This window comes from Urocitellus parryii, chromosome 7 (genome assembly GCF_045843805.1).
Source record: "Urocitellus parryii isolate mUroPar1 chromosome 7, mUroPar1.hap1, whole genome shotgun sequence".
Taxonomy (NCBI): Eukaryota; Metazoa; Chordata; class Mammalia; order Rodentia; family Sciuridae; genus Urocitellus; species Urocitellus parryii.
Genome location: NC_135537.1, coordinates 8,629,523 through 8,769,849, shown reverse-complemented (window position 1 = coordinate 8,769,849; position 140,327 = coordinate 8,629,523). Strand labels below are relative to the sequence as shown.

Below are 140,327 nucleotides of genomic sequence, written 5' to 3'. Positions count from 1 at the left end.
AACTGTGATGCAAACCAGGCGGGAGTCTACGTCTCATGCAACCATCGGCTGGGCTGTCCTGGGCTGGAACAGTTGCTCCACTGGGGACTTGGCTCCTTCCTTGAGCAGCTCCACCATCCCTGCTGCTGCTTCCTCCAGGGGATCCCTGGTACCCCACCAGGCCCCAAGTGACACCACTCCTAGCCCCTGGCAGAGAACGCAAGGCACGCAGTACCCCCAGCGCCCTGCGGAGAGGGCAGCCCTGGGCTGCAGGGTGCACACTGGACACCCACTCTCACTTCTGGTCTCAAAGCCCAGGTCACAGACTTTGCCGCATGGCCTCGCCTGCTTGTGACATGGGACCTTTGTGCTTGGTGGTCCTGCAAGGCTGTGGCCATCAGCTTCCTTTGCTCTGATAGAATGCGCTTCCTACAGTGACTCTTTCCAACTGCCTCCTCTGGCATCTCAGCCTCCTCTGTCCTGGGAGGAAGCTGCAGAGATCCAGTTAGTTCCTCATGGACAGCTGATTTGTTCATCAAGCTTCTCTCCAAGTTGCCTGGAATCCAGAGCCATTGTTCTTGATTCTAACTTTGCATTAAAGTCACCTGGGAAGGTAACTTTTGAAAATAAATATTAATGTCAGGGTCCCTTTGACAGAAAATCTAGTTTGGCTCTTTCTGATGGGGCTGGGACTTCTGGATTTTTTGTAAAGGCCCAGGAAAGGCTAATGATTTGCAGGGGTGGACACTGCTGGCCCAAGCTGAGCTCCAGTCTCCCCTTGAATGGTTAGTCTTGGCCCACTGGCCAGCGGGTGCAAGACTAGCCACTTTGTGAAAAAGGTGTTCAGAGAAGTGCTTTGAAAGTTTGTATCCAGGAAGCACATTCAACATTCAGCTTCCCCTAGCACCTGGCACCCCTAGCAGTGCCTGCCTGCTGTTCCCAAGATAAGGGCCTCCCAGGGCCCTAGTGGGTCAACAGGATTTTTTTTTTTTTAAATACTGAGGATTGAACCCAAGGACATTTAAACACTGAGCACATCCCCGGCCCTTTTTAATATTTTATTTAGAGACAGGGTCTTCCTGAGCTGCTTATGGCCTCGTAAAGTTACTGAGGCTGGCTTTGAATTTGCAATCTTCCTGCCTCAGCCCCTGAGACACTGGGGTCACAGGTGTGTGTCACCACACCCCATTCAACAGTTTGATAACTGATCGTCAAGAGCCCCATGATGTTGATTCAATTCACAGCGATTTCACATTTTTTATGGGAGCATTTATTATTTTATTGGAGTTGGGAAGGAAGAAGAGATTTGGCAAGCAGTGGTTAAGGGGGAGAAGTCACTCTGCGATGGCGCCTCCACCCATAGGCTAACTCTTCCCTACAGAGGCTGCGTGAGCTCAGCACCTCTTTACCTAAGCCTGCACCCACATTTTATAGTTGGTGCAATGACTTCCCTGGCTGATTGCCACAGTGACCCTTTGTTGGGACACGCAGCATCATTCTTGGATTCCCTGCGACCTCGCTTCCAGTCCCCGCAGACTCCTTCTTGTCCTCCTACCTTGCCATGTCGCTTCCCCACCCCTTGGCTGGGATGAGCAGGACAGATGGCTTCTCGTGCTGCCTGGCACCCCGTGTCTCCCAGCGTCTTCCTCTGAGAGAATCCACTGGAGGGCAAGGCTGCTTTGGCAAACGGAGGGCAGAACAGCTTCCCCGTCAGGATTCCTGGGCCTCCGAGGGTGTAGGTGGGTGACGGTGACGTTGCCATCTGTGACCCAGAGCTGGCTCGGGGTCGGGGTGCAGGAGGAGCTCGGAAGGCCCCCCGGGAGCAGAGGTACGTGAAGTGGTCCTCACTCTGTGTTCCTTTCTGTCCCCTGGAGACAGGGGAAGGGAGACTCCGGTTAGCTGAGGGTCGGCGTCACATGGCTGTGGCTTCCTGGGAAGCAGATGGAGCTCGGTGGGCAAGATGGACTTGGGGGGTGCCCTTGGTGGCTTGACCGTCTTTCCCCAGGGAGAAGGACACCTGGGGGATCAAGGCAGGGGAAGGACGCAGGATGCGCTGGGGGAGAAGCTGAGAGAAGCTGCTGTCCCCCCGCAGGGCTCTGTGGGGGTGGACAGCCAGGACGGGGGTGGCCGCAGCCTGGAACTGGGCCGGCTGCTGAACAAGCGGGCACACACTGGGTGACAACAGAAGTGCACCGTCCAGACGTCCGAGTCAAAGTGTGGCGGGGCCTGCGCCCTCTGAAAACGTTAGGGAGGGATACTGCTTGCCGCTTCCAGACGCAATTTCTTTGTGCTTTCTGGCTTGTGGATGCTTCTGTCCGGTCCCTAGCCTGGTGGCTCGTGGCTGTCTCCCTGGTGTCTCTGTCGTTATGTTGACTTAAGGACGGAGCCACCCGACTTCACTGTGGCCTCATCTGAACCAATTGTTTCTGCAACAACCTTCTTTCCCAATACAGCCCCCTTCTGATGCACGGGTGGTTAGAACTTCAGGGTATCTTTGGGGGACATAATTGGGCTCCTGTCGGCTGGTTGGGTGTTTATGCCTTGTGTCCATCGGCTCTGCTTGTGGGCATTCAGTGACCTCGCCAAGGAGACCCTTGCCATCACCCAAGGGGTTGACAGATAAGGGCTTTCTCTCCACGGATTCCCAGCAGATGAGACGCAGGCCCTAGGTGAAGGGCGATGGGCAGATAGCCTCTACGGAACTGCCACACAAGTTAATTGAGACTTTGCTTTATCTATTTGCATGGTTTTAATTTAAACAACTGGGCACTGAGTGTTGAAATAAGATCAAGTATATTCTGAATTGCACTCTTCTAAGTACTGCTCTTATCTATCTATTGCCAAACCTCGGAGCCCAGCAAGGTGTCTTGCTAATCTTTGTCTTTCCATTGGATGTGAAAGATGAAGGATGTGGGCACAGTTGCTACTGGCAGCCATTCTGTGATCAGAGGGGTCCGAGCCTTCGGACGAAGCCAACACAGTGAAAGGTAGGATGGGGACAGAGAGCAAAGTGGGTCTTGTTGGCCATGGAGTGCTGAATCAAACCTGTCCAGAAGCCCTTCCTGCCATAATTTTTATCCCATCTACCAACAAGTTCCCTTTGTTCTTTAGTCCACCTGTATGTAGGTGATGCTTCTTGCAGCTAAAACCATTGTAACTGGTGTGAGAAGTCATAAGAGGGTCTGGGACACAGGAGTTAGCTACCTTGTGTCCTGGAGACTTCCAGGTTCAGATAACCATGCCACCCCGTCAGTATGTACCACTACAATGCACCAAGAAAAACATGTGGGAAAAATGAGGGGTAACATCCCACTATTATCCCTCACTATTGTATCTAAATTAAATCAAGTTGAAATGAAAACCATGAATAGTCTTTAAATAGGCACAGAAACCCAGGAGTATTCCTAAGTATCATGGATGAGGGAAAGTCTCAACCTTCAACCTTCAATGAAGGTTGTGTTAGTTTTCTATGACTGTGACAAAATGCTAGAGATAATAAACTTAAAAGGAAGAAAGGTTTATTTGGGTTCATGGTTTCAGAGGCTTCAGTCCATGAGGGTTTGGCCCCAGTGTTTGGGTCTGCAGCCGTACAGTGCATCATGGTGAGAGACCATGGCAGAGGAGGTCCACTCTCCTCATGGTGGCCAGAAGCAAAGCGAGAAAGAGGAAGGGGCCAGGATCTCAAAGTCCCCTTCAAGGTCATGCCTCCAGTAGCCCAACTTCCTGCACAAGGCTTCTCCCTCTGAGAGGTTCGGCCACTTTCAACAGCCTCCAGGCGGGACTAGCCTGGGACACATGGCCTTGGGGAGCATCCAGTTCAGGCTACAGCAGAGACTCGGGCCTGGCACTGGTGGCCTAGTTGTGTAGGAACTCTCCGTCTGTTTCTCATCTTGCTGAGGCCACCAGCTGACGCCCTGGGTCACTGCCAAGACCCCAGAACCTTGCTTCTTGGAATGGGCTCTGACTTCACATGAAGACCGGGGTGACACGCAGCCGGCCTGGGCCCCCAGGACTGTCGGGTGCCCTTCTGTTGTGTTAAGCCACCGCTTTGGCGTAGTGTGTCCCATCAGCCTGGGAAACAAACACAGCGGTCCTCTCCAGACACAGCTGGGGACAGTTCACGAGAGACTGTCCGGCTCCCCCAAAGTCTTTGCTCTTAAGAGAGTTCTAGAGCGTTGGTTAAAAACTCAGATTCCTAGGCCCCACCCAGACCACAGTCGCCCGCAGAGGCCCTGGGCCGCTGTGACTTTGACAAGTCACTGGATGAGGCCTGTGAACAGAGACCTCTGGCTCCATGTCTGGCATCAAGTGAGCTTCTTGGTAGGCTGGGGGACAGTGACTGGGCAGGAGCCCGGGAGTCTGGAGGGCAAAGGGGGCCCTGGGAAGCCACTGGGTGGGTGAGATGAGTGCGTTTGTACAGATCTTGTCTGTATCTCCCTCCTGCACAGCGAGTGCAGCCCCAGCACACCCAGAAGTAACCTAAACAAGCCCTGCTCCCCCTCTCTCCCACTCCCTGTCCCTCTCCCCCCTCCCCCTCCCTCTCCCACTGCCCCCTCCCTCTTCCACTCACTCCTTCCTCTCCCACTCCCCCTCCCTGTTCCCCTACCCCTCCCTCTCCCACTCCAGCCAGGGTTTACCCAGGGGAGTGGGCAGTCCAGACAGGCCGGGAACCCTCTGCTCCCAGGTGCTCCTGTGGCCTGGGACCTTTCACAGCACCGTGCTGACCCAGGGCTGGCGGAGTGCGTGTCGACAAACTAGCATGGACGGTTTTGCTGCATCTCGTGTGCAGTGTGCGATATCCCCGAACGATCCTCCAGTAATTATGTTTGGAGCATCAACTACGAGCCAGGCTGCAGTCTAGACGCTTAGAGCAGGATGAGCCCCACAGGGTCACCTTCTAAGGGGCAGCAGGGCCATCGGATGAATATCAAGGAACAAAGCAGCCTGTTAGCTGGAGACCAGCGCTACTGAAGCAGGGGACCTCGTGTGTCAGTCAGTGATCAGTCACTACACAAAAGCAATAAAAATGAATTTAGAAAGGTGCTGATTTGTTGTCTTCCAGGCTGTCATCTGGGCTTAGCTCAGCTGGGCTGCTCTTCCTGCTTTATGTGGAGTCCACTGCGGTTGGATTGACCTAGACAGTGTGAGCGTGTTCACCAGGGAGGGCCCGGAGGGCAGGCAGCCATCCTTGGAGATCATCTTCCACAGGCAGGAGGTGCCTCTTCACATGGGGGAGGCTTCACTGATGACGGTGGATATAAGCAAAGACCAGGAAGAACGGGAGAGAGCCATGTGGTAGATGGTCAAGAGAAGAGCACGTGCAAAGGCCCTGAGAGAGAAACCTGCTTGGTATGTTCCAGGATGAGCAGGGCGGCCATGGGATGGCACCGCGGGTGGAGGTCCCGCGTGCTGAGACAGTCGGAGAAGGTCTAGGAGTCGGTATCAGTGCACACGGGGCCTGGGGGACCTCTGAAAGACTTGGTTTTAACTCTGAGCAGACGCGGTGTAGGTGACCAGCCGTCCCAGTTCATCTGGGGTCCGCAGGATTCCTGGCATGTGGGACTGAGACCAGGGGATCAGTATAGGGAAAGGGGAGAGGCCACGGCAGGACCCCAGATCTGACAGCAGCTTGTCCCACAGAGGGGACACAAGGGGGCAAGACGCAGACCCAGGAGAGGTCAGCAGCAGGGTCCATCCCCACCGCCTCACCCCGGAAGCTTGGAGCTCAGCCGGGCAGCGGGGACCTCTAGACCCACCAGTCAGCTAGAGTCAGCCGTCAGCTCTGAGGGGCGCCTGGCCTCTGATGCCACATGCTCTGTGTGTCTGTCCCCAACCTGCCATGCTGTACCGGTGGTCCCAGGAGGAGGAGAAGGGCTGAGACTTGAACATAAGATCCGACTGGGAATCGCTCTGGCCGGGCACCGGCGTCCACCTCTGCCCAGCGCAGCTGCTGGCCCTCGAGAAGCACAGCAACTCGGCCCGGCAAGCGCAGGAGCCAGCGCAGCCTCCACGGCTCTGGGTGGTTCCCCGCTGCTCTTCCCATGGCCACTGGGGACCCAGACCAAGAGCCCAGGAGGACACGGAAGCTCTCAGGTGTGTGTCCTGCTCGAGGTGAGGAGGGCCGGGCTCCGTGCCCTCCATGCCCTGGTTCAGTGGGGCAGGGGCTACTGAGGGTCAGCACAGGGGGCTGGACATTCAGAAAGGACCAGGTGCCCAGCCCTGGGTGGGGGATGGAGAGGACACACACCTCCAGCCATTCATGTGTCTGGACATTTACCCCCGCGGCCCCCAGAGGGTCCCCCAGGGCTGCCCCCCGCCCCCACTGGTACCGGCAGCCTCCCTCGGCACCACGCCGTGCTCATCCCAGACCACAGGCCCCACCACGACTGCCCTGCGACAGGACGCCCAGGGCCCAGGCCCCACCGGAGCAGGCGATGTCACCCCAGACCTGTCACTCTCTGCCCTGATTACAGCCATCGCGGCTCCCGCCCTCTCTTCAGACCTTCAGAACCAACCATCTGTGAGGCAGCACTTTCCCCAGAAATGACCAGGTGGAGGCCCAGGATGGTCTTCAAATCACAGGTTGGGCCCAGGCGGAGGCGGCTGCCGAGGGAGGGGCAGGAGCCACAGTGGCCAGAGAGGGAAACGTTGAGGCGGAGAGGACCCAGGAGGGTCCAGTCGGGAGAGAAGAAAGGTTAAAATGCCTGAAACACACAGTGACCCGTCTCCAAAGCCCCACTGTAGGCTCGGAGAAGAGGCCCCACTGAGGGGCCCTGGTGCGGCCTGGCTAGCACGGGAGACCCATGGAAACTGACCACCGGCAGGGCCCCTGTGGGACAGGGCCTGCCAGCTCTCTGACTCTTTTCTGGAGGGAACTGCACCCTTGTGCAGTGCCCAGCCCCAGCCACAGGGCCAGAGCTGATTCCAAGACTGGCTTTGGTACCAACTGGCTGGGTGACCTTGGGCAAGACACTGGGACCATCAGAGCCTTGATCTCCTCCACGGTGAGACAGAACCCGAGCCAGAGGCTAGGGCACAGCGGAGAGCTGGGAAGATGGCAGCTGTCTTCCAGAAAGCAGCAGGGCCAGAGGAGAGTGGGTGGTGGGACCCAGCCCGGGCCTCTCCCTGCAGGAAGATGCCCGGCAGCGGGGGTGAGGGGCCTCGGCATGCAGCCAGGGAAGTCCTGTGTGTCGGGGGAAGGGGCTGGTGGTGTCCTGGTGGATGGGTCACCATGGGGCCCTTCCTAAGGTCTCTTAAAGCAGCTCCATCGTCTTCTGCACAAGGAGAGGCGGCGGCTCCCCTCAGCAGGACTTGGGAGGCCCGGGAGCTGGGGTGGCTGGATTCCAGCACTCCACAGTGTCCTCAGAGCAGCGAGTGTGTGGACACAGGGACGGAGGTCCCTGGCCAGACAGCACGAGGGGGTCCAGGAGCAGGGGCCAGCGCCCCTCCCAGAGACGGGGGCACGCAGCTCTGTGTGTCTTCTGCCTTCTTGGCTGAGGGGGCTCGTCCCTGCCCCCTGTCCCCTGGGGAAGAGCTGAGGGGTCAGCGTAGCTCAGGGGAAGGGCTGGCGGGTGACCAGGCCTGGCCAGGTCAGGGAGCAGGGATCTGTCATGGTTTTGTGTTTCCCCAGCTGAAAAAACCCTCAGAACTCAGCCGCCCGCCGGCCGCCGGCTTTCCTCTGGACACTTTCTTCAACAAGCAGAGGGTGGGAGAGGCCAGGGCAGAAGAGCCGCCCAGTGGGCCCCTCTGGCTGGCTGCTGGGTTGTCTGGCTGCAGGTTTGGCCTCCGCTGTCACCTGGCTGGCTGCAGGGGAGTCCTGTTTCCAGGCTCCCGGGTCCCCGTGGCCTTCACCCACCCGATGGCCTTGGGCTGCTGGTCCTGCCTGGAGGCAGCCATGGGCCCCCGTGGGATCTGAGGCCTCCTGGGGCACAGAAGGGGCCAGGTGCCCACTCAGCATGTCCCCGGCCATCACTCCCTTTTATTCACTCAACAAACTCTTCAGAGGGACCCGAAAACAGAGACCCAGTTTGGGGTGGTGGGGAGGGGGGCTGTGGCCTGCGGCCACTCCTGACAGCAGCTGGAGTCTGTCGTGTCAGCAGGGGTCCCCACCCTCCCTTGGCCACCCTCTCACTTCATCTTGAGAACACGCTTGTCCTGGGGGGAAGAAGCCACCCGAGGGGGCAGGGGGCAGGTAAGCCTGAGACCCACCTGCCGTCCTCCCTGGCAAAGCCACGTCCCTCCCAGCAGAGGCTTGCCCCCCCCCCCAGGCTGGGCCTGTCCCCTGCTCCTTCAGGGGGCCTTCCTCCATTGGCCTTTCTCCATTAGCCCTGAGGCCCACAAGGGACAGGGACAGGCAGAGCAGGATCCTTGTGTCCAACAGCCTCACGCCTCGGGGCAGAATTACAGCCGGCTCCTCTGTGGGCCTGGGCTGCAGGAGGGCTGGGCTTCAGCTCCTGAACCCCCAGTGCTGGGGCTGGAGACCAGGGACCGCGGGGCTGGGGCGCTGGCCACTGACCAGCACAATCCCAAGGCCTGGGCCCGGGGCTGGAGGAGGGGACGGCAGCAGGAGCCGGGGAACCAGGGGTGCTGGTTGGCAGCCTGCCCCTCAGGACGTGCAGCGCCTCACGCCCTTCCCAGGAATCCCTCTGGGCTGGGAGGTGACTCAGCACAGCCTGAACCACACTGGGGCCCGCAGAGGGCGTGGACGTGGGGGAGGGCATGCAGGGGGGAGGGCAGGGCAGCGTCCCTGAACCTGTCTGCAGCCTGGACTTTGTCCCAGCCCCAGCCAGGCCCTCCCTGTTCCCTCCTCGGCAGGGTCCTCCCCGCTCCCTGGGTCTCTCCTGCTTGCACCCCATGGGCACCCAGCAGGACACGCTGCAGGAGGCCATGACACAGGCTCCTGCCCCCTCGCTGCCATCCTGGGTGTCCAGGGTGGGGAAACCGAGTCTCAGACTGGTGCAGGGAGCTGACATCCATTCCAGCTCAGCCTGGCCCCTGGGACCCCCAGAGACACCCAGTGTGCGTTCTGGGTGGGCTTCTGGGAGTCCCCAAGGCCTATCTTACAGAAAGGGAGACAGAGGCCCAGCAAACGGAATGACAGAGGAAGTGTGGGAGAGGAGGCTCACCTCCCCATGGGCCCGCGTCCCCAGGGTGGGCCGTGGCTGCCACAGAGGTCGAGGAGCGGGGGTGAAGGAATGAGGTGTTGGAGGGCCTTCTGCTGTGACAGCCCTTCAGCCATGTGATTTCAAAGCACTGGACATGTGACAAAGGGATAGAACTTTTAATTTGATTTCATTTCAACTAATTTCAACTTTAAAACCAATATTGTATTCACAGTTGATGGACTCAATTCCAAGACATGCAGAACCGTCTGCACCGTGCCTTGGCACTCACGGGGCCTCTGCAGCCTCCGCACTCTCCTTTTAGTCTCAAAACTCACTGAGACCCACATCTCAACTTGCCAGAAGAATCTGAAGTTCTGAGAGGTCAAGAGACTTGCCTAAGCTCACACAGCCAGGAAGTGGCCGGGCCCTAGAACTGGGACATTCTGAATGTCTGCCAGATTCCTTTCCACCCTGTCTTACTCACACAGCAAGCTCTGGTTGGGGTCCACCTCCAAGCCTGTCCCTGCATTACCTCTCTGAGTCCAGCCTCCTTGGAGGACAGGAGGACCTGCATCACCACTGTTCTAAGAGACGCAGAGGACACCCATGTCCCAGGGTCAGAGCCCTGCAGAGCTGGGATCTGCACCCCAGGCATTTTGGAGCGGGACCTGAGACCTTTCACATGGTGGGTGGGGGGTGGAGTGCCCTGTCACCATCGCTGAGGGCCTTGGTGGTAGATGCCTTTGTTTCTGGCTCTGGGAAGCCCCTGGGCGTCACCCAGATGGGAAATTAGAGAAGGCTCTGTCTGAGGCTGGGGAGGGACGGCAGGGGAGGTGCTTCACGCAGCCAGGTGAGAGTCCCCAGACCTCAGAATGGGGCACAAGGAGCTAAGGATTCGAGGCACAGTCACGGTCTGGCTGCCGAGCCAGGCTGGCCACGCTGCCTGGAACAGGTGGGGAAGGCCAGGCGAGAACCCCAGGTGAGCCACGCTGCCAGGTATGGGCACCAGAAGGCCTGAGCAGAGTGCCACTGGGCAAAGGTGCAGAGCAGGAGGGCCCGGGACCGCTGCTGCCCAGGGCCGAGCAGGGAGGATGGGCAGAGAGGATGGGCAGGAGGCCCCAGGGAGACAAACCAGGTCTCAATTTGGCTGGCCCTTGGTGGCCAGAGGACCCTGTGCCCATGGTCTCATCCCTTGAAGCTGCAGCTGAGTCTCACAGCCAACCCAGGGCACCAAACCCACCTGGTCACAGGGTTGCAACCAGACACAGTGACAGTGTCAGGAAGGTGCCCGGCCAGCACCTTCACCCCGTCTGGTCTCCACACACACTAGCGTCCAGAGAAGGGCGACCGCCTGACGGGAAAACAAGGAGAGAACGCACCGGGCTCTGTTTGTTCAAGCCGAGGTGTGATCCACTTGAAGAAAAAGTCAAAATAGTGGCCTTGGAGAAGATGACAGATCAAGATCGCTCTTCAAGGGAAATACCCACTCAAAATTGCCAAGGCCCCCCTCCCCTCCACCTGCTCTCCTAATGATTTTTCTTGCGGCGCTCGTTACTGCTTCATAACGGGTTCTGGGCAACGCATGGATTCGTTTTGCTGAAAGTCCCTCTCCCTGGTTGCAGAGTGAGTTCTTTGAGAGGAGGACTGTTTTGGAGTCTTGCTGGTCATTGAATCATCAGGGCCTCCATCACACCTGGCACATAGTAGGAGCTCAGTGAATTCCTGCTCATTGAGTGAATGAAGGAGTGGGTCACAATAAAACTATGACACTGTAGTGACAGCGTGGTGTCTGAGGAAGGAGGTGAAGGAGAACCTAGGAGGTGGCCTGTCACCTGGGTCAGGCCCTGAGTAGGGGCTTCACAGAGGAGTCTCAAGGGAAGTGTCGGTGGGAACGGGAACCCTGGCCGCTATGCTACCTGGCTGATGCAGCTTAGGTCTCAGGAGCTCAGCCACCTCCATGCCACCCTCAGGGTGACGGGCAGGTCTGCATGCTGGAGGCCAGGCTGGCCTGGCTGTTGGCAGAGGGGCCACCTGCAGCAGGGCTTGGGCACCTGTCATCAGTCTGCCCCCCTCCCCCCACCGCCTGCTCAGCTCCCTGTTGGCCCTGGACAGAGTCATTGGAGCTTTGAAACTGGGCTGGTCACTGCCAAGAATCTGGAAGCTGTTCCAAGAGTTACGGCCCAGAGTGCTGCACCGAAGGGGAGGGAGGAGAGGTGACAGGCTGCTTTCTGTGAATGCAGAGTCCCCACAGAAGTTCAAGGCCACCGAGGGAGCAGTGGAGTTAGATTCCCACCATGAGCACACACTGGGTGAACCAGTGCCCATTCTAGAGTGAGATAGGGCGGAGCTCAGACCCCAGCACCCCTTCCTGGCTGCGTGACTTTGAGCCAGGCATAGTCCCTCTCCAGACTTTGCATTTTCTGCACTTGGGTATGTGCACGTGTATGTGGGTGCACAGATACACACACACACATACACACAAAGGGGTGGGTGTCTCATGGTGCCTCAGGATTAATGTGAATACTAAATAGTGTACATGTGAGTTCCCTTTCCTGCTGCTCTAAGCTCAACTTTTAAATCCTTTTAAAAATGATCAATATTCAAGCAATACATAGGTGCTATGTGCTCATTGCTAAAAGATTTGAAAATAGAGCTAATGAAAAAGAAGGAATTCAAAGTCACCCATCACCATGAGAATGAGAAGGCAAGCCACAGACCGGGAGAAAACACTGGCCGAAGACGAGTCTGCTAGAGGGCTGCTCCCCACGTCCTCCAGGATCGCCTAGGACGCAGTAAAGACAGGCAGCCCCACTGAAAATGGGCACAGGCTCCAAGCAGATGCCTCACCAAATGCAGACCTGAGAATGGCAAAGGAGCATCTGAAAAGATGCTTGCATCCTAAGTTGTTAGAAGCTTGCAAATTAGACAGGGCACCCCTAGAGACCCGTTAGAATGGCCAAAACAGAGGACAGGGACCCACCGGGTGCCAGAAGGATGTGGAGCTGTAGGAATTCTCACTCCTCGGTGCTAATGCAAAAATCCCACGGCCACTTTGAAAGACAGTCTGGCAGCCCCTTACAAAATTAAGCAGATGCGCTTTCACCATTGTGTCCAGGAATCTCCCAAATGAGCTGAAAGTAACATTTACAGAAAAACCTGCACACGAATGTTCATAGGAACTTCGTTCATATTTCCTGGAACCTGGAAGCACCGGAGATGTCCTCCAGGGGGTGATGATCCTCAGGCTGTGGCGCATTGGGACTACGGAGTGTGGCTCAGCATGTAAGAGAAGGGCACCAGCCACCAACATGGGTGGGAAAGCTGGAACGTCACTCCCCGGTGGAAGAGGCCAGTCGGGGAGGCTAGACACCGCAGGACCCCAACCACAAGGCATTCTGGGAAAGGCAAAACCAGTGATAGTAAGAAAATAAGGGGTTGCCAGGGGCTGGAGGGGGGGGGACGGGGGAAAGGAGGGACTAGGGGGAGGCTGTGAAGCCAGATTTACAGATAGGTAGTCAGTGTAGCTAGGTAAATCAGGTCTAATATGGAGTAAAACAAAGAAAATGGAGGCCATTATTGAGAATGGAGTCCAGGAAACCAGAGCAGCTCTTGGGGAAGTTGAGATGTTCACGTCCCCAAGGCCGGGACCCATTCTAAGGAACTGTTAATGCAGCAGCTCGCAGGGAAGACCTGGCCCTTCCACGGATTCCGCCTCTCGGGTCCCTTCTTCCTCGGGGAGAAGTCTTTTCTGCTGTCCTTTAATAAAGCTTCACTCTCCACTCTCCACTTGCCTCCGCCTGCTTCTCTGGTGTTACACTTCAGCACTGGGGAAGCGAGGACTTGTCACGGGTAACACCTGGAGGATTTGTAGGGTGCTGAGACGACTGTCGGGGGCACTATCATGGTGGACACACATTGACACCAAAACCTTGGGCCTTGTGTCCATTGCAGACTTAGTCACAGGGACAAAGGGAAAAGTTTTTAGTGAATTGCTAGCAAAGGAGGAAAACCTTCCAGAGTCTCGCTATGCACCACAGCCAGTCCCACACCAGCCTGCGCTGGCCCATCGCCCCGTAGCCCTGGGGGCCAGTTGCTCCAGGACTTCTCAGGCAGAAGCTGAACTCGTGGCTCCAGAGTTGACTTTGGAAAGAGACACCCTCCGCCCCTGCTGGAGCCTGTGCTCCCAGGATTGGGGAGGCGCTTGGGCGGGAGGCCAGAAATGGAGCCGCGGCCCCCACTGACTCTTGGCTCTGTGGTCTCCATCTGTAAAGGAAGGTAGGACAGGCCTGGTCACTAGCTCCTCCCAGCTCTGACCCTACCTACAGTCACTTCCCAGAAAAGCTACAACCCACCCAGATCCCAACCAGCGCCTGTTTTCATAGGCCCAAAGCAAAGTTTTTATTTTTATTTTTATTTTATTTTTATTTTTAAATGATTAGGAAAAAATCCAAAGAAGAATAGTTCATGGCATTTGAAAATCATGTAAGATTGAAATGTCAGCCTCTATAAAGGAAGTTTGATTGGCACCCTGCCATGTGCACTCATTTTCCTGCTGTCCTGGCCACTCTCGGGCTCCCTGGCCCTCAAGTCCTGGCTGCAGGGGCTGACTGGCCTTCTCCTGCCCAGCTCGCTCCTCGCAGGCATGCCCTTGGCTTCCTGCTCTCAAGCTGACTTTGAAGATTAATTGCCGGCTTAAAGGTTTCCCAGTGCTGTCACGTGCTGAGCTCTGGGGTCAGGATTTCAACACCTGAATCTTGGAGGGGCACAGTCCAGCCCGGGAGGGTGCTGGGAGGACTGAGGGCAGTCAGGAACCTGGAATGTTCCACTGAGTTTCTGGAACACTCCAATGAAGTGTGAGTCTTTGGTCAACGTGAGAGCTCACATCCACTGATAATCATCGTGCTGCCCCTGATGGAGCTGGGCCAGCACGTGCCAGAGACTGGACAGGCCTGTCCTCACCGTTGGAGGGTCCCTGCGGGGGCTCTGGAGCAGGGCAGCTTACTCCCTGCCCCGCCTCCAGGGGTTCCGTCCACACTGTGACCCCATCATGAGGATATTGATGAGGAAGACTTTTCTGGCAGGTCTCTGAGGAAAAGTGGCCTTCCTCACGTCCCCCAGACGCACAGTGTGGCCAGGACCATGCTGCCTGGAATTCCATGGTCAAAGAGCACAGTGGATGAACGGGGAAGAGAGAGAGCACGGTCCTGAGCAGCACGGGGCCGGCGCCTTCCCTCGCGGGCTCTGCCGTGCCCCAGCCCTGATGCCGTCTGGCAGAAGCGAGTGCTCCGTGATTGCTGAATGACCTCTGTGTGCCCACTACAGCTGTCCTCCTGCCTTCCCGTTGAGCGAGTCTTCAGCCCGTGCAGGGACTCAGAGACAGTGCATGGGTGCTTACTGAGCCCTCCTGCCAGTCAGGGGTATCCTCCTGCGTTCTAGACTCTCTCCTTCCCTCTTCTACTTCTGACTGCCACAGCCCCGTGAAGTGGATTGTTCTGGAAAGAGCAAATTATTAGACCCAGCTGCTTCAGTTCTCTGAGCCCCATTCCATTCCCTTCCACTGGGAGAACCAGATGGCGGGATGCTTCTCTCCATCCAGGACTTCCCCATCCATTGCCCCAAGGCTTCGGAGGTGAAGGAGGAGAGAGGAGGAGGTGGAGGAGGTGAAGGAGGAGAGAGGAGGAGGTGGAGGAGGTGAAGGAGGAGGGAGGAGGAGGTGGAGGAGGTGAAGGAGGAGGGAGGAGGAGGTGGAGGAGGTGAAGGAGGAGGGAGGAGGAGGTGAAGGAGGAGGGAGGAGGAGGTGGAGGAGGTGAAGGAGGTGAAGGAGGAGGGAGGAGGAGGTGGAGGAGGTGAAGGAGGAGGGAGGAGGAGGTGGAGGAGGTGAAGGAGGAGGGAGGAGGAGGTGGAGGAGGTGAAGGAGGAGGGAGGAGGAGGTGGAGGAGGTGAAGGAGGAGGGAGGAGGAGGTGGAGGAGGTGAAGGAGGAGGTGGAGGAGGTGGAGAAGGTGAAGGAGGAGGGAGGAGGAGGTGGAGGAGGTGAAGGAGGAGGGAGGAGGAGGTGGAGGAGGTGAAGGAGGAGGGAGGAGGAGGTGGAGGAGGTGAAGGAGGAGGGAGGAGGAGGTGGAGGAGGTGAAGGAGGAGGGAGGAGGAGGTGGAGGAGGTGAAGGAGGAGGGAGGAGGAGGTGGAGGAGGTGAAGGAGGAGGGAGGAGGAGGTGGAGGAGGTGAAGGAGGAGGGAGGAGGAGGTGGAGGAGGTGAAGGAGGAGGGAGGAGGAGGTGGAGGAGGTGAAGGAGGAGGGAGGAGGAGGTGGAGGAGGTGAAGGAGGAGGGAGGAGGAGGTGAAGGAGGAGGGAGGAGGAGGTGGAGGAGGTGAAGGAGGTGAAGGAGGAGGGAGGAGGAGGTGGAGGAGGTGAAGGAGGAGGGAGGAGGAGGTGGAGGAGGTGAAGGAGGAGGGAGGAGGAGGTGGAGGAGGTGAAGGAGGAGAGAGGAGGAGACCCCAGCAGAAGGGAGCAGGGCAAGGAGGGGACGAAGCCTGGTCCAGGGCAGGTGCAGGACCAGATGAGCCAGCCCCTAAGCTGGGAGCGTTTGGGGACAGGGCTGCTGCTTCACCCTCCCTGTGCAGGGATGTGTCAGGCCTGCCCCTCCCACGCAGCAGCCAGGGTGACAGGTGGGTCTGGGAAGGGTAGAGGCAGAGCTGCCCGGGGCGCAGCCTGGGGGAAGCACTGCGGCCTGGGGCCTGGGCTGAATGGGCCCTTTCTCTCCCACAACAAACGCGGGCCTTGTGTGCAGGTCTGTTTGTGCTGCTGCTTGCCCAGGCGGTCTCTGCCCTCCTCCCACGGCCCAGCCTCGGGCAGGCGCCTCTGAGAGCCCAGCTTCAGGAATTTCCAGAGCCTGGGTCATTGCCTCCCCCGAGTGCGGAGACAGCACCTGGGAACGCAGAGGTCCTCACCTTCCCGTCCACAGGCCGCCGGACTCTGCCCTCCTTGTAGCTTTCTGCTTTGTGTTGGTGGGAGGTGGCCCCCCCAACCGTTCCGCTCTCCCCCTCAGGGCAACATTTAGTAATTGCTTAAGATATTCCACACTTCATTGTTCTCCGTGTCAGACCACTGAGCCCCCGTGGGCTCTCGTGTGTGTGTTCAGAGCATGGTGAAGGTCAGGTGGGCTAAGCCAGACACTCGGTAGGGCCGGTGTGTTAAGTGCGTGTCGACTTAGGTGGTCTTCAGCCTGCAATGGGTTTTTCAGGATTGAACCCATCACCCGTCAAGGAGCATTGGTACCTGGCAAGACAAACCTGTCTGTGGAGCAAGGACCGACCTTGGAACCCTTAGGAAGGTCAAGTGCACCTGGGATTTGGAGGTCATCCTCTCTCCAGGGCCGGCAATTAGCCACATTGAACCGACCATGTCGCCACCCTGCTTCAGACCCTGGCAGGCCAGCTTTGCTGGCCAGTATGCGGACCCGGGGCAGAGAGAGCTCCGTGCCTGTCCTGCTGCAGCAGCTGAATTGGACCTGGCCCTGAGAGACCTTCCTGCCCTCCTGACCCCAGCTAAGGAGAGGATCCAGGCTCAGCATCTCACCCCCCAGCTCTGTCTTCATTGTACCGAGTCTTGCTTCCTCTCTGTTAAACGGAGACAGGAAAATTCCTGCTCCTGGCAGTGTCTATCCTCAGGATGAAGGGATTTGATTCTTAGGAAGAATTTAGTCACTCTAGCAGGCAAAGGAGGCCAGCCTTTCAAGTTTTTCACCCTCAGAAGAGTCTCCAAGGGAGATGCAGTTGGTTTCCATTTCACAGAGGGGTCCCTGAACTGGAGAGCCATGAGTCCAGCTGCCCAAGGGTGCCACAGTGCCAGGACCATCCATCTTCCTGCACACGGCCCCTGCTGCAGTCCACGCTGGTCAGAGGCAGGTCCTGGGTCGCGGAGCCCATTCGACACGTGCAGATTTGCCGATGAGCCGGAGGCTGAGGAAGGCCGGTGCTGGTGTTTAGGAGGGACAGGGCGCTGGGTTGGCTTGTTGACTCAGGAGTTCAGGGAGGACCCAAGGTCAGCCCGGAGCCTCTGCTCGGAGTTTCTCTGCCTGAGTGAGGCATGGCCGTCCCTGAGGAAGCCACTTCTGGAGTTGACATGGCCATAGCTGTGGACACTAGACACTGCCCCCGCACCTCCCTCCAGCCCCCTTCACCTGCTCCTTGCAAGGGCCAAGTGTTTCCGGCGGTCACCTGCTCTGCAGAGCCACCCCCTCAGGCTCCAGAGCACCTCCTGAGGCCCAGACTCGCCAGGGCTGCCCACCTCTTTTAGTCAGGGGTGACTCCAGGATCTGACCAGAACAACCGTCAGGAGGAAAGTTCATCTGAGAGCTCGCGGTTCCAGAGTCTTAGTCCAGAGAAGGCCGGCTCCACGCCTCAGGGCTCGAGCTGGAGCTGGACACCATGGCGGGAGACGTGACAGAGGGAAGCGGCTCACATGGCGGTGATCGGGAAGCAGAGAGGCTCCACTGGCCACATACAAATATCTACCCAAAGCCACGCCCCAATTCGCACCCCTCCAGCCCCACCCCAGCACTTCAGTTACCACCCAGTCATCCCACCAGGGGATTAAGTCACTGACTGGGGTAAGAGTCTCTCAACCCAATCATTTCTCCTCGGAACCTTCTTGCATTGTCTCGCACATGAGCTCTGGGGACACCTCACATCCAAACCTTAACACCCCCCGGGGGGCTGGTCTGCTTCAGCCAGTAGGAACTCCCAGAGCGGATTCTGTGAACCTGACGCTCCCTCGAATGAGAGGGAGAGGTGGGAGAAGGTGGAGGGTGCCATCAGGGACTGCACTTGTCCACTTGTCCTGTGAGTGAAGCTGGACCAGCATAAAGCTCGCCCCAGCCACCAGACAAGCTATGGTCGGGGGAAGCTGCTGAATCTGCCAATCCTCGAGGGTGAGAGGCAGGTTCTTAGTTCACTGTTGCTCTAACAAAGTGCCTGGGACCTGGTCATTTATAAAGAAGAGAGGTTTTATGGTTCCTGGTTCTGGAGGCTGGAAAGTCCAAGGGAGGGGCAGCAGCATCCAGTGGGCCTTCCTGCGCAGTCCGGCGGGCAGAGCTACGTGCAAGCCCTCTTGACTTTTTCTTCCTTTCCTGATAAAGCCACTGATGCCACCCACCATGGGGTCCCACCCTCATGACCTCATCTAGACCCAGTGACCTCCCCAGTGCCACCTCCAAATCCCATCCTCAGGTTAATATAGTGACCAAGTTTCCAACACATGAAGGTTGGGGACACAGTCAAACTGCAGCCAAGGTCACTGGGGTTCCAGGTCACTTTGTCATCTTCCTCCTAAACTGTGAGTGCCTTGTCCTGTGGACTATGACTCTGTCCCCTCTCTGTCCCCAGGCCTGAGCCATCCAGGTCTCACCATCTCTGTGCTGGCGTTTGGTGGCACTGTTGAGTGCACACAGCTGAGCATGCTGTGGGGACATCTCTGTGTCACCCTCCTGTGCCACAGAGGGAAAGGCATGGATTAGAGGGGGAAGTGCCATCTCTGAGGTGGACAGGCCAACCAGCTCCCGACCCTGCCAGCTTCACCTGCTGCTGCACCAGGGCCACCATGTTCTGGTAAAATGATGGACAGGAATGCTCGCACAGGCTGAGACTCCATGGGGCCGGCCTACCTGAAGAGCCTGGCATTCAGTAGGTGCTCAATACAGAACGTTAGGCTCCTCAGAGGAGCTGCCCGTTGGGACCACTGGCAGATCCACTTGAGCTACGCCACACACACCCCGACACCCCAGGCACTCGGTGAACACACCACTCTCAGGGGTCCTGAGCCCTCCCCGCCGGGGCAGGGCCTGGAGACGGGAGATGGTGTCCAGAGCCTCTTCCTGCCCAGGAGCTGGCTGGAAGTTGCTCTCCCCACTCACTGACATTTCCACACTGGGTCTGAGCCTGGCGCACCGCCCAAGGCAGAGGCAGGAGGCGCAGGCTGAGTCCGGACAGTGCTTCTCACTGGTCCAAGTGAGTCCCTGTCCCTTTAAACATCGGAGCTTCAGAATTGTGTCTTACTGAATTCACTAGGGTCAAGGGCCAAGCAGGGTCCCTGCCCACCGGAAACAGCCGTGGTGGTCAGCCTGCCCCTCCAAGCTCTGGCCAGTGAAGCAGTAATGTTTTCTGGGAGTAGCTATTGCCTGGGGGAGTGGGCGAGGGAGAGACCCCAGCCTGATCTGAGAACTTCAGGACTAACATCCTAGACAACAGGCGACGTCTGCTGCATTATTACAACTGTTCTGAGCACTTTATGTGAATCAACTGAGGATGAGATAATCACTGTTATTGTTCCCACTGTTAGATGAGAAGACTGTGGTTCAGAGTGGTCAGATGATTTGCTGAAAGTCACACAGCTGGTATTGTGTGGGCTGGGATTTGAACTCAGGCTTTACGTTCCCCGGGGCTCCCAGTGACACTCTTACCCTGCTTTCCCGCCAGAGCCAGTCTCCAGCCAACTTCCCTGTGATGGACGGAGCGGTTTTCATGGTGATAGCAGAGAATGATCCTTATTCCATCTTGTTATTGTTTCCTGAATTTTCAGAGCGACTTTATATGGGCCCAGAGATGGGGAAGAGGCCGTTGCCCGTTCTTGAAGGACGGGCAGTTTAGAGGGGGAAGCCAAGCCACAGCTTCCTACTCCGTGTCACGGATGATGGCAGAACCCGGAGCAGAGCCATCGCAGTCCTGCACGGAGGAGGAGCCTGGACCCGTGTGGATCTGGGGGCTCTCCTGCTCCCATGTCGGTGCCAGCAGCGGGGGTTCCCGGGGCAGAGGCGCGGCTGCAAGCCAGGTGCAAGGGCCCTCTGCTCTCTCCAGCTGCCGCCCACAGGAGAGACCAGCACCTGTACGATGACCTCGCCCAGGGAGTGCGTCTCTGAGGAGTGCCCGAGGGGAGCAGGGACATCTCTGGCAGGACAGGGGGCCGAGGACTGAGCCCCGAGTTGGCTGGGGATGGCAGAGCACAGTGCTGGCTTTGGGGGTCTGCTTCTGTCCTGTCTGGAGCTGGAGGTGCCTGAGGACCCCCACCCCCCACCCCCCGCCCCCCGCCGTGCTCCTGTTTCCCACGCAGCAGCGGCAGCTGGGTCCCGGCTGGAATAAGGCTGCCCTGCGGCTTCCCTCCAGGATCCCCTCATAGATGGACACTGGAGAAAAGCCAGGGGCCTCACTGCTCCTGGAAGGCTCCGGCAGTGTCCTTCTTACCTTTATAGAGTCCCACTCAAGAAATTGGTCACCTCCTTTCCTTTGATTGACTCTGAAGATGCATGTTTGCAAGAAGACTTACAAAATGAACCCCTCAAGGAAAAAAAAAGAAAGTGGGGGAGGGGAAGAGGGGAAGGAGAGAGACTTCTGCTCCTGGGAAAGCGTCCTGGGCTATAGGCATCGGCCATCAGGAACCAGGGAGGGGTCAGAGCTGCCCTAATGGTCAGCAAAGCCAAGGATTCTAGATCATGGAGTTGTTTTGACTTCTCCTGACCGTGGCCTGGAGATCGCAGCCCAGGAGTTAGAATAACCCACACCCCTGGTCCAGCACTAGCCGTGGTCCTTGGTGACAGGGGGACCTGGGAAGCCAGCACCTCCCACATTAGGCACAGGGGAAGGAGCCGTTATCCCTCCTGTGGGATCCCTGTGAGGACCAAAGGGGACAGCATGTGGGGTGCCGCAGGCAGGCTCATGTCTGAGAGCTTAGCTCCTTCCCTGGCTTTTAGAAATCGTTCCTCGTTTTATTTATTTATGTTTTTAACTGTAAAGCAATTCCTCCTATATTTAGCCAGAAGTCTATTATAAAAGGCTTTTTTAAAAATAAGTGAATAGTCTCCTTGTGGCAGGAGCCATTACCTGACCACCAACATCTGCTCCATTTCTTTCTTATAAGACCTTACATTAGTGGGACAACCACTGCCGTCCCGGGCAGCAAGACACCACACAGCTCACAGGGCCATCGTGACCAGCCCTGTCCTCCTTGGCAGGGGGGTGTGGTTGGTGGGACTCCTTTCCCTAAAAGAGGAAAGCATCCTGGGTTACAGGCTTCTTCTGTCCCTGCCTAGGCACGCTGGCTGGACTCCAGGGACATCTCTGGCAGGACAGGGGAGCTGAGGACTGAGCCCCGAGGTGGCTTGGAATGGCAGAGGGCAGACAGCGTCTCCAACCACAGGACCATAGGCTGCTGTGGAGAACAGAGGGGCCAAAAGACAGACGGGGACTGAGTAGACGGTCATGGAGCCACAGCTGCGCTCACCCTGGGTCATTCTGTGAGAAAAGTAAATCTCAGGCTGCGCAAATGTCAAACCCCAGATTTCTGGGGTTTCCCTCAATGGACCTTGATCTAGTAACTGCGGGTACTTCCCTCCCCTCCCAGCCCCTCTGAGCACCTCCTGCTCTGTGCTCCCAGGAGAGGTCTATTCACACACACACACGCACACACACACACACACACACACACACGTACAATGGGACCTGCCACTAGCCACACTCTGATTTCTTAACAGTCCTTATAGGGAGGGGAAATTCCCAGGTCAGGGTGCTCCGGTCTCTGACGCCATCCGTTTGCAGGTGTTTCAACTAATGTGAGTGACATGCATCGAGGACAGCAGCCCCACTTCCACAGTGGGATGGCTGGTCCCTGAGCCTGCCAAGTCTCCCTGCATCTCTTCCTTTGAGGGACGAGTGGGAGGGCAGGCTGGGCCCCCGGTTACATCTAGAGCAGCAGCTTCGGGCTGTGCCTAACCCTGTGCTGCTCCTGTTGGGAAAGCAGCAGTTTGTCATAAGCTACTCCATTTTGAGTTTAAGTGGAATGGGTCCACACCCAGTTGTACAAATAAACCACCACCACCTGCCTGGCACAACCCTAAGCATGCACTGATAAATCAATCAATAATGTGAATAAGAATGGCCGCCTGTGAATTTATGGACTTTATCGGAAGCCCATGGACACAGGGGCAGGTCAGACCCACACCAGGAGAAACAGGTCCATGAGCTTCTCACACACACCAGCCAACACACCCAACCAGTGATGCAACCCCCTCTCCTGAGACCTTAATAGTAGGAGCACCCTGGGCTGGACACTGTGGCACCCTGACCCCGTCACCTGGTCACTTGCCATGAGCTTTGCCTAGGAAATTCCCCACAGTGGGCCCTTGGAATCTCTGGCCTTGGGCCTAAGCAGAGTGCGGTTTCTCCTGCCCAGGATGACCACGGGTGTCCTGCTGCAAGCTGACACCTCAGGCTGACACTCTGAAGCTGCTGTCCATCTGGACCTTAGCCTAGAATAAGCTCTGCGCTCTGACGGCTCTGTGTCCTGAAGGAGTTCTTGGCTGGCTCCTAATCTTACCTGACCACTGTGCATCTGCTCTCTGCCTTGGCTCTCGCCTCAGCCCCTGGACCCCTGTGGCTGCCCTATCCCCTTCTTGGCCTTTCTGTAACCTACCTACAGGACTGTGTGAAGTGTGGTACGTGGTGTGAGTGTAGACCTCTACAGATGCCAGAGAGTGACATGGAGTAGAGGACCTGGGACTGCCCGGCTGATGGCTACCAGGTGTCCCACTGCTGATGAAAGTGGTGTCTCCCATGAGTTTTGGGTCCCTCCCGTAGCCTGACGCTATGGAGAGCTGCGGACGTGTTTCATCTGTGTCAATGACAAAGGTCCTGACAGATGCTGTGCCAAAGACCACAGGGAAAGTTGGCCTCCAGCCTTCTCCTGGGTGGAGTCTGAGCCTCATGCCCTATTTTCCTGGATGGAGACGCAGTGAGATATTACCTGTGGAAGGAACCTCCAGAGTGTTTGTAGAAAAGATGCTGCATCCGCCTCTCCTGACATGTTGCTGAGAGCTGGGCTGACCTCATTTCTCCTCATCCTGGAGTGTGCAGGCTTCTAGAATGTTCTTCCTTACGATGTGCTGCAATCTGGGTGCAGGAAACTTGAGCTTGCTGGTCTCCGTTCTGACCCCTGGGATCCAGGGGTACTGGTCTACACCCTCAGAAGACAGAAGGGGTTCCACAGGGCAAGCTTGTGGTGACACGGTACTGGGTAGGGTCTGTTGGGGGCTCTTCGCAGTCGGGCCTTTGGAAAGGGCGCAGTGTGTGGCCCTCAGACTGTGGCTCTTAGGTCCTTAGGGTACCAGGAGGAATAAGACGAGGCCTCACGAGGTCACCATTCAGGGCTGGCGGGCATCTGGGGGCACAGTGATAATGAGCTCAGCTTTGGGCACCGTGAGAACCCAGCAGTGCCACTGGGCGTGGTGGAGGAACGCTGGGAGGGCGGAGAGGCGAGGAGAGCGTGGGTGGGATTGAGGGCTCATTTGGGAGAAGTAGCTGGAAATAAAGCTGGCTAAGTGAAAGGGCAGCCTGCCCTCCACCAATGGAAGAATCACTTCTGCTGTAAACACTGATTTGTTTTCCAAGGAAAGATTCCTAAATCACAAGCAGTCACATTCCCATGCAATCCTCCCTCCCCGTCTCTCTCCCTCTCTCTCCCTCTCTCCATCAGAGACAGTGTTTAGAAAGTCAGGCCAACAGAACACAGACCCCCGCTGCTTTTCCCACCCAACCTGCCAGGGAAGCTGGGGTTTTTCGGCTACTGTGAGGGGAGGTCACAGCAAGTAGCTGCACTCTTTTAAAATGCCAGGTAACTCAGGGGCAAAACCAAAGTTAGGTCGATAGAAATTAAACCTCAAACAGTACAGGGGGCCAGGAAGCACCTTGCAGTCGGCTGGACATGGAGCACAAAGCCAGAGGGCCTTGAATTGGAGTCCAGCCCTCGCTCTGTCACTGGAGGCGGGGAGACCTGGCCACATCACTTCTTGTATTTTCATATCCTTCTTGTAGAAAGAGGAAAGAAAGAACAGCGCCTACATAAAAGGTGTCTGCAAGAGAAAAATTTTTTAAAAAATGAAATAGTAGAATTAAAGATGTCTGCCCAGTGCTTGGCAGGCCTGGGGTCGGGCCAGCAGACCTGTCCTTGCTGTCTCCACTCGTCAGGGAGAGGGTGCGCGTGCCCAGCTTCTCCTGCTCCGCTGAGTGCTTGAGGATGGTGCTCTGATAAAGAGGTTCCAGCAGGTCCTCTTGTCCTTCCTACCCTGTGAGGACACAGCGACCCTTGTCTCTGAGCCGCAGACCCTCGTGGTCCCAACTCGGCTGCACCTTGCGTTTGTGCTGTGAGCCCTGGGGGCGGTGAGCAGGACACTCCAGTGGTTTGTAATGTGTCATTTGTGACACCTGAGTAGATGAAGACCGTTTCCCTCGGCCTTCGTCCATGATGCCCACGTGGTCCCTGAGCCACCTGGGCCACTGGCTTGTTCTCCTGTCCAACGTCTTGCTGATGGCATGTGATAAGCAAGAGGTGGCTGGGCAGTGCAGTGGGTGTAGGGATAGAGGCCTGAGCCATGTCCTGCAACTGTTCTAGTCACTGTGGGACCATAGTGAGTCCCTTCCCCTCTGCCAGCACCAGGCCCCTGCTGTGTAGACAGCGTCACTGATACCCGCCTTGCCCGGCTCTGGACTTCTTATGGAGTTCAACAGTAAAACGCATCCTAAAGCTATTCAGGGGTGAGAATCTGCAAATGGTGGAGGAAGCCCAGGGAACCCCAGCCTGTGGAGCTCCCCGCTGTGGCGTGGGAGGGGAGAGCGCTGGATTGGCTCCTTCAGCTCTGTCTCACGTCTGGCTGGACCTTCACGTCCACGGTCTTGGTCTCATTGTCGAGGGCCTGGACTAGCAGCTCTGATGGTCCCCACTCTGCAGATCTCTACCTGCAGAGGTAAGTGTGGGGGCCTGAGGACCTCCTCGGAGAGCCAGCTGATGTATATCTTGGGCCACTGGCCCTCAATAATTTTTGCCTCCTCTCTTTGTCTCAATTTCTCTATCTGAAAATTGTGAGCTATCAAGACTTTCAAGATTCATGAAGATAATATGTGTCAATGGCTGGGGTGCCCACAGAAGAGGACCCAGCCTCAGGCAAGAAGCCTCTGCTACTAGGAGGATATCTCATGGACCCCCACATGGAACCACATACATGACTTATATTAATAATGATTTCTCTTGATCAAAGCCATCATCTACACCAAGAGCTTTACTGCTATTATTTGTCTCATTTGAGCCTCATTAGACTCTTGAATTCAGTGGCACTTCTAAATAAATTGGTGCTGATCAGCAGCACCCAGGTGTCCTTGAAAACTGACAGCACATTTTGTGGGGGACAAGACTTAGGGTACATGCTATGCTGGGTACCTAGTGTCTTTGGGTTCCTTCCCTACCATGCTCACTAACTCTTTGCTTATCAGCCACAGGTCAGCAGAACTTAGCTATGGCATTAGTTAGTGTACCTGTTTGGTTGCAGTAATAGACAGTCCCCAGGTAATGGCGTAAAATGCATAAATTTTAACCTACTTATTGTTCCCATAAATGTTTGGGTACAGGACACAGGGCATGAATCATGACTCCACAACAATCAGCGCTCAGGGTTCCTTGTTGTGTGGTTCTGTCACTCTCAAGAAGTACCTTACCTCTCATGTTCCAAGGTGGCTGCGTCACCTCCAGCTCTCATAGCTCCATTTCTTATAATAACCAGGGAAAAGGGGAGTCGTACATTGTACTTTCTTTTATATTCTGTTAACCAGAAATTAATTGGCTTAATTGCAAAGGACTTTGCAAAATGCGTATTTTGCCTGGGAGTCCTTCTGCGCAGGTAAGAGTCCCACAGTTCTAAAGAAGGGAAGAATGGCTGTAGAGGATTGGCCCGTGTCTGGAACCATCCTATCAAATCAGGGAGGGGACGGCATTTCAAGCCGCAGGAAGATGCTGCAGGGCTTCAGTGGGAGGGGCCAATCTGCTTGGAGGGTCAGAGGACTTAGTGAATGGCCAGGAGCAGAGCAAGCAACCACTGCCTGTGGCAGGGCTTGTAGGCCACAGGGGAGACTGGCTGAGGTGTGTACCCTAAAGCCACTCCGTGGTGGTAAATCAAGTTTTCCTTCAACGCTGCATGGGCTGCTCAGGCATCTGCCACCTGTCTCAGTGGCCTGTCCTGCCTGTCCCATGTGCTTCTTGGTGTGGTGAGGCTAAGCCCCAAGTGCTCACCTGGCTCCAGGTGTATCACCCCAGGCCTCAGGAAGTGCAGAAGTAGCCCAGCCCCCGGCCTCTCTCCTGCTATGGCTCAGGAGGGAGGCCCAGGGCCCTTCCTCCCACCCCAGGGGCCTCCTTCCTAGGCTGCAAAGTCCTTCTAGGTTTGTATAGCCCAGAGCTTTCCCATGAAGAACACCTCTGGGCCTTCCCTGCTCCTGTCTGACCTTAAAATTCTGTCCCCTCCACAGTACTGGTGTTAAGGAGGCCTCCACCTATGCCTTTCTCTGCTCTGACCCAAATCTCCCCCTTCTCTGGTGAGAGCCCTTCCTCTGTCTAACTGTGAGCTCTTTTTCCTCTAGTCTACTAGGACTTCATATTAGCAGGTAAAGGACATTGATGGCCTGGGGTACCCCAGCCACTGACACATATTATCTTCATGAAACTTGAAAGTCTTGAGAGCTCACAACTTTCAGACAGGGAAACTGAGGCAAAGGGAGGAGGAACAAATTGTTGAGGGCCAGTGGCCCAAGCATACATTCACATCTAGGCCTGGCCTGCCGATGGGTAGTCTGCATCTCCAGTGAGCTGCAGTTCCTGCCATCCCATGGCTGAGCACCTGTGGTAGGCCAGGCCCTGTCCCAGCCTCGTGTGATTTGGAGATGAATGAGGTGTGGTCATGAGCCACTTGGAGAAGCTGTTGATAAAAGTGGTTCAGAGTTCACACTCTGAGTCCCATTGACATGGTTCCAACCCTTGTCATGTGACAGCATGGCAAGCAATGTACCCTCTCTGATCCTCAGTGTCGAGTCCAAAACTCGGATAACTGCCCCTTCCCCCCCTCACTCACAGTGTCGTGAGGACCAAGTGAGATTCAGTCAAAAGGGAACCATACAGTATCTCTGTCTTGGAGGCCAAAGACAGAGACTGAAACTGTGACCTCCATCTGGCAGTAAAAAGAGACCCCACTCCTCAGTGGAGCAGTAACAGAAAATTTTTACCAAAACAGAAGGCCTAAATGTGACCAGAGTCTCAATAATACTGGAAATCACTCATTATCCCAATAACCAGGATGCTCTCAACCTGACTCAAGAGAGACAATCGATAGTTGCCAGTTCTACAGTGCTGGGGTGTTAGGAAGATCCAACAAAGATTTCAGAACAGGAGTGGTGCAAATACTTCAATATAATCACAAACACACTGGGACAAAATGAAATGATAAAAAGACTTTAAAAGAAACATAAGATCTCATCAAGAAATTGAAGAAACGAAGAGGAACCAAATGGGAAATTTAGAACCGAAAAATACTGTAACTGAAATAAAAAGCCAACTGGATGGGCTCAAGGCCAGAAATGAGATATAATCCTAATTTCAGGGTTCATCTTCCCTGTTTCCTGTGGTATTCTGAGAAGTCTTGAACCCTGATAACTGAGAGAGACCATCTCTGTACCCTGAGGATCTATCTCTGACCCCTCGGGAGGGTTGCACTTAGCGTTAGCAGAGTTTGGTTTGGGCTTAGTCCAACGTGATGCTCACATTCTACCCCCCAGTCTCTTGCTCACCCACATTGTACATTGACTGTGAGAAAGAACAAAATATCTTTATTTATTTAAGTCTCTGAGATCTGGGCATGTTTGTTACTTCAGCATGATTTGTTTTATTCACATTAATACAAGCCCTGACTCTGAGCCAGAGAGACAACCCCCAGGTATGAATGGTGGAGAGCTGAAAGTTGTGACCCTTGCCCTTGTGAGCTCACAGCTTTGTAAATAAAAAATGCAATAAGAAAACCAAGGAAAAAAGTAAATGCACAAGTAAATTATGATGCATACTATGAAGGAAAAGAATAACATGGAGAAAGAAATGACTAAGGACAGGGGAAGAGGGGACCAACTTAGACCATGAAGCCAAGCCTGTCTGCAGCGAATGCTTAAGCCAAGACCAGAACAAAAGCAGCGTCCAGGGAGGGGGCAGCATGTGTGAAGGCCTGAGGTGGAGAGGGACCTGCTTGCTGGAGGGCGTGGGAAGAGGTCAGTGCAGCAGGGACAAGTGGGAGATGAGGGTTCCCAGGATGAGGTGAGGAGGAGGAGGGTCGGGCTGCAGGTCCTCAGAGCCCATGGGGCAGCTGCAGCAGGAAATGCAGGTCCAGCTGGCTGCAGGGACACAGGTTTGTCCTCTGAAGAGGAAGCCAGCTCAGCTAGACCTCTGGGGGCCACAGTGGTCCTGGTCCCTCCTTCCCATGAGCCTTTGAGAGGGCATGGTATGTGCTGCCACAGCTCAGGGCTGGAGGGGGCTGTGGAGGCTCACCCCAGACTGCACTCTGTCCCCTGTACCAGTACCCATGGGTGACAATGTCCACACTCTTGGGAGAGTGCCATATCTGCTGGATGGTGGGTGGATGGAATCATGAAGCAGGGGCAGCCCAGAGAGGTTCTCATATTGCACTCTTCCCAACTTACTCCCACCCAACCACACACACACACACACACACACACACACACACACATGCGTATACACACCCACATAAACCACACACACCAGCCCTACCACACACTCCATACCATACATAAAATCATACTATACACCTCCTTGCCATACTACACACATACCACACCACACCAAGTACACATGCTACTACACACACACACACACACACACTGCATCACATACCCCACACCATACACCCCACCCACTCAACCATACACACACACCACACCATACACACACGACACCGCATACACATACTATAACACATCACATACACACCACACTACACATATGCATGACACTTCACACACAGAGAGACACATGCCACTCACATCACACCCAAACCACACACACACCCACGCACGCACACACATCACCAGCCATACATATCACACCCACATCGTGAGTACACAGCACACACTCCTTCTCCACTTTGTATCTCAGGGCCCTGCAGATGAGCTGGGAGTATCCCGAGCCTCTCCAGGGTAGGGGGTTTCTGAAGTCCAGCCTCCCTCATTGCCAGGGCGTGCTGTTGTGTGTGTTTGGAGACGGTGGTGTGCTGCGGGTCTGTGCCTTGCACAGGTCTGCCACAACAGAGCGCCACACCCTGTGGTGTGAGGTGACAGGACCGTGCTCTCTCTCAGGCCAGAGGTCCAGAGCCAGGTGTTGGTGAGGCTGGTTCCTGTCCAGCTTCTGGAGCTGCCCCTCTGTGGCTTAGATTGCCACCTCTGCCTCCCCACGGCCTCCCCTTTTCTGTGTCTCCAATGTCCCGCCCCTTTCTCCCATAAGGGCCCATCCTAGGTCCAGAGCAGCCTCATCTTGAGGTGCTCATTAAGTCTGCAAAGAGGCTGTTTCCAAATAAAGGGTTTCCAGACAGGTTCTGGGTGGGTGCCGGGGGTGGGGGGCACGGCTCCACCCACTGCAGTCCTCGGCCAGCCCTAGACTCCTAGGGGGGTCTGTGAAGACGAGCGGTGTGGCCGGCTCCCCGGCTGACCGTGTGCACACCTGCGCCAGCCCACACCCCCACCTGAGCGGCCCCTCCCTCTGAGCCCTGTGAGACTCCCCAGGAGGAATGCTGCCCAGGGAGGGAGCTCGGAGGTTCCTGGGCCGTCTGAGTTCTTTTGCCAACTCCCTTGTGCTAATGGTGACCTTCAGCAGGGACAGTTGGCCCATGCTCTCTGTGGACAGATGAGGAAACTGAAGCCCACAGTCACATGGGGAGCCACTCACAGAGGGGCCAAGGGCCAAGGGCCTGGCCAGGGGCCCGGACTCTGGATCTTCACATTACCTGAGAGAGGACGCAGAGTGAGGAGGGGTCGGCTGGGTTGCTGCAGCTGGGCGACATGGACACTGTGCAGGGGACAGCCCAGCAGGGAGACACCATGTGTCCGGGGGACAGGAAAGCCCTGCACCAGGACTGGCTCTTGCCTGGTCACCGTCCCTTGGAGGTAGAGCCCACTTTTGAAGAGGAAATGACTCTTCACGTGAAGGCACAGAGGGTTGGCTTCCACAGGGCACAGCCAGGCCTCCTGAGGGAGGCCACCTTCAGCACCCCTGAGCTGACTCAGAGATGGGGGTTGTGACTCGCCAAGGCACACAGAGCCCAAGTGGCAGCCTGGGCCCCAGCCCTGAGACTCCTGAGGGGCCCCTCCCGGCTCCCCTGAGTCCTGGGTCCGAAGCTCTCATCTCAGAGAAGCGGGCTGGGGCTGCTGCGGAACCTTGGCTCTGGGGGTTTGGGAACAAAACAATAAAAACAATGAGTTATGGAGACTCTTGTTTGGCTCATAAGCCAAGGTCTCCTGGGGCCGAGTTCTTGCTGGGCCCTTCTGAGCTGACGATCCTGTGGGGGAGGGAAGCTCTTGTTTGGATCTTGAGGCCAAGGCCGGTCAGAGAAGCACCTTCCTCCGGCCCCTCAGCTCCATCCCTACGCTCAGAACCCTTGACCCCCAAGGTCACTGTGTTCTGAGAGTCATTCTGGGGAACGGGTGTAGGGGCTCTGTGGTCTCCAGAAGCGACTCTGTATCCTGGGATCCCCTTTTCCTGGCTGCAAAACCTTAGACAGGTGGCAACACCCCCTCCTCTGCCGCGTCTGCCCTCCCAGCTCAGGTACACAGGAGGGAAGGCCACCCTGCCCCGACTCAGAGCCCCTGGGGCTGCACCCTGCTCCAGCTCTGGACGGTCCTGCCCAGGGTGCAGACAGGAGCCCAGCCGGTGGAGAGGCTGTGCGGAGGTCTCTGGCCCAGGGAGCGGGTGTGTCCACATCTTGGTTCTCTCCCTCCAGGGCCCTGGGAACAGCTCCAGGCTGGAGCAAGTTTATCACATTCCTTTCTCTACCCACCCAGCCTTGAAGTTCTGGAAAACAAAGCCGAGAAGTGGAACAAAGCAGCTGGACTCCTGCTTCCTGGGTTTCTGAGCCTGGTAACCAACCAGCTGGGTGCACTTGGAGAGGTCTTTCCAGGTCTCTGCGCCTCAGTTTCCCTGTGTGCAGGGGGCAGCAAGGCTCCCCCAGTGTTTGGATGGGTGGTCGGTCTTGGAGGGCGGGCAACTGGCCCTTGGCATGGAGCCAGGGCTGCTGGGACAGGTTCCTCTTATGCTGTCTTCTGATAGTCTTGGACTCGGGTCCTCTCTCTGGGATCATCTAGAAAATTCTGTCTTTGCTGTATAATTGCTCAGGTGCACACTTGCCAGGGATCTTAGCCAAATTCCACTCTCTCTGGCCCTCTGTTTTCTCCCTTGAACAGGGAGAGGTCTGGTGATGCCCGGGGGTAGTCCAGCTAGCTGTGACATCCTCGGGTTCCCTGCGGTCTTGCCTGTTTTGGAGAGTTGTGATTTCCTTCTCCTCACAGTCTGACCCCTCTCTATCCCACGTGGAGTACATGTCCTGCTCCCTGGCTGAGTGGTGGGTCTCTGGTCGAGGCCAGGCCTTTACACTGTCTGTCTGGACTTTTAGTTTCTAGCCAAGTGGCCTAAGGTGGAAGAAGGGGCAGAGGCCACTTGTGCCAGTGATTGGCCCTGTGGTCAGCTGCATATAGGAACCCCACACCAAATACCCATGTGCCTAACCCCAAGAACTGTGGATACGTTTGTTGTTTTATATGGTAAAAGGCACTTCAAAGCTGTGACTTAAGTCCAGGATCTTTGGGCTAATAAGCAGAATACCCGCCTCTGGTCATTTAAACACAGCATCAACTCAGTGCACGTCGTGAAGGCCGGAGTGCAGGGTGCAGGCAGCAGAGGCAGGCTCCGTATCTGGAGAGGCGGCCCCTGGTTCACAGACAGTGCCCTCCCACTGTGGAGCGGGGCGGACATGCCTCCTGAGCCTCCTTCCCGAGGCACATCCAGGAGGCCATCCCTCCTGACCTGGTCACCTCCCAGAGGTTCCGCCTCTGTGGAGTCATGTTGGAGACCAGGTTCCAATACCTGATTGGTGGAGGTGGGGTGCATTCCCACCATAGCAGGTGGGAGATGATCCTGGATGGTCCTGGCGACCAACATCACCTCAAGGGTCCTTATGAGGGGAGGCAGGAGGCTCCCTCAGGCCAGAGGAAGGTCAAGTGGTGGAAGCAGAGGGAGGGGTCGTGAGATGCAGCGCAGCCATGGCATGTAGGCAGGTGCTCAGAGCTGGAAGGCAAGGAGTCGGGTACTTCCCCAGGGCTTCCAGAAGGAAGGGCCTCCTGCAGCCCAGGACTCGGAGCCTTCTCCCCTGCATGGCTGTGGTTGCTTTAAGCCACCAAATGTGTGGTGGCTGTGACAGCAGGCCGTGAATGCCTCCCGCGCTGAGCTCTGCAGCACCTGCCCCAGCCATCTCTTCCCCGGGGCTTCCTGACCCTGGCACTGGGCTGGCTCCCCTCTGTCCGCTCCCTTCCCTGTTGCCCCAGCCACGTGGTGGCTCTAGCCTGGATACTCCTCTGCCCCCTGCTCCCCACCTGGGTTGGCAGTTCTGACTCGGCATGGCTGACAAAGCACCTGCAGAGGATCATTTATTTAGACCCAACTGCAGACACTTGAGATTTGGACTCTGTGTGGACGTAGTGAATTTACGTTTTGGGGTTCCATGCCCCGCCTTCCAGGAAATGTGGGAGGCAGGGGCAGAGCAGGCTATGGAGCCTCTGCTGTGTGGGAGGACTGACTCACGAGGCTAAGGCTTGGGAGCTGGGGGACCAGAGGCCAGTCCTGTTTGTGACTTGGGTTGGGAGGAGAGTGCAGCCCGTTGTTGGCATAGTGTGACCCAGAGGGGCTGTGGAAGACCAGCGGCTTTCCCTTTGATTTCATGCCTGTCTGCTTCCATGAATCCACTCCTGGTGCTAAAGGACTGAACCTCTAGTTATCTGCTCAACCGGGGACCTCCCAGTGACTGTAAGCCCCTGGAGGTCAGGGTCAAGTTCACCCTTCTCACGTCTCCAGCGCCTGGCATGAGCCACCGCCTTGGCACAGGGTGGGTATCCGAAGGGCATTTGCAGAATGCAGCCTTCAGTTCCCTGGCTTCCTCTTCTGAACGGGACAGTGGCGTCCTCTCTGTCTGCTGCACGTGACATTTACTAAAAACTACCAGGAAGGTTCAGAGGAGAGAAACCTGAGTTCAGGTGGCTTGACTTTGGGAAGCCACCCCGACTCTGGCTGGCCCTCGGCCGTGGAGCAGATAGGACAGCATCTTCCTGGGGACCATGTCCATCCCCCCATGGCAGCCCTAAGAGGCAAGGACTCCCAGTGCTGACTTTGCACCCCGAGGTGCCCTGTGTGGCCTGGCAGAGTGGCGTGTGACCTTGCGTATTAACTCAGGTGTTTGTGGATGGCACGGCCCTCTCTGTTTCCTGACCACCAGCTTCATTTCTCATGCACCCTTTCCCTTGGCCTCTGGAGTCTCTTCCCTTCTGAAGCTGGAGGGCTCTGTCTCTGCAGCTAGCTGGGAAGTGCTGACTGTCCCCTGCTTCACAACCCTGGAAGCTCCTGGAGCTCAGGCTGGAGGCTCAGCTCTGCAGCAGGGCTGACCTGGCCTTCCTGCTCCAGCCCTGCCCTCTCCACAAGGGCCCTAGCACCCTATGCCAGTGAGGCAGACTTCTCCAGTCTCCCACCCACTTCAAGGTGGCTCCATGGTGAGCTCGGAGGGGTCACAGTTCCTGCTATTCCACCTCCTGGTGGCTTGGCCTTGGAGTGTGACTTAAGCCCTCTGACCGCTGTTTTCTCATTGGTTGATGGGTAAAGCATCCCTGCTAAAGGGCAGCGGGGGGTTCTAGTGATTTCTACAGGCAGAGCCTAGAGCAGTGCCAGGCACACACGTCAGGAGACGCCTTGAGGCCCCTCTCAGCTCAGAACATCTTTTCTGATTCTGTCAGCCCAAACCTGGATCCTTCCCTGGGGCCTTCTGCGAGGGCTCTACCCGTCCCATGTGCTGACCTTTGCTCCCCTCTGTTCTGTCAGTGTTTGCTTGTACACCCAGGGGCTCCGACGCTTGGTGCACAAACATTTTTAATTATTATATTCTCCTTCGCCATTACTCACTGTCCTTCTTTGTGTCTGGCGACAGTTTCTGACTTGCAGTCTGCTTTGTCCCATGTCAGCGTAGACACCTCTGCTCTCTCTGGCTGCATTTGTGTGGATTTCCCACCCTGCCCCTCCAGCCTGCTTGTGGATTCTGGTGCCTTTTCTCTTTTATCCCCTCACCCTCTCCAGGCTCTGGATGGGGGTTTAACACAATGTGGAGCCTCCTTTGACTCCCTTCCTCCTGCTGAGGGCCAGTGTCCCGTCCTTGGTGTCTGGGAGCCTCGCATCTCTAGCTGGCTCTGGGCTACCTGCCTGACGCACCTGCTTGAATCTGCATGTTTCATTTAAGTGCTCGGCCCTTGGAGAGCTGGGATTTTGTCATTTCCTGACACTTGGCCCCAAGGCTGGGGTCAGCCATCATTCCATGCCTTTGGTTAATGAAGGTGCTGGTGACAGTCCACCGCTGACTGCCACCCAGCAGCCACAGTGGGTCCGGTTCAGTGTGGAGGCTCTTCAGTTGCAGTATTTCTTTTGATTCCCACTGCAAACCTAAGAAGTAGGGACTGTGATTAATGCCATCTTATAGCTAAAAGAACCCAGGGTCAGAGGAGTAAAGGAAACTTTCTGATTCACCCAGCTGAGAGAGCAGAGCTGGATTCTAGCCTGGGTGGGCCAGGTCTCAGCCGGGGCTTCATCCTCCTCACTCCCACTTCAGTTAGCACGGGTACTTACTGCTGCATGTGACAGAAAACTCCCAGTAGCTGTGGCCTACACAGAAGGGAAGTGATTTCTGTCTTATCCGAAGAATCTCAAGGACAGGCAGCCTGGGCTGGCGTGGCTGTGTAGCAGTCTCACCAAGACCCCAGGGGTCCTCTTTCTGTACTTCTTCCTTTGCACAAGTTTACTCCAGGTCTTCTAGCCCAGGATGGCTGCCACAGCTCCAGCCAAAACAACACCCACATTCCAGGCTACCATCAGAGGGCAGCAGATCAGAGTGGCCTTAAAGCCGCTTTCTGCATGTTTTCTATTGTTCTATAACACGTTTCCATGACTCTAGCAGCTTAGCACCATCTGCAGCCAGTAGGTCGGTTTCTGTGGCTGGGGTCAGGCTGACTCAGCTGGGTCCTGTGGTTTAGGGTCTCCTGAAGCTGCAATCTAGGAGACCATGGGCTGCGGTCTCCTTGGAGGCTCCACTGGGGAAGGATGGCCTTCCAAGCTCAGTAGGCAGGTTGTGAGAACCATTCCTGGGGCCCTGGGAACGAGGCCTCTGTTTCCCGCAGGTTGGTGGCTGCCAGGTGCCTCGGCTCCGGAGGTGGCCTGTTGCTCCTCCCCACCGGCCTCCTCCCCACCAGCCTCCTCCCCACCGGCCTCCTCCCCACCGGCCTCCTTGTTGGGTCCCTTATTTCATCCAGGGAGCAAGGAAGACTGAGCCTCATTTTCGTCTTCCTCTCAAAGTTGGAACCACCAGAGGCGAGGAGCACAGTGGCCCCATGACAGCTGTGGCTGCATCGTAAGGAGCTTCTGGTCTTCCCATCAGCCAAACCCGGCCCCCAGTGGCCGTGGATGGAGAAGTCGTGTGTCCAGGTAAGGATTGGGGCCCAGCACAGCCCAAAGCCACCTCACTACCACTGGGACTTGTGACAGAGTATGTGACATTAAAGAAGATCACAGGCATTTTCTCTTTCCCCGAAGATTGTTCCTAATGCTCATACTCTTTGAAGAAAGAGAAAATACAAAAAATAAAAGAGAAACTAAACAGGATCCGCGAGACACCCCCATTCGGGAGGAGGTGTCCGGTGGGCATCGTCCTGCGTTGCTGGCTTCTCTCGCGTGGGACCCATTCTGGCTCACCAAGCGCTTTATCATAATGCTCTTATTTCTTGACAGTCAGTAGGAGAGGCAGAAATAGACTGAGATGCCCAAATAGCTTTGGGCGTGGCCACAGCTTGATGTCCAGCTTTTACCCACTTAGTGATGAGCTGAAGCTAAACCACAGGTGGTAATGTCCAGCTGTCCTAAAACTTATGTTCTCAGTGGTTTTTTTTTTTCCCACAATATTCATATAATTAAAAAGTGCTCACGGTGTATTGGGTAAATAAAAAGTAGGATGGATAACTGTATACTTAATACTAAGATTTTGTTCATGTGTAAATATGGTCACGCAAATCATCTGAAAGACACGTTACACAATGTGGACCATGTTAATCTCTGGCTGATGGCATTTCATGTGCAATTTCTTTCTTTATTTCCTTCTACATGTTTGCATTTTCCAGACTGTATAATAAGAGAACATCACTTCTTTGGTTTATTTATTTTTATGTTTTTGAGGTGTTTTTCATGGGTGCGTACACACTGGTGGAATTCGTGGCTGTATTTTTGTACGTGCACAGGACATAGCCATATAATTTGGTCAACATCATTCCCAGGCACCTCCCCTAGCAAACATCACTTCTGGTGTCATACAGAGGGGGAGATGTGAACACTCCAGGCGCTGAGGCAGGGCATGGCTGCGCCCAGGTTGAATGGCATGGGTGGGTCACGGTTGAGATGGCAGCTGGCTGGAGGTGTCCCCTCATCAAGCTGAAAATTCCTCCCAAGAAACTGTCACCTGGTGCTGAGTGAGGGACTCTCCACCCAGTAGACTTGAGTCTCTTCCCACGGCCCCCGTGGTGACCATGTGTGGAGGAGTTGAGCTGGCCCCGGCCAGGGTAAGGCCGCCCTATCTGGCAAGAGCATGCTGGGAAAACCTTTGCATCTCACCTGCTGCCAATGTCCTGTCCTACTCCCCAGAAAACAGCTGCTTTCTATCCAGAGCACCTGGGTATCATGGAGGCCAGAGGCGCCAGGGTGCTGGTGCACACAGAGCCAGCTCCTTCAGCTGTCAGTAGCACTAGCTAGGCCCCTGCACTCCCTAGGACAGCCCAGGCCACCCGCCTATTAATGTGTCCAGCATCATCACACCTATTCCCTCTGCCTTTCTTGCCTGATTCCTGGGCTTCCTGGGCCATTTCCTGAATCCACGGCCTCCTCAGATCCCTGTTAGTCTGACTATTGGGAAAGAACTTCAGCTCTGTCACATTCCCCTGGTCCTCTTACTCTAGGGACACAGCAAAGCCCTGTCTACATTTGGAGCATGGAGCTGCAGGAGCTGCCAGAAACAGGCTAATGAGGAACAGGGAGATGTGGAAGGAGCTCAAAACTAAGGAGAATTACAGCTCTGAAGCAGAGTGCACGTTGCATTCACCTTGGTTTTGAGAAAAATCAGTCATGAAAAGCACAGCGACCAGGCAGTGGGAAAGGAACACAGCCCAAACCCCGGTGAGGGCACGGAGCTCCTCGTCTCACACACTGGGGCGTCAGTACATGCTGCTCCCCATCAGAATGTGTAACAACAACCCCCTGAACCCCGTAACGTTTTCCCTTTGTCATTGTGCGTGCTTCGAGACAGGGGAACGTGCTGAGTGTGTCGGTAGGAGATTTCCTCCGGCGGACACCATAGTGAGTACTTCCATGGACCTACAGGGTGTAGGTCACAGGGCCTGCCGATGCAATCAGGAGATCGGCCGCTGCCTGCGTAGCATGGCGAATGTTCACAAGATGCCACAAAAATGTGGGGAGTATGGTCTGAAGTCAATAAAGTATAGCAGAGCAAGCCCACAAACCACCGCACAGTCGGTGATTACATAGTGGCATACACTGCTTTGGAAGACTGGCAGCAACCCCGGGAACACAGGAGATGGGTGGATGGAAGGACGGATGAGTGCATGGATGGACAGGTGGAGGAATAAGGGCAGAAGAATGATGAGCTCAAGGATGGACAAGAGCTGAACAGATGGGTGGACGGATGTCGACGTGAATGGGGGGAAGTTGAACTCAAGAACAGGTGGATGGATTGAGTGCCTGTGTGTGTGTGTTGGATGAATGAACGGGTGGATGTGGAGGCAGATGGATGGATGATGAGTTAAAGAATGGATGCCTAGTTTGTCGAAGGCATGGATGGACAGGTGGAGGGTGGTGGATGAGCTAGCCTTGTCCTGTGCACTCTACAATCATGCTCTATCCTGCTGCTGTCACTTAGAATCCACTAGTCCCACAGTTCTCAGAACCTTCCTCTTCTCTCCGTTGCCTGCTAAATGAGTCCAGGCTCTTCAGTGTGGCATGTGATGTTCTCTGATTCTTCGTCTCTCCATTTTCTCAGGGCAGTTCCAGCCCTGATGCAGCATCTTACACACAAGGACCTGCTGCTCAGAGCTGTAAGCCTACGGACTCCTTGACCTGGCTCCGCTGGGTGCTCCCCACCCTTACACGTTTGCTCCCTCTGCCCAGGTTATTCCCAAGATCTCTTTCTCTCCTCATTTTGTCCCTCTTTTATTCCACATAGAAGTGCGTCTTTGCATCTCAGACTGTTTTAGTTTTTGATTTGTTTGCCTATTTCTTATTGGCATAACCCAATGAGAAATTCGGAATAAGGTATTACGCCTGGCTCAATAAATACGTGTTAAGATATAATAGTGTTGCTGGGCACTGTGGCACATGCCTGCAATCCCAGCCACTGCGGAGGCTGAGGCAGGAGGATCGCATGTTCAAAGACAACCCCAGCAACTTAACGAGACGCTGTCTCAACATAAAAAATAAAAAGGGCTGGGGAGGTAACTCAGTGGTAGAAAGACCTCTCCATTCAGTCCTCAGAACCTATGGGCATGTTACTTCACATGGAAAAGGGACTTTGCAGATGTGATTAAGGATTTGGAGACAGGGAGATGGTACCCAACCATCCAGGTGGGACTGTGGTTGACACAAAGGTCCTAACAACACCTTTGTGGGAGGTAGAAGGAGGAGGGGAGGAAATGTGAGCTTGAGGGCAGGTGTCAGTGACGTGGCTGTCGACCTGAAGACGGAGGAAGGGCCACTGGCCAGAGAATTCAGGAAGCTTCTAGAAACAGGAAAGGGCCAGGAGACATGAATTTCCCCAGGGCCTCAGGAAGGAAGGTGACCCTGTGGACAGCTCCTCTCACCCACGAAGTTCATTTAGAAGCTGGGTCCCTAGAGCTGTGAGGTGATGAGCTGGTGTTGTCACTTCGTCCAGCAGCCACAGTTAGCCAGGGCAAGCGGTCACTGCTCGCTTGTCCTGAAGGCTCCCGTGGCTCAGCACGTGGCCTCTGTGGCTTCACCTGTTTCCTGAAAGCTGAAAGACGTGGCGTAACAGCCACATGGGTGGTAGGTGGCTGGCGGGGCCTGGGACCTGGGCAGTCTGGCTCTAGAGGCCCTGATGTCAACCAGCCTCTGAATGAAAGACGCTGGAGACGGGCCTCTCTGTGGTCCACATACTCAGTGGTCAACGCTGAGGAAGAATCTAGAAAGAATGGCTGAGCTCCTTCCTGAATCCAGACCCGGGTAGCTGCAGGAACTCTTGTTCCTCTCCACCGTCCCATCAGCAGGCAGGAAGGGCCTGGGCTGCTTGAGGCCCAGACAGTGCCAGGAGAGCCCAGGGAGCGGGAGGTGGCTGCTGCCTCCGCCTGGGGCGTCCCAGTCGACGCCTCCCACCGAGCAGCAGGCATCATGGATGCCCTTGGGTGCCAAGTCAGTCCCGGGCACTGGCCAGGTGGGCTGTGGCTTTTCCCAGAAATCTCCAGGCTGTGCCAGATTCTCCTGGAACCCGCTGGTTCCCCTGCAAGGCAAACTCGGGCTGTGCCGCGTGAGCCACCTCCATGAGGGCAGCAGTGCCAGGTGGCCGCCAGGGCCGACTGTCCAGGCGTGACCCCCAGCCCTGCTCCAACGCAGCACTTGGGGTCTGCACCCTCGGCTCCCATAGGCAGCAGGGCAGGGAAAGGAAATGTGAACGGCTCATGAAGAAAGGAACAGCAGTTTCCCACGAGCAAGCAGAGGACTCCCTGGTGCCACCAGCACATTCTAGAAGCTCAACAGAAGAGAACACGGATACCAGTTCTCCTAGAGGGCCTGGGACACCTTCCACAGGCTGATTCAACTTATGGCTTCCTCTAAAAACCTCCTGACCCTCTGCCCCACTGACCCTACTTCTAGGGATGCAGAGAAAAAAGTAAAAAACAAAAATCATCATTGCAGAATTAATTATGAGAATAAAATTAATAACACATTTGCCAAATATTAAGAGACCTGGTAAAATATTCCATGATTCCACATGATGGTATGCTAAATAGATTGAATATTAAGTGAAAGTTTTATAAAACTTTTGAGCTTTTTTCTGATACAGGGTTATGTGGAATAAAATGCAAAAGTGTCTATGATGCATGATTCCCAAAAGACACACATGCGTGTACCTATGTATGTGCCGTACACACTCAGTCACACACTCCAGAATGCAAGCAGGATCATCTCTGCGGCTGGGTTGCAGGGTTTTTTTTTTTGTTGTTGTTGTTGTTGTTGTTGTTGTTGTTTGGGTTGCAGGTTTTGATTTCCCTTTTTATAATTATCTGTGTTGTCCAATTGAACACATTAAGTTTGTGGGCTTTTTAAAAGTGCTTCTTGTTTATGCCACAAATTCAAAAGACGTACAGTCAGACCTGAGTGGATTGGTTCACCCGGACAGGGAGGACCACAGACAGCCCGAGGAGGCTCAGGTCACCTAGGACTGACCAGGACCCGCCTCACTGCTGCCAGGGGTCCTCCTGGACAGCACCAGGGCTGGGCGGCCAGCCAGGGCACAGGAGCCACAGGCATGGGCTGGCTCTGCTCTACCCCAGGCTGCCAGGCAGGTCTGCACGGTTTCCATGACTGTCACTGTCCCATCTAACAAGTCTCCCACTTGCTGCAGAAAAGGTCCTTCTCTGGGGTCCAGGTGACTCCAAATCTCTGCTATCTCCAGATGTGGCACCTGCCAACCTTGCTCAAGAAGGGCTGACCTGCTTCAGGGCCAGAGAGATGACGACGGTCATCTTGCTGTTCCTCACAGGTGGCTCTGTGGGTCCATCAAATCTGGACCTCCACCCAGAGGCCACCAAACCCTGGTGCTGTTGCGCATGGTCACGGTCCTGAGGAGCGAGGTAGAGGGTGGGACCCAGGGGAGCTCCGTCTCCACAGTCACCGCCGCGCAGGGACCTCCACCTTGAGAGTCAGCATACACACAGCCTCCTTCAGCCATCACCAAGTGCCTCCGTGGGGCAGGGCTAAGGAAGCCAGGAGCTGCGGAGCTGGCGGGTCCTCAGACCTGGGCGGGTGAGGGCTGGACGGAGCCTCAGTTTCCAATCGGTGAAACCAAAATCTGAAGCCGAGGGAGTCAGAGCCTCCTCCGGGTCTCACGTGTGTTGATGGCATCAGGGGACACTCTGAAATGTCTTTGGCCTTTGGAACTCTCTGGTTCTCAAGAACAATCTGTACTTCTGGATGGTCACAAGGAGGCCTCCAGCAAGGACACACAGCCAGGCCCCTGTGTCCTAGAGGGAGGCAGGTCTGTGTGACCAGAGTCCTGGTGACCTCGCTGCCTCACTACTCTCCCCCACGCCGCCCCAGGGCTCCCGGTCTCCCCAGCGGTGGGCTGCCCTGGGGCGTGTTGCTTATGGCTTGAGGGCATGAGAGAACACCCACATATGCCATCCGGAGTGCCCATGCACCCTGGTCCCCTCTGCTGGGATGCTTCTCTCCACGGGGAGCTCCCTAACAGACGTGTCTGGCCACCCAGGACAGGCTTTCTGTGAATCATCGCCCAGTCTTCCTGGCAATCTTGGGGATTCAACTCATTCTGCTCACCTTAGAGATGAGGAAGTTGGGGTTCTGATTCAGAGGGGCACTTTCTGGAGGAGGCACATGGTGCTGTGTGCGGTTGGACCCACAGCCCTCATGAAGCTCAGTGAGGTCCAGGATAGTAACCCGGACCCTGTCCACCTCCCCGCTCTCCCCTTCCCGACACCTCTCTCAGTGGCCCTGTGTCTCTGGGAGGCCCTGGTAGAAAACCCACAGTACCTACGCTGGTGTCCAGGGCTGGCAGAAGGGGGTTTCATCTCTGGGTATTTAATTACTAGGCGCCACACTTTCCCTCACCTGCTTTCCTTCCATTGCATCCTAAACCCCCTGACACAGACCACAGAGCTCACGGTCAAGGTGTTCATTAAGTGGACACAGGCACAGCCTTCCAGACAGAAATGGAGGCTCCAGAAGACTGGACGCTCTGGCACTGTAAGGAGAGCAGGGCTGAGGCCCAGACCAGCTGGCTCAGGGCTAGGTCCCTGTCTCCCGAGTGGCCACTTCTCAACCATGTCAGGTGTGCCTCCCTGTTCCGAGTCCCCAGGAAGGTTAGGGCCAACCAGCTGTGTTTGTAGAAGCAGGTGTGGAAGCCTCAGGACCCTGGTTACTCATTACATTTTATTAAATGCTGATATCGCAAACCCTCATAAATAGGTCAAGGGGTGGCAAGTCACCAGAAGGCCAAGTCAGACAAACAGGAGTCTACTTATTAACTAACCCTGGCCTGACAGCTGCTCAGCAGCCCGGGGAGACCAGCACTGCCACCTCTGCCAAGGTGGCTGGGGAGGGGCTGGCCTTGCACTCTGGGCCCAGCTCCCTGGGAATCCAGAAACGAGCGGCAAGAAGAACCTGCACTTTGGCACCCAGTCCTGGAGCTTCTCCGTAGCCCTGTACCTGGTGTGTTCAGCTGCCCCTCGAGTCCTGCCCCTCTGACCTTGAGGCTCATGGTGGGGACATGTTCTGGCCTGGCCGTCTCTTGGCCACCTTTTTCTCAATGCACCCAGGGCCTTGGTGCCACCTCTACTTTGACCCTCAAACTGGAGCAGAGTCGGGGACACTGTCAAACACTCTCAGGCACCCCCAAGACAAGCCCCAAAGTCCTCTTGTCTTCTAAGTGCTCATGAGTATTCTTTGTGACAGAAAAAGGGGAAGAAAAATGATCACAAAAGGAGAAAAACAACAACACTAAAGAAAAATTCTGGGATCTTTCAAAGTCTCCAGAGTTGCTGTCTTGGTTGATGGCTGTATGAGATTCATCTGGCTGCTATAACAAATTATCATAACAAATCATCACTAACCTAATGTTTCAAATAACATCCATGTGCTATCATGAAGTTCTGGGACGTCAGAGGTCTGAAGTGGCCTGTGTGGGCTGGAGTCCAGCCAGGCAGCATTCATTCTGGAACTCTAGGGGGCCATGTCCTGGTTCTCTGGAGGAAACCACTGTTCCTTGGCTCAGGGCGCTCACCCTCTAGGTTTGTGTGCATCATCACACTTCCAGCTCTGACCTGCCCCAGCTTCCCTCCTCGAAGGGCCCTTTCAATGGCGTTGGGCCCACCTAGGTAACCCAGGATCCTCTCTTCATCTCAAGAGCCTCGATTGTTTTTATCTGTTGTAATTAGTTATACGTGACAGCAGAATGCATTTCATTTTATTGTACACAAAGGGAGTTCAACTTTTCATTTCTCTGACTGTACACAATGTAGAGTCGCACCACACATGCAATCAAACATGCACCTAGGGTAATGGTGTCCTTCTCCTTCCACCATCTTTCCTGCCCCCATGGCCCCTCCCCTTTTCTCCCTCCCCTTTGTCAATCCAAAGTTCCTCCATTCTTCCCATGTCCCCTCACCCCATTATGATGATCCTCAAGTTAATTATATCTGCAAATCCCTCTTGCTATGCCAGGTGACACATCCTCCAGTCCTGGACATCAGGCTGTGCACCGCATCTCCTTGGATGGGCTTGACTTGGCCACTCATCTCCTGCTCCATACCTTCTTCATCTCCTTCCCACATTTGTCCCATCCTTCCCTGGATACTCAGCTGGACCCCTCTCCTAGCCGAGTGTGCAGTGGGGTGTCCCGGGACTAGGCTTTGACCATGTGGGGACACGAGCTGCCCTATTTCTAGCTAGACCTGACTCACTAAAACCCCCCTGTAATCTGCCAAGTGCAGGGGGTCCAGTGAAGCCAGGAGTCCCTCAGTGTAGGTGGGGTCACCAGAAGAACCCCAGATCAGGGGGCCTCCTGGTACACATCCCCGTTGGAACTGTCTCCACCTGACATTTTTATTCCTCTTTGCTCACTTGTTTATGGCCTGTGTTTCCCACTGAAATGTGAGCTCCGTGAGGGCAGGCCCGGCTACCTTGGTCCTTCTTGTTGCCTGGGCATCGAGCACCGTCGCTGTAAATTGGAGGTGTACACCAAAAGCTTGTTCAATCCATGAACAGGTAGAATTGGCCTCACTCCCTTTCTGAGCTCTGGGGGTACCCAAAACCCACCCCAAGTTTCTGCAAATTCCTAAGGATTTGGGCTCAAGGACTCAGACTGGGCATTTGGCTTTCCATCTGCTGAGCTCACTCTGTCGATCTTTACTCATGTGACGATAAGTCGGGCATGCAGGTCCACCCCGCTCCCTGCCCCACACGCCCAGGGCCTTCGAGTGTGCAGGACACTGTCTGAGGTGTGTGGAAGGCAGGGGAGGGCGTCCCCCCGACCCACACAGCATGCCTGCAGCGCCAAGTGAAGGCAACAACTCGTTTTTTTAATTCCAGGGCTGCTCCACTCCCTGCTGGAGTACGTCCACTCCCTCCATGTGTGTTCCAGCCCAGGCCAGCTTCCTGGATGTCCTCCCCTCGTTGGCTTCCCTCCATCTCCTGGACACAGATTATGCTTTCTTCCCAAAGGTAGTTACGGCTGCCTAATCTCCCACCTTGAAGGCTCTCCTCCATGTGATCTTGCCACCTTCCTTCCAAGAGGTGAGGTCTCTGTCCCCTTCCCATGGTTTTGGACAGGCCTGTGACATCCCATGACCTCTGGGACACTGAAATTCTGCCTCATCTGCTGGAATGCTGGCGGCTATGTTTGAGTGAGTGTACCCCCAGGATTTATGCGTGGGAAACTTGGTCCCCAGTATGACAATGTTGAGAGGTGGGACTTTAAGAGGAGAGTAGCTCTGCCCTTATGAACTGATTAATGCCAATATATTAGGAATGGGGATATGATGGAAGAAGTCTGACTCCCTCTCTTTTCTCCTTTGCCTCTCATCCCCTCCTCTCTCCTTCCCACTCAGACTTTCACATTCTCTTGCCCCTCTGCCTTCTGTCATGGGATTAAACAGCACAAAGGCCCTCACCAAATTCATGACCTTGGACTTCCCAGTCCACAAAATTTCTCTTTTTTATATGTTTTCCAGTCTCAGGTGTTCTGTTACAGCAGTACAAATGGACTAAGCTATTCGCTTTTGGAAACCTGCCCTGACATCCGAACACAACTCTGCTGAGGCCATGATTCGGTGAAGACGTTCTGACCAGGTGGAGAGGCCATGCTTGGTGGCCTGGTCTCAGCACTGTTGAGGCCTTGTGTGAAGACACCTAGTGACAGCTCCAGCCACCTACTATTGAGTCCCCAACCACCAGAGTCTGCCCAGCCAAGCCCCCAGACATCTTGGAGCATAAAGAAGACCCTTACCACACCCTGCTCCAGCTCCTGACCTTCAGAATAATAAAACAGTCGTCTCACGTCACTAGTCCCCGTGCTTTGCTTTACAGTGACAGAAACCCCCTGCCCTGTTCTCACAGGCGAGACACCCAGCCGCCCTGTTCCTGAGCAGAGCTGTGCAGTCCTTTCTCTGTTGCCCCAGGCCCTGCCCTCTGGGCTGGCATTCTGCCCACGTGGCTTGTGGAGATATTTTCCTAAACAAAGCCCTGGGGAGAGGTGCTCCGATGCCAGCAATTAAAATAGCCACCTCTTCTCTCTGCCAGGTTTCCCAGTCCCTGGAGCCTACTGATGCTCAATTAATGTTGGCTCTGAATTCCTGTCTTTCTCTAACTCCTGGGGTGTGGGAAGGTGAGGAGGAGAGGCCCGGGCCCGGGAGTTAGGCTGGATTCCAGAAAATACGCTGCTGGATGCTGTTGGGCCTCGAGGAGGACCCAGCCACAGAAGGGCTCCTACCGGGAAGCTTAGCTGAGGAAGTTGAATACGGAGAATTAGGTGGAAGGTGCTGGAAGAGATGGGAAGCCTTACGGGCAGAGCTGCCAGATAAAACACAAGATACCAGTCCAACGGGCATTCAAGGGAACAATGGTTTTGATTCTTTCTTTTCTTTTTAAAAAATTCATGTGAGTATATATCCCATAAAATACTGGGGGAATAATTATATGAAAATCGATTTGCTGTTTACCTAAAATGCAATTTGAACTGGGCTTCCTCTGTTTTCATTCGCTGGTCTGGCCACCCTGCTCACGGGCTCCAGGCAGCTCAAGTCAGAACAGCAGGGGCTTCCTGTTCTTGGCTGGAGGACCCTGTGACCAGGGTCCAGGGGCTGATGCTGCTTGTGAGAAGGGGCCTGGCAGGGGCTTCCTGGCAGAGCTGACACCGGGGAGGGGAGCCTGGACCGCGTGGGGTGAGAGTCCTCCCTCCTGCCCTTGTCTCCCCAGGCCTCCTCTCAGCTGCTGGGGGAAGCCTGGAAATGGAGTGGAAGTCAGACCTCGGAGACCAGCAGGACAGGGGCACAGGCCCACAGTATACATTTTACCCTGCTTGTCTGAAATACAGCGTTAGCCATCTGCCACTGCAACCACTTCCTGCGCTCTCCGGGTTTGTGTCTCCATTTTTAACAGCCTGTATCACCCCCTGCAGCGTCTTTGTCACATTGCACACATGAGGACAAAGGATCAGAGAGGTTAAGAGTGTGTGGCAGGTCAGGCCCTGGCTTCAGCCGTGGGGTTGGGGACAGGAGGAGGACAGCAGTCAGGGAACCTGTGGCAGCGTGGAGTCACCGGGCCAGGCTGGTCTAGACCGGCCACGTGGCCCGACTGACACAGTTCCTGAATGCCACCACCTTCTCTCTGCCTGAGCTCTGAACTCCTGAGCTTGCATTTTTCAATGTTCAAAGCACCACACTTGGATGGAGGGGTACAGCAGAGGGTACAGTGACGAGCCTGGTCTTCCAGACAGACGACCAGTTCCAATCCTGGCTCTGTGACTCGGGCAAGTCACCTGGACCCTCTGAGCCTCATTTACACAATGGGCTGATGAGGATGAGGATGATAACGGTGACAACAATGACCTCCACACCGTCGGCAAGCCCACCCATGCAGTCGCTGTTGAAGGTGGCTTGTGGGTGCACTGGGCCGGCTGGCCACAGTCCTGCCCTTGATGAGAAGGATCACTAAATCCAGCAGAAGAGAGCTCTGGCCTGTGCGGCACGTACTGGCTCCTCTGTGTGTTACAGAGCCAACCACTGCAGGGTGGTGTGTTAAGGACTGTGGCTCTGAAGGCCAAGTCCCGCGGGCTGAGTCACGGGGAAGTGAGAGGTGGCAGGGTCACTGCATGTTGTACTGATCCACCAGCCCCAGGGTGGACGGAGGCAGAAGGGACCAGCTCAGGTTGGGGGTGGGTGGGCTGGCATTCCTTCTAGGCCAAGGAGGAGGAGTCAGGCTGGCAGACAGCACAGGGCAGGGCATTATGGTGGAAGGGGCAGGGCCAGGAGGAGGAGGGCAGGCGCCTGGAGGGGAGAAGGGGAGATGTGGGCCAGAGGGAGGCACCGTGAGGAAAGGGGGTGATGGGAGGCACAGACTCCTGGGTCACTAACCACTGTGGCTTCCTCCAGGACAGGGAGTGGCTCATGAAGAGCTGACCTCAGTCCACACTGTGGCTGGGGGGACAGGGGTGCCACCTGGAGGGAGCACTCTCCCGAGGCCTGTCTTCCCCTTGGGTTCCCATTGTTCCCAGTCCCCCCTGCACCCCCTCCTCAGCCTTCCCTTTGCTGCTCTTCCACCCCTACCTCCAGATAGTACCCACGCTGCATCCCAGAGCCCCCAGCCCAGCCCGAGCTCTTCAGCACGGGCCTGCCCAGCCTCGGTGCCTGCTAGGGCCCTGCAGAGCGCGCTGGGTGAGTTCCCAGGAGGCTGGGCGTCCTGACTCAGCTGCTCCAGGTTGGTTTTGCACGTGAGCAGAGACCTTCAGAGTCTGAGAAGGACAGCTGTGCTGTCGGCCTGCTCCAGGGCTCCAGTCCCTGCACTGCTCTGATGCAGAGCTGGTGGCTTCTGCCAGGTGGCCTCTGTTTGGTGGCCTCTGTTCCTGGATCTGCAAGAGTGGCAGGAAGCAAATACAACTGGGAGCACAAAAGTTTTTGGGAAAAGTCAGAGCTTGGAATACTGCACGATGTTCTGGGGGGCACCTGGATCCCCTGTTCAAGGTGTCTCCCTGCCCCCTAAGTGGCCACTTCTCGGGGAGTCACTGTCCAAAACTCCACTTTGAGACTTGGCTCTTGGGAGCATGTAAGGACGTGGGCTCTGAGCCTCCGAGAACCTCAGAGGGGAACGGCCCTGGGGTATCATGCCACCACCACCTTACCTGGAGATGAGAGCCTGAGCCAGGGAGGGAGCTGGGAGGGGTGCAAGGTCCCTTCTCATGTCCTTCTTTCCATTCTGCCTCCACATGGCCAGGCGTCCATCTGCCTGTTCACCCATCTTTTAAAAAGCGATGTTCCTTTCCAGTCCACTCAACGTCCCCGAGAACATGCCCACCCTGAGAACACACAGGGAACTCGGAGCCAGCGGTCCCCACCAAAGGAGGTAGACACAAAGAGAAGGGCACTTCCGATGCCACGTGGCGGTTCTCTGGGTGCTTGGAAGCCGGGGAAGGGGTAGGAAGAGGAACTGACCCTTTGTTCAAGGCTGGAGGGGACAGGGAAGATTTCACAGGAGACCAGGAGGCCTCACTGTGGGTCCCACAGCAGCCTACAGAACGGGGCTGGAGGACAGCGCGGGGGATGGGGTGGCTTTTCACCACAGCTGGCCTTGATTCTGCAGGTGCTCTGGGAGGAATCTGAGCCAAGGGACAGCCCGACCAGCCCTGCGTTCCCTACACGCCCACTCAGCCATGCCTACGTGCGTCCGGACAGCCAGACTCCTGCTGTCCTTGCCACAACAGCCCAGAGTGGCCGCCCGAGTCTCATGAGCTGCATTTTTCCACCTTAATGTGGAAAGTTTGCTGTTAAAGGAAGCACGTTTGTGTGAGAGGAAGTCCGGTTCCAGCGTGGAGTGCCATCACGGCTCTACTCCTGGAAGAAAGCCCTGGGCTCTGGTTTCCTCCGAACCTCAAGAGAAACCTCCACAGGCCCATGGACAATGGGAGGGCTCAGCTTTCCACCCCATTTTTCCTGATTCTGAACCTCCCACCTCTTCCACCTGAAAGGCTGGCCACTGGGAAAGGGGAAAACTGTACCCCTTAATCAGGGCTTCTGGAAGAATCTGCACTCATGGAACACAGGCCACCAGGAGGCTGCCAGGCCCTGGCCCACACCAAAGGGCCTGGCCCAGATACCCGGTGGCCCCTCTCCTCCTCTGCTGGGAGATTGAATGTATGCTGACCCCCATGGCCACCCTCCACGGTCACCCTGCATCCCTGGGTTGCAAATTCAGTCACACATAGGCTCTGGGGGTAGGAAAGATAGTCACACCTCCATTTTTTCTTATGATGAGGTCTACTGACCCCCACAGACACCTGGGCTTTGAGCTCTGGGGACGAGGTCCTAATCACAGTCCTGAACAACCTAGCTTGGGGACCTCGGGGCAGTGGCTCGGGCTACTATGTCTTGTCCTCCCCATTGTTACCCCGTGAGTATCACTACTGCTGTGGCTGCAGAGAGCTGGGACATCAGGAGCAGGCAGTGGCCCATTTGGAGGAGGAACTCCTAGAACCTATAGGTGGCCGCTTGTAAATATCCTTGGATGCATTTCCTCATTTTTAAAATTTAAAAACTTTTAATGGACCCATAACACATAACAATTGTACATTTTTAGGGGGTACCATGTGATTTTTATTTTTCAGTTTTGTGAGATGAGGTCTCACTGTGTTGCACAGACTGGCCTTGAACTCAGGGTTCCCCGGCTCAGACTCCTGAGCAACTGGAGTTACGTGCTTATGCCACCATGCCCAGCCATTGTAATGTTCTGATACGTGTGGACGTTGTGTAATGTTCAAATCCGTGTAAACAGATCTGTCCCCTTGAACATTTGTTTCTTTGTGGTGAAGACATTCAAAATCCTTTTTGAGCCTTCGTGGTATAGACAACATGTTGTCATTATCCGCAGTTCCCCTACTGTGCATTACAACACCGGCTTCTCGTTTTATAGCCAAGAATACCAGGGCCAGGCAGATCTGCTGCAGAACCCCGTGTGTGCCACCAGGTCACCATCCCTTAGGAGATGATTGACAGATCAGTTCCACTGAATGTGAGCCACATTAAATTTGTGTTGGATAAGAAAAAAAAATGCCTTAAAAAGAAGTTTGTTTTGATATTAAAAACATTATATTTGCATTTGACAAATAAGTGTTTATCATGCTCATCGTACTGTTTTGAAACGTGATCATACCAGGGAACGGCTGAATTGGAGTTCGCTCCCATAGTCACTACCCCACATCCTTAACATTGCTTTGTGGTGAGAACATTTAAATCCTACTCTTTTAGCAATTCTCAAAACCACAAAGCGTTGTTATGAGCACACTCACCGTGTTGTACAATAGATCTCTTGAGCTTACTCTAAGAGATTCTTATTCCCCTGAAACCCTGTATCCCATGACCAATTCCCCTGCCTCTGATCACGTCTTACTCTGTGCTCCCATAATTCCAGCTCTTAGATTCCATGTGAGCTCCCTCAGGATCGGCCTTTTTTGTGCTCAGCTCATTTCACTTAACGCGGTCTCCTCCAGGCTCCTCCGTGACAGGACTTCCCTCCTGTTGAAACTGGAATTGCCCTGTGCACAGCCCACCCCCCACCCCGCCCACTCCTTTGCTGATGGTCTTGGAGGCGGACCCCACGTCTGGGCTCTTGTGAGCCACGCTGCAGAGAACACGGGAGAGCACCGGAGTGCAGCAGGCGTCTCCTTGCACCTTCCCTTTCTTTTGGCTTTGTACCCAGAAGCGGAACAGCGGGATCATGTGGCAGTTCTATTTTCAGCTTTCTGACAACTCTGCATACTGTTTTCCATAATGGCCGGGCTCATTTACATTCCCACCGCCTTGGTCCTTATCTTGATGTGGGAGCCGGTCAGGGCCTGACCAGGTGGACAGCAGGAGCACATGACAGGTCAGGTGAGGTCGCAGAGTCCACCTCCACCCTTCCAGGGCTCTGGGGACAGTGCTCTTCCCCACGTCTGACTTTCAGATTGGCCATCGGCTCTGATTAGCAAATGCATGTAACACCCCAAGACTTAGGGGCTCAAAACAATGACACCTATTTACTCAGCTCAAAAATCCCCATCAAGATGGGCCTCGGTGGAGAGGACAGCTCGAGCCACAGGTGTGGAGCAGCTCTACTGGGCTGGGAAGTACTCTCCTAACGTGGCCCACTCACGCCGGGGCAAGTCGGTGTGGCCTGGGTTCCCTCCTCACCTGGGAGGGGGCTCCAGGAGACAGGAGCTGCGAGCTTGCAGGTTGCTAGGTCCTGGCGTGGCTGGCGCAGTCTCTTCTGCCATTTGGTATCCATCAAAGGGGCCACAGAGCTCCTCTGGATTCTGAGGCGATGTGCACTGTTAACAGGGGACCCTCAAAGCCTTTGCTGCTACTTTCCACCTGCCTCGGTGGGTGACTTTCTTCAGCAAACCTGGAGTTAAAGGATGCGACAGAAATCATAGCTGAAACATGCTCTCGTGGTGATTTTTGGCCCATGTGCCCCTGCCTTCCTCAGATGCACGCGGCAGGAAATGCAGGCTGTGAGAGAGAAGGTCTGGATTCCCCTGTAGGCTGCAGCCACACTGGAGCAGAGCCTGCTGGGTTCCCTAGACTGTGGGTTGTTACGCAGCATCTTTATGGCACAGCTGACTGATACAGTGGGGCTTGGGTTCTAGATTCATGTGCATGGCAAGAGCAGAGAGCGGCAAGACAAGTAGCAGAACAAAGGGATCCATAGGGGTTGGTCTTTGGTGTCATCAGACCTGAAGATAAGACTCGGCTGAGGGAGCGGGCTGGGAGAAGGCAGATTTGAGCCACAGGTGTTATGGAAGCAGCGACAGGGCTGGGCGTGGAGTAGCCGGGGGAGATGAGGGCCTAGCGTCCAGCAGGGTGGAGTGGCCTCTCCTTGAAGGACACAGTGTCTCTCCTGTAGTGAGGCCCAAAGAGTGGCAGCAGGGAGGGAGGGACTATGGGACTTGAAGGGGTTCCAGGGAACCAGGGGGGCTTTTCAGAAGAGGGTGAATTTGGTGAACCGAGTGAGGAGGAAAAGAAAACGTGGGGGGACGTGAGGATGGGAGCAGAGGCGGAGGGCAGTAGAGGAGAGCCACGGGGCCCAGGAGGGCTGCGGGTCCTGCAGCCGGGACGACCCTTCCCTGGTTTCCTGTTTGGGGCACCCAGCTCCGCGCACCCACCCTCCCTTCTCTGGGCGGCTCTAGATTGGCACTGCGGACACCCGGGTCTGGCCATGCTTTTGGCTGAGGCGACACTGGACTGGCCTTTCCTCCGTGATGAATCAGCCCACGGGGCTCCCCTCAGATGCCTCTGCCTGGAACAAAGCTGAGAGGCCCCCATCTTGGGCCTTGGAGGCGGCAGGGAGCCGTGGACCCTTGGCCAGGCCTCCCGCGGCTTCCAGCACATGGGCTCTCCCAGCTCGGCCTGCACTTTGCTTACACCGTGTCAGGTGGCTTCGGGGTGTGTCTGGAGGCTATCTGGGGGTGTGCAGTGCAGGCGCAGAGCGCTACCACCCAGTTTGCATCTGGGATCCAGGGCTGCTGAGCTGTGCACCCGTGGGCAAGGGACACCCGAGTCCTCCTCAGTGGAACTCCCTGCCGGGGGTTGTGTGAGAGCAGATGAGGACCTCCTGCAGACCTGGGGCGGGCTGGAGCCCCCAGAGCATGCTGGCCTTCAGTCCACTGCGTGGAAAATGGAAGCAGCAGTCCTGGCTGTCTGCAGGAAGCGGGTGGACGCGTCACCTGGCAGGAGCCACACCGTCCTTCCAGTATCTCTTCCCTGATGCCCAAATGGCTGTGCAACATCTCCGGCAGGTGGGCTCCCGCCTCTGCGGGTACGAGTCCCAGACAGAGTGCACTTTGCCCAGAAGACATCAGGCTGTGGCTGGAGGGAGTGCCTGGGGGTGTGACAGGGAAGAGCTGTCACACAGAAGCAGCCAGGGAAAGGTGGCAGCTACAGTCATTAGGAGCTGAGCAGCCTCCACCCCACCTCCTGGCCTCTGACCTCTCCCTGGGTTTTCCCTGCTCTATTGACACCCCCTGAACCTGCTGATCCAAGAGCTCTGTCCCTGCCACTCAGGATTGGGCAGAGCTATCAGGCCTACTGCCAGCCAGCTCCAAGGATGCAGGGTCTGTGACATGAAGACGGAGCATGGACAGAGATGGTTAGCGGTCCTCATGATTCCAGGTGCTCCATTTGACTCTGCAGCTTTCCTTGCAGTTTGATTTGGAGAATGTCAAGGTGAAAACCGATGGCAGCCTGGGTCACCCTAGGGCAGGCCCATGTGGGAGAACTGCCAAACCCCTTAGACGGGCTCAGCAAGAAGTAAGCTTTGGTGTTTTGTTCCACATCCCTGGGATTTGAGGAGCTTATTTGTTATTGCAGCATTCACCTGACCCATCCTGACCAATATAGACAGGTTTTTAATCCTGGCACATCAGTCATGAGCTGTGTGGCCATCTGCAGGTGACGGGCAGTCTCTGTACCTCCAGTTCTCCATAAGGACAATGATCCTATCTAATTCACAGGGCTCCTGTGAGATTTCAGTGAGAAAACACATGTGAAGTGCTTGGCACACAGGAAGGACTCAGAAAGAAGTGCCTGTCCTTTAATATCCATTTCACAGAGTAGGAAACAGGTCTCTGGTCAGGTTTCCCCCAGGGGTCTTTCTCACACCGCTCAGTCACAGGAGAGTCACACCTGGCCGCACTTAGCTTTCTGGACTTGGCCGTCCACCCCACTCAGCTGCCCCGCCTTCCCTTCCTGGTCGGAGGTCCGGGTGGACTGGGGCTGTTGTGCATCGAGGCCCTAGGACCCTAGCAACGAGGTCAACCCATCCGCACTGCTGTGGGACTCTGGCCTTCGCCAGTGAGACCAGACTTTCCTCCTGACCTGTCGACCTCGCTGGGGGCGGGGATATGTGTCTTATCTGGACTGTGCTGGCTGGTGACTATCCAAGGCGAAGTCCTCCCCAGGTTCTGACCTTACACGTGGGGGTGCCTTCTTTCCTGTCCTTTCAAGCTGCTCCTGGGTCCCGGCCAAACGTCTTCCAAGCAATCTGGCTGAGGGCGGGTCCACTGTGCCCCCTGGTGGCCACCTTCACCAGGCACGCTGACGGGCACCGGCCAACACTACAGCCTGCAGCCCTGGGCGGAGCCAGCTCTGGCACAGAGCACCAACCCGTGGAGGCACGTCTCCAGAGAGCTTCAGTGAGAGCACAGCTAAGTGTCCCTTGTCCCCATGCTTTTGAGAGGAACAAAGTACATGTCACCATGGTCAGGACTCAGGAACCCCCTGGGCTCCTGTGCCCCCCACCTCTGATCTTCTCACACAGAGACCTCTTCTGGTGCAGCTCTGCATCTGCAACCCGCTGTGGCCTGGTCCCATCAAGTGACACATGCACATGGAGTACAGTGGCTCGTGACCCCCAGGCAGGCGAGCCAGGGGCCCTGACTCCCTCTCTGAGGAGGGGTTAGAGCTGAGGGTGCCCGTGGTCCAGCCACCCTCCTACCCTGGAGAAAGAATCTCCCGGCCTTCTACAGGCCCAGGGCGGCTCTGGCTCTCTGGTTTGAGGAAGCTTGAGGAAGCCGGGGCACCAGGGAGGCGTCCTCAGAGAGGACTGGGCCTGGGTCCTGTGGGGCCAGGGGCCCTCAGCCTGCTGAGCTTCCCACGCCATCGGCCACATGGAAGGCCTCTCCCCAGCACTGGAGAAGGAGCTCCCGGGCTTCCATGGGCCCGGGGCTGAGTCATCCAGGGAGCTACCAGCCCTGCTGGGGGTGGTCTGTTCCCTAACTTTGGAGCCTGCCGAGAGTGTCCTGAGGACCTGTAGCTCTGTCCCCTGCCACTGCCCCAGCCTGCTGCTGCCCTTGTCCAGCTCCCACAGCAGTGCTCAGGAGAGGACCGCGTGACCACCTGGCCGCAATCAGCTTTCTGGCCTTGGCCGCCCACCCCACCCAGCTGCCCCGCCTTTCCTTCTCCCCTGCCACCTGGCTGCTCTCAGTCGGTCCCTGGGTCACCGCAGACTGCAGACCAGTCGGCGTGTTTCCTCGCAACTTGGAATCTTGTCCTGGGAGGCGGTCATGGCCTGGGTGCTCACACACAGCTCTGGGGACAGGCGACCTTTCCGGTTGCTCCCTCTCATCTCACCTCCTTGCCTGGTCTCCCTCCTTACCACCTGCCTCCTCTCTAGGCAGCTGCCGCCCACACCCGGGGCTTCCAGATCTACAGCCCAGCAAGGCCCAGACCTCAGTCTCTAAGCAGTGGGGGTTTGTCCCCACAGGCTCTGAGCTGGTGGGAAGCTGATCCTTCCGCATGGGCGCTGAGCATTCTCTGGCTCCAACTGAACTGGAGCATGTGGCTTAGAGTGGCACCGAACCGTGTACGCCCCTCCTCTTTATCACATCCAATGGAACTGGCTCCTCTATTCACACACGCAGCCTCAAGCCTGTGGTCACCAGGTCAATTGGCTGGAAGAACAGGGGGTGCTCTGCTCCCCAGAACTGACCTGAGCTGGGCTTCCCTGAGAACCCTGGGTCCCTGTGTGCCATAACCAACTAGCACAGGTGGGTGCCTACACAGCAGGACGTAATTTTCCCAGACTTCTGGCGGACGGAAGTCTCAGGTCAGGAAGCCAGGATGGTTGGGTTCTGGTGAGGACCCTCTTCCTGGATTGCAGAAAGCTGTGGCTTTCTTCTTACAAGGGCACTAATCCCATCACGAAGGCCCACCCCCTAATTAACTCCCAGAGGCCTCATCTCCAGTCCCACCCAGAATGGAGCTGGGCTACCATTCAGTCCATAGGATTGGAACTGAGTGCCAATAAAATACTAGGAAGCCATGTAGCACCAGTGTCTGAGCAGTAGATGGCCAGGAATTTGTGGATTCGATGAGAAACCAAAGTCCAGCTGGAGAGGATCAGGAGGGCTTCGACTTCTGACCGTGGAAGAAGAGGCCTCACGGAGCTCTCTGGGGCTGAGGGCTTGGACCTGCCTGGTGATGGGCACTGGAGGGAGAGGGTGTGGCTGGGCCAATACACATCACTGGGATCCTCCCAGGTGGATATGTTGAGGTTCTGGTAGTTGAACTTGACCTCCGAGGTGCTGAGTGAAGTGGGCAAAGGACCAGACCCTCCCCAGACAGCAGAGGGGGTCCCAGGAACCAGTTGGGCATTTCCTGCCCAGGTCCCCTAAAGCATAGGCCTGCTGGGCCTCGGATGAGCACAGACCTGTAGTAAGGGATAGGCTCTGAGTGTACAGATGTCCCTCTGAATCAGCAGGAGGTTGTCCATCCCTTGTCATACAACACACAATGGAAATGCTCCATCGAGAATTGTTGAACTGTGTCGCCTAGGGGGTAAGGACAAGAAAAATCTGCACCTGTTCAGTAAAGGCAAACTCTTGCAAACATATTTTCTTCTACAGTTAGCTAAGTACAAGAACACACGTGGATACGAAGGCTGACTGAGTATGTAGTTTCTTCTGGTGACAAGAGGATCATTAGTGGATGGCAGAATGGATAATCCAAGTGCCAGAGGCATTCCAAGGACAACTGGAGAGGCCCCAGGCTGGGTGCAGAGGACAGGGACACAGCAGTCAGGCAGGCTGTGTGCATCCTGGGGAGCCCGCTCACTCTCGGGCAGGGCAGTGGCATAGGAGGCTTGTCTTAAACACTGGAAAATCAGCAGCCCCGAGAAAAAAGGAAAGGGGGAGGGAGAGCCTGTATGGAAAACAGTAGGGCAGAGCCTTGGAGGAGAGCAGGTGGCTCCCACATTCTCCCTGCAGTCCCTGCGCACACTGTCAAATCCTTACACAAAAAGACAATTAGGAAACACCGACTCAGAAACTTCTTCTTAGTCCATTAGTTCTTTGCTGAATGATTGAGCATATGTGGAAGACAGGCCACGGGTATTCCCAGGTTTCCCAGGACCAGTTCCCTGGAGGGTCTGTTTGTGACAGTTGGGGTGTGCAGAAGCAGGTAAGTGGCGGCTTTGGCTAATGTGTGCAAGAGGTGCCTGGAGAGTCCCGAAGGAGTGTCTTTAGATGGTCAAGGCTTGCCAGGCTAATCCCTTCCCATCCTGGGACTCCCTGGGATGTGCAGGGGCCAGGCAGCTGGGCACCTGCAGAGCTACCCAGTGGGAACAACTGCAGTGTGTTGCCACCTTGTGGACACTTGTCTGTATTGCAGCTGTAATGTGAGGCCAAAAAAGGAGCTGATGGGGAAGCTTGTTTTTTTTTCTTTTTCCCTTTTTAAATTTTTAAAATTTATTTTAATTAGTTACACATGACAGTAGAATGTGTTCATTCATTTTTATATGTCATAAATAGATGGATACAATTTCTTATTTTTCTGAGTGTACATGTTGTAGAATCATATTGGTCATGCAGTCACATATATACATACAGTAATAATTAGTCTGTTTCGTTCTATTATCATTCCTACCCCCACATCCCCTCCCCTCCCCTCCCATAACTTCCTTCTACCTAATCTAAGGTAACGCTATTCTTCCCTAGTGCCCCCCTGCCTTATTGTTAACTAGCATCTGCATATTAGAGAAAACATTGGCCTTTGGTTTTGTGGGATTGGCTTATTTTGCTTAGCATGATGTTCTCCAGCTCTAACCATTTACTGGCAACTGCCATAATTTCACTCTTCTTTAAAGCTGAGTAATATTCCATTGAGTATATGTACCACATATTCTTTATCCATTCATCTATTGAGGGACACCTAGGTTGGTTCCATAGTGTAGCTATTGTGAATTGAGGTGCTATAGACATTGATGTGGCTGTATCACTACAGTATGCTGATTTTAAATCCTTTGGCTATAAACCAAGGAGTGGGATAGCTGGGTCAAATGGTGGTTCCATTCCCAATTTTCTGAGGAATCTCCATACTGCTTTCCACGGTGGTTGCACCAATTTGCAGTCCCACTAGCAATGTATGAGTGTGCCTTTTCCCCCACATCCTCACCAACATTTATTGTTGACTGTATTCTTGATGATGCCATTCTGATTGGAGTGAGATGAAATCTTAGAGTAGTTTTGATTTTCATTTCTCTAATTGCTAGAGATGTTGAACACTTTTTCATATATTTGTTGATCAATTGTATTTCTTATTTTGTGAAGTGTCTGTTCAGTTCCTTAGCCCATTTATTGATTGGGTTATTTGTGTATTGAGTGTTAAGTTTTTTGAGTTCTTTATATATCTAGAGATTAATGTTTTATTGGAGTGCCTGTGGTAAAGATTTTCTCCCAATCTATAGGCTCTCTCCTCACTTTATTAATTGTTTCCTTTGCTGAGAAAAAGCTTTTAAATTTGAATTCATACCATTTATTAATTCTTGATTTACTTCTTGCATTTTAGGGGTCTTGTTTAGGAAGTCAGATCCTAGGTTGACATGGTGAAGATTTGGGCCTATTTTTTCTTCTATTAGGCGCAGGGTCTCTGATCTAAGTGCCTAAATCTTTTATCCTCTTCAAGTTGATTTTTGTGCAGGGTGAGAGATAGAGGTTTAATTTCATTTTGCTACATATGGATTTCCAGTTTTGCCAGCACCATTTGTTGAATAGTCTATCTTTTCTCCAGTGAATGTTTTTGGCACCTTTGTCTAGTGTGATATAGCTATATTTATGTGGGTTTGTCTCTGTGTCCTCTATTCTGTATCATTGTTCTACAAGTCTATTTTGGTGCCAATATCATGCTGTTTCACACTTGGTTAACAGTGTGAACCAAGCTCTGTCTACTCCCTCCACGTGTGCTAGCTCATTTAATCTTCAATGTATGTTTTCATGTGTGCTATAGCTCTGTAGTATAGTTTAAGGTCTGATATTTTTTTGCCTCTTGCTTCACTTTTCTTACTAAGGATTGCTTTAGCTATTTTGGGGTCTCTTATTTTTCCAAATAAATTTTATGATTGATTTTTCTAATTCTATGAAGAATGTCATTGGGATTTTGATAGGATTTGCATTAAATCTGTATAACACTTTTGGCTATATGGCCATTTTGACAATATTCATTCTGCCTATCCAGGAGCATGAGAAATCTTTCATTTCCTGAGGTTTTCTTCAATTTCTTTCTTTAGTGTTCTGTAGTTTTCATTGTAGAGGTCTCTCACCTCTTTTGTTAGATTGATTCCCAGGATTTTTTTTTTTTGAGGCCATTGTGAATGGAGTTTTTCTAATTTCTCTTTTAGTGGATTCATCGTGATATATAGGAATGCATTTGATTTGTGAGAGTTGATTCTATATCCTGCTACTTTGCTGAATTCATTTATTAGTTCTAGAAGTTTTCTGGTGGGATTTTTTGATCTTCTAGATATAGAATCATGTCATCAGCAAATTGTGATAGTTTGAGTTCTTCTTTACCTAATTGTATCCCTTTAATTTCTTTCTTCTGTCTAATTGTTCTGGCTAGAGTTTCAAGGATGATGTTGCATAGAAGTGGTGAAAGATGACATCCTTGTCTTGTTCCATTTTTTAGCAGGAATGCTTTCGATTTTTCTCCACTTAAAGTGATGTTGGCCTTGGGTTTAGCACATATAGCTTTTACAATGTTGAGGTGTGTTCCTACTAGCCTTAGTTTTTCTAGTGTTTTGAACATGAAGGTGTGCTGGATGTTGTCAAGTGCTTTTTCTGCACCTATGGAGGGGATCATGTGATTCTTGTTTTTAAGTCTCTTAATAGGATGCATGGTCTTTGAAGTGAGGGGAGAGGCGGCCTGTGCACAACTGGTGAGAGCAGCGCCCTGGGGTGGGGGGCGGGGTTGGTGGACAGGAGTGATGGGAGAAAGGCAGAAAGGGATCTCAGAGCTGAGCAAGTCACTGGCAGAAGGTGCAGAGGTAACATGGTGGCCCCAGCCCTGCAGGGGCAGCACAGGGATATGCAGGAAGGGAGGGGTGGGGGTCAACTCAGGCAGGCAGGACCCTTGCTCCTTCTTGGCCCCTCTTCTGTCCAGTAACAGTGTGGACCCAGATCTGTCTACACCCTCCATGTGTGCTAGCTCATTTAATCTTCAATGTGTGTTTTCATGTAGACGCCATATCACCCCCAATTTAAGGTCAGGCACAGACAGGTTAAGCGACTTGCAGCAACTCACACGCTGGGAAGTGGCCCTGGGCTGCTTGGCCGCCTGGCATCTGGGGCTGCCTTGGGAGGAGCACCATCTGCCCACGTCTAGAAAACTTGGGAAAAGGCCTGTGGCCGAACACAGGGGAGCGTGGGGCAGCTGGCCGCCGAGGACGCTGGGTCTGCGCCCGGTCTCTGCCTCCACCGTGGCCAGCCCTGGCAGGCTGTGGGGAGAATTCAAGGGCATGCCCAGGGAGGGGGTGTGCAAACTTGAGGCCCCCATTGGAGGTGTCATTAACATTCACAGTAATTTCACATGCAGGGGCTACTACTGGGTTTCTGGATCAATTAAAAAAAAATTGAAATGGGAGGTTTGTGCCAACTTTAGACCCAACTCATGTCCACGTGCCTGTCTCTGTGGGCGTCAGATAGACACTACCTCAGCCATCTTAGGCCCCTAGACCCAGCGAATACGCAGAGCTGGGGTGGCCCCTTTGCTTTTGGCCCCTTGCCCCACGGGTGACACTGACAGATGGGACAACCACAGGCTCTGGAGGCTAGGAGACTCATTGTCACAGAGCAGGGAGTGTCACAGCCGAGTCCAGCCCTGACGCTGGCTCTGTCTCCCTAGTCTCTCTCCACATGTGACAGAAATGACCCAGGAGGCTCCCGGAGATGAAACCTCCAACCACTCAGGACTGGAAAGTTCTAGGGAATGGAAACGTCGGGCGAGGACCAAGCCAGGAAGCGGAAGAAAAGAACCCACCACAGCCAAACAATAAAATAGCTCTTTTTTATTCACTTCAATTCGGATCATTGGAAATATTCCACAATAAATAAAACCGAGCAGGGGCTGAGAGACAGACTCGCCAATGTCAGGTCACGCAGGTGCATCCAGGTCACTCACTGCTCTGGCAAAATCAACACGGAGGGCGCGCGGGGAGGGGAGCGAGATTTAAATCACCAACAACCAAGGGAGGAGATGGCAAAGGAGAAAGTGCTCGATCAGCTTTGGCTTTAAGGGGAGTGGGCCAGGGCTGAAGGAATCCCCAGAGGTGGGACCCCATGCCCACCCCTGTGGGCAGCTCCTGATGCGGGAGATTAAAGCTACCGTCCTGGCCCTGGGCCCCTGGCAGGGGGGCAGCTGAGGGCAACTTGGTACCAGGTAGAGCTGAGCTGGGGTTGGGGTCCTGGGGCGACCAGGAGCTGGAGGCTGGTGGGCTGTTAGGAAGGGAAGAGGCTGGGCACTCTGCTGGGCGGAGGCCTCCCAGGAGCGGCCCTGACATCTCCTCCCGGGTATCAGGTTCGGGGACACAGATCAGGGACCCTCATGACAAATAGGGAGGGAGATCTGACAACTTCAAAACTAGCTGGCCCAGGCCACGGGGGGATGAGCAGCTCAGGGCACGTGGCCACAGACTAGAAGTCCACCCTGGACACCATGGTATTACATAGGGGACTGCTGCTGGTTCCTGGTAGGCATCCGGCCCTCTAATGGCTGGACAGTGGCCATGCAGAGCTGGTGCCCCTGGAGAAGCGGGTTCCATCATAGCAGGTGAGGGGGGTGCTCCTTGTTCTCACGCTGCCTCGAGGGGAACAGAGAAGCACGGGAGCCAGTCTGAACGCTCTCTCTGGTTCTGTTCCACCTTTGACCCAGAGGCCCGGTTCACATGGAGGTAGGATTGGCTTCTAGGGCCCTTCTGATGCCACAGCACAGAATTCCTCAACGTGCCCTTTACAGGAGAATGTCCCTGGCCCGACCCTGCTCCCTGCCTGGCTTCCTGGCTCCGCCCCCTAAGCCCAGTCCCCGCATGGTCTGCTGGACAAACCCTGGTTCAAAATGTGGCTTCTCAGAATGGCTTCTCTGTCCCGTGCTCCTCCAGGGAGCCAAAGGCTGCAGACCTCTCCTTTTCCTAGCAGTGGACATGGGCAGGGATGTAACGCAAATCACTAGCAGGTCAGGGGCCGGCTCGCTGGGGCCCCTGAAGGACTGGAGGCTGCTGAGATCTCGTGGCCCCACCTCGGTGGCTTTGGATTCACTGTGTGTGCTGCAAGCCCAGAGCTGCTTTCCACCCCCTGAGGAGCACTTGCAGTAAACTCTGCCTCTGGTGGACACAGAAGAGCCTGTTCACCTGCAGGTGGAAAGACCTGCTTCTCGGCCATCCTCACCCCAGGGCCAATCAGAGCATTGCATTCTGGCCATGTGACTGGCTGCCATGTGGCTAGGTACCCACTGCTCAGCCAGAGAGACAAAGAAGGGTCTGCATTTTAAACACGGAGCCAACAAGGTCCTGATCTTGCTCCGACTCTTGGACTTGTGCTCTTACAACAGGGGCACTTTTCCTAGTCACATGCCCTCTCTGGGCCTGCTTTCTCATCTGTAAAATGAAGAGCTGAACCCGTGGGCTGGAAGGTCACTTGCAGCTGAATACTCTCATGGGAGGGAGGGAAGGAGAGAGCAGATGGCCACCAGACTAGCGACCCAGGCGGCATCCAGCCCAGATGCGGGTGGGCTGCAGCTCTGGGACCTGCTCTTCCGCAGTAGAACCCAGGAGGTCGCCTGTCAGCCTGAACCTGTCACCTGAACACCCAGGCTTTTGGGAGATGGTCAGGAGGGGCCCGGGGGTCAGCGCTCCTCTCTGCACCAGGGCCTACCTGTCTCCAGTTTGTCCCTGGGGTGGATCAGCGACCAATAAGCATCTGTGAGTTCTTTACACCATGGGTGACTGTGACCTCTAGCCTCAGAAGAGGCACCCAGGCCTCATGGTGACTGACCACCCTTTACCCAAGGATAGAGTCTCAAATATGGGAAGATTTTAAAGCTTAAACAGATTTTTTAAAACAAAACAAAACAAAACAAAACCACCTTCTGGATCCCGAATCTTGAGTGTCTATAAAGGGTACGGAAACTCTCCCATCCCAAAATGCTCCTATGCAGACTTGGGAAAATCACAGTCAGTGTGCAATTTCTGAGGTCCCTGGTGAATGGCCTGAAGCCACATGTGGCTCCTGACAGAGGCCCCCAGTGTCCTGTGATTCTTCCCTCCCCATTAGCTGTGGGGACCCTGAGCTGGGAGAGCGGGCCCTGTGGCTGCCATGGCTACAGCCTTCCTGCTCCACAGGGGCACGGACCTCCCCGAGCAGCACTGGCCTTTAGGAAATGTCTCCCAGGGGAAAAGTGGTTTTCTGATGGGGCATCGGTAACAGCAGCCAACAGTCCCTGTCCCCTGTGGTCCCCCCCTCCAGCCCCAGGGAGGTTTCATTGAGCCGGGAGTCGCCTGGCCTGAGACTGAGTTGGGTGGGAAGGAGGCACGTGAGGACGGGGTGCGAGCGGGGAAGCAGGAGGGGACTTCCACACTCCACCAACACGACCCTGGGCCGCCCACCGCGGGACCCCAGCCACTCACGTCCGAGGACTCCCAGGCCCTTCCTGTAAGCTCTCCGCCCCAGCTGCCGGGAAGCAGCGGAAGCTCTGTGGAAACCCAGGGGGGTCGCAGCTGAATTAAAAAACCCATCAATAAATAATCAGGAAGGCGACGAGGCGGGAGAGTGACGAGGAATGAGGAGGTGAGGTATGTGCAGGTGGCCGATCCGTGGGGACCCCATTCTACCCCAGGACACCAAGAAGGCGGCCGGCGTAACTGGCCCGCAGCCCAGGCCCTGGGGAAACAGGCACCAAACCCAGTGGTCCATGGAAACTAGAGTGGACGCTCCTTGGTGGATGACCGGTGGCCGAGTGTCATCCCTCATAAACCAGAACCCGAGTCCCCGCCGTGGAGCCAGGGGGTGGCTGGGAGTGCCCACCTGGCGTGGGGCCCTGGGTCTCTTCGGCCGTGCTTGCATTTTCCCCAGTACAAAGGCACATGGACGTGGTCAGGTCTGCTCTCGGCCACGATCAGAACCACGAGATTGATCACTCCAGGGAAGAGTTTGGGAAGAGGCCTCTGTGCCCGTGGGAAACCAGTGGCCAAGCAGCTGTGACGACCTCCAGGGTCAGAGGCCTGTCCCGGCCATCCGCAGTGAGCTTCAGGAAGGGATGGCAGGACGAGAGGCCAGGTCGAGAGGCCAGGCTTCATGCACAAGGCAGGTCTCGCCCGGTGCTGGCAGGGCCCAGTGGGGCTCTGGCCTAGAGGTAGCCGTCACCCACGCATCCCAGGACGCGTCAGAGAGTCAGGCCTGGCCAGCCTCTTCCCATCTTCCCAGGGGTCACCTGTCTTTTAGAGTAGGGGGTCTTCGACCTTGGTCCCCTCCACCCCAGGAGCCAAAATAACTTTCACTTGCAGACTGAGCCTCCCAGCACCTCCCCAGCTCCCCCAGCTCAGGGCAGCATTGGGGCTGCTCCCCCCTGGGACAGGTTCTAAGCCTCGCTCTGGGGCCCTGGCAGAGTGGGCCACCCTGCTGGGTAGCTGCTGCTGAAAATGGGGTGCAGGAGGCTGTGCCTGGCCCTGGGCACACCGCCAGGCTGGCCCTGGGGGCTCCGGGAAGGGAGAGACTCCAGCAAGATGCCCAGGCTGGAAATCGAGGTGCCACGTGTGTGCGTCCCGATCCCTGCGCAATGTCATCTCCCCTTAAAGATCCGGATTTTGTTGATGGCTGCCAAGGTGGCTGTCACGTTGGACTCAAAATCGGCATCATGCACCCCTGTCTTGCGGAAAGCCCCCGCTGATGGGTTGTTCTCCCAGTAGTGGTGCCAGTTCCCCTTGCTGTCTGCCCCAAAGCCATACAAGTCCACCTGGGGGGCAAAGGGAAGGTAAGATGAGACACAGGACCTGGAGCAGAGACTCCAGGCAAGGGACCCCACCCTGAACCCCTCGTCACAGTGGATATCCAGAGGTTCTAGAAATCCTTCTCCGGGTCCCCAGGGGCTCGACAGACACAAAGCAAATCAAGCAAAACTCAGTCCAGAGCCGCCTGGAGGCCTCGGGAGGGACGGCAGGCGGGTGACCTGAGGGCAGCCCTCGCCAGGGCAACCCCTTCTCCACGCTCCAGGGCCTGGGCAGGGGCAGTGGAGAGTGGGCTCGGAGCCAGGCAGGGGCTCCTGACCCGGCTGGCCCTGGGTGTGTCGGGTCCCTTCTCTGCACCTCACTTTCCTCATCTGGAAAATGGGCCAGGAATGGTGGTCACAGGAGGCAGGTGACAGGAAGGGGAGGCCAACATCTCCTGGTCTGGGGCCCTCGCTGGCCAGGGGCGTGGCCCCCACATGTGGTAAGCACTGGTGAGCAGGCCTCCCATGCCCAGCGCTGGCTGGATGTGTCAGAGCTGGGTGGCCCCTCTCTCTGAAGCCACCGGACAGGTGACATGGGAGTCAGCCTCAGATTCCAGGGAGTTTGTGGCTTATGTTGTCACCAGCTGAGCTCCTTGGAGGGACTAAGGCTGAGCTCAGGGCTCCCACGGCACAGAGGAGGCAGGACCCAGGACCCAGGGGTGGAGGATGCCCCTCTGAGGTGGAGACATTGGAACTGGGTCTTGGCAAGTGAGCAGGAAGGGGCCAGGTGGGTCCTCCAGGGAGAGGACGCGCCATCTGGCCTGGAGGACAGGTTTGAGGGGAGGGGACAGCTCTGCTGCACTTGCAGCTTCTCGGTAAGTTCCCCAGGGACCCAGGCTCACAGGAGGGCAGACAGGAGAGGAGCTGAGCAGGACCCTGGGCTGGGAGCAGCTGGCTGGAGTGGGGGGTGGGCAGCCCCAGGGGACGGGACACGGGGAACCTGCCCCTCAGGGCCACTCCCTGGGATTCCAGCCAGGGACCAGGCGGGCTGCGGGTGGGCATGGGTTGTCTATGACAAGCAGGGACGTCAGAGTACCCTGTGTGAACCCAGGGCTGAGGAGGAGGGCAGGTGTGGCCCCAGGTCCTGCTCCTCGGCCAGGTGGACACCCGGACCCAGGTGGGCAGACAGCTCCACAAGGTTATTGGTCCTCAGCCTTGGTGGGAAAGGGCACCTGTGGGCACCCGGCTCCCGCTTCCAGTGCGTCTGGGCCGGGATGTGCCCAGGTGCTGCCTGGGCTGCACAGACAGTTTTCAGGAGCACCTGAGGTCACGGCCATGAGTCAGCCAAGTGTCCCTCCCAGAGTCCACCGCCCCATCCTCGTGCTGCCTTGGCCAACACCAGAACGGACCAGAACCCTCACTCCTGAGGGCCACCTCACAGAGGGCAGTCCCTCCCGGACGTTCCCCAGGAGGCAGGTCTCCCGGGCCACGTGGAGACACGGAATCCGAGCCACGAGGAGCTGGTGGCCACCCTCCCACCCCCTCTCAGGACTGTGCCAGGGCAGCCCTGGTCCCCAGGGGCCTACCTCATCGCAGATGTGCATGGAGAAGATGACCGAGAGGATGCCGGTGGACGGGTACCGCCCGTGGCCCTGGAGCCAGCTGTCGAAGACGTACTTGATGAAGGCCGGGTGGTAGATGAGGATCTGTGGGCGAGGTCGGCCCCGAGGGGCTCTGGTCAGCAAAGGCCGCGAGTGCTACTGGCCAACACCATCGTGGTCAGGGGGACACGGCCCTGGAGAGGGCTTGCTCACATGCTGGGGGGAAGGACGGACCCTGCCTACACTGTGAGGTGGCGCTGAAGGGCCCCAGAGCTGGGAGAGAAGGTGACACTAGATAAACACCCAAGGAGGCCCAGGAGTGGGAGCTGGGGCCTCCCACAGAAGGGGTCCCACAGAAGGGGCCCAGAAAACAGCAGGAGAGGGACCAGGACCCCGCGTGGCTGCTCTGCCTGGCTCCGTGGGGCTCATCTGACCCTTCAGTGGCCCGGATGGTGGTTTCCCGCTCCTCCTGTCACAGATGAGGAAACCGAGGCTCAGGGAGGCACAGGACCAATGCGAGGGATCAGTGTCAGGCCACGTGAGGACATGGGGGGACTTCTCGGGCAACAGAGCTGTGCACGTCCAGGGAGCCTAATGCTGCCTCCGGGATTGGACTGGAAGGCAGGTCTGCAGTCTCTGGAGGGCAGTTCATCTCTCAGTCTGGCTTCCAGTTGCTGCCACCTCGGGGAGGCCCTCTGCTCTCCCTCCCTACAGACTCCTGGTGGTTTCCCCTCAGGGCAGGCACAGGGCAGGGTGTTGGAGGAGCAGGGAGACCTCAGTCCTAGCCCTCTCACCAGCTAGCTGTGTGTCCCTGAGCAGGTTAGGGACCTCTCTGAGCCTACTTCCATGTGACGTGTGTGTGAAGGGCCTGCGGAGGGCACTTGGTTTCCTTCCTTCTTTTGCCCTTTACCTGTGTCAGGTCAGCCCAGGAAGCCCCCTGGAAAGACGGAGCCAGCTGGGGCTCAGCTCAGAGCTGCTCGGGGAAGGCAGGAGCTGCCCTCATGCAGCCCACACCCCGGACTACTCCTCGGGCTCTGGGGCAGGTCTGGGGTGGCCCGCAGACGGCCATCTCTGCTGCTGCTGCTCTGGAGACCCCACTTTGAGGCCCGTGTGACCGGCCTGGGCTGGGGTCCTGGCAGCCTCAGCACCACGGCCACGCAGGGCTGCGGGAACCCTCGGCCTACGGGAAGAGTCCACTCACCTTGTCCTGCTTCACCTTGATCTTCGAGGGCACAGGGACGTAGGTGCTGCAGGTGGGGAGAAGATGGTTAGCATGCGGGAGCTGCCAGGGCACCTGCAGCCCCGGGGCGTCCACTGGAGAGCAGGGCAGGCAAGGCCAGGGGGGCCTCTCCATCCCACAGGTGCCTCCCCTGCCCCAGCGGGGCCGGCCAGCAGCAGACCCACTGCGACACCAGGGGGCGGCCTGGGCTCAGCAGGGCACTGTGCGGCGGGTTTCCCTGAACACTCAGGACTGGGGTTTGTTCCCAGCACAGGCTGAAGGACCACAGGGGGACCCGTGAGGCCTGGACCTTGAGGTCCGCAGTACCTGTGCTCAGCAGCTGGGCTGCTGGCTGGTGACAGGCGCAGGCTGATGTGGCCCCAGCTGGCCTTGCTCACCTGGGAGGTCAAGGGCACCAGAAGCCAGGGCTCCACCCACTGCCGCTGACTCCGCAGAGCCTGGGTCACCACCAGGAGACCCCTGCTGAGGCCCCCGGGCCCTGCCCCTCCAGCCCTGGACTCTTCCCTGCTCCCTGAGCCCTGGGGGCATGGGCAGCCCAAGCAGTTCCCGAAACCCGAGTTCCTGGCACTAACGGCTCCTAGGAGACCTGGCCTGGGACCAGGCGGCAGGTGGAAAGAGGAAAACTGAATCTACTCCCTCCCGGGAAGAGCTCAGGCCTCAGAATTGGACCCAAATGGCTGCCCAGGCACTGGGTCAAGTTTGATCTTGAGCACGTGGTCGGGCCAAACCCTGTTTCCTCCCTGGGAGAATGGACCCAGGGAGGACCATGGCATGGGATCAAGACGATCCCAAGCTTCAAGAGCCCCGTGTGGGGCCTGGTCAGAAGATGGGGCCCCTTCCCCTCCAGGAGCCATTGCTGCTGGCCCCTGCTGCGGGCCCAGCGTACCTGCCTGGGGAGGCAGAGGCGGCAACCGCAGGGCCCACCCGACCCCGTGCCCCAGGGCAGGCCCACTTTACAGCTCCTGGAGCAATGGCTGTGGCCCTTGGGAGCTGGCCAGAGCTGTGGTGGGGGTGGACCGAACATGTGTGCAGTCCTTGCAGCAGGGGACCCCGAGTGTCCAGGGCCTCTGGGGGGTGGACCTTGGAGGTCCACTCAGGAGTCCCCAGCAGGACGGTGACGCCTGGGGCTTTGTGGAAGAGGTTGGAGGTGGAGCCCAGTCAGAGCTCAGAGCGGGCCTGGCCAGGGGAGGCAGGAGGAGTGGGGGGCAGGGGCGTGCCCGGGGTCGGAGGCCAGGCCTGGCCCCTGCAGTGCGCGGTGGGGACTCACTGGGAGATGGAGCCTGTGGTCGTGGCGCTGACCACCCACTGCAGGTCGGTGATCTTGAAGGGCACGAGGACCATGCTGACATTCTCCGCAAGCTCCCGGAAGCTCTCGGGGTACACCAGGTGGTGGGTGGTCTTGCTGCCTACGTCGGCCTCAAACCCCGCCGTGGGGGCCTTGTTCATCCTGGGGGAGGAAGGGAGGGAGAGTGCTGTGTGGCTTGGGTGTCTTGGAGCCTCAGGGCGCAGGTCACAGGGTTTAGACGTGCTGTGACCTTGGGTGTGTCCCCTCTTCCTCAACTTCCTCCCGTGTGCAGATTAAAACAGGGTGAAAGGCTTTTGACTTGTCCTTTCTGATCTCAAGGGAGCCACCACCCATGGTTGACGGCCTCTCATATGTAACACCCAGCGGTCTCCATGGTCCTATATCATGGCCCCTGAGACCTGGGGTCGGACAGGTTGTCCAAGCCACGGAGCTTCCCAGTGGCAGCCTTGACCTCAGGTCTGTTTGACCCCGCATCTGACTCTGCCTCCACCACAGATATTCCCACTGGACACCAGGTACACTGAGAGCCAGGTCAGGGGTCTGGGGACATCATGTCCAGCCACAGAAACAGGGGCTTTGCAGGAGGTGGCTGGGGAGTGCCAGCCCACCCCGGCTTGTGCCCTGCCCTGGGGCCCTGGTGAGCAATGTAGCCAGGGTCGCAGGAAACCCAGGGTAGACTTGGGCCTCTGTGGGGATGTCTGTAACTTGGGACAAGTAAATAGGTTGACATTAGAAGCCTGCAGTTTGTCACAGCAAACGGGGTAGGAATTTGAAAGACAGTGTCTTCAGACCCCCGCCCTCTCTCCAGGCCTCCCACGCCAAGCTCCCAGGAACCCCGGGTTCTTCTCTGCACCCACAGAGGCCCTCCTGGCCCACTCAGCCTGCAGAGCGGAGCTGGGGGACAGGGGGGTGGGCCCTGGGTGCACCCCGGGGCTCCAGGATTGGAACCTTGGCCTTCTGGCCTGAGCCCCGCTGGGCCCTGTGTGCAGCCAGGAGGCTGGGGCTGGGGGTCCGGCTCTCACCTCAGCACAAAGTCGTGGCTGTCTATCTCAGGCCCGTAGGAGGACTCCTTCAGGTTGCCCGAGTTGCCCACGACTGCACAGCGCCGGCAGCCCACCAACCGCTTCTCCAGCAGGGGGTCCACGTTCCCGGGCACCACGCTGAACAGCTCCTTGATGGTGTCGTTCAGGCTGTTGGGCTTCTTCTCCCGCTGCAGCTTCTGTGGAGGAGGAGGGGACGCTGGGCCTGGTGCTGCTGCTGGCCCGGCAGACTCTGTGCCCCGGCCACCTGCCCGCCAGCAGCCAGCTTGCCTCGGCTGGCACCTCCTGCTGCCCCACCTATAGGCTCTGGAGGTGACAGAAGCTCAGACACTGCTGCCCACCAAGGAGCCCAAGGCTGCTCAGGGGACAGAAAGGAGAACGCCCTCATTCACTGCCAAAGTCCACAGACGCCTTCTGTGTGCGGCGGCCTGTGCTGACAGCCAAGGCAGGACGCTGGCTGCAGGGGAGGGCCCAGGGAGGCTGGGGCGCTGCACCCCTCATGGTCCCACAGCCCCTCACCCTGGCCCCCCACCCTCTGGAGCGCCTCCAACTCCCTAGGGTCCCAGCAGAACCTCTGGGGTTGGTCACACTCCTGCCTGCTCCTAATGGCTCCCAATTCTGGACGCCAGGTCCCTGGGGCTCCAGGCCCTGGGTCACACCTTAACAGAGCAGCAGGGGTGGGCTAGCCGGGCCTGGGACACACGGACTGCCCACCCCACCTCTGCTGCCCTCATGCTCCCACCCTCCGCAGCCCCAGGACTATTGCACCTCCCCATCCTGACCAAAGGGCGGCCACTTGTTGGAGGCACAAGGTCCTCCCTCGTGTTGACAGCACACGGCTTGCAACTTCTGAGACCAGCTCAAAGGCCCCTTGCCCCAGGACTCCTTCCTGGTCCCTCATGCAGTACTTCCTGGATGCAGTACTTTTGGTGCTAAAGCCAGGACAAGTAGGTCACCCTCTTGGTCCCTACGGCACTGCCCAGGTCTGAATGGTGTCTTCGGTGGCACTCGGGCCCTGGAGCCCTGGAGTACGGTGTGAGCTGCGTGGCACCTGGCCCACAAAGACACAGGTGAGGGAGGTGCTCTCAGCGAAAGGTCAGGCAACTTGTGCCACATGCAAACCAGGAACTGAAGCTGGGCTTTCAGAAACCCACCCTAAGTTTCCCCCAAACACAGCCCAGGCCTCCAGCCTTGCGACCTTGACCTTCAGAAAGCCCGGCCCCTGTGGGTGGGGGATGCTGCGCTGCGGGGTGATTCCATCAGCTACTACGCTGCCCCAGGGACGGGGTGGCTGGGAGAGGAGGAGGAGGCCAGAGACGAGGGAGATGAGTACAGAGGTCCTCAGGTGTCCAGTCCCCGCCACGTGGAAGGGTCCAACCCCCCAGGGAGGCGCGAGAGGAGACCCTACTGTTGCTCTGGTGAAGACAGCTTAGCATCTCCTGGGGCAGGAGACATGGGACAGGTGCTCCGGTTTGGACATGGATTGAGTGACCCCAAGGCTGCATGTGTTGACACCTAATCCCCGTTGTGAGGTCTTAAGAGGGTGGAGATTCACATGACCATGGTGTTCAGCTGCTGGGCCACCTTGATTAGGATTTAAAAAGGACATCAGGGTGCAGCCCCCTGGCTGAGTATTTGTGGCTTTACAAGAAACAGGGAGAGAGAGGAGGAGACCCACACATAGGCCATCTGTCTATTGTCACGTGCTGTTGCCTTGGGACTCCACTGGGAAGAAGGCCTTCGCCAGATGAAAGCCCTCATCCTCCAGAACTGTGAACCTAAACAGACCGCTTTTTCTTTTTATAAAATGGTCTCTCTCAGGTATTTCATTACAGTAATGAAAAATGGACTAATAAAACAGGCCACAGGGAAACTGAAGGCAACATTACCTGTAGCACGCGTCACCCCCACTAGCACCCTTATGATCTTCAAAAAGGAAGATCACAACGGATGTGGAGAAAATGGAACCCTTGTGCCCTGATGGTGGGACTGTAAACTGGGACGGTTACTGTGGAAGACAGTGACTCCTCACTGGGGAACACAGAGCTGCCCCCTCACCCGGCCATGCCGTTCCCAGCTGCCCAGCCAAAGGAGTGGACACAGTCCTGAGCCAGTATGGGCCAGTACTGGGAGACCTACGCCCATAGCAGCACTGTTCACCATAGTCAAGAGGTGGATGGACCCATGGGTCCAGACGTGGAGGAGCAGATAAGCCCAGTGTGGCCTGAAAATGAGACAGAACATCATCCGCTGACACAGGAAGGGGATCCTCTAGGCTGCCACTCTGGGCCTCAGAACGTCACAGTGAACCCGCCTGACGGGCAGGACAGGAGTCCCGTGGAGGGGCATTTCCTGGAGAGTCAAACTCACCAAGGTAAGAAGACAAGGGCGGGTCCAGGGGCTGGTGGGGCGGGGGCAGCTGGCTTTGTGGTGCCGACTTTGGGTGGGGGTGAGCAGCGGCGAGCCACAGTACGCTCTGAGCGTGACGGTGCTGGTGAACTGTCCCCAACAGGTGTCAACGTGATGGACGTCGCGCTCGGCATGCGTTACCACCACAGCAAACCCATGTCCAGGGTGGACCCCAGCTCTGATAAGATCCCTGGGGCCGCCCCACCTTCCCAACGTGCAGACAACCTCCCGGGGACCCTGCCTGTCTGACAAGCTGAGTGGCACCACTGCTCCTGGTGTCTAGGGACCACCCTGTGCCCCAGGGTAGAGGACCCCAGGCAGGCCCGGGTGGGAATCTCAGTGGAGGCCATCAGGGAGGGTTCCGTGTTCCCCCCTCGAGACCAGGTGCTGGGAGCAGCCTCACCATGTGCCCTTACCAGGGAGCAGGCACTGCGTGTGCCCGTGTCCCCAGCAACGCCGTTCCCTGGGCACCTACTGTACCGCACACGGGATTTGCAGGGGCAGCTGGGGCTGAGGGCTTGGGGTCAGCTGTGCGCCTGGCAGGAAGCACAGCCCATGCCCGCCTGGTGCCAGGGCAGGGCAGTGAGCGCTCCCACGGGACCATGCCAGCTGCGGTGGGAACGTGGACCACGGGGTGGAAGTGAAACTGTCCCGCAGACACAGTGGAGACCGGACAGCACCCCAGGCACCCGCCCAGTGTGTGCACGGCCACACACTCTACCCTCTCTCCGTTAGAACCAAGACTGGCCAGAGCTAGAGACTGGGGGGACCTCAGGCCAGGTGAACCTCGGTGTGCGGCAAGGATGGGCAGGGAGCCCAGCAGGAATGACCGCAGGTGCCCACAGTGCCGTGCCCTGATCGCCTGCCCGTCTCCTGCAGCCACGTGTGGCCCGCTCTGCAGGGACCCTGGTCTGTCCAGCTCTGCACTGGGAGGCAGAAGCAGAGCCTGCGTCGGGGAAGGGGCTCGGAGGTCAGCTGGCCAGAGCATGAGGACAGACCCAGGAAGAACTTGGAGGAAACCCGAGCATCAGCGTCCGGGATCTCACACACGTGGCACACAGGGGCGGGTCACTCAGCATATGTCACTGATGTCACTGGGGACGTTCTGGCCTCTCTGTCCCCACAAGGCTATTGATACGAACACAGGAGGGAGGTTGAGAAGTTCACAACCCTGTCCCTCAACGTCCTGGCCTGTTTCCAGGTACGTGTCCAGTCCTGGACGGGCCATGCTCACCCCACAGCACCATCCGGAGAGGCACCTGTCTCCCTGCAGGCGAGTCCCAGGCCTCCCAGCCCCGCCCTGCGCTGGGCCTGTAGCTGCTGTCCCATCTGCAGGCAAGGTGGCCGGTGGCCCTGTCAGTCCAACACCAGTGGAGCCAAGGTCAAGGCTGAGCCCCTGCCCTGTCCCTTCTGTGGCTGAGCACACCACCTCCTTCTCCAGACAGGGGGGTCCCCACCGGTCCTGCTCTGTGTCACATCCCCAGAGCCCACTCAGGACCTGGCGCTCAGCACAGGTTACCAGGCCAGGTCGAGCTGGGCTCCAGATCCACCCTGCGCTGGACCCCCGAGGCTCACAGGCGTCCCCACTCCTGTCAAGGAGGCCACGTGCTCCTCCCACGCAGGGTTCCTCACAGAAACGCCGCGAGGGCAGCCCTGCCTCTGCAGCCCAGCGCACTCCAGGCCCTGCCCTCAGCAGGGCGCGTGAGGGGTCCTGAGCGCCCCAGGCACGGGTGGCCACTTGCTCGTGATGCCCCTCCGTTCCCGCAGCTCTCTCACTCCTCCAGCCCCACGCACAACCTGACCCCTCTGCCCGCAGGGGCCTCCCTGCAGAAGTCCTGGGGGCAGCCTCTGAGGCCCCATGGCCAGCTGCTCCTCCTCGGCCTCTCCCCGCCCACCTCCTGCTCCACACCCCTCACCCAGGCTGGGGACTGTGAGTGCACTTCTCCCTGCACAGTGTCTCCTATTCCATCTGCATAGACTGGGCCTGCACACAGAAGTGCTCCGCAGTCCCACACAGAGGCAGATTTCTCACTTCCCTTCCACCCACTTTGCATTTATCCACCAGAATGGCCTTTCAGATGAAGAGGTCAGGCTCGGCTGGGTGGGGTCCCACAGTGGCTTCCTGCTGGACTTCCTTCACACGGGGTCTTCCTCTTCCTTGCACCTGCTCTCCTAGCACCCCAGCCCCCGACCTCCTCCTCCCCTCCAACACACCCGCCACCCCCAGGACTCTTGCACATGCTATCCCCAGGACCTGCAGCATGTTCTCTGGAACTTTTCATGCCTGGTGCCTCAGAGATGACCCTGACCACCCCATTTACAGTATTACATCATTGATGTCACTGGTAGGGGGATATTCTGGCTTTCTCTGTCCTTTGTGAATGGCAGTAGAAGCCCCACAAGGCTACTGACCCGAACACAGGAGGGGAGGTTGAGAAGTTCAGACACCCCGTCCCTTAACTTCCTGGCCAGTTTCTAAGTACGTGTCCTGTCCTGGACGGGGCCTGCTCACCCCCAGAGCACCACCCCGAGGAGGCTCCTGTCTCCCTGCAGGTGAGTCCCAGGCTCCACACTTGTCATGATGACACATCTCAGGTGACCTTCCTGGGAGCACTTCCTGCCAAGGCTACTCTGCTGGCACTGGGCCCTCCAGGCTCATGGGTTCTGCATGCATGGGATCAACCAACCGCGGACCCAAAATAGCTGAAAAAATCGCATCTGCACCAAACAATGTGCAGAGTGAGCAATAGAGTCCAGCAGCACTCAGGGGGCATTCAGGTGGTGTTGGGGACTATAAGTCATCTAGAGATGGTCAAAGCTCATGGAGGATGTGAGCAGGTTATAGGCAATGCCCTGGAGCATCGGGGGCTCACCCCCAGATATGGAGGAACCCTGCAGTTGGTTTGCTTCGTATCTCTACCTTCCCCTGGCAGCAACCTTGCATTCTGACTGCACCACCTGCCACAGTGAACCGCTGGTACCAAGGGGGCCAGGGGCCAGTCCCCAGAGCCCGAGAATGTGGCCTGGAAGGAGAGCCCTGCAGGAAGCCGTGAGGGACCTCTAGAGATCAGCCTGGACACTGGGTGAGCCCTGGCTCCAAGGACAGGTGCCCTCATGGGAGGAGAGGGATGGACACAGGGAAGCGTGGCCCTGCAGGTGGAGGCGGTACAGCTGCCAGTCAAGGGACAGCGTGCACCCCAGAGTCCCCCGCAGCGCCACGGAGGAACCGGCCTGAGGACATCGCGACCTCAGACTCTGGCCTCCAGTCCCGAGCGGCAGGCGTAGGTGGTCCCAAGCCCCGCGGTTCTCGGCAGCCCCCGGAGACGAGTGCCCTGGACTTGCTGTGACGCACACGTGGCAGGTGCCGGCAGGGCTGGCGTGTGGCCCTGGAGCCCCCGCCCCGCCCCGTGCCCACTGCAGGACTCACCAGCCACCACTGGTAGGTGTCCTCGTCCAGGAGCGCGTTGTGGGCGTTGAGCAGCGGCGGGCACGTCTGGTTGAAGCGCTGGTCGAACCAGGCCGACAGCCCCTGCTGGCTGACGCAGCGGGCGCAGGTGCAGGGCCGGGGCCTGAGCAGCTTCCTGAGGTTCTCGGAGAGCTCCAGGACCATCTGCTTGGGGAACCAGGCGGCGGGCACCGTGGTGTGCGAGTAGTTGAGGAAGAAGGAGGTGAGGAAGATGAGGAGCACCAGGAAGGTGAGCACCTTCAGGGTCCTCCTCCGCACGGCCACCATCTTCGCTGTCAGCGGAGGGGCCCCGTGACGGGCGGGAGGAACCCGCCAAACCGAGCAGGAGACAGAGAAGGTCCTGGAGGCGCAGGGGCGATCAGAGGGAGGCTGGGGTCCCCAGGAAGGCCTCACGGGCTGTGAGCGCCAGCTGCACCCCCACGGAGAGGCGGCCGCCCCTGTGCCCTGGACACGCCCGGGCAGTGCCCAGAGCCCATTCCTGGGGCCTGGCTCTTGGTCTGCAATCAGTCTTTTAGGAAATAATGTGGCCTGTTTCTTCTACGATCCCAAGTGAGCTGATAATGTCTCTTGATGAAGTTTTAATTGAATGTAATAACAGTGATTTCCGCTCCCACTCAGAGGGGCTCAGGGGCAGTTAATCTTTGCGACAGTCCCGGGACCCTCGGGGTGAGGACCTGGATGCAGGGCGCCCCCCTGACTACCCTCCTCCGGAACGCGTGGTTTTCGGTGATCCTTAATGAGAGTCATGTCGCTCCATGCTGTCACCAGGGATGTGGCCGTTGGGCAGCCGTCTTGATGACCACACAGAGGTTGTCCATCATCTGCATAGAAAAAGAGGAAGAAAGATGACATCCTGCCACCTCGCTCTCCTGCATGGCCCCAGATGGATTCTGGGGTCTCCCTCTGCGCATGGCCAACCTGGGGGGCTGTGGGGTCTGGTTTGCCCTCCTGAGCCCCAGGGTAGGTGTCTGTGCAATGGGAAGTTCCTGTCTGTCTGAGGCTACCAAGGCCAGGGGTGGGGGACCCCTCCACGCCTCGCCCAGCCCGAAGCTGGGACGAGGAAGCATTCAGCACAAGCCTGCGGGGGAGTCGGGGGCTCGGGGTGCACATGGCACCCAGGATCCCAAACACTTTATCCGACCACCCGTCCTGAACTGCAGCAGCAGAAGCCGCAAGAATCACAAGAAACATGTCACCCTTAGCGCAGGGTCCCCGCCTCTACCACCACAGCTGGGCTTCCCACGGCCACCGTCAAGCTCTGCTTGAGCAGGGTGTGGCCGCGGGAAAGTCACTCAGCCTTCCTGGCCCTCGGTCTCCTCCTCTGTGAAGTGGGACCACCTCCCACCCACTTCACGGCTGTGAAGGGAAGATGAAGGAGGCTCGCGGAGCTGTCTCTCAGCCTCTGCTGGGCTCAGCGCTGCTTTGTCCATAGGAGAGTGTGTGAACGTCCTCGGTCCCTTCAGGGCCACCGTGGGGCTATCTCCAGACAGTCCTCAGAGCCCACCCCGCCAGATACCAGTTTCCCTGTGTGTCCTGGAAGAAACAGACTCAGGGATGGGTCACAAGGTCACAGGAGAGGAGGACGCTGGATCTAAGCCCCAATCCATAGCCCCCGCCCATTCTTGGTGGCCTCTCTGGACCACAGCAAGAGGGGGGCAGTGACTTCTGGGGCCCCCACTGGGGCCCTCTCATGGGTCGTGGCTTGGAAAGTCCCCATTCAAATGCCTCAGTGCTGTGGCAAGTTCGTCACTGAGATGTGGAGGTCGGTGTCACACTGGCAACCACAGTGGCTTGCGGTGGGAGAGGGAAGAGCTGAACAAGGCCCAGACAAGGAGTGGGAGAGGCCAGACCCAGCCATACTGCAGCCAGCCCCACACCTTGACTTTCCTGTGAGCTGACAGAACAAATCCCCACCTTCATGGAAAGTTGATTCTTTGTAACTTGAAGCAAAATGACTGACCCAGGCCGTCCTACTGTCCAGAAAGCCCAGCCCACTGTGCCTGGCTGGCTGCACCTACAGGGCTCAGCTCTCTGCCCGCACCGTCCACTCTCCTCCCTGGGCAGGGAGCTCGGGAAGGACAGAAACTCGGCCTCAGCACTGTGGTCCTGTCACCTGGCACATACCCTGTGCTCAGTGGAGTTCCAGAAGGAATGTGGAAAGGAAGGCCAACACAAGGTCTGGCAGAGAAGCACAGAGCAAGAGACAGAAGGTCTGATTCTCCCCAGGCGGTACCACCATGCACTGTGTGACCGTGGACAGTGACCTAACCTCTCTGAACCATTCATTCAACTGCAAAACAGGGCTGATAACCGATTCTCCTCAAGTCCAGCCCTTCCATCCACCATGGTCCGCCCGTTGATCCAATTCATTCCCTAGAAATATGCTGGTCCTCATGCCATTCCAGGCCCTGGCTAGATGGTCAGGATGCACGATTGAGGCTCCCAAGGCAGCAACAGGCCCAGGGCCTTCAGGAGCAGGAGCATCAGGGTGGCAGGCTGCATGCGAGTGGGTCGGGCTGTGGAGGCCAGTGGGGACCGGGTGGTCTCTGAGGGACAAGGACCCTTGTGCGGGCTGGAGCACAGGGGTGACGTGGTGCCACACACCTGCCTTCATCATGAGCAGGGCTGGAGACGTCCTCACAGACCCCAGGTCCTCCGTGGAGATGAGGCCCCCGGGCCCTGGCTGGGCTGGGAGACTCCAGCTCTCTGGGTTGGTGCTGGGTGGGGTGACCCTATCCAGGGAGCAGAGGGGCGCGACCCCGTCCCTGCTGCAGAGTGGCCGTCAGCCCCTGGCCCCGCGGGAATCCTGGAGAGGCGTGGGGTGGGTGCGCCTGACCGGGTCACCGTATAGTGGGACTCAGGAGTCGGGGCTCCACCAGGGGGGCCTCTGGAGAGGATCAGCACCCCCTCCCCGCCCCGCAACACGGAGCTGGGGACAATTAGCAGGGACAAAGAGGACAGCTGGGAGCCCGTGGACGTGAATGAAGAACAGTGCGGAGGGAGGATGTTCACGGAGCCCCTGTGGACGGCGGGCAGCGCTCCCCACGCCCGGGCACCACTGCAGCTGCAGACAGGCCCCAGGGAAGGGGGCAGGCACAGCCAGGGCAGGCTCTGCCTCCAGGTGCCCACCGTGGTGTCGGTCACTCTGCCTCTGGGCTCTCTCCTCTTGCCATTTCTTGGGTTCATTTCTGGTCTTTCCCCACATGTTGGAAGACGCCCCTCTATAGGACCCCTGCACAGTCCGCTGGGATCACACCTCAGTCCTTCCCAAGTCACATCTCTCTCCCTTCTAGCACGTCCGTCTGATCACTGTTGACGACCTCCAGCTCTCTGAGGCCCCCTCCGTCCTGTCTTTTAGCAAGTGTCGATGGCAGTGTCTCCAAGGTCCACCTCGCTGCCCTGGGGTGGCTGCCTACAGTGGGGCTGTTCCTACCACCTGGCCTCTCGCCACCCTCTCTGGACGCCTGGTCCTGCGCGAGGCTTGCCTGGCTGTCGTGGACATCAGGGGTGACGCGGGAGGCTGGGGAGGGCAGTCAGCTGACGGCGGAGGGACCCAGGGACGGTGTGGGCTGGGCCTGCCCTCCTGGGCACCTGGCGTGCTTCTGCTCACCGTTCCCGAGGGCGCAGGCTTCTGAAGCCTAGACCTCCCCCACAGCCCTTCTCTCAGATCTCTGTCCTCTGTGCCGTGACATGGCCCCACCCCAGGGTGGCTGGTCAGTGTCCCCGCTGCTCCTTCCTGCTTGGTTTTTTAAACTCTGAACCCAGGTAACTCGGACACTGAGGACGCCCGACAGGAAGAACAGGGGTGCAGCTGTGAATTCCTCTGTGTGGTCCCCTGCTCCAGGCTCTTGGTCCCCTGGAACATGGCTGTCCTGAACCCACGCATGTGCTCATCTCCCTACCCGTCTGTTTTAGCTTCTCAGCTTCTATGGTCTAACGCAGCTTCTGCCATAGCCAGACCCTGAAACCACGGTGTCCACCCCTGCTCCTCGTGTTCCTGGGACTGGAGGGGTGTCCAAATGTGTTAGGGGCCTGGAAAATGCAGAGGAGACTGTGGGGGCGGAGGGCCCTCGGGTGCCCAGCGTGTCTCCTGGCACCAGCCACAAGTAGACGGGGGGAAGCCCAGCAGGTCAGCAGGCTGCAAAGTGAGAGCTCAGCACAACCTCTGCAGCCACCACCTCCCTGTTCCCAGGGCCAGCTCTGGCAGCCTTCACTGGGTATCAGAGGCCCCCACACACACCAGCTACACCCAGCCCATGTGACTTCCCGGTCCCTTCTGGGTTCCAGCTGCTGTGAGCCTTCTGGTCACTAAAAACCAGATCTTCCTGTGTCCTGATCTGGGGGGACGCTGGCCGGCTGGCTGGCTTCCCGTGGTGGCACAGGGTGTGCAGAGTAAGTCTGGCCAGTGGAAGGAAGAACAACGTTTCCAATCCGCTCTCCAGCCCCAGCCTTGTCGCTGGACAGTTGGAATCCATCAACTGTGTTTGCATGAAGAATTTGCCAATGGATCCCAGCCAACAATTGTTGGAATAAAAATGTCACATTCAGACCCAAATTTAATTCCCAACCCTCCTCATTCCTGGCTGTGTGCCATAGGCCAGGCACTTCACCTCTCTGATCCTTGGTTCCTGAGTCTACACAATGGAGCTCATGATGCTCACCAGGGCCTCCTGTAGGATGCAGTGACTCGCACAGTGAGCAGCTCAGCTCTGTGCGCAGAGTAGGTGTGCGACGCAGATCAATTCTGTGCTTACTTTGGCCTGTCCTACTGCCAGAGTTACGTAAAAGATGGAGGGAAACCAGGCACCAGCCAGTATGCACCAGGCTGCAACCAACAGGTTGCCTCTGACCCACAGAATTCCTTGTTGCCCTTGCTCAGGGCTCTGGACCCTGGCCCTTCATTGCTTTCTGCTTCAGTGGCCAGGACCTCTCAGGAGCTGCCAGGAGGGGGTCATAATGCACTGGAGAGGCCCAGGTTTCCAGACCCTGAGTGCTCAGCAGCAGACGTGCCTCAGGACAGGATGCAGTGGCCGAGGGGCAGTGTGTGGGGGCTGCAGGGACAGACTCCCTGAGTCGGCGGTTCTCTCTGGCCCCCGAGTTCAGCTCCCAGTCACTCTGGTTTTCCACTCCCGGATGGCTGGGATCCTCTTCCCGCAGGCTCAGGAATGCTGGTGCGCCACCCTCTGGAGCCTCTGGGAGTTACAGCACCCAGCACCGGCCAGCCCCTCTCAGCTCCGGCTGCCAGTGTCCCACGGGCATGTTCCGGGCATTGTTCTTCAGTCTGCAGATTCACTGTCCCCATTTGAGGCCACAGCAGCCCTGGGTGCAAATGCCGTATCAGCTACTTCCTGGCAAAGGGACCCTGGGTACGATAATCTACACACTGTGCCCAGCCAGCTCTTCAAGACGGGCAATCACATGGGTTTGAAGCATGCATGGATGCCCAGCATGGCGCGTGTGCTGGCACGTGGAGGCACCGCACCCCCCCCCTCAGATGGAGATGCAGAGGCTCGGGGCGAGTCCCTGCACCAGGAGAGGCAGAGAGAGCCTGGCCCCTGTCTTCCTACCAAGCCCCGTGTCCTCCAGACGTGGATTGATGGCTGTCTCTGTCCCGCTCTTCTCTTTCCTCCCCTCCTTTCCTATCCACTGCACATCTGCTCGTTGCTAAGCCTGGGTTTCCAGGAAGAAGGTGCTGGCTCTGGAAACGGAGTGTACCCTGCGCAGAGTCCCTCGTGCCTCTGAGCTGTTATAGGGAGTGTCTGATTTCTGCTCTATTTCCCTATTCTGAGAATCGGCCCAAGGAGCAGCCGCGACCCAGTGAGTCAGAGCTGCAGGCTGCGCCTGCCTGAAGCCTCGCTGGGTGCATGCAGCCCAGCCCTGGCCCGGGCCTCCCGCCACCTGTCCCTCCCCTAGGCTCAGGAGTCCTTCTGGCTACATGTTGCCGTCACTGGATGATCAGACCTTCTCCCTGCTCATGTCTGTGGCTCTGCAGGCTCCCTGGCTGTCACACAGGGGGACCTCTGTGATGGAGATGTGCAGAACCTTCAAGGGGACCTCGAGGAACTTGCAGTTATGATCCAAGGCCAGGGTTGGGGCTGACGCGGGGCCAGTTCACAGCACAAATTCTGATCTGGAGATGAAACTGCTTGTGCCTTGACCCTGTCTGTGCCCAGAGCTCTTAGGGTGTCCTGCTTCTTGCAGGCCCCCAGTGCAGGTCACTGTCTGCTGAGTGGGCCTTTGTCCCCACCTCCTCCATGCTCCCCCGGAGCTGCAGGGCTGGAAGCCGGGCCGCAGTTTCCTGCCGGCAGGGTTCTCGATGCCGCAGTCAGCCAAGGACGGCTGGGTGGGCAGCAGAGGGACCTTCCTCCTGCCTGCACGGGTTGGGGGGCTGCTGGGAAGCTGCAGCTGCCTACAGACCTGGGTACTGGCCTCCAGACCCATCTGCCTCCATCTCCAGGATGCAGGACCGTCTTGGTCTGTGCTGGCCTCCTGAAGCCTGCTGGCCTCAAAGCCCCGGGCTGCAGCACTGGGCCCAAGCATCTGCAGGTCTTCCGACAAAGGTGCAGCGGGGACCACTTGGAGTTTTGCCTCGGATTCCTCATCTAGAATGTGGGGCTGGACTAGTCCCTGCCTCACCTGTTTTTGCAGAGAGGGAAATGAGTTGATGCAGCTCATACATTAAAAATGGCGCCCTGAGCCCCGGCAAGGAAGTGCAGAGGAGGGACGCACCATCCCCGCTCCTTGGTGGCAGCGTCAGAGTGCTCAGCATGTGCTGCCCAGCTTGGAGCAGGTGGCAGTCAGCATGAACCCACCTAATCCCCACCACCCTGGAGGAGGCAGCTGTACTCCCCTGGCTGAGCAGCATCTGCACACCCTCACCCCCGCCATCAGACCCAGCTTCTCCAGAAAACCAGAGACATCTCCACTGCGAGGGAGACCCGAGAGGTGGCCTTGATCTCCGTGACAAGGAGACGGCCCTCCACAGGGCACCGGCCAGGAACCACCTCAGGACTTCGGGTAGCCAATTCTCCTCTGCAAAATGGGACCGTGATCCCAGCCCCGGCTCACCCTGGGCTCACGGAAAGAGCCATTTATCAGGTACTCGGTCAGCCCTGATGGTCACTTCACAAGACCCCTCTGCTATAACCAAGGTACTTAGAATCTGGTAATAGACATCAGAATCAGCGCTGTCCATCTACGGATGGTGAAAAGCACCACAACAACTCCCGACCCCCAGGAAAGGAGGGATAGTACTGGGGCCATCGGGAATCGCTTAAGGACCTTCTATGCGATAGTGGTCATTGCTGTTGCCTATGACACCAGAGCTGTCACAGCCAGCAGGGCACAAGTATTCCTGGTGACACTGGTACAGATAAGCCTCACCACTGCCAGCATCCGACGACGGGCAGGGCATGACCTTGGTAAGAGCAGCACTAGTTGAGCCCATGACCTTGACATCGGCATTTCACGTGTGCTCGTCCTAAGAAGAAGCCACGCTGTTTTGCTGGCAGCCACCTCTTATGTCTCATGTTCACCAAGGGTCTAGATGACATCGAGAGGCCACCTCGGTGACTGTCCACACCCCTTTGGCTTGGCAAGGCCTCAGTGACAGTCACAGGATCATGGGAGCACACAATATGGCACTTCTGAGAAGAGATCCCTGTCATCAGAAAGTGTGTGACTATACTGATATAGCCAGTGTCACCTGCCCTGGGATCACCGTTGCTAGAGGAATTCAGTACTGCGAGTGAGGAGCATGTGTGCAAGCACTGGATGTGGAGAAGACATGCTCGTGAGCGCGACCCGGGCCGCCACTCCCATGTCCAACACGTCGCCTGGCCATGGCCACCGCTGCCTTCCTCCTTTGCAGATTCCTCTCTTGCTTCCATCACTTCCTTCACCACTCACTGGGCACCTGCTGCCAAGCGGTTGCTCCATCCAGTGCTGGGCAGCTGATGGCCAGGGTAAGGAGAGTGACCTCCAGCCTCACCCTCCTGCAACTCAGCCTCCCAGGGTTGGGGCAGAGGCTGAGGAAATCAGGGATCACACAACACTCTGCAGTGGGTGGCTGGATGGATCATCTCAGCTGGGCCACCGTGCCTGGCAGTGTGGCCCCGCCAGCCTGGGGGCTGGCAGGAAGGTATGTAACAGATGTGGTCAACATCCACAGGTAAGAAAGGAGGGTCTCTCAGTCCAGTGGGTGGGCTCCATCCACTGAGCAAGACCAGCCCCAAGACTGAGGTGCGAGGCAGGTCCTGTCCGGTGCATTCCTGATTCATAGCCCCAGGACTGCCTGAGCTGACTCCTTAAATGAGGCACTGCACAGGCGTCCATGCCGTGGGCTCTGCCCCTCGGGAGACCCCCAATACAGCAGACTGCCCTGCCATGAAGCAGAAGTGTGGATGGGCCAGCAGTTGTCCTGAGCACCTGGCGGTGGCCAGGGCCAAGCAGGGTGGGCAGGTCACTGGGTGCAGAGGACAGAAGCCCCCTAGGCGTGGCAGCAACCAAGGAGCATCAGGAGAGCAGGTGAGTCCAAGAAGCTCAGGAAAGGTCAGGGGCCACGCCCAGCGGAGGAAGGATGGCAGGTGGGGCTGAGGGCCCAGGCTTCGGTCACTACTCTGAGGGTGTGGGCCACATCCTGGAAGCCAGAAGCAGCCCCAGGGGGTTCTGACCAGGTGTGGGGTCACAGCTGGTGGCAATTCAGGCAAAGTCAGGTGTGACAGAACGGCCCCGCCCACAGGGTCACCCTGTGCCCTGGCACTGCCTGCCAGGGAGGGCTGCCACTTGTGTGCGCCGGCAGCCGTGACCGCCCAGGCTCGGGCAGCGAGCTGGATGTCTGCTCTCCCCCACCTCCTCTGCCCAGGTGACTCAGGGGCTGAGCCCATCAGGGGCTCCTGTGATCCCAGGCACCATGTTGGCCCTCGCCAGAGAGGACGTGGCCAGGAGCATGGAAGGAGGGCACTGGACTGCACTGGGAGGGCTGGTCACTGCCTGGAACCCGCTTTGTGGGGCAGTCAAGGGCTGATGGCCTCTGGCTTCTGTAAAACGTCCTCCATAAATGGGCTCTGTCGGGGGAAGCAGTGAGTCTCTGTCTTCTCTGTCCTTGAGCTCGGGGCTGGAGACACCCCACTCTTTCCATCCCAGGGACACACCACCCCTGCTTCCTCGACCACAGTGAAACTTTGTAAGTGACCCTTCCACTAAAGTGCCCTCCTCGGCCACCTAGAGTGCCCCATCACCATCCCGCCAGCACAGGTGGCCCCATGGTCCTGTTGGTTGTACACTCCAGGGGACACTGAGGTGTCACCTCTACAGACAGTGCCCCCCAGGTGGCCTGATTCGCCCTCCACATGGAGAACCAGGCCGCTCTCCAAGTAGCCCCCGGCGTCCTCCAGACACCTGCCAGAGAGCTGCCTCCCCTCCGCCTCAGGTGCCCTCTTTCTAGAATCCTCTCCAACTCCATTCAACTGCTGCCCGGGCTCCGTCAGTGGTGCGGCCATCCAGGCCTGTCACTGGTGTGGCCTGTGGCCGGCACAGAAGCAGGTCTGTCCTGCAGCACTCAGGTGCCAGGTGCCCCGCATTCCTTCCTGGGGCTCCCTGTGACAGCCACCAGCCCCTCCAGAGCACCGTCTGCCATAAAAATGCCCAATGCCAGCAGGAGGCACCCGGTGAGGTGGCTGCAGCCCTGGCTGCTCCTGGGGCTGGCTTCAGCTTAGCCGCCCTCTGGGTCTGGCCCCTGTCACCTGCACCTCACCCCTTCAACTCCTGCTAGGCTGCCAGAAAGGATCTTGGCTCTAGTTCTTGCAAAAACCCACAGGAGGTCTCGGGCCAGATCTGGGGCCCCTGGCTGTGCCCTTCCTTGTCTAGATCTCGGGTCTCTTTGGCAGCCCCGACCATCTCTTCTTGTGTGCGCCTGGCCTGCCATCCCGGGCAGTGTCCGTGTAAGTGCCCCGGGTCTTCAGGCAGCTGCCTGAGCTCTGCTTTGCAGAGGAGTTAGCTGTGCGGAGAGGCCAGGCCTTCCTAAGGCCACACAGCTCCCGAGAGACTGGCCAGGGCACAAACCAGGCAGATCAGGGCCTGGGGGGTGGGGCAGCCAGCCCCAGTTACAGACAGGGAGGTGGAGGCCTTTCGAAGGCAGCCCTGGGACAGAGGAAGGACGGCCACAGCTGGCTGGTGACCAGGGACTGCGGTGAGCACAGCGGCAGAGGGAGCCTGGAGGGAAGAGCAGCTCACAGGTCACTCCATGGGGATCCAGAGGGCAGCCTGTCTCCATCTAGTGACCGAGGAGGCCTGTTCCTTTGGGGTCTTGGTTTCCCCTCTCCTCCCGCACCAACTCTCGCTCATCTCCCCCCCTCGTCCGTCGCTGCTGTTCCTGCAAACCTTCCTCCTCTAACCCGGCACCTCTTACTGGGGTCCTGCGAGCAAACAAGCATTCCCTTGAAGCACAGACAGAGGTTCAGAAGGGTGGGTTGGAGACTCGCCTGGGGAAGCTTGTCACCAGGATCAGGGCCAGGTGAGGAGGTGGTAGCCTGGCTGGGTTCTCACATTCACAGCTGCACACAGGGAACTTAGATCCACGGATCTTCTTATGCACGTGCATCCAGGGGAGTAGGAGGAGCCCCAAAGAGATCCCTGCAGAGGAGCAAGAGCCCTGCACCAGGAAGCAGAGGAAAATTTGTCCCTGGGCAAAGGGATTTCTGAGCAAGTCCACTGGGGAGACTGGGAGCGTGGGGGCTGGAGCGGAGGAGCAGGTACTGGCACTGCAGGGATGGGGACTTCAGGCAGCTGAGGCCAGGCAGCCCTGGTGAGGTGCATGGCTGGAAAGAGCAGGGCAACGTGCCAGTCAGTCCAGGCTGCAGAGGCCAGTAATGCTCGAGCACCCGGGCGGCTCCAGAGCCTGAAGTAGCCAAGGGACGGGAGGCTTGGAGCCCTGGAGAGAAACCCTAGTGCTGAGGGGAAGCCAGGGGCAGCCAGGGGCAGCCATGGCCAGCCGGTCCTGGGGAAGTCCACTCACTTTGCCAGCTGGGGAGGGAGGGGCAGGGACCTGTCCCTACCATGCACAGACTTGGGAGGAGGCTCCTTTGATCCTCATAACAACGTTGCCCTTTCACAGCACAGAACTGAAGTCAGGGAGGGCTGAGGCCACCCACTGACTGCTGGCCACACAGCGGGCAACGGACCCCAGAGTCAGAACCAGAAGAGAAGCCTGGGCATGCAGGCTGTGCCTGTGAGGACAGCCACAGGCTGGGGCCACACACTCTAAACCACGGAGTCTTCTGGGGGCTGGGGAGCACCCCAAGCTGTCCCCCTCTGCTGGAACCTGGTGGCCCTTGCTCTCACTTCCTGCCTAGTGCCATCGGTATCACAACTGCTCAGCAGCTACTGCTTGTTTACTTGCTCAGGCAAGTTCAGGGACATCCTCAGGTGGAACCCAGACCTGGATTCCTTCCCAGGGGGACAGACAGGAGGCTGGGGCTCAGCAGCTCCAGAGCCTCATCCGCCGTGTGACCTGGACCACAGGCAGACACGTCCCACTTCTGCAGAGCAGAGAGGAGCACACGGGCAGTCCGAGTGCAGAATGGAAAGCAGCGCCCTGGCGACCAGGAGGGCCGTGTCCCTGCCTGACCCTGCCCCAGACATTCCCGTGGTGTGCGTGGGGCGCGTGGCTCTCTGCAGGCCTGAGAACTTTCAGGCTGGCTCCACTGAAACTTCACACACCCACTTTACAGATGAGCAAATGAAGCCTAGAAAGCTTAGGTCACGTGGCCCAGGGTGCACATTCTGTACCTAAAAGGCCATCCAAGCAGACTGGCTCCAGAGCCGGTCACAGTCAGGGCCTCCCGGCCCCCGAGAGCCTGTCCACATGACAGGGAGCTTCTCCCACCCAGCCCCTCTCCTCCCAAAGTGATCACACAAGCTACTCACACTCCATTCCCCCGAGGAGCTGAGCTGGTGGGTCAGGCCCGCTGAGCAGGGAGACTCGCGGCTGTGGACGGTCAGCTGGCCAGGAGGTGGGCACTCAGCACTGGGCTTTCCCACCATTCCATGCCAATGTCCCTTCTGAGAGCTGGGGGTGGAAGACTGGACGGCACAAACCCTGCTGCCCATTAAAGCGCCTCCCACGTGGGGCGCGCGGCCATCTGAAGACACCTTGTTCTGCTCCATTTGCTTTAAGACACACAGGTGGCCTGAGTTCCTAGAATGTGGTGCGACAGGCGGGCTTCAAAAGGCCAGCTGCTCTCCTTGGTCTTGAGGAGGAACCAAGGCTGACAGTGGGAGGCCTAGAGCTGCTCCTGGGAACAGGAGGACACACGGATACGGGCCAGAAACCCCCTCCAAGACCCCACTGGGACCGACATCCGCAGAGGGGCTGCACGTGTGTGTGAGGGCTCTGCCCAGAGTCTGTCCAGTTGTGCAGTGCACAGGGGCCGCCTGGGTTCTCTGCTCCCCGTGTTCCACCCTCTCCTTCCTTCCCTCCACGAATGACCCCACACACACCAGGGAGGACGCTGGCAGGCACATTTTGTGGGTGGCAGTTTTCACGTGCACGTGTCCCAGAGCCAGGTCCAACACCATTGTTCTCAGTAAACAAAAGGAACAATCACCACCTAGGAGGGTTTTTGCTTCCTCATATTAACGTGGGTAAGAAGTTTGTGGTTTTCAGATTCAACTTGTATTCTGAGGTCCCCACACTCTGCCTAGGTGCCAGGGTGCTCTGCCTCGCAGGTGTGACGCCAGGCTGGAAGAGAATCAGAGCTCCTGATACCCGGAGACCTGGATCTGTCCCACGAATGTTTGCTCCTTTCTGTTTAGTGAGCTCAGCCCCTGGGTAGGCTGAGCTGAGCTACAATTGTCCCCCACATTTAGAAAGTATCTGATTGAGCTGAGGCTCCATACACAAAAGGGGTGCACTCTGCCTCCCTTCACGACAGTCTCCTTTCTGGTCCGGGCGTCCCCTGTCCTCTGCCAGGCCCCAGGCAGGCTGACTTGTTAGCTCCTGGCTTAGAGGTGATCAGGTTGCACACCGAGGCCTCTCCATCCCTCCTTTTTGTGTTCCCTGCTCATGAGCCACCCCCACCCCAAATTCTGCAGGGGTCCCTCCACACTGAGAAGGAGACCCGGAGCTCACGGGGCAGCTGCGAGACCTACACAGAGCAGCCCCTGCCTCTGTGGGACTGCCTCCCACGCCTTCCTGGCCCACCCCCTTGAGCCACACCGGCCTCTGGGCTGGTCCCCAGGCTCCCAAGCCCGGGAACCATGTGTGGACTATCCACCCTGCCCAGAACGCCCTTCCCACAGACTCAAGGCCTGTCCTTCACTCAAGTCAGGACGCTGCGTCCAATGCCAAGTCCACGGAGAAGCCCCTCTGCATGGCCCCCACCTTGGAACCCCTCACCAGCTGCCACCACCACCGGACAGGGTCATGCGGGGCTGAACGGAGATGCAGCCGAGTCCCTCGTCCCCACCGTGCTCCCTGAAGAGGGACCACACCCCGCCTTTAAGGACTGCCCTGAAGGCAGGCACCGTGCCCACTGAAGGGACTAAGAGAAGTTCAGCAACGGCCGCTGGTCCAACCCCTCAGCCCAAGGTCGTGCACAGAAGTGTCGCAGTGGAACTTCCAGGGCCTGCCTGTGGTTGGGGACCCTCCCTCTCCCATCCCTGCAGGTCTTTCTGGAGGCATTCGGAGCCCAGGGGCCCGCCACAAGGCCAGGCCTCCTCCAAGTAGAAACAGCTTGCTTGTTGTTTACCACAAGATGGGTCCCCAGGTGGGGCCCAAGTGGCCCATGTTGCAGCCACTGCACGGCAGGCGTCCATCTCGGCCTTCTGCCAGACCCCTGGGACTGAGGGACACAGGGAAACAGCTCAGGCCACCTGGAGAACAGTGAGCACAAAGTGCCTGCAGTCCCTGGCCTCAGGGGCAGGGGTCTTGTGTCTGCGGCCAGCTGCCATGAAACAGCCCAGGCTGGGGGACTAGCTGGTCGGTGCACACAAGCAGGGCCAGGCTGTGCCCCTCCACACGGAGAACAAAACCCGAAGCTCTCGTGGCAGCTGCGAGACTCCTCCACTCTCCACACAGTAAAGCACTGTACTCTGGGTGGTCTGGCCCTGTTGAAGGAATGACTTTCCATCCCTCTCCTCCCCTGGTGACCTCCCGTCTGAGCACCCTGCCCCAGGACCCCGCCTGGCCTGGCCCTCTTCCTCCTTCCAGGATGCCCACGAGTCGGATGTCCCTGGGGGACAGGCCAGGAGTGGAGTCTGACTGAGGGGAGGGATGTCCGCCCTGGCTAGTGAACACCGCCCAGTGGAGCTGATGACCTGGGGCAGATGTTGGGGAAAGCAGAAGACACAGAGAAGCAGACACTTTTGCATGTTTACATTTTGTGATGGCGAGGGGCTGAGCCCAGGGCTCTCCGACCCACCGAGAAGGAGCTCGGGTGGAGCCGCGCCGTCCTTGGGGGCGCGGGCACACAGGGTCTTCAGTGCTGTATTCTCAGCAGGATGCCCCTGCCCTCTCCTCTCGGTGGCCCACGTGACATCAGGTAGATGGACAGAGGGCAGACCCAGCGGTGGTCGCAGAGGACGGAGCGCGGCCGACCGCTGGGCAGGCTGCCCCTCAGGGACCAGCCGCCCCTCAGGGACGAGCCGCAGGACTGGGCTTCGCCCCTCCCAGGGCTGCAGGTTTCAGAACATTCCTTATGAGAAACTTGAAGGAGCTCACAGACCAGTGACCAGGCAGAATTGCTTTCTGATTATTATTTTTCCAGCTGAATGAGATTCAGTTAGTGGAAGGCTTAATAAGCCCTTCTGGGCCCCGAAAAAAGAGCCATTCTGCTGCCTGCGGAAATGAGTTTCTGGTTGTGTAGCCGCAGCCCTGGCGGGGAGGCGACGAGGGCCTGCCGCTCTGGGGGCCAAGGCAGGACTGCGAGGCAGTGCCCACTCACGGGGCCTCTCCGCGAAGTACACAGCTCTGCAAACCCAAGGGGAGACGACGGAAGAAGGCTCGTCCCCACGCCTGCGGCCGAGGTTTGGACGCCAGGCTAATGGCATTTCGGGGTCCCAGGGAAACACATGGATGCCTCCACCTCTCTGCGTCATCTTCTGAGGCTCAGCGAGGGGAAGGATCAGCCCAAGGTTGTGCATGGACTGCAGAGGCGCGGAGACAGAACGTGGGCCCCTGACTCCCTGAGTGCGTCCTAGCACACCCAGCCCCAGGGGCTGCCCACAGGAGCCTCCAGGTGCCAAGACCTCCATCTGCCAGAGGGCAGAACGGAGCCCACCACCCAGAGCCTCAGTCTGATGGCCACATCAGGACAGGTCTGCACGCCTCTGCACCCACTGGCCCCCTGGACTCTGCCTGCCAGACCTCCCTCCCCGAGGCCAGCCTGAGGTCAGCCAGGCAGCCTGTCCTGTGGTTGACAAATCCGGGCTCTTGCTCTGCTTAGAAAGATGGGCCTGAAACAGTGGATCACAGCGTGCTGCAGGGGATTAAGACAAGCAGCTTCCTGTTAGAGAGGCACCTTGCTCTCCCTGCTCCACTGCCTGAGTTTTCTTGGAACCCAGCCCCCACTCTGCCCACACTCCTACAGGCCCTGGGCAATGACAGGAGGAGGAAATAGAGAGAGGAGGAGCTGCTGTGCAGGTGGAGGGCCGAGGCAACCAGAGAAGCAGTGTGGGATGGCACCCTAGGTGTGCGCCGGCCTCAGGGCCTTAGGACACACTGCTCCCTGTGCAGGAATCTGCCCTCCCCGGAAGGAATCACGGAAGGAATCCACGGGGCTGGCTCCCTCTCTGCACTCATGGCTCTGCCCAAATGCCCTCCCTGGAGAGGCCTGGCCACCCTGCCTCAGAACTCTGCCCTCGGCCCAGCTCTCAGCACACAGAATGACTTCACCACCCGGCCCCTGCTGAGCACGGCCCTCAGCAGACACTGTGGACCAAAGGCAGAGGGCCACGACGCAGCAGAGCCTCAGGATCCGGGGAGCAGAGCCTGTTCCCGGCTTGTGCATCACCAGCAGCGGTCACCTTGGTCACCTTCGGGCCCCAGAGCCCTCACATGGAGGACCGAGTGATCATCATGACAGCCACGAATCAGCCTGGACAGCGTCCCGCGGGAGCCAGTGACTCTGGTCTCTGACCCTGTGTTGGAGGCTTTCGCCTCGTGGCTGAGCCGACTGACAGATCAGCCATCCTGGGGGTGGGGGAGGGCAGGACCCAGCCCACGGACTTCCTCTGGTTTTTGCCAAAACAACAAAACCAAAAATCCAACGAAACCACCCTGTGGCCAGTGAGGGTGGCAGGCCCTGCCCTCTGGGCTCCTGTGGCTGGGCAGGGTGAGGCCTGGCCCCGCTGTGAGCCGGGTTCCTAGAGAGGCTGGATCCTCAGAAGGACTTTTCGGGTGGGTGAACTTGGGCCTCTACTAGCCACCAAGGGCTCATTCCTGAGCAGATACCCAAGGGGCACAGGGCGACCTGTATCTAGCACAACCCCCTTCTCAGCTCTGAGCCCTGGGGCTCTTCTCTGTCCACCCAGAAGCCTGCATGAGCTCACCAAAACAGGACAGTCCCAGGTGACCCCTGTGGAGAGTCCGTCTTTTGGTGGAAGGGGACAATCAGTTCAACACAGTTTTAGGCCAAGAAGTAAGGCAATCCAAGAGCACGGCTTCTGGAGTCAAAGGGAGCTGAGTACAAATCCAAGCTCTGCTACTTACCTTCTGTGTGACCTCAGTGAAGTTCCTTAACCTTTCTGAGCCTCAGTGTCTTCATCTGAAAAACAAATGAAATGTTCAGAATTACCACCAGGAGAGACAGTTTCTACCATGTGCTCGACTCAGACAGACAGACAGAGTCAAGGTTTTCTGCTAGTGAGGTGGCCTGGCCCTATCAAGAGCCCTGGAGAGAACAACACAGTTACCTAAAGAGCGCTGGGCGGGAGCAAGCAGGCCTGCCATTCACACTTCCTGTCCCAGAGACAACAGGAAAGCTGGTATTGCACACTTGAGCTCTGAGACCACTTCCTGTTCTGAAATGCTAATTTGGAGTGCCCACCCCAAGGGCGTCACCCAACCTATGAAGCTGGGGTTGGCGGAGGGAACGGAGCATAGCTGTCCCCAGAGGGGGGAGTGACAAGCTGAGCAGACAGAACACGGGCGGAGAGCGTGCCCCCTCTCCCGGGCCCCATGTGTGTGGGCACCTGGCTGAGCCCATCCATGCACACCCAGCTCACAGCTGCCCTAGGGGCAGCCCAGCCTCCCCTCTGCAGGGAGGAGGCCAGGGGAGGCTGAGCACTGGCTGGCTCCTGGCAGTGAGGGCGGGACTGGGGTCGAAGTCCCCAGGCTCCCCCCACAGAGGTGCCTGCAACAGGGCTGGTGGCAGGTCACAGGTCACCCTGGGGCAGGAGCAGGCAGGGATACTCTAACTGGCAGGAAACAGGCAGCTACGCGCCCCACTGAGGGGGAGAGCTGGGGTCTGAGCACTGGGCGGGGGCGACTGTGGTCTTGGAAGGCTGAGTGGGACAAGGTGTGTCCTGTGCCTTCCCTCCAGGGGCGAGGAGGAGAGGACTTCTGAAGGGTCCAGGCCCCTGGACTCCTCCTCACCGGGGCGGCCCCACGGCCATGAGCCTGAGCTCACTGCCTGCCGCCTGCCCATGGCTTTGCGTGGCGGGGCCCCGGACACTGAGGTCGTTAATGTGGTGCTCAGGAGCCAGGCAGCCTGGCTCAGGGTCCCGGCTGTGCTCAGGGGCTGCCCACCTTCTTGTCACTGCTCCTGGTTCCTCATCCGTAAGGGAGGGACGATGCTGGGGCTAAACCCTGGGCCATTCAGAGGGTCAAGGTAAATGAGGGATGTCCAAGGTCACCATCACCCGGCCACATCAGGCAGAGGACATGGGAAGGCCAGCTGACTGTCCCCTCATCTGCCTCCCAGCTGACGGGGGCCTCAGACACAGCTCCTCCCAGGTGAGGCCAGGGGTGGGGGCAGAACACGAGGAGGGAAGTCGGGGTTTCTAGCCCCGCTGCTGGGATCCAGGCGCTGCCCAAGTTCACGACCACACTCAGGCTCCCCGCAGGACTGACAGCCCAGACGGGGGGCAGGGTCCCTCCATCCCAGCCCTGCCATGCAGGGTCGTCCCTCTGCCTTGCTGGGGGACACAGGACCTGTGGAGGGGACTTGCAGACGCACTGTCACTTTGGAGCGCCCGAGACGGGTTTTGTAAAGCAGATCTCCCTGGGTCGACCTTGGCCTGAACATGCCCCACTTCCTCCTGTGGAGCAGGCACAAGAGGTCGGAGGAGAACAGAACCTGCTGACATTCTGCTGACAAAGCATTCTGTGCCCTAGTGTGCGGAGCCTGGTTGGTGTCAGACAAGGTCGTGCCCCAGGTCACAGGGCTGCAGAGCAACGTGGCTAGGGGACAGCCCAGGGTCCCTCCAACCCCGTTGGGTCCCGACAGCCGCCTCATGCTTCCCAGACTGAGTCAGAAATTCTCTTTTCTGAGCCCCAGTTTGTGCCATGAACTGGGGTGGATTTCAAGGGTGTCGACACAAACTCGACGAGGCGCCACCATTGCAGAGAGGCCGCATCCGCAAATGGGACAAGCTCCCGGCAAGGGGCGGGTAGCCTGGCTGTTGTTCAGAGCTTCCTGGAAGTGTCTCACCCACCGACACCATCACAACTCCACCAAGAAGCAGGACCTGCCTGTGTGTCCCTTCTCAACCCCCAGGTCGCAGTCCCTGTCCTCCAGGGGACTGCATCTGGAGACAGGGCCTCAGGAAGGGGGTGAATGAGGTCAGGATGTGAAAAGGCTGAATCCCGTGATCTGGGGACCCTTGGGGATCTCTTGCTGTAGGCAGAGAGGAAAGGCCAGTGAGGGGGGTGAGAACAGGCCAGGAAGAGCCCTCGCCAGACCCCGCCTGCTGACGCCCCATTCCGGGTGTCCAATCTAGAGCTGCCAGGAGAGCGATTTCTGCCTTTGAGCCCGGCCGGGGGTGCTGGACTCCGGCCACGCTGGACGGGTCAGGGCTGAGGCTTCGGCCGATTGTACAGACGAGGAAGCTGGGCAGGGTGGGCTTCGGTGAAGCAGGTGCCCACACTCCTAAGGGATGGAGCCCCAGGCCAGATGTGGCCAGGCCTGGAGGAGGTGCATCTTTATTCCCACCCCCAGCCCCACCCCGCCTCACTCTGGAAGGACAGCACCTCCCTGACCCCCCACCTGGTCTTGGCCGGGTCCTTGCTTCTGCCCAGGGTGTGGGCAGTTGCAAGGTGTGTGGCCTCTGGGAAGAAGGCTGGAAGGCCACCACTCCTTGGTGCGTGGTCCCTTCTGTTGTGGAATGGACCTGGCACGCCCCAGCGAGTGGCGGCCTTCAGCCTGGACCTGAGGCTGAGAGGACCCAGAGAAGAGGCCAATCCACTGCCACCTGCAGGCAGCCACAGCTGGCTCCCTGTCACCTGAACAAGATCTCTGGGGGGGTCTGTGATGCAGCCGAGCGGACCAGCACACACCCACTTCCCACTCCAGGATCCCTGAGCGGGGGCTCAGGACATCTGCCTTCCACGCGGCTTTGCCACTTAGCAGCTCGGTGGCCGTGCAGGAGCACTTTGTGTCTCTGAGTCAGTTTCCTCATCTGCAGAGGTTACTGCAAGGACTGTGAGAGGTGGCACAGCGCACGCCTGACCAGAAGAGTTGGAGTGGGGTGGTAGGGCGGCAGTGCTGGGTACGCGGCTGCGTGGCGGCTGCGGCAGGGGCTGGGTCCCAACCCAGTGCTGCTCTTTCAGCAAATCCTCAGGCCAGCGCTCCCACTGTGTGGGAGGTGGGCGGTGCAGGGCCAGCAGCCAGAGCTGGTCCCCCAGGCAGGCGGCAGGAAGGAGCTGGGAGGAGGGGAGAGGAAGGCTGGGCACCCCAGGGGACACAGTCACAGAAGCACAAAAGGCCAGGTAGGGTGGGAGGGCTGGTGGAGGGTCTGACTCCTCTCCCCAGTGATGTCCCCAAGGTCACACAGCTGGCCAGCCTCAAAGCCTGGACCGGAGCCCCAGTCTCCTGAGGCCAGCCTGGGCATTACTCCACTTCCTCCTGCTCCCTTAGCAGGAAATGAGACTGACCCCTTCCACCGGCTTGAAGGCCCATGTCCAGCTCTGCCACCTCGTGGGTGGACTAGCTTGAACTTGGCACCATTCCACAAGCCCTTGTTGGAGTCATTCAAAACCACTTCCCTTCCCTTTGGGGAAAGAGTCGAGCCTTCCCTCCCTCCGTCCCTCGGTGCTGGGGGTTAGTGGGCAGGGAACCCGGAAGCCCATTCAGGACACAAAATGGGCACTGTGGTTTCTGGTTGGTTTCACCACGTGCCCCGCAGTAGGTAACCTGGGGGAGAGTGGCCAGGGAGGGTAGCGCTCAGCCCTTGAGAGGATGGGACAGGATGCCATGTGCCAAGAAGAGGGGGGCAGCCAGCAAGCTGGGCTGGGCAGGACCTGGGAAGACGGAAAGAACATGCCTACAAGGGAGCAAGGGAGACCCAGACCCCAGGTGTGCTGTCCTCTGTCCTGGGGAAGGGCAGTGGGAAATGGGTGGGAGACTGTGATATCAAACTTCAGGCCATGGGGTGGCAGCGAGCCTCAGTTTCCCCATCTGCTAAGTGGGGAAACGAAGGCTAGCCTCACGGACCCCGGACTGTGGCCAATGACATAAACATGGAATAGTGCAGAGCAGCTGCTGCGGACATTTGGAGTTGAGCTGTCAGGAGCAGCAGCCACTGTTGGGAGGCAATCCCCGGGGGTCCCCTGCACTGCCTCCCATCTTATGAGCAGAAGCACCAGTGACCTTTCCCTGGACTGTCCTCCCACGGTGTGCAGAGCAGGGCACGTAGGAGAAAGGCTGGCGAGGTCTGCTTGTAGCCCCTTTAAAAGAATATGGTCCACATCTCTCCAGCCATCCCACAGGGCCCGGGGGCTCTGGGTAGCCTGACTTCACCAAGGAAATGAAACCCGAAACCTGCTTTTCCAAGGAAGTGGCTTCAAGGGTCACTGCGGGTAACTTGCTACCTAAGGAAGGCCCAGCAGCAGCTCTAGATGACCAGCCCTGCCTCTCTGCACTGGCTGCTCAGGTTTCCTGCTGTCTACTGGCCAGCCAGGGGCCCAACAGGACTCCCTCCCGGGCCACCGCCCTGGAGAGCCCACAGGTCCACTGAAGGACACAGGCTGCACGAGGCTGCAGCGGCTTGCCCTGCAGGAGCGGTGCTCCTGGGCCCCACACGGATCAGGCGGCAGGACCCCTCCAGGGGCGGACACGTCCTTGCCCAGGCACTGCTGCCTGGTCCCCTGCCCGGATGCTTGCTCACAGTCCCTGGAGACCACATCCCTGCCTCCAGCTCCAGGGAGAGGAGCTGAGACCCTGCAGGAGGCCAGGCTGAGAGCAGCGGCCATCAGGAAAAGCCAGCCTCCAAAGTGGGTGCTCTTCCAGGTTCAGAGAGTTTTCCAAGAGCAAGATCCTGAGCAGGTTCCTGATCTAGGCTCTTGGCTCCTGTAATGGCTCATTGGAATTCTCAACCTGATTGGATTAAGAGAGGCTGAGGACTAAAGGGCTATGGGTGTGTCCGTGAGGGTGTGTCTAGGAAGGATTGGCACGTGGGACAGCCAACTGCAATGAAGACCCTCCTAAGGCGGGCTTCTAAAGAGAAGCCAGAAATCACTGGTCATCCCAAGAATAACCGAGAACCACTGAGTCTCCAGAACACACCAAGACTTTTTTTGGATGCTGGTGATACCAAGGCAAACCAGATAAAGCCCCTTCTTTTCTGCAAGTTTATAAGTCAAATAAAACAGAGCAGCTAGTAGGAAACACTTTTGCAGAAAACTCTACGGGCTGGGGGAGGCAGGGAGAAAGGCTGCAGACAGGAAGCTCAGGCTCCTGAGTGCTGTGCACAACCAGGGCCTGTCTCTGATCCAGGAAGCTCACGTCTTCTGCCACATCGGCCAGCAGGTGACTCTGTTAGCTTGCAAGCTGTTGCAAGGGTGACATCTAAAGAACCCAGGAGCCTCAGTCACCTCCTGTCCCCTAGGACCCACGGGAGTGCAGTGAAGGCCACCGTGGCCTCCGTGCACTCTGAGCTACGTCTGGGCACCTTGTCCGCACACACAAGCTGAGGTGCAAGGACAGGGGGCAGAGTAGGAAGAGCGAGGGGCGGCCAATCCCGGGCCTTTCCTCAAGCCTCACCCTGTGCGCTCAGGCAGGTAACCCGCGACCTTTCCAGGTGGGATTTTAAATGACCAACAGAAGAGCTCCCAGCCGCTGCAGACGGAGGGCAAAGAGCCTGAAGGAAGCCTTGTCTTTTCCCTCTTTAGGTCTGCAGCCTTCCTTCCCTCGCCTCAGTCAAATCCTTTTGATGCACTTGCACAATTGGGCAGTAAATACTAATCTCTGGGGTTTTAAAAGACCTACAAACACATTTTGAAAATTCTTATCAAGCCAAAAGCTTGCTAAGGACAGACACGCAAGGTTATCTGGGCTTGGGGCCCTTAATTAATGGTGTTTGGGGGGAGGTGGAGATGCATTAAGTCTGCAGTCCTTGCAAAGGAAGCAAAGAGCAACAGAATGGAGTTTTTCCAGCACATTAAATAGACAGAGGTGGTTAAATTTATTGAGCACTTACTATGCGCCTGGTACGCACAATGACTCCTCAAACCCTTCGTGTGGTATAAGCTGCCCGATCTTCCAAACAACCTAATAACAGAGCCTTACTGTCACTTCACATTCAGGCAATGCAGAGGCACATCCCCTCATCCTGGGTCACGCGGGTCCTAGATTGCCAGGGTGGTACCCAATCCAGGTGGGCTCCGGAGCTGGTGCTGACAGCGACTCGAGATCTCAGCCCCTCCCCTCACATGCCCTGCACCTCCGTGGGCTCACTAGTCCCCCCAGACCTGAGAGGAGGCCCGGACCCAGAAAGGCCATGTGTCCTCACAGGCTCGGTGCAGCCCCGGGCCCGTGTCCCCAGCATGTCACAAGGGCAGCTGAGCAGAGGCCGGGGGAGAACAACACCCTGTCACCTGTCCTTTGCAAAGCCCGTCGGGATCTTGCTCCATAGTTCACGACGGGCACGTTCTGTCTTAAACACCACACTGGGTGCAAGAACACCCCAAAAACGGGATCAGAAAAATGGGGAGAGGGTTCTCCTTTCCTGAGTGTGAAATTCCCACTCAGACCTTAAGATCAGGCCTGACGTCCCCGTCCCTGGAAGGTACAGGCCCCACAGGAAGAGAGGGAAAGGGGAGACGGAAGCTGGGGGTCCTCCCAGGGCTACCGACACCAGGTGGCTGAATGGACGCGTCTCCGATCCTCAAGGCTCCTGAGAAGCACTCACCCAGGTCAGTGGTGACAGCAAAGGTCAGAGCGGGGGAGAGAACCCATCGGAGCACGTCCCCAGCACAGCCCGGCCAGGCCCCCAGACCTGGCACTCCCTCCCCTCACCCCCTGGGGACTTGGGGACCCACCGAGATGCAGGCCCAGGCCAGCATGGTCACTTAGCCTTGCCCAGACTGTCCATCAGAGTCCACCACTCCTGGGGCTTTTGCCTTGTCTGGTCTTGAGAGCTTTTCTCTTTTAAGTTTTTGCTTATTTATTTTTCTTTCATTTTAATTTTTGGCTGGAGAAGGCTCTGCTTATCAAATCCTACTGTTACATAAAGGGACGACTGGATACCTGGGAACTAAGCTCTAAGGCAAAGGCCAGCAACCGAGACCCAGCAGGTGGGCTTCCTGTTTTGTTAATAAAGTTTTATTGGAACACATCACGCACACTCAGTTACACGTGGCTGAGTCTGCTTTCCTGCGGCAGAGTTGAGAATTGATAGCTGAGACCTGCTGGCTCTAGAAGCCTAATGGTATTTACTGTCTGGCCCTTCACAGAAAAAGTTTGTTGATTCCTGCTCCACAGAGTGAAACGCCCAAAAGGTCATGAAAAATGGGTGGCAGACCAGGAAGTGCCTGTGCAACGCACATCAACACCTGGCTGATTTTCATCATATGCAAAGAGCTCCAATAAAACAACAACCACACACACAACACACACAAACCCTAACGTTTAAAAAAAATGAGACTTAAAAGGCACATAACCCAGAAGGACTGCCAACGACCAGTAAGCCAAAAGGAACGCTCTGCTTCACTAATATTGAAAGCAACACAGCCAAGAGAGACACGCCACGTTTGTGTACACAGTATCTAAGGTGCCACGTCAACCAGCCCTAGCTCATCTCCATGACCGTTTCCTGCCCAATGCTCTCCTGGGCCACAGGCAGGGCCCCTCGGCCAGTCTCAGGAACACAGAACGGGGTGGGCCACAGCCACAGGCCTATGCTCATCCTGCCCTGCAAGGCGCTGGGGCTGGACTCCCCCTCTGCCAGAGGACTGGGGGCAGGAACCGGGGAGGGCGCAGGGCCGCCTGCTGCTGACCCAGACCATGGCCCACAGCCACCCACTCTCTGCTCTCTCTGGAGGGCTCCTCCCTCACTGTGTGTCCCCTGCAGGATGAGAGATCCCAGGGTCCTTCCAGCAGGGCCGGGGAGCCCCTGGAGTCTCCCTGTGGTTCTCCCTGCCTCTCGGGCCACCTGGCAGGGCCCCACTGTGAAGAGAGAGCGAGGCCACAGGAATGCACTGGCCCCCGAGACGGCCGCATCCAGGTCTGCTCAGAGCCTTGACCCTCGGGGGCCCCAGGGTGGGGTGCAGGCTCCCGGCCTCTGATCCACTCCTCTCACAGCTCCCTGGGGAATGGAGGCCACCTGCCCAGGCCCCGCCGGCCCTGAGCTGATCCCCAGCCCCAGGGAGCCATCTCCTGTCTACTCGGCCAAGCCCTGCTCCTGCTCACACATACTGGCAGGCGGCCACCCTGCCCCTCCTGGACGTCTTCCAGAGTGCCTGCCCTCACCACTGGCCTCTTCGTTTCCTGGACCCTTCTGCTCTTGCCCACGTGGCCTGGGTAATGGGCGTGCCCCAGAGCTGAGCTCCTCACCGCTGTCCTGGGGGAGAGCTGCTTCTGGTGAGAAGGCAGGCCACTGGCCACATCACTGCCTGGCCCACAGGCCTCCCTGCTCTCTCTGCCTGGACATGCCAGCTCCATGTCTACTCTTCACCTCTGCAAGTTCATCACTGCCTCGGGGCCTTTGCACAGGCTGAATTTTCTGGCTCCTTCCTACCATTCCTGTCCCAGCAGCTCAAACATCATCCTCCAGGGAGAAGGAATTTCAAGGACAAACACAGGTCCTTTCCTTGCCAACTCAGGTCCATGTGCTCAACTGGCCTCTCCTCATAGCTCAGATGCCAACAGGGCACCCATCATCAAGAGAGCCAGCCTGGAGTCACAGCCAGGGCATCCCGAGCTGGAACTGCTTACGAGGCTCCTGACCCCAAGTCCAGGCTCACTGGCTAAGCCTCGGGGACGACCATGCAGGAGAACAGTCCCTTTTCAGTCTGGGACTCTCTAGGCAGATTCTTAAAGAATGTCCAGTCAAGGGCAAGAGCAAGTCCTTCCACCAGACTCCAGGCTCCTCCCCGGAAGGGCCTCGGGGTGAGGGCAGAGTGGACCTCTGTGCCTTCAGGGTCAACCTGTTGGTTCTGCAGACACCTCTTTCCCCAGGCAGCGTCCTGCCCACTGGCATGAGAGCTGCTTCCTACAGGCCGGCGGAGTCAGGCTGCCCCGCGGTCAGTGTGGCATCACAGGGTGGTTTCTGGCCTGTGGTGGCTGGACAGTCTCGGGGACGCAGGCCTGGACGCCCCCGCCTTGCTCTGGATTCGGGGTTGTGAGCTGTGTGACCTGGGGCAGGTCCCATTCCCTTGTGGAGAGGACCCCCAGGGGGCAGCACGGCCAGACTGAGATGCCTGCTCGGTGTCCACCAGGGTCAGGGCTCCCTGGGGACTTCTGGGAGTCCCTGAGCTCTGAGCCCCAGTTTCCTAATCCGTCAGCGACCAGGCTCAGTTGGAACAGTGGACACGGTGACTTCACAGGCCTCTTCTCTGTGCCCCCGATGACACTTCCCGTTAGCTGTGGCTGTTAAAAATCAGAACCTTTAGCCCAGCAGCTTAGGTTGAGGCAGAAGGAAGGCGAGTTCAAAGCCAGCCTCAGCAACTTGGCGAGACCCTGTCTCTAAATGAAATCAGGAGGGCTGGGGATGTGGCTCAATGGTTAGACACCCTGGGTTCACTCCCAGATACCAAAAATTAATTAACTTTAATAAAGAAAACTTAGAACATTTCCCATAGAAACGGAGGCCCCTGGCTCCCTGGGGGAAAGGAGTCCTGGGCTCACGGTGCCCAGGGCTGAGCAGCAGCCTGGTCCCGCAGACTTTCGCCACAGGCCTCACCACTCCCTGCTGCCTGGCCATGCCTCTGCACCCATCCGTACTACCTGCGTGGCCCCTGACGAGATGGGAGGCTGTGACCTCGGGGCTGGGAACTCAGGCCTCCTCTGCTCCTGCTCTCCCTGCTCCGCAGCCCTGTCATCCCTCATGGGGTCCACAGTGGAGGGCCACCGGGCTGCTCCCTCTGCCGGCCAAAGGGAGGCCCCTGCCTCTGCCAGGATACGGATGCCCTGGTCAGTGGAAAGATGAGAGCCTCCTCAGGCAGCCTCTGCGTCGGGCACCGCCGGAGCAACCTGCTGCAGTTGCGGGCTCCTTCAGTTACCGGCCGCGGCTAACACAGGCCTGTCAGAAAGCAGGACCAGGCTGAGGACAGGACAGGCACAGAGGCCTCCTGAGTCACGGGAGAGGAGAAATGCAAACGCAGACTGCACGGACACCTGTTAGGCGTCGCTGGGATGCCCAGAGTTGGGGCGGGCTCAGCCAGGGCCTCCGCCCGGCCGATGGGAGGGGGACCTGGCCATTCCAGGTGCCCGGCAGGCCTGGGGCAGGTTACACAGGGGCACACCCTGAGCCCCAGACTCTCCACGGCTGGGTGAGTTCCAGACCTATCCTCACCACCAAGCAAATTCCAGAATATTCCTTCATGGGTGAGAGGGAGAGAAAGGCTGGTCCACAGGGAATTTACAATAGCACAGGGGACTGCTTCTACGCAAGGTCCAGGTGGCAGGGGTCAGGGAAACCGAGAGGGCAACGAAGCCACCGTGGGGGCAGCAGAGGCTCCGGGGAGGTGCACAGCAAAGCTCAGTCGTGAGCACAACAGTGTCTGGGCGCCTCTGAGGGGTCTCCCATGGGCCCCTCACGCCTTTGCATTACAAGCTCTCTCGAGGGTCAAGTGCTCAGAATCCCCTCCCTGGGAACTTCTTCATGTCACTGAAGCTGCACACGCCACGGGCCTTGCTTGGCCCACAGCATGTGCAGAGTGTCAGGGTGAGTTCCGAACCAGGATCTGCAGAGCTCTGCATACCTGTCCCTCTGGGAGCAAAGCCTCTGGTCTGTGCCATGAGAAAAACATGCTTCAGAGAGCTGTGACTGTCTAGTCCAGGCCAACTCGAACGGCAGACATGAGCAGCAGGCCCAGGATATCAAGAGGCCCTGATGCCATATTGTGGTCTTTGTTACCCAGCAAAAACCGCCCGATACACCTCCTCTGCCCAAGCACTCCCACCTTGGCTCTGTCCGGCCCCCGTCCAGGAGAGCCTGAGACAATGGCATACCTCACCCTAAGCGTCTAGTAAGAGTGGAAGAGTTATCACCATTCCAATTTTTCACATAAACATCTAGAACAGACAGTCTAAGAACTTGCCCAGTGTCACCCAGCCAATGAAGGGCAGAGTTAGGTGGCCAGATGGACCCCTGGACCACCAGCCACACGAGGGCCAGCAGGTGACACTGGCAGTCTGCAGATGAGCAGATCCTGCTGCTTCTCCAGCTCCCATGAAGTAGCTGTCCCTGGGAAGCTGCCTGGGCACCGGCAGCCTGCACTTTGGCCAGCGCTCGAGCTGAGGACGCCCCTCTGCAAACATGGCAGGTCCGCCAGTCCTAGAACCTGGACACGGGGACCTTGCCCTCCACTCTTCACCCTGCCCTCTCCCATTCCCCAGCCAGCGCTGGTGGCAGATTGCTCTGGATCAAGAGAAGGGGAGACAGGAAGAGGGGGTGAAGGTAGAAAGGAGACACTTTGCCTCTGTTTGGCTGCAGGTGCCAAGCCAAAGAACAACCTCGAACTTGTGAATAAAGCTTTTGTTAGAAATCATACAACCGAGCCTCTAGAAATGCTGTGTGATCTTGGGTAAACAACTTCTGTCTCTGTGCATCATTATCCTCCTCTGGGCCAAGGGGTTGGAGGCAGTGGAGTGAGACAGATCCACTCCAGGCTCCTGCGGCTCTCAATCCTTTCCATTATCTGTGTCAGCTAGCACAGTGGCTATAAGCAAGAACCCAGCATCGGTGTGTCAGGGTTAAATCACACTTTGACAGAGCTGCTGGTGACCTCAGACAAGCAGCTCTTCCGTGGTGCAATTTGCCCTGCAGGAAACGAGGATGATGATGATGTCCACAGGGCTGTGAACCACTCGGCTGACCATTCAGTGAGATGGCGGTGCACAGCTCTTAGGAGAGTACTTAGTGCCAACCCAGCTCTACAGGCCCAGGTCAGGGCGGCACCCAAGCTGCTCACCGCTCAGGCTAGCCTGCCCCCAAGGTTGTGCCCGCAACTCAAGGACTCCACCGCTCCTGGCCCTGCCCATCGGGCCATCACTGCTCCTCTGAGAAGTCAATCCAGACGGGCCCTGGATAGGGCTGCAGCTGCTGCCAGGAGCCAGGCATCCAGATGTTAAGGACAGAGGCTGAGCCCAAATCCTCCCCCCGGCCACCCCGCGGAGACTCCCTAGGCTCCCTAGAACATTCCAGAAACAGTGCGCCTGGAGGAGAGGACTTGGTCTGACCCCCAGGACCTTAGGGCTGGGACCATATTGTGCTCTACAGGAAGGAGCCACCGACTCGCTCCTGCTCCTGATTTGCTCTCACGGGGGCCAGCACGGAGCCAGGCCCTGCAGTGTGGTGATGGGCACAGGGCAGGCTGTGCCTGGGGGGGGCGTCCTGGCTGGCCACAGCACCCTGCTGCCGCTGTCAATGGCAAGGGCTCTGGGCACAGGGTCATGTCCATCCTCTCTGCTCAGAGCCCTGCACGGTGTCAGGAAGATCTTGCTCTGGTGGCCGATGGGAACTGGCCAGGACTGGCAAGGGGACATCTGACCCGAGGGATGCTGTTCAGGTGGAGTGGGGCGGGGGTGGCGGGGTGGGGGGCTGCAGCCGACGGGCAGGGCCAGGCATCTGGGCTTGCAGGCTGAAGCCTGTCCTGAGGGGTCCCCACGTGGCAGGAGCAGAGCTTCCAGGGAACGGCTGTCCAGCCTGGTCCAGTGGCCCTGCGGCAGATGACACAGTGGGGCAGGCCCGGTCCTGGACCCATGGAATTTAGCATCTAGGGCAAGAATCTGCCAGGTCACTGCCAGGCAGCAAGTGAGCCGTGTTCTGAGGAAGGGAGAGGAGGATGCTTTGAGGGACGGGGTGACAGCTCTGCAGGGAGAGACGGCATCCCAGAAGGGCCTCAGGACGCTCTTGGGCAACGGGGCAGGGCATTAGGATCAGGACCAGCCCCGTCCCATTTGGAGGGATGTAAAGTGGAAAGGTCTGGCTGATCACGAGTCAGCCGGGCAGTAGGACAGGCACCCATCTGCCGTGGGGGACGCCACACTAGGGGTCCTATGGGGTACCATGGAGTCAAGGGCAAGGACTCCAGGCCCAGCAGCGGGCTCAGGGGCCATTTCCCAGAGAAGCCCAGGAACTCAGCAAGCAGTAAGTGACAGGTCCTAACAGGCGTCCAGGAGGAGACACTGTGGCCCCTGAGGCCTGTCTGTCCTGCCCGTCCCTTCCTCTCTGCCCCACCCGCCCTCCTCTGCCCGCCCCCTCAGCCCCCGATGCTCAGGTTCACCAGGACCCTCCTCCCGTCAGTGGGTGGCTGCGGCCTCACTCTGCCTGCTCTCCAGGGACCCTCGTGGGCAGCGCTTCCCCTCCCCAAGCCTCTGCTCCCTCTTTTTGGTGTGGCCAACCCCCCACCTCCTTCTCCTCCTCTTAGCACTTCCAGTGTCCCCCAGAGGGGTGTGGCACCCCAGCTCTCTCAGCCCCTCCTGGGTGTTTGTCAGTGGCCAGCCTGGGCACCCAGAATTCCCCCAGGTGGCCTCCGGTCACTGTGGTGCAGGCAGGGAGGCGGGAGGAGCTGCCTGCAGGGGGCCTCCTGGGCCAGGGTGGCCTCTTCCCTTCCTTTGTCCCCTGCGTTTCCAAAGCCGAAGGGACCACGGCTGCCTTGGTCAGGCTCACACTGGGAGCTTCCAGACAAAAGCCCTTCTGGAAAAGGCGGCCAGTGTGAGGTGGCCCTGGGGCTTTCCAGGGAAGCCTGGCCAGAGCAGCGGCCTTCCTCTTGGATTCTGTGGTGACTGTGGCCAGCTCTCCAGCAGGCAGCCGAGCAAGCCCAGCTCCTCCCCCCGCACAGAGGAGGCTGTGGGAGAGTCACCAGGCCAGGATCCAGGCTCCAGGAGGCCAGGGGCAGGGCTCCGCAGGCCCTGGAGGCCCAGCAGCTGGGCAGTTCTGCACCACTGGCGCCCTGGACGCAGTGGGGCTGTCACTTTGGTTTCCCTCATTCTGGGCGTGGGGGACAGGAAGCTGCCTTAGGAACTGGCTCTTAAATATTCCAGTTCTCAGAAATGACACGGAGTGGGTGGCTTTTGCTGGAGTAGCTGGGGAGATTGTAATGGCTTTAGTGCATGTGTCGTGTCTGTGAGGCACAGAGTATAAACGCACTTGTGTGCCATCTACGGCATGCGGGCACGCATGCAGTCATGAGTGTGCGTGTGCACAGGCGTGTGCCTGCAGCCTGCATGGGTAGCATGTGGATTCATGTACACAACTTACCCAGCCCTTCCTGGGCCCCCTGCTCTGAGAGCTTCCTAATATTAACTCATTGAAGTCTCCTGCTCCTCCTGAAGCAGGTACATCATCCCGCGCCAGAAGGGATGGGAGAGAAACACCAATCAGCCAAGGCCACCTGCGTGAAAAGCCATGTTCTCAATCACTATATGGAACTTGTGTCCCAGCACCGCCAACAGACAAGGAAAAGAGAACAGTTCAGAGGGCAGACTGGGGTCCAGGCACCACGAGGGGTCATTGCGGCCCTCTGGGGAGTCCAGTGTCCAAGCCATCTTCACGAGGGTGCCCAGGCAGTCTGCGCTTTCTCTCATCCTGGTGGCACATGACGTGTCTTCACGACAGGCTGAACACGGGGCCGCCATCCTTCATGTCAGTCGCTGCAGGGGTTTGCAGAACCACCCTTCTCATGAGTGGTTTTTGTACTTATTTTTCATCAAAACGTTACTTCTGTTATCCTATGGTGGATTTATTATAATTTTTTTTAAATGATGCAATAGAGATTCCAATAATTTTCCAGTTTTAATATCTAATATGATACATATAAATGGACATGAGTCGTGTGGACAGGCTGCTTGGGATAATCAAGCACTGTGTAAGGGGTGGCTCTGGGGCCCGTGCCGTGCCACGCACGCTGCCCTCCACTCCACACGTCCCGGGCATTTCCAGAAGGCGCCTGGCATTTGCTGCTCTTCCTGCAGAGCATAAGGCTGTCCCTTTGGCAGGAGGTGGAGCCTGGGTGACCTCGGTGCTTGGACCTGGCAGTAGCCTGCCCCTCTGCAGTGCGTGTGTGTGGGGGCCATCTCTGAGCAGAGGAGCAGGCCTGGGACAGCACCTTCTGCCCGCTCCTCACTCTTCTCACGTACCTTCAACCCACCCAGGGACAGGCCTGCAGCAGGTGTGAGCGGCTGGAGCTGCATGAAGCTCCCTGTTGGAAAGGGACTCAAAGGGGCCGGGGACTGTGGCTCTCTGGATTCCACTGGGCACTGGAGGGGATGTGGGAATAGCCTGGTGGCCCTCTGACTATCATGGAGACCTGTGGTCCCTTCAAATCCTGAAGGTCAGTGAAAGTCCTCTGCTCTGTGGTACCCAGGGGGGGACCAGGGCCAAGGATCTCCAGGTGTGATGGACACCTGGAATGGTACAGCCTTGTTTGCACTCTTTTCCGCCTGTGGATTACCAATGCCCCAGTTTTGCAAATGTATTTGAGGTGAGCCAGATTCCAGTCCTGTCCCCGCACCCTCTGCTAGTGCTCACCCCTCCCCCAAATAACACAGTAGCTCCCCCCAGACGAGGGACACGAGGAAAAGGCTCTTCAAACCAGGAGCAAATCCCCTGCCCCAACGGCCTGACCCAGCACTGGGGCCCCCTCCCCGCCCAGGACGCTGGGCCCCTCCCAGATCCCCCTGCTGCTGTGGGGTCTCCCTCCAGTCTCTCTGGCTCCTGTCCCCTGACCTCCCTTCCACAGCAGAGTCACAACTGGCAACAGGTGGCCAGAACCCTCAGGACATTTTTAGTATCTCTCTTCCGGGAACTCGTCCAAGGACAGGGTTCAAATAAAGGGAAACACTCCAGGCAGCACGTGGCCGTCGACTGACGGGTTCCACTTCAGCGTGGAAGGAGCGTTACTTAAATAAGCCAGGGCCACTCGACAGGGTGTCGGACAACCCCACAGGATAAGGGCTCAGCACAATTGCAGGAACACTCCCCGAGGTCCCTCCTTGACCCAAGTATGGGCTTCAGTGGGCAGGAGACAGCCCTGGCCCCTGGAGGCTCCCGTTGAGGGGCCCATCTGGAAGGTGGGTGAGTACAGGGAGCCAATTCCACTCCAGTGGACCATGTCCCAGCCCCAAGCCTTCCTCCTTCCTCCCCGGCAGCAGGAAGCCCCGAGGCTCACTGGAGTGCCCACAGGAGGGAGCCTACCTGGAGACCGTCGGGCAGCATGGTGGCGCGTCTTCCCCACACAGCCTGTCGCACGTGGGCCGACGGCCTGCCAAGTGGAATGAGTGTGCTGCCCTCGGTTCCTCCCCTCCCGGCCCTGGCCAGGCCATTGATTCAGAAAGGGCAGTGGCCTCCCTGGCACTGTGCGTTGGCTTCGCTTAACGGGAGGCGTGGAGACTCCTGTACCCATGGCGGGCACTCTGACCCGCACACGGAAGGCCCAGGAAGGGGACCCTCCCACAACCAAAGGACCCCTAGTCCACAGACCCGGGACCCTCTCCGTTCCAGTTCTCCAAAACTGGAGGCAGAGGGGGCAGGAGGTGTGGAAGGCCGGCTGGCGCCTGCCCAGCCATGTTTCTGAAGCCAGCGGCTGGGCCAGTTCTGCCGAGGAGGCAGGTGGACCAACTCTGCTGCCTCTGGGCGCCACACTCAGTGCGGAGGACGCAGAGATGCCCCTGACCCAGTGTTTCCTCTCTAAGTCCCCAAAAGAGGAAGCACAGCCCCCACTCCCCAAGGGGCCCCGCACAGGGCCACCCACGCAGGACAGTATGTGTGCCCTGTGAGCAAGGGCGCCGTGATGCCAGGGGACTGGGCAGACGCAGGAGCGGCCCTGGATGAGGGGGGCATTCCCAGAAGAGGGGATATGTGATCTGACAGACAGGTGACAAGATGACGCAGCAGGATCAGGGCCCTGCAGATGGCGGATGGCATAGCCAGCCACACAGGCCCTTCACTGGGAGGGGAAGCTGCTTGGGGCCCGAGGACACATTGATTTCTATTCCCACAGCCACCCCTGTGCCTACTGGCCCTGTGGGTAACACGGGCTGTTGGAGACGCTGTGACCAGAGCTGGCTAGGAGGGGGCCCTGGCTCTCGTCCTTCCCAATCACTGGGTCCCACTACTGCGAGGCCCACGTCAACCCTAACAATATCTAGGTCTGTCATTTATTCAGCACTTGCTGTGTGTCACCCTGTCATTTACCCTCCGGGAGCCCAGCAGGTGAGCATTCTCTTCTCCTTTCTAACAGAGGGGAAACTGAGTCTGAGAAGTGAAATACGTGCCCCAGCCCCAGCACTGGAGAGGAGCAGAGGAGAGGGGCACCCAGGCTTCTCAAACCCCAGGCTTGCTCTGGAACCCTCTCCCCTGGGGTGTGGGGTGGGCCCCATTTCATAAGAAAGCAAGGTGTCCGCCGGGTGCAGTGGCACACTCCTATAATCCCACGGGCTTGGGAGGCTGAGGCAGGAGGATCGTGAGTTCAAAGCCAGCCTCAGCAATGGTGAGGCACTAAGCAATTTGGTGAGACCCTGACTCTAATAAAATACAAAATTGGGCTGGGGATGTGGCTCAGTGGTCCAGTGCCCCTGAGTTTAATCCCTGGTACTAAGAGTGAACGAGCGAGCGAGAGAGAGAGAGAGAGAGAGAGAGAGAGAGAGGGAGGCCGTAGGTGAAGGTCCTGAGCTGGCAAGCAGCAGAGTCAGAATCTGAGGCCCATCACCCCACCAGCCCAGCAGCCCCCCCAGGGTTGGACCCTGGGCACCTGGGAAGGCACTCACTGCTGCTGGCTGCTATGGTTCCAGTGTGGGGTGCCCGCCTTTCTAGAGGAGGGTACTGAGGAGCTCATATGTGCCTCAGCCTCCAGCCACTATCCGAAGAGCCCCCGAAGCACTGACCGCCTGCTGGACCCCGGAGTCTTCTACACATGAGCCAACAGGAGCAGGGAAGGTGGGCGTGGGGGCGCCTGAGACCCCAGGGCTGTGGGAGTTGTCCTCGGTGCACGGCAGAGGGAGCGGAGGAGGCAGGCAGCAGCCCACAGAAACCACACTTCTGACTTGCCACTGTATCCCCAGGCTAGGGAGGGGACATCACGGCATCCTGGTGAACAGGCCTGTCCCAGCAGCCCAGGAGAAGAGCAAGGGCTGGGGAGCTCAAGCCCCTGACGCCTGGTCTTCCCTGCCCAGGTGCAAGTGCAGCCTTTGCCTCGGCACCTGAGGGTCAAAGCCGCCACCCCTGACTCTGCATGGATCAACTGTCCCTCAGGCTGTCCTGGGTTTAGCCATTCTCCTAATCTTGGCCACGCAGAGAGGAGAGGAGCGTGGAGGGCCTGCCGTGCCGGAGGCCTGGGCTCTGGAGATACACTGTTTCTTCCCAGGCCAGCTCTCCGCTCTTGGCTGTGCTCTGTGGGTTAACTGATGCACCCCTCTGAGCCTCAGTCCCGTCATCTGTGAAGCAGGAGAGGGCAGCAGTCGCCCTGGGACGGCTGTGGCGCTGAACCTGCCCGGGTGCAGGCTGGTGGAAGTGCAGGACCCCAGGCAGCTGGAGTTCAGCCGAGCCTCAGAACCCAGTGCAGACGTGGTTAGCCTGGAGCACTGACAGCGAGTGCCTTGGAGAATCCCAGACGCCCTAAGAGCCAGGGTCTCCAAACCCACTCCATTAGCCCCAAGTCAGGAAGCCAGGAGTTAAATCCCCTGCTCTGAGCACCAGTATCCCCCTGATGGCCATTCTTCCAGCCCCCTGGGTCTGCTCAGCCCTGCAGGTCCAGGTGCCCAGAGAGACAGCATTCACAGCTACCCTGCAGCCTCCAACCCAGGTGGTGACAGCCAAAGGTGACAGCCAAAGCCCCCTATCACTCTCCTTATCCGGAGCTTGCCTCTTGTTTGAAATTCACACCGTTGCATTATTTTTCCTCAAAGAGGCCTTCCAAATTGTAAAAGCTTCAGGCCCCAGAACCAGGACTTCACCTGCACATGTCCTAATGAAGTTGTCTGTTTTTCCTTTTAAATCATGAAGATTTTGAGGACATGGCCCTTGTCCTCTGGTGCTCAGCAAAGTGACACGAGGGGTGAGAGAGGGAGTCAATGAAGGGGAAGGGAAGCAGTCAGGGGAAGTTCTCTCCTCCGGTTTGCTCAGGCCTCTGGGACCCTGCCTTAAGTCCCCTGCATGCAGTCTCCTCCACCCAGCCTCAGACATTCCAAGGGGCTCCCCGTTCCCCTGGGTTGCTGGTTCCCCTCTGTTGCTGCTGCTATTTCTCTCTTTTTAAATCTTTTCCCTTTTTTATCAAAAAGGGAAATTCCACCAGCTCCTCCCTGCCACCCAGGTCAGCAGCAGGAAGCCCTCTTATCTCACTGGAGGGCTGGGGCTGCTGTCTCTGTGCCTGCTGATAACACTTTCTTTTTTTAAAGAGGAAATGCCTGAGTTCTGAGTGGCCCTGCCCGTAACTGTGTCTAGGAGAAAACAGGCCTGGCCACAGCCTGCCCACAGGGAAGAGCGTGTCCGGCTGACCTCTGAGCAACGTGTCCCTCTCACCAGCAGTGGGGTCTGGTTCCAGACACCTGACACAGCCCGCCTCACCCACACCTGGCTGTCCTCCGCCTGCCCCCTCCCTGCCACTCAGATGCCTGTGTTTCCTCGTCCCCAGCCCCAGCCCTGGCGAGGAGCTCAGCTCCCTAGGACTGGGTCGGCTCTGAGCAACACTTATTGATGACGCATGAAGGGGCTGGCTGCGGGCCCACGCACATGCTGCCTGCTTCTGCCGGTCCCAGTGGTACAGATGTGTTAAAGTCAAGGCTCTGCCAGGAAAACCCCAGGGCACAAGAGGAACCGCTCTCGCTGGCTCACAGAGAGGCGGGTTCTGGGGCCACGCCCTAACTCTGAGGCAGGGTTCTGCAAACAGAGCTGCAGCCACGCACCCTCTGCCTGGAAATGCTCATGACACATGCAGAGCATCGAGTGCGTTCACATGCCGGGTGTCTGCACGCAGCTCCGTGGAGGACTGAATCGGAGCAACAGAGACCACACACAGGGTTCTGGGAGTGAAGGACGCTGTGTCCCAGGAACACGATTCAGATGGCCTTGCCACCATGACAGCCAGAGAGACCTGTGGAAAAGCCCTTCTCCACCTTCTGCTCTGCTTTACTCCTGAAACTTGGTGTATTCCCGGGCCTGCAGATCAGAGGCTCACTGTGGGCTGCCAGTGTGACTAGGTGTGCAAGCTGGCACCAGTCAGTCAGCTTCCCAGGGCCTCGGGTTCCTCATCCGTTGGCATCGGCGGTAACAGCACACGACACGGCATCTGAGACAGGGCCTGATCCACAGCTTAGTAAATGTGGTTTCTGGGGGTGTGCAGTTGGGAATGGGAAGATAGCTCAGCCCCAAGACAGGTGTAAATTTGAAGAAAGTTCTCAGAGCAAACACAGGGTTTTAACATATGGGTAAGTGAATTTACAAATGATGGAGATGAGGTACATGGTTAGATACGGGAATGTGGGTAGGCGTGGGCCCTGAGCCTTACCCCCTACACCCCGATTCTGTCTGTTCAGAGGGCCTAGAAGCAACGCCACCCCAGGAGGAACCACTCTCCCAGTGGCTGGATCTTGGTTTCCAGACACTATTCTCCACTGGAAGGAACTGAGGCCTCTTGACCAAATGCTGAGTCCTCAGAAAACGAAGGCCGTTTTCAGATCTAGATCCACAGGGCACAGATCAACAGAGCCTCTTGTCATCAGCGGAGCCTCTGCCTGCCTCTTGCTAATCCCTGTGCAGCCTGAGGATGAGGAAGCCAGCACCTGTGCCCAGCTGGGGCCTTTGCCCAGACCTGGTGGCCACCTGGAGATCTCTCTGGTCCCTCTTGGGTCCTTCAATCAGCTCTTCTGACCCGCCTCTGATTCTGGCTATGCACCAGGTGGAACCTCCTATGGTGCCCCAAGTCCTGTCCCATCCAGGATGCTGGGTCACCAGCCAGGTCTTCTGTGTCAACCTGGTCATGTGGCCCCTCGGTGGCGTGCTCCCTCACAGCAGGTTCAGGGGCGTGACGCACAGCCCGTTTTCTCTGCACTGGTCCTTCCTCAGGCTTCCAGGACTCAGAGCCACCCTGTCCTCTGCTTATTTCTAAACTCTGCTCGATTCTTCATGCTCATGAGCATGTGGCCTGGCTCACTCCTTCCCAGGAAGGCTTCCCGGGCGCCTGGCCTGCCTGTGACCACAGCAGGCTCCAGCTCCAAGCTCTGCTCTGTCCCCTACACAAAACAATAAGCCCCAAGGCCCACGAGCCTCGCTTGACGGCAGAGACCCGGGCTCCCCAAAGGGGTTTTAAGTCATTCCATGCCTTCTTGAAGGGGGCGGAGCAGTTGCCCGGCAGGGGCGGCCCTGTGTTCAAACTCCAGAGCCACGGGGGGAAGGGGGGGGGAAGAGGAAGAACAATTCTCACCAATGATCACACAGAAAACAGCCACAGAGGCCTCTCACCAACCTTGGTGGCCTCCACGGGTACAACTGTGCCGGAGCTGGGTTAGGGACGTGCAGAGGAAAGTGACAGGTCCCAGGGTGGTGACCATCTTCTCAAGCCATGTTCCCTGAGGATGGAAATGTCCCTGACCCTCTCTGACTCATGTGGTGGCCACCAGTCCCCATGTGGCTACTGAGCACTTGAAATGTGTGACAGAGAACTGGCGTTTCATGGCCTTTACTTTTAACTAATTAAAATTGAAGCAGGCACAGATGTGGGGGTTTCGTGGGGAGAGCTCAGCTCTAGACTGGGTGGGCGCCCTTCCCCTGTCGAGGACCCGAGAGCACCTACGTCAGGCTTGTCCTGGGCCCTGCTGCTGGACAGTGGAGACCCTGATGCCTGGACACGAGACACGGTGGGCCAGCTGATCTCCCTGCTGACAAATGGTCCCAAACCTCAGTGCCTTCCAACGGCCGGAGTTAGGACTGCCCCTGATGCTGTGGGTCGGCAGGCCTCTCTTGGTCTGGGCAGCTTGGCTGGAGCTCCGTGGCTCGATTTATGAAAACAGGCCATGTTTTAAAGCTTTCTCCAGAACACAGCAGACTGCCATGCCAGACCTCCTTGGGGGTGACAGAACATTATTAAAGCATGTTCCCACCCAGGTGTCCCCCATTATCTTGAGAACTCACAGGGATGTCCTCAGAGGAACAGCCAGGCTGCATATGACCTTAGCAGAGCTGCATCGTCTCCGAGGGACAACACAGAGGACATGCACCTCTTTACCGAGTGTCCGGCCGAGTTACAGAGGCTGAGAAGCAGGGGAACATCTCCCCTCCCCTGCAACATAATCCACAGAAAAATCTGGAAAGTCGCCTCTCACCAGCACCAGGTAGAGACAGTCGCTTTACTCAGCCGGCCGAGTGACTGTCCACCTCGGGCCCACAGGTAGAGTCGAGCCGGCCCAAGGCAGCACAGACGTGCTCCCCACAGCCTGGGAGATGCCGAGGGCCCCCCACGGCCACATGGAGGGGGAAGACGGAGCTGAGCACAGAGGGAAGCCAGGAAGCAGAAGTCAGCCCTGACGCTGGTTCATCCCCGGCCTTGTGAGACACGACTATGTACAGGCGACTGGCCACAGGCTTGTCCCCACCCCACCAACCACTGTCAGTCACTCAGGCTCCAACAAGCGCCCCTCTGTTCACGCTCACCGCAGGCACAGAGAGGGCCTGGGAAGTCCTGGCCAGGAGCTCAGGCGGGCGGAGGACACGGCAAGACCACAGATGCTCAGGGGTGGGCGCAGGGACGGAGGACATTCTGGAGAATGAGTGTTCTAGCCAGCTTTCCGCCACTCCGACCAGAAGACATGACAACACAGAAGAAGAAAAGCTGATGTGCCCTGGTTTCCGAGGTCTCAGTTCACACGTGGCCAGCTCCGCTGCTCGGGCCCAAGACGAGGCAGAACATCAAGAATGTAGTGGGGGAGCAAAGCCGCTCAGAACACGGCCACCAGGAAACAGAGTCCTCGCACCTAGGACAAAACATAAACCCCAGAGGGACGGCCCCCAGGGACCCACCTCCCCCAGCTACACCCTGCCTGCCTCTGTCACCACCCAGTTAATCCCCACCATGGATCAGTCCACTGACTGGGTTAAGGCTCTCATAACCCAATCGTTTCACCTCTCAGCTTCCTTGCATTGTCTCACACACGAGCTTCTGGGGTCCCCTCAGGTCCACACCATAACACTAAGGAATGGCGAACTCCGTCCCAATGAAAGAAGAATGGGGAGAGCACGTTACATTCACAGCTGCTGCCGGAGTGAGGCACAGGTGACGTGCCATTTGACAAAAGCAAAAGATTTAAGGGAAGTTTCTCCAATGAGCAGGTGGAGGTATGAGGTCAGGCCAAGGCCAGAGAGCAAGGGCTTGAGAAGACCAGCTGGCCACAGGAGCAACGCCGTGCCCCTCCTCAGGGGTCCCCTCCTGATGTCCCAGGGTCATCACCCCAGTCATTCCCACATTACACGGGTAACTGAGGCTGGGAGAGCTTTTGAGAGTAAACTCGTCCAGGATCACAGAGGCAGGGACAGCCAACGACAGTGATGGAGACCATCGCCGTTCTGTCTGCACCGAAGTTTCCAGCGTAACACAGCTGCAGTGGCCTCTGCCTCCCTCCCGACTTTAGCTGGAGTCCATTTCTCCACCCCACGAATCTGAGCTTGCTGCGGCCAGTGGCACAATAGCAAAATGTGACACAAACAAAGGCTTTTACAAGAGTTTATGCATCAAGTTCCCTCTTCTGGCTGAGAATCATGCTCCACCACATTAGCAGGCCCGAGCCAGCCCCTCGGAGGATGAGGAACAGCGTGGAGACAGGCCACCAGCTGGTTGGGCCCCCACACCTGTTTGTGAGGCCATCAGAAGCAACAGAGCCCAGCCAAGACACACAGACCACAAGAAATGCCCACCGCCCTCAGAACCACGGCAATCACAACTGTTTGCTGTGGTAAACACTGAGGCCTGGGGCTGCTGGGTTGCAGAAGAAGTCAGCTCACGCGACCACCAAGGGATGTCCATAGTGAGGGCAATGGCCACAGAGCATGCTAGGAAGGAGGGTCTGTGCTGGTGACTGGCAAGAGGAGGACTGGGGGCAAGGGCAGGAACAGGAGCCTGCAGAGCTCTTTCAGGGGTGGGACCAACAGGCTTAGTGACCGACTGAGCCCAGATCTGTCTAGAGGCATCCTCTGGCTCTGGACCAGGCGTGCTGTTGACTGTACACAGATTTGCTTGGCGCTCACTGGTAGGAGCAGGATGTTTACATGGAAGAACTCAGAGTGGCCACAGTGAAGGCCGGGCAGGTGAGCGTCTGGAATGGAAGGCTACGGGACCTAGGCTTTCTCAGGCCCTCGGTGCTGGAAGGGGAATGTCAGTGAGGGAATCACAGGTGGCCTCTATGCCACCTGCTCCAGGCCAGCCCCTCTCTTAGCAGCAACCGGAGGGATCCCACCAAGAGTCCCCAGGCCCTCTTCCTCCCATTGCCAGCTCCCCGAGTCCCCTGTCCCTCTGCACTTTTCTCTCATTCTTCGAGTTTCGGTATAAATGGCACATCTCCAGGTGCCTCTGCGGACTCCCAGACGGGGCCGGCCAGGCCGCTGTGAGTTCCCAGCAGCCCCCTGCCCTGCAGAGCACTTATCCCTGGCCCGTGAACTCCAAGAGGCACAGGGTGTCTGCCCCACACACCACTGCGCCACCCCCACCCAGGCCCACTCTGCCACGTGGGTGAAAGCCAGTGGCCATCTCTTGCACAGAGAAGGCAAAGAATAATTCAGGCATGGCGGCTGAGAGGTCTCCCTGGACGCGCCCCTTTCCAATTTCTCAGCCAGGTCAGGGTAGGTCAGCCTAGGCTGCCAAGGCCTCCTGAGCTTGTCTCTGTTTCATGTGCTCATCATCCTTCTTTCATTCAGCATGATTTACTGGGTGCCAGCATCATCCGGATCCGACTGTCAGGGGCCCTCAGGGTGAGGCAGCTGCAGCTCGCCATCACTGCACCCCACCCACCCCGACTGTTCTTGCTTTCAGGTAGGAGGTGCTGATCGATGGCTGCTGAGTGAATGGAAGATGGAGGGGAACACACGACAGGGATCTTAGGACGTGGCAGGTTCACCATTAAGCAGAAGCCTGCACCTGAGAGTGGGCCTCACGTATGTGGCATCTTACTCAATACTGGAAGAGCACCATACTATAAAGACCTGCGTGTGTATACACCTGCGTGGGGACATACACCGTGACTGTTCCACAGGGCACAGGGAAAGCTGAGGATGAGCGCAGCCCTGCTCCAAAGGGAACCTCAGGCCTCTCACCCCCCATTTGGCACCCATGCTCTTCCATGGAAGCCTAGAATCTCCTTGGAGCAAGGCATGATCCTAACCCACTTTTGCATTTGAGTTTTTTGTCTGTTTTTAATTGGCAATTGCAACGGGTTCTAAACCCAAGTGGTCAGCAGCTGGGGGGGTTGAAAACCTAGACCTGGAGCCAGGCGCAGGGACACACCTGTAGTTCCAGCTACTCAGGAGGCTCCAGCAGGAGAATGGAGACTCTGAGGCCAGCCTGGGCAACGCGAGCTCCTGCCTCCAAATTTAAAACAAACAAACTAGGTCTGCGCAGGCCTGGGTCCCCACGTCTCTAACAGCACCGGGGCTCGGTACACGGAGAGGGCCCACGCACCTAGAGCTGAGCACAGATTAAAACACATTCAGCGTCTTTCTCCTGCCCGTCCCAGAGCTGCTCCGGCTCCCTTTTCCTTCTAGTTCCTGACGGAGCCTGCCACCCTGCTGACAGCCTCCCTGCTCCGGCCCGAGCCCTGCCACCAGGCCTCTTTCTCCGCAGGTCACCACGTCCCAACCATTTCCAGGGAGCTTCCAGTTGGGAACAGCCCTGAACGCTCACGGCTGAACCGTCCCTGCAGCTGGCTGAGACCCAGGAGCCACAGGAGCGAGGAAATCAGACAGGCCCCATTTTCTGGGAGGGACTTTAGGTGACTTGCAGAGACCACAGAGGAGGAAACCCAGTACCACAAGGTGGTTCCTCCAGAGAGGCAGGCCCTGGGTCGCCCCGCCTCAGAGCGGAGCAGTGGACTGGCCTGGCCCAGGGCTTAGACTCCAGCCTGCACCGATGGCGGCCTCCTCCCATGGCGGCCCTTCACCTATCCCCTTCCCTTCTCCCATCCCACCCACAGCCACAGCCACAGCCACAGCTCGGGACCTCCGCTGGCACTGCTGAGAAATGTCTCCCAGCTCCAGCTGGAGCACAGACTAAAACAAATTCCAGGCAAACAAATCACAGTTATGCTCTTATTTCTCCTGCTCTGGACCCATAAATCTTCCTTCCTCGACCCCATTAGTGCATCCGCCACTCACAGCCCCCTCGCGCCTCCCTCGCGCTGTCCGATGTCCCTTCCTACTACACGATGTAATGCAGCAAATCTCATCAGAGATTGGTTCTTCCATTTGGCTCCTTCTCTGGGTAGGACTGGGGACTGGGACTCAACTGGACAGGACTCCAGGAGGAGCAGGGCCAGTCTGCTTATTAAATCAAAGCGTTCCCCTCCAAGCAGAAAACGATCGGCTGAGTAATTGTGAACATGGAATCTGGCTGAACACTAGGGCACATTGTGAATTACAGGAATCTTTTGCAGAGGCCTGTGGGCATGTCATATTCCAAAACAGGGTGGCCTGCTTTTTAGGTGTGCCCGTGGAGAGGCCGGTCTGGTTAAACTGGGTGATTGACGGGAACAGCTTTCTTGTGGAGATTACTCCTTGGTAAGACACAAAGTCTTACCTACTCCAACTATTTTTCAGGGCTGGGTTGAAAAATAAATGAATGAAATCACTTTCATAATAATGAAGTAAAACTGGTGGTGGAAACAGAAGGTAACATTTTTAAATGCTTACTACCCCTTTGCTAGAAACTCGGTCTTTTGAACCCTACTCAGAAACTCAGTTAATCCTCTCACAGTGGCCCTTGGAGTGGATACAATTATTTTCATGATTTTGGAGATGAAGCTTTGGAGACTTGAGATCCAGTGCTTGCTCACAGTCATATGGCTAGTAGTGAAGTGTAAACTAACTGCAAACCCAATCCAACTCTAAACCCAGAACTCACAGCTAACTGCAGGTGGCATCTGTCTCCGAGCCCTGGCCCAGGCTGTGCCAAGCTGTGTGCTCTGCCCCAATGGGGACCACAGTACATGGCTGGGCTCTACCCTCAAGGAGCCCACCATGTGGGAGGGGGACACAGGCTCAGATGCAAGGAGCCACGCACGGTCCCTGTGGAGTACCGCGCACGCACACACACACGGGTGGTTTCCCAATCAGAAGCCCCGTCCAGCCCAGAGCATGATGCTGATGAAGAATGAGATCAACACAGAGCTGTCTGGCCGGGTCAGTTTGCAGGGAAGCTGACGCAGGAGTGGGAGTATCCAGGGCGGGCAGACACTAAGCAAGGGGCAGGGCCGGCCAGGAGAGCCTGTGTGAGTGCCCTCCACCGTAGGGCTGCTGGCCAGGCTCTGTGGGGGACATGGGACCCGGGGACAGGGCTGATACCTAGGGCATGGCGAAGCTGAGCAAAGAGTGGAGTGGAACCCAGGGCCCTCCCCTGGATGCAGCTGCCCCCCTTCCCTGGAGGCCCAGGGGCTGCAAAGGCTGCAGCTGTTCTGAACCGGAAAGACAGAACTCCAAACAGGAAGCCTGTGTGCGTGGCCGGCTGGGAAAGCTGCTCTCCCGCCTGGAGTCTCCCTCCCTGAAAGCCTTCCTCACAGTGAAGTGGATTTCTGGATCTGAAGGTCAAATGCTGAGGCCTGGCGGCATTGCTGGGAGGCGTACAACTGACCACAGCCACCCTGGGTTGACGGACAGGGCAGCTGACGCCATGCTGAGCCTCTCACAGACGCCCACTGAGGCAGCAAGTCTTGGCCCCATTTCATAGATGTGGAAACTGGGGCTCCATAGTGTTCCATGGCTGCACAGAAATGGCTGAGGTGAGGCTAAGCCAGGCTGTCTCGACACAAGCCCCCAGGGTCCACAGGCAGAAACCTCCACCGTCACGTGTCCCCGAGGCACCTCTGTCCACTCCCCACGTCCCTCTCTTCACGACCTCTGTTTGATACAAGGAACCCTCCCCTTAGCTGTCAGTGCCTCTCAGCAGTGCCCAGCTGTGAGCAGGTGCACAGCTGGGCAGCATCCAGGCAGGAACAAAACCGAAGCAGCCTGTCCCCTCGCGGATGCCACCTAGGATGCCACCCCATGTCCAGACGCTAGGCCAGGCAGTCACCTCTTCATAGCCTTGACTCGCTCAAAGCCTGCTTTCTGTCTGTAAAGCAGAAATGGTTGTGATGATGGTCATGGAGAAGACAGAGGGTGCTTCACCTTGCCTGCCACTCACAGGGGACAGACATGATAATGCCTCTGCAGGTGGCTGGCCGCTGGGTCACTGGCAAGTCAGCAACTCACACAGAACCATGGTCTCCCTCTGTTGATGGGGAGGATAGAAGTCCCTGACCACCACGGTACCCAGATCAAAGTCTGTGAAGGTCAGAGCTGGCCTCTGCAGGGAACATCTAAGGGATCCACAAGGAGGGTCCAGAAGGATCTGGGCAGCATGGTGGTAGGGGCCAGGAGCAAGAGACAGGGGAGGAGCGCAGGGAGGTGCCTTATTCCTTCTGCAGCTCCCACCCCTCGAGCCCCGGCAGCGGCAGGCCTGCCCAATTGGCTGTCCCCCAGAACTGTGCAGCTGCTTCTGATCCCGAGGAAGGTGGAGCGAGAGGACCGTGGCCTTTGAGGACCAGGACCGCTCATGGATGAGCTCCTGCTGGGTGCCAGGCGCCTTTCCAAAATTTAATTTCATAACCAATGAGAGTGAGGTGCACTGCAGACATCTTATTTCAGCATCTAAAATGCCCTTCCTGAGGTCAGCAGGCGGCTGGGGCAGCAAAGCCCGGATGCACGTGCCTGCGCCAAGCTACTCCCGCAGAACAGGACCATCTGAGCCAAGTTCATACACAGCTGAGGCCCCCCATCCTCCCTGGCTACCTGACAGGGAGGTGGAGGCAGAGGCAGGCAGAGGGGCCTCTGCCTACGAGATGAATCAAAGAAAAGGGGCTTCCTGAAGTGGCTGCCCACTGCCCTGCTGGTGACCAGCTCAGTGTGGCCAGCAAGGAGATCTCCTGCTGCTCTCTCTCTTTCCCCCAGGCCTGCTACTTGGCCACAATTCAGGTTTGAGAAACTTCGGGTAACACCTAGATTCTCCCAAGTGCTGGCCCCACCTGATTGCTCGGGTATCTGTCTGGGAGGGACCGTCATTGGAAAGCAGGGGATCCCAGTGCAGCTTGAGGCCTGAGGGAAGCAGAATGCTTCCTGCAGACATGGAGCCGCCCAGGCTTTGCCACCTGCTGCGGTCAGTCTGGCTGGAGAGGTCTGTCTGGCCTCCTTTCCATCTCCCAGCTCTGGACTGGAGGGACGGCCCTCCCCTCCCTGTCGTCCTGCGCCCTGATGTCAACCATGCGCCCAGTTCTCTAGGTCACCGGGCTGGGGATCCCCAAGTTGCCTTCCATTTTGAGATTCCCAGCACCAAAATACCAATTCGTCCTCACACCCAGGAGAGATGAAGTCACCGAGTCTCACTCTGGAGCAAATGTCCCAGACTCCCAGACGTGACTCACTGCAACTTTCACCTGGACTCCTGGAGGGACAGTCAGCCCTCGGGCCCATCCACTAACGGTGGCCACACTGGCCGTCCTAAGCCATGGGGTTCCAAGAACTCACTCTGCATGAAGAAAAGACCTGGCTGCTCCTCGTTAGAGCAAGAGCACGGCCAGGGGCCCCCTGTTCTCAGGCCCTCTCTACCCGACTGCAGCTGTCAGCAGGTGTCCCCATTCTTCCTAGTCCCAGTCTGCAGTCTGCCTTTTCTCTGGGGCTGTCCCCACTCTGCCCATGATGTCACCTCCCCCTGAAAAGAAGGGTGACATTATCCCAGTGCAGACGTCACTTGCCCCAAATCCCACTGCTAAGAAATGGTGGCCTGAGCAGGAGCCTGTCCTCTCCTTGGCCAGAAGTCCCTGGCTGGCTGTCACCCTGTTCTTCAGGGTGAGCTGAAGAGGCCTGCAGGGGACTCGAGAGCCAGGCCCAGGACTGTCCTTCGTCAGCTGGGAGAGGGACAGTCGAGTATGGGCATTTGTTTTCTGGGCAAGTTGTGCCTCACTGAAGGAGGCAGAATGATGTGCTTTGGAACATAATTTCACGGAGAGGGGAAAGAGGGGAAAGAGGGGAAAGAGGGGAAAGAGGGGAAAGAGGGGAAAGAGGGGAAAGAGGGGAAAGAGGGGAAAGAGGGGAAAGAGGGGAAAGAGGGGAGGAAGGAAGGAAGGAAGGAAGGGAGGAGAAGAGAGGCGTGAAGCAGGAAAGAACTCTACTGACCCTGGAAACCTCGGGCCAAAGGACAGGGCTGACATCACAATCTGTCCCTGGCGAAGGTGACCCAGCCTGCCACCACTAGCTGTCCTATTTATAACCCTCTGAAATGCAGTTCAGTGTGGGGGGGAGGCGTTTGTTCTTTGGGCCTCTTATCTGCTTCCCAGGGACACAGATAAGGGTGGAGGGAGGAAGGGGGGCGGGGGCCAATAGTGCAACCAGTGCGACCAGCTACACTGGGTCCCCGACCCTTCACGACCTGGGACCTAAGTGTGTCAGAGGGAACCAGGGAGGGGAGGAGGGAGAGTGGTGACCCCCCTGACCACCCCCACCTGGGGAGCTTTGGGCAATGGCCACTCTGGGGAGGTGGCCAACTGACAGGACACTCATGACACCAAGGCCCTGTCGAGGAGGAGAACGAGTGCAGAAGGCGCGGTGCCTGGCAGACCCTGGCAGGCAGGAAAGAGGACAGACACCAAAGGGCACAGGCCGCACAGCCGTGCTCAGAGGGGCCGGGGGAGCTGGAGCTGCTGGTGTTCACGGGTGGGGTCTTCCCGGGCACTGGGACCTGGAGGAGACCTGGCAGCGTGGGCAGGGCTGCTGCTTCAGCCCTGGGTGCAGGGAGGCCAGGGAGATGAGGCAGAGACCAGCTGGGCAGCCTGGTACAGACGCCAGCCCTGCGGAGGGTCCAGCAACGGCCCAGTGTGGCCTGGGCTGGGCCATCTTCCCAGTGTAAGGAAGGGTCCTGAGGTCCCGCTCACGTGCCGCTGCCCTGCAGTCCTGTAAGCTGCACACTCCCAGATGACGTTCCCTGCCTTAAATTCAGGTGGCCCTGGAGACAGCTCACTGCCAGGAAGAGCTTTCTACGCCAGGGGTCCAAGGGCCACCACGTGGCATGGGGCAGAGAGCACCCCATCACCAGGTGTGTGCAAGCAGGTGTGGTGTAACCACGTGGAGTCTCATGCAGAAAAACTGCCCCAGGAGCCTGGGCAAGAGGGTTCTAAATGAGAATGGTGAGGGTGGATGACAGGGGGGTTACTCACAGCAAGTAATTAGCAAATGGTCCCAAACATTAACTCATTTGATGCTCATTTAATATCTCTTGGGAGCTCCATACTACTATGATCCCTATTTTATAAGTGACAAGGAACTGGACGCACAGAGAGAGTAAGCAATTTACTCAAGGTCACACAGCTAGGAAGTGGCAGAGCCAGGGCTTTTAATAAAAGAATCACTGACTCAGTAGATGGCCATTGAAGTCTTGGAGTACAAGGTCAAACAAGGGCACTGCTAAGGCTCTTTGCAAGCACTCAGATCTTACTTGTTTCATGTTATCTAAACGTGCATCACCTATAACTTATCATTGAATCGACTCCCGCAAGTCCAACCCACCCCATCAACACAGGTTTGCTCCCTCAGCTCTGGGAAAGGAGGGAGGCTCCCGTCCTCCACGGCAGGCACAGGTCCCGACGGTGCAGGGTGTCCTGAGCGTGAACAGGGCTCTGTGCCAGCCTGAGCTTCCTCCTGGCTGGGTATCTGAGGGATGGCTTCCTGCAGAACGCTGGGTTCCGCTCCTGCCTGCTGGGCTCAGCCGTTGGCGTCACAGCAGACCCAGCAGCTGGCGAGAGCCTGGGGCCAGCTCTTGGGCCACCAGGAAGGGTCGTTTTCCATCTCCAGTCCCCACCAGGAGCGGGGAGGGAGGACGCCGTCCGCCGGCCAGATCTCCCCCTCCTTTTAATTTCCTTTTCTACCACAGACTGAGCTTGAGAATTTGAGATTAGGCCGCAGGAACACCCATTCACCCCCAAAAGACATTCTTGTCTGCGGCAGTGACACTATTCCCCGAGACCCTCTGCCAGGTGGTGGGATTAACAGCGCCTTCCGCCTTCCGTTCCGGGAACAGGAACAACCACCACCCACCGTCCTCTCCATTGTGAAGATATTAAAAAGGAATTTCTAAAGTTGCAGCAGTGACTTTTACAATTCAGCTTACAAAACACAGGGTGCGCCCAGGAGGCGCCGATCTAGAGAGCAGGGTGAGTTCACAGGCCCGACGGCAAACTCACTATGGCCTTGGTGCTCCATCCAGGTCTCCAGCCCCAGGGCTCACCGTGTCCCTGCCTTCCTCAATCCCCAGAAACCAGGGCAACATCATGAGCAGCATCTGTGATCAGCAATGTGGGATCCATGGAGATCAGCAATGTGGGATCCACTGAAGATCAACAATGTGGGATCCACTAGAGATCAGCAATGTGGGGTTCAACAGAGATCAGCAATGTGGGATCCACTAGAGATCAGCAATGTGGGGTCCACTGGAGATCAGCAATGTGGGATCCACTGGAGATCAGCAATGTGGGATCCACTGGAGATCAGCAATGTGGGGTCCACTGGAGATCAGCAATGTGGGATCCACTGGAGATCAGCAATGTGGGGTCCACTGGAGATCAGCAATGTGTGGTCCACTAGAGATCAGCAATGTGGGGTCCACTAGAGATCAGCAATGTGTGGTCCACTGGAGATCAGCAATGTGGGGTCCACTAGAGATCTCACCGTCCGGCGAGACCCTCACAGGCCAGGTGCACCCTCAGAGCCACCCGAGAGGAGAGCAGGAGCAGACCCACTGGAGGCCCCGGCTTTGGAGCGTGAGGCTGTGGTCTATGACTGGGGAGTGGGCAACTGCAGAACCACCAGGATCTCCTTCCCAAAAGGCAGCCCACGACTGGGTCCGTGGCCACTGGAGGACATGGGTGGGCCTGGCGTGCTTCGGGGGCTGGGCTGGTGCCTCCTAGAGAAGCTGTCCTGCCCGCCGTGAGGGGCACCCGTGGGAGGCCCTATGAATTCCACAGCGGGAGCTGGCGGCCTGGGCTCTGGACATTCATGGAGGGCCTTTCTGGTTCTGCCACTTTCTAGCTACGTGACCTGAATTTTGTGACTCACGCTCTCCAAGCCTCGGTTTCCACATCTGTAAATAGGATCAGGAAAAAGCCCCAACACAGGTCTTAGAGAGCTGTTGTAAGAGAAAGGGCACTAGGTCAGAGGGACGAGAAGCCCTGGCCAGGGGAGCCGGCCACCTGACCTGCCAGGGTGTGGAGCTGCTGCCAGCCCCGAGCAGATGGACAGGAGCCCAACAACCCATCCAGCCCCCTGGGCAGGTGAACTCCTAGGCCTCTGATGGCTTTCTGTGAAACTTTGCTCAGCGATTGCCCAGAACAACCTCTTTGCTCCTTTGGCTCATGAACTTAACCTCCAACAGTAGGCCTTCCCTGTGGGCAGGCGGGTTTCCCCTCCTCTCCCTCTCCTCCTCCCGAGCCTCCCCGGCCTCTGTTCTTTGGCTTTGGTCCCACCCAGCTGCTGACCCTTCTCTTGTGAGAAACGACTGATTGACATGTAGGACGCGTACACAGAGGCAGGGCGAGCTGCCTAACCAAATGCCCGAGCTCCTCCCTGACCTCCCGGCCCACTCTGATGGCCTGCTCACCAGCAGGGCCCTGGGACTAGCCTCTCCGGCCTACCCTGCCGTGCCTGGGCTCTGACTCGCTAAGGCTGAGCTGGTCCCTTGCCAAGCCTGCTGCTGGTTCCGGCTCATCCGGAACATGGTGACATGGACTGTGAATGGCAGTGTGTGCGCATCTGGCTGCTGTGTCACTGCGATGACAAAGTTGGGATCCCAGGAGCTGGGCTTGGTTGTGTTTTTGTGCTACTGTTCTCAGGTCCCGCTAAGCAATGAGGGGAGCGTGGGGTGAGCAACGGGGCAGACATGGGGTACTGGGGTAAAGCAGGGTGCTTCTGGGGCTGGAGGCCACACTTGCCCTTTCCTGGCCGCTGGCCTGGTACTGGGCAGGTCCTCCAGCAGAGCTTCCCTGCACCTGCGCAGGAGGGAGGGGGGCGGAGGGCTGAGTGGCGTAACTTCAGGTGTGCCACGTGGCCACGGGCTGTCCAAAATGTGCCTCATTCCCTCCCCCAGAGTGGTCCAATAGCGAGGCCTGTGTGACCTTGCTAAAATCCAAGCTCAAACAGGTAGCATCCCCATACATTTTGCTACTTTACTAAACAAAACAGATTCATTTGGAGCCCAGGTCTTAATCCGGACAGTGGCGGGACCCTCCTTCCAGGCTAGCGCTCAGAAGAGCTGAGCAAGGCCCAGCGAGGGGCCGGCTCAGACGTGCAGAGCACTGTGCTGTCTGTTGCTTCCAACGTGTCTTAGCTCTGGCCGCGGGGACCTCTGTCCTGTGGCAGGCTACAGGGCACTGAAGGGAGGAGGGCAGTGGAGTCCTTCATGACTCGGCCGGACAGTTCAGGAGATTTATCTTGGGCCCTGCTCTCGTCTTCTAAGGATCTAAGCAAAGGGTTGTGTGTGTGTTTGGTTTCTTTTCTTTCCGTTGAACCCTTTCACTTCTGAAAAGGCAAAATGCTCAATCAGATGGATTTTCCTCTTTCATTGGCAATTTTTTCAGGCTTTGGGGGCCACAAAACAATATTCTGGAGTATTCCATCTTCTCAGAGAAGTAGCTAGGTTTGCTGTGGTTGGGTTTTTCTCCAGAGTTCTCTGCTAAGTAAATATGCAGGAAGGGAATTTTTAGCCACTCTGGTCTATGAGTTCACTGTGGATTCAAAAGGATTCTGTTTGTTCTGTTTGTAAAGCAGCAAAATTTATTTGAATGCTATCTGTTTGGGTGTGGATTTTTTTTTTTTAACTGTACCTAGTGACATTCCCAGAAAGTATTTGCAGAACAAAATGTGAACTTTCCCAAAGCCATTTGTAACGCTCTTTTCAATTCTGCCAAACAATTGGGAACTAATGTTCTTTTGTTCTCAGCTGTTCTGAATTTTAACTCTAATATTCTCTCAAAGGTCTACCTGGCTAGATATCTTCTATGAGTCTTAGAGGAGAAAATATGCCCACACAGAGATAATCAGAATCACTGTTCCAAACATTCCCGGACTAACCAGAAGAGAGAAACTTCTGCCAGACAAATCGTCCAGTGATAGCACTTGAATGTGAACAGCCCAAAGGGCCAGGAGCACAGCCCACCCCACGCCACCCAGCTCAGGAATAAGAATGTGGAGTACTCCTGAAGCCAGAGGATCCACGGGAAATTCCCTGATGAATACACTTGTCCAATTTCCATGACAACTGTACAATACTCCTCATGACCAAAGAGGACACCAAGGCACAGAGAAGGCAGGTGATCCGTTCACTGTGGGGATAAGCCACGCACTGACACCCCAGCAAACCCCAAACCTGAAAACCTGAAGCCATCTGCCTGGCTTCAAGATGGCGATAGTGACATCAGGGCCTGCTTTGGTTGGAGGGTGGTTTAAAGGATCCCCCAAAGGTTCTGTGTTGGAAGCTTGGTCCCCAGTGGGGTGACGCTAAGAAGTGGTGGGACCTTCCAGAAGTGGGGCCTAAGGGGCGTTCCTGAGACTGACCCCTCCCCACCGTCTGGCTCTGGAGTCTCCATGTGCTCTTTCCCTCTCACACAGGGGTCTAGTCATGAGGCCACCGGCCACAAGGTAAATCAGTCAGGGGGCCCTCACCAGAGCTTATGCTGGGCTCTTTGGACTTCCAGCCTCCCAAACTTTAAAGCTTAAAAAACAAACAAACAAACAAAAAACAAAAAAAAAAACAAAAATCTCTTTTCTCTACAAATTTCCCAGCCTCGGATATTTTGATACAACTAAACCATAAAAGGTCTTAATAATATCACACATTCGATGCATTTAATTTACATTCAAACACGGTGGGTTAAACCCCGGGTTTCCACCAGTTGTGGGACTTAACCTTCAGTTCCTGGGATTCTCAGTTGGCCCTGCCCGGGGCTGTTGCAGAATCCAATGAGATGACAGGAGTGTGCCTGCTCTCTCCGCCACCCTCCAGGCCAGCTCCTGACAGGGCTCCACCCTGCCTCAACCTCTCTCGCTCCTGTGCAGAGTGGCCCGAGCACGTGAGCTGGTAGAACTGTCTTCCTGCCTCGTCCTCTGCCAGCTTGACGGGGTGGTGGGCAGAGGTCTCTCTCCTGCTGCAACCCACACTCACTCGTCAGGGTTTAAAACCCCTGACGGCCCTGGGCACAAGCCAACAGTACAAAGTAGATGCCACTAAAGTTATTCTTAGTAAGGCCTGGTCAGGCGCCTCACCCTGAGGGCTCCTGCCTGCTCCCCGTGCAGAAGCATAGTGGGCACTTACCCTGCTGTCCCCTACTTAGGAAGCCGAGGGCCCAAAACAGTAAGTGAAGTGTCCAAGTCCCCAGCCAGGAGCAGGTGGGCTGGGCCAGGCCCAGGACCCAGGACACAGGAGTATAGGGATTTCCCTGACCAGGAGCCCCCCTATGTCCAGGGTACCCACAACAGACAGAGAGCCTCACGTTGACTCCAATTACATCCCTGCTGAGCAGCCAAGCCACCCAGGACAGCACCTCAGGTGCCCTGGGTTCCTGGTGCCCAGCACCCGCCCCTTCCTGGTAACAGCGCTTGGGGGCAGCTTTTAGGCCCCTGCTCTGGCTAATTAGTAATACTCTGTGTTCTGCCACAGGGAAAAAGACATTTTAAAAGTTTCACACAACCCAGAGAAATGAGAACGGCATGCAGCTGCGACCAGCCCTTCGGCCTTGCTCCTTCAAGGAAGGTCATTAACAAGCCACTTGACCTTAAAACTAGCCTCCTATTGCCAGTGTTTTTCTATGAGCTTTCTAGAACATTCTGACACCTGTCCATTCCTACATTCTGCACGGGCTCTGTGCTGATGCCAAGCCCCACACAACCACTTCCTCTGAACCCCAGACTTAATTCAGCTGGAAGGCAGGAAGCTCTGGGGTCTCTGCATCGGAGCCCTCCCAGCCTCCCCTCCTTTCATCCTCTAAGGCCCTGCATCCTGGGGTGGGACTCTGTGCCCCGGAGACCTGGCCCACCTCAGACTGCAGTAATACACCCTGTAAACCTGGCCCTTTTGCTACCCACTACCCATCTTGCCCTTAAACCTCATCCTCCCAAATTAGCTATTCAAATCCGAGACAAATGATAAGAATAAGTATTCAAAATACAGCATTAGGCTTTAGTTTTTAAAGTAAATACACCACTGTTTCCCACACGATCTTTCTAAGGCCAAGCTCTAGGATGTCCCACAGCGAAACGGTCTGTAACAGTGGTCCGCTCTATGCCATGAATATGGCCTGGTAACAAGTCCATCCCACCCCAGCCAGCCAGAGACCAGTTTCCACATCTGTGAATTGAGTAACTGACTCATGGGGCCAAAGCACCAGAGCCTTCCAACTCCCAGGCCCCTCACCTCTTCAGACGGCACAGAAAGGCCTGTTGGCAATCTGTTATCCGATTTTTAATTTTCTTGCACACACAGGGCACAAAATCCTTAGTTATTATTTTTATACATTCAAGAAAATACCACAGACTGACTCCTCTCTAGAAGAAACCCCAGGTTCTCGGGGCTTCAACTCCCCAAGGAATCCTTCTGTGGACCCCTCAAGGCAGAGGGAACCTTGCAGCCCCCTCTCAGCACATGCGTATTTGAATTCTTAACACAAACAAACCAGGCATGACTCTTCGGGTCTCCAGGCACCTCCTCAAGTCACTGGGGCCTCTGGGAAGGCAAGACGACAAGTATTTCCACCCCAGTATTTTCAGCACCTTGCAACAAAATAAGCTCCCAAGAAACACAGGCTGAGCTAAATCCAAAACCATCCAACTACCACCATCACCAAAGCCAAAAGCAGTACGGCCCCAGCCTTCCAGAACAGGTGGGTTTCCAGCAAGGAAACCAATGGGTGGCTCAAATGCATGGAAAAGTGTGAGTTTGGGAGCGAGGAGGCACAAAGGGTTAACCTGTTAGCTCTGTCACCAACAATCCTGGTGATGTTCCCTCTGACCTGGTGATGTTTTGCTTTAATGCAAAACAGTTGAACAAAATGATGTCTAAGGTCATTTGTAGTTCATAGGTAGGAATGAACTAGGCCTGGCAAGGTCCCCCTGGTTCCTTTTGTAACATGTAACCCTTGGAAGTCCCCATTGGTATCACTCAGTGCCATTAGGTGTGTGAAACTTCTGGGTCATCTTTCAAAATCTCATATTAAGAATTGCTAGAAAATGACTTTGCCCAGTAAGTGCGGACTCCCAAAGGTCCAGAGCCACCTGTGTGTGTGAGGAGGGATGCCCTTGGCACAGGGTAGTGGCTGGTCCAGTCTCCCCAGTCAGGGCTGCAATGCCAGGCCAGTTTTGAGGAAGAATTTGTAGCCAAAGTAAATGAGGTGGGGCCTGTCTTCACAAAGAAAAGCTTTAATGGAGCAAAGGTGACTGTCAACAGAACTGCAGAGCCTCTCATTTTGCAGAATGAAACAGATCCAGAGCCTAGAATAGCTTGGGTGCCAGGCTGCAAAGCAACCGAGCACTAGCAGAGAGGCTCAAATGCAGACTCTCACGAGCCCACATCTGGCTCCTGTGACCAAAGCAGAGCCTGAGACGGCTCTCAGATTCCCAGGTTTGCACACAGGGCCACTGAAGTTTCCCTTCAGGTCACTGTGCATAAACCTTAGTCTAGAATTCTTCATGCCCAGGCTGGCTCTCCCTGGGCCTGTGGAGGCTGTGCACACATGTGTCTAGGACTCACCACAAAACTCCACGGAAGTCCCCAATGCTTGGTTTTATTTCCCAGGTTTCAGTTCCTCGATTTCAGTTCCTTGCAATCAACTAGAGCCCAAAACTATTCAATGGAAAATTCCAGAAGTAAACAATCCGTACTTTTTAACAACTTATATTACAGTATATGGTTATAAATGGTCTATGTTGTTACTAGTTCTTATTCATCCCTTCCTGTGCCTAATTTATGAAGTCTATCACGGCTATGTACATCTAGGAGTGCCTGTTCATGGATGGTTTCAGGCATCCACTGGGGTCATGGAACATACTTAAGGATAAGGGACAACTATATAAGGACAAATGGCCCATAAATTTTGCCTTTCTTGCTTGCTCTGTGGTACAGGAGAGGTTGAGATAAGAGTTAAAGTTTAGATCCTACAGATCTATCCACAGATAATTCCTTTGAGTCAGCAACCTCTTATCAGGGATGACCCTAGCAAAGTTCAAGGTAAACTAACCAGGAGGTCAGAAAGCCAGTCATCCCAAGAGGCTCCTCCCTGGGGGTCTGTGTCCTGGCTTGGGGGCTGCTTGGAGGGGAGACAGAGCCACCTGGTGTGAAGTCTATACCCTTCCCTGCCAGGCCCACACATGGACCTGCTCCCCATGCCTGGGGGTGGGGGGTCCAAGTGCTCCCAATATTGGTGATGGTCCCCGGATTTTAGGAGTGAGGTGGGGCAGGAGCCTGATACTGCATGCAGGATCACAGACCTATCCTCGGCCACAGACCTGCTCAGAAGTCGGCCTCTGCCTGCCACTGCAGAGACCTGAATCCACACTGAATGCCACCCTCTGCCATCACTTCCAACCACACTCCCCCTTCACCCCAAGAGCACAGTAGGCTACTGTGGCCTCTAGCCTAGGAAGGTGAGGTGAAGCCCCTGCTCAGTCCAGTCCTGGCCTTGCTTGCTGACACCACGCCAACAGTGACATGCAGGACACCAAATGTCAGCAGTTGTGCAATTTCAGAAAGGCAGGAGAAGGAGCCTTCTATCCAGTCTTTCCTTTCTTTATTCAGCCAAAACTGTGTGGTGGATCTCCTGCTGCCCAGACCTGAAGTCGGGGCACATGCATCACACATAGGTATTGAACTTATGTGTACACAGTTCACACCTATCCACACACTCACATTTTATATGGAATACCTATTTTGCCGGACACAGTTTGGAGATAGTAGTAATGGACTCAAGTCACAGATATGGAAACTGAGACTGTGGGAGGTGAAGTCTCATCCTCAAAGTCAGAGAGGCAGAGGCAGATGATAGGAGTCAAGAAGAGACCCCACTGGCACCCAGACCTGGGCAGAGGCAGGAGGTTCAGCACGGTGAACTCTGGTGTGTCATTTCAGTCCATTAGGGGATTTCGGAAAATCACCCTGGTCCTGGGGCTTGGGGCAGGAAGGGGAGGTACAGGAAAGTGCGGAGAGTGACTCTGCCTAAGGCCTCCAGGCCCCTTCCGCACCGAGGAGCCAGGCGGCAGTTTCCACAGTAGCCAGCAGGGGGCAGTGCACCTTGCGTTTTCGAGCCGTGCGCGCTCTCCCGCAGCACCCTGAAAAGAAAACCAGGGGGCACCGCCCGCAGCTTCTAGGAACGTGCCAGGAGTGGAATGTGGCACGCAGTAGGGACTGAAGACGTGTTCAGAAGCCGAAGGGCTAGACCAAATATGTGAATTTGAATTTAGTAGTAGAAATGGGGAGGAGAAGGAGAGAAGGTGTCGGGCCCCTGTCAGCTCCCCCTATCGTAGCGGCCTTGTCACTGAACAGTGTATGCACCTACTGTGTGTCAGGTGCGGTGGCGGCGACTGGGCAATCTCGTTCCCTGCTCACGCCGTTTTCCGGCTGGCGAGGCTCTCCCCATCTCTCCCCTTCCCCGCCCCCACTCAGCCGCAGAGCGGGGGTGGGCGCTCGCTGTCTCCCTGGGGAACCATCTCGGCACAGATCGCTGGGCGTGGGGACCCGCGAGGGCGATAAGCCGAGAAAGGCGAGAGGTCCCCGGAATCACACGTGATAACCCCGCGAATGTCTGATGCGGCGACGCGGCAAGCTTGTCCCTGCCCTCAGGGTCAGGGCTGTCTCCCTCTGCGGGACTCGCCTGGCCCACGAGACGCAGTGGCCGGCCCTGCCCCCACACACTCTTGCGTTTCTGGGCCCGCACGTGCCCCCCTCGCGGAGTGCCACCACGCCGGGTGCGTGGTAGGCGCCGGCTAGGACCCTCGCACTGGAGAGAGGAGAGACTCAGCTCCAGCGTACAGAGCCCAGCTGGGAGACCTGGCCACAAGGCAAGGCGAGGGTTTATCTGTGCTAAACTGGGGCGCAGCCTCAACCCCTATCTCAAGTTCGGCGGCGCTTACTCCTGCAAGGTCACTCTCAAACACTCACGCTGAAAGTTGCGCCACCGTCCCAATTCCGAACTAGCTGTACCCGCAGCAACTCGCCAAGCCCCAGAGTCACCCTTCTCCATCCCAGTGCACTCCTACAAGGGGCGGACCCTGCTTGCGCAGGTCACACACGCTAGAGACGCAGACAAGTTGCTAACTTTTGTCACATTATTTCTTAGCAGCTGAGACGCCTAACGGGGCTGGGGAGGACTCAAGAGTTTCGAATTGCCACCAACACCACCACTGCCACTGTGATCCCTCCGCCCACCGGAATCCCTCACCTCCCACCACGCCGCGTCCAGCTGACCGGTCCCTGGCGCCAACTTCTCCCCTGATCCGGGGCAGCCTAGGCTGGAGTCGTCCGGGGAGCTGATAGCCTCCACCTGAGTCTGCGCCTGCTCACAACGGATTGGGAGACTGGATCCGGATACTGTCCCATCGCCTCTGGGCCAGATCACTAGCGGCCTCTGCGCGCCCCCGCGGTATCCCAGCCGGAGACCCCGGCTTCACTCTAGAGCACAGGGTACCCGCTGCCCCTACGGGTCTTCTGACCCCTGGCGCGGGTCGGGTAGATCCCACCGGTGCCGGGCGCAATGTCACTGGGGCCGCTACAGGACCGCTGCCCCAGACGGCTGTAGGCTGACTGCTGAGCTCCGGGCGGTTCCTCCAGTAAGCTCTGGAGACCCCAGAGCCCGAGCCTCCTCCCATACCTTCCTCTCCCAAAGATCCAGGTGGTAGCTGCGGCCCGGGAAGGGGTCTCCCTACCGGTATCTTTCTTCCAGTGCCTGGGGTCTTCATTCCCACCTCCACCGTCACACCCTGCTAGTCCCCTGCCTACCCCTTCTGTTCCTGGGTCCGGACTATCGCCCCTGCACTAGGAGAACACACAGGAAACTGCCCGAACCCCAACTCGCGCGGACGCAGTCCCCCGCGCACCCCGGGCAGCATTCGGCTTCGCGCGCACACTCACCACCGCTGAAGACAGGCTAGAGTTTCCCGGCTTTGGGCATGGAGGGGTTCCGAAGAGTATGTAAGACGCGGGTGTCCCGAATACTCACCCCTGCCCAGCTCACAGAGCCTCCTCCTCCTTTCTCCCCTTCTTCTCCTCCTCTTCTTTCTCCTCCCTCCGGTCTAGGGCTCTTTGTCTTTGCAAAGTGTCGAAACTGTCTGGCATAGTGGGGCTCCTCCGGCGGAGGCTAGAGCCGGGGAAGCGGGAGGCGGGGTGAGGATGGGAGCGGTCTCGGGAACACCTTCCCCGGGGTGTAACGGGAGCGGGAGGCGGGGCGACCACCGAGGGGCCGCCTCCCGTGGCCGGCCGGGGCCGCGAGCGGGGCGCGCCTGAGCCCGGCCACCGCCTCCTCGGCGCGCGGCCCTCCCCTTCCTCCGCCCTGCGCCCGCCCTCCGCGCCCCGCGCTCCCCGGCGCCCCTCCCGCCGGACTCGGCTCGGCTTTCCCCTCTCTGGGGCTTCCTGAGAGCCGAATATAGCTCGGCCGAGCCACGTGGACTGCCGCGGGCTGGGCTGAGGCCCGGCCGGGGAGACGCTGGAGGCGCCGGTAGCGGCGGCGGCGGCGCGGGGACGGTATCACCGCCCAAAGAGCGGCTGTGCTGGAAAGCTTCGCGACTCCCCGGGGCCGGTCACCGCCGAAAGCGGGAGAGGCTAGGGAAGAGCGCCGCGGCGGCCCAGGGGCCCTGGGGTCAGCCCCGGGAAGGAGGCGATGGGCGCACACCGAGCGGACTTGGCGGTGCCCAGAAGAGCCCGAGTCGGGTGCACGGTGGCGAGAGGGGCCGATTCCCCTGCTGGCGACCGGGCAGCCAGCCGACTGCCTCTAAAGGCTCGGGACTCGAGGTGGGATTTAGAGAGAAGGAAGAGGGAGGAGCGCGGTGAGGGCGTGGGGACTCGAGGCCGGAGCCCCGGCCGGCGCATCCCGGCTTCGGAGCCGCAGAGCTGGTACCGAGATCTGGCCCCCGCCCTTCTCTCCTCTTGCCGCGGATTTTCCTCCCTGATGCAGAGGCTGCCGCTCGCGGTCCAGAGCCCGGGGAGGTTGGGTAGTGGGAGCCAGTGCAGGAGCCGGCACCGAGGCAGCCTGGGGCGTGTGCTTTGGGGTTTGGGGATTAGGTTTGAAGTTATGCCCTCCCTCTTATAGGGAAATGAGGCGACGGAGACTTATTTTGATGAATGGCAGAGAGCTGATCTTGGAGGCTAAATGCTATACCCAAGATTTAAGAGGGATTTCCCAAAATCTGTTTTTTCTGCCTTGTTTATTCCTCACTGGTTGGGACTCTCTCTTTTGCAACTTCTGGTGGAATGTTAAGAGGAAGAGGCAAAGCGTGCCTATGGGTCAGGTTATTCTTCCAGCTCCCTTTCTCCAGGAGGAGGCCAGCCTTTTGTAGTGGAAGGTGAGGGAGAACTGCCTTGCCATTCCTTCATCCACCCGAGGGCTGCCATGTCGCATGGTTGCAGCGCATCTGCAAACCCTGCGCTGCGCTCCATGGATGGGTGATCTTGAGCTAGTTCCTGGGTCCCTCCGCATCCTGAGCTTTGTGCCTTGTTTTCCTTTTTTGTGAAAAGGGGCCTAATAACAGTGTCTGTCTGGTGGGGCTGTGGCGATGATGATTCACTCTCATATAGTTGATCCCTTGGAAGCATACTTAGCACCTACTGAGTGCTCAGGTGGATTTGGCCTGGAGGCAGCGCACCTTTCTGGCAGGTGGCCTGCCCTAGGTGACGAGGTGGAGGTGTGTGGAAGACTTCAGGGGCATGGAAGAGAAGAGAGATATTTAAAGAAGACTGAAGTAGAAGAGAAACTGATCAAAAGGAGAGGAGGAGAGAGAGTGAGAAAATTAGCCACTATCTAGGGAAGAGATGTCAGAAAGAGAAAAAGGCCAAAACAAAACAACTAAGCATTCAAAAAGCGCATGGATCTGCTGGCCACCTTCAAGGACCCTGTGAGCCCCATGGGCCTGCCCTGCCTGACCAGGAGTTTGACAGAGAAGGTTTGGTGCTTCATGAACTGATGTGAGCCCTTGGCCTGGCCCCATTGCTTTTGGTTTTGATGCTAGGGAGTGGGTAGGCACTTTGTCCTGTCTGGAAGTGTCTCCTGGGGTCAGACTTTGCCACAGTTGGCACTCCCCAGCATGCTTGTGTTGGAAGGAGAGGGGGAAGCAGAGAGTTCCAGTAACACCAGCTACCATCCTTTCCAGCTGAGTACTTCAATCTGGACCACTCAGATTCTCAGCACCCAGAGGTGTGACTCAGAGCATCATCCTTGTGACTCTGCTGGTGGTCGGCTGCTCTGCTCTCCTCACAGGGAAAGCCGAGCCTGGCAGATCTGCATGGTTCTCTCTGCTGGCTGTGTGCCTCTTGATTTGACAGCTTGCTGTGCATAGGGAACATGCTGTGTTTTGCCCCCTGCTGACTGCAGTCCCTGTCTCTGCTGATCATGTGGTAGATACTCAGTAAAGAATTACAGGATGAAATAATAAAAGAAGTGTTGTTTATTGTGAGGATCAAATAAAATAGTGCATGGGGAAGCACTTTGAAAAATGAGAAAATGCTGTACTGATATGAGACTATATTACTCTATTCTGGTAGAGTTTATAGACAGAAGTTCAGATTAGGCAAATAAATAGCTCAGGCCATTCATTCCATTGCTCCACTTTGCAGCATAGAACCAAAACTAACTCAGGTTTTGCCCTGGATTCTTGTTGGGTCCCTGGATATCTCCACAGTGATGTGGAAGTTTGTTATTAAAATGACACAGTGGTTAAACACGTGCACTATCACCTTATCTGCATGAAAGGCTGCACACCAGCAGCCTCTGTGTCCACTCTGGTGGGTTAGCCCAGGCATGGCCTTTCTCTCCACCCACCCTGCTTCCTTTCTGTTAGAACACTTTTCTTCCCAGGTAGCAGGACTCTCTCCTGGTCTTTTTGTGTGTGTGAGAGTTGTGAAATTCCATGCAAGCAGCTCTTTTGATGCCCTGGACCATTTCCAGGAGCTAGGGAAACAGGGCTGTGTGCCAGAGGCCTGTGCATGCATTCCTCCTTGTCACCCCCAGTGGATCTCCCCACAGGGGCTGCCAGAAAACAACTGGTAGGAGTCCCTGGGGGGAGCGCCTGCACAGTGGGTCTCCTGGGAGCCTTGACATTGATTTAGTGCTCACTGCTACCTCCCGCTTGTTCAGAGCAGCAGCTCTCAGTAACAATGGTTAAAGAAATTGATTGCTTCCTTTCCCTACCCCCTTTCCTTGGCACGTCAGAGTGGAAAGATCCTAATGGGTTCTGAGCCCATTGGGGTGATTGTGCAGAAAAGGAAAGGGCCACCTAGCTTGTGAGAGATGAGCTCAAGGTGCCAGGCACATGGAGTTCTGTGTTTTGAACCAGGCTGTACTTAGTCCTGGGACTATACAGACCTCTATGTTTCCTTAGCAAAAAGAAGTTGATCCTATGCCCACAGAGGAAGCTGGGAGGAGAAACTGCCCATCTACATGCCTGTGTGTGCGTGCACGCGCATGTGTGTGTGTGTGTGTGTGTGTGTGTGCACATGTGTGCAGGCCCCTCCTCTCTTCTCCCTACCCCCAGGCTTCCTCTGTTGAATCCAGGATCTCCCCTACAATTTTCTGCATGTTGGTGACCCCAGGTCATGGCAATTGTAGAAACAGTCTTAACTTCATTTTCCCCTCTTGATCCACTTCACATTTTAGTTTTCCCAGGAGAGGAATCTGATTGACAGGCCTCATCCCCAGGGTCATGGGTCACCCACCCAACCTGACCTGAATAGGCTGCCCAGGCAGCCTGTGTCCACCCCACTGGTGAAGTAAGAGAGCCCTGCAGAAGATGTAGCACTGTGGGGAATGCAGGACACATGGCACTTAAGCCCCCTCTAGCCTCTAACACTGAGAATCCGGGGGCGCTTAGGGTTAGCAGAACTATTCAGCAGAACCGTAAACTTGACACCATTCACACAGGTTAGACCCAAGTTCCCACTAAACAAGCTGATAAGTTTCAGTCATGATCACCGTTATCTCTTTGTCCGAAATGGGCTCAGGAATGAGACTGAATCCATATTTGGACCACCAAGATATGGAGACAAATATGCCTGAGTCTTTCAGGAAACATGTTTAGAGTAAGTCCTGGTTAGGGGGTGGGGGGTGTAGCTTATGGTAGAGCACCTGCTTAGCATGATCAAGGTCCTGGGTTCAAACCTCAGCACCACCAGAAGATAACAAAACAAAACAACAACAACAACAAAATACTAAGCCCTAGAAAGCTCATTTCCAATTTGACGTGAGCAATAAAATGTTTGTGACATAATTTTTCCGAGTGATGTCTTGTGTGCCTGGAGGAAGTCAAATTGAAGACAGGTTGATGTGGTTTGGTGATTTAATCGTGTCCCCCAAGGATCCATATATTAAAGGTTTAGCCATGAGGTAGAAGTACTGAGAGGTACTGTGGACTTCAAGAGGTGGGGCTTTGTGCAAAGTCCTCAGGTCATTGGGGGTGTGTCCTTGAACTGGGTTCTGACCTGAGTGTGCTCTGGTTGGAGATGTGACTGCTCCTGTGTAGGCCCTGACATGATGCATTGCCATCTGCCACCTTCCCCAGACTAAGCCAGTGGAGCTGCCTGATTGTGGAGCTAAATGAACCTTTTCACTTTGTAAGCAGCCCGTGTCGGGATTCTGTTGTAGTAGCACAAAGCTGACTGATACCAAAGTAGATCCAGAAACCTGGCCACACCACACCTGAGCCTCCCTCCAGACTCCCTATCATATAAGTCAATGAAAGACCTGATTTTAAACCATTTTGGGTCATGGTCCTGCTACCTGCCGCCACTCATTTATTTTCCTGAAGACGCCCTTCTTTCCGTCAGGTCACTCCCAAGCTCAAAACCCTTAAAACTGCAGTGGCCCCCCATTGCCTAGCCAAGAGAACCTGACTTTCCTGAGGTCGGCAGTTCAGATCCTTCTTGAAGTGGCCCAGTGTGTTTCTCACTTGTTTTCTTCTAATACTTTTTACAAACCCTGTATGAACAGGCCTGACTCAGCCCCAAAGCACTGGTTAAATTCCGTGTTGTATATTCCTGAAAACATAGATCTCCATCTTGCTGGGGTGCCGAAGATTTCCTTATCAGCCATGATGGGGTCTCCCCAGCCCCCAGGGCACACAGAAGTCCTGAGGCCTAGTGCAGGGCCCAGCCTGATGGCACCTGCTTCTTATTGTCCTCTCTACT

At 57.2% G+C, this 140,327-nt stretch overlaps 1 protein-coding gene across 5 annotated transcripts; it reads right to left on the bottom strand.

Moving 5' to 3' along the window:
- Positions 1-61,094: 61,094 nt before the first annotated feature.
- On the bottom strand, positions 61,095-135,435 carry St3gal1 (ST3 beta-galactoside alpha-2,3-sialyltransferase 1). Of its 5 annotated transcripts, none has more exons than XM_026407109.2 (8): positions 135,157-135,435; positions 92,796-92,850; positions 76,049-76,908; positions 70,195-70,391; positions 69,134-69,313; positions 67,828-67,873; positions 66,612-66,731; positions 61,095-65,052 (listed from the first exon to the last, which is right to left on the bottom strand). In XM_026407109.2, the coding sequence occupies exons 3-8, from the start codon at positions 76,352-76,354 to the stop codon at positions 64,879-64,881; spliced, it is 1,023 nt and encodes a 340-aa protein (XP_026262894.2). In that variant the 5' UTR covers positions 76,355-76,908; positions 92,796-92,850; positions 135,157-135,435; the 3' UTR covers positions 61,095-64,878. The 5 variants fall into 5 exon arrangements, with proteins under 5 accessions (XP_026262894.2, XP_026262904.2, XP_026262897.2 ...); XM_026407119.2 differs by lacking the exon at positions 135,157-135,435 and adding an exon at positions 135,069-135,152; XM_026407112.2 differs by lacking the exon at positions 135,157-135,435 and adding an exon at positions 134,380-135,040.
- Positions 135,436-140,327: the final 4,892 nt, after the last annotated feature.

Bases quoted from the DNA above. Each gene is read 5' to 3' on its own strand.
- St3gal1 (XM_026407109.2), bottom strand. From the start codon at position 76,354: ATGGTGGCCGTGCGGAGGAGGACCCTGAAGGTGCTCACCTTCCTGGTG. The intron at 69,314-70,194 runs GTGAGAGCCGGA...TTCCTCCCCCAG, and splicing joins AGCCACGACTTTGTGCTGAG to GATGAACAAGGCCCCCACGG. The intron at 65,053-66,611 runs GTAGGCCCCTGG...TTTGCCCCCCAG, and splicing joins CCATGCACATCTGCGATGAG to GTGGACTTGTATGGCTTTGG.